General features: G+C 43.9%; 2 protein-coding genes, 1 long non-coding RNA gene and 2 pseudogenes across 7 annotated transcripts; 4 read left to right on the top strand and 1 right to left on the bottom strand.

The window, feature by feature from the left end:
• The first annotated feature begins 19,184 nt into the window (after positions 1-19,184).
• LOC132226164 (small ribosomal subunit protein eS8-like) lies at positions 19,185-19,812 on the top strand (annotated as a pseudogene).
• Positions 19,813-30,215: 10,403 nt separating this feature from the next.
• Positions 30,216-30,744, top strand: LOC132226163 (large ribosomal subunit protein uL23-like; annotated as a pseudogene).
• A 60,558-nt stretch (positions 30,745-91,302) lies between these two features.
• On the top strand, positions 91,303-93,216 carry LOC132227841 (cell division cycle protein 16 homolog). The gene is given in 1 exon segment (XM_059683429.1): positions 91,303-93,216. A coding segment is annotated over 1 exon segment (1,428 nt). The 5' UTR covers positions 91,303-91,546; the 3' UTR covers positions 92,975-93,216.
• An 854-nt stretch (positions 93,217-94,070) lies between these two features.
• ATP23 (ATP23 metallopeptidase and ATP synthase assembly factor homolog) lies at positions 94,071-112,015 on the bottom strand. Of its 5 annotated transcripts, none has more exons than XM_059683431.1 (6): positions 111,501-111,585; positions 109,273-109,318; positions 108,266-108,347; positions 104,305-104,442; positions 100,620-100,703; positions 94,071-97,247 (listed from the first exon to the last, which is right to left on the bottom strand). In XM_059683431.1, exons 1-6 carry the CDS (start codon positions 111,568-111,570, stop codon positions 97,044-97,046), a joined length of 624 nt encoding a protein of 207 aa, XP_059539414.1. In that variant the 5' UTR covers positions 111,571-111,585; the 3' UTR covers positions 94,071-97,043. The 5 variants fall into 5 exon arrangements, with proteins under 5 accessions (XP_059539414.1, XP_059539415.1, XP_059539413.1 ...); XM_059683430.1 differs by lacking the exon at positions 111,501-111,585 and adding an exon at positions 111,751-112,015 and having other exon boundaries at positions 96,199-97,247; XM_059683432.1 differs by lacking the exons at positions 100,620-100,703; positions 111,501-111,585 and adding an exon at positions 111,751-112,015.
• Positions 112,016-115,095: 3,080 nt separating this feature from the next.
• Positions 115,096-130,341, top strand: LOC132227840 (uncharacterized). The gene is made up of 2 exons (XR_009451244.1): positions 115,096-115,421; positions 130,083-130,341. It is a non-coding gene; the product is annotated as an uncharacterized LOC132227840 (long non-coding RNA).
• The last annotated feature ends 13,838 nt before the right edge of the window (positions 130,342-144,179 follow it).

Raw genomic sequence — 144,179 nt, 5'->3', positions numbered from 1 at the left:
TATCTCATGGATGTGAAAACTTCATGTATTGGAAGACAATATTATTAAAATGTCGATACTAGCCAAAGCAATCCACAGATTTAGAGCAACCCCTATCAAAATCCCGAAGATAGCTTTTGCAGAAATAAAAAAGCCCATCCTAAAATGCATGTGGAATCTCAAGAGATCAGAATAACCAAATCAATGTGTGTTGTTGTTGTTGTTGTTGTTGTTGTTGTTGTTGTTGTTGTTTTGGGGGAGAATAAAGATACTTCTTTATTCATTAGTGGCCTCTACTCATATTTGAACAACATTAAAGGGGAAAAGTACATTTAATATGCTTGAAAGAGTTTGTTCTCTTAGGCAAGTAACCAATTCCTCTTCAAAATCTTGTTGACTCTGCTTTTTGTTGAGTAAGCTTTCCCATCCCTTTTTATTTAATTAGCAATGGTAATTTCAGCCCACTAACAGAGAGTACTTATTATATATCAGGCACCATTCTTAACAGTTCACCGGTATTAATTTATTCAATTCTCACAACTCTGTGATACAAGTAGACATTATCACCCCATTTCACAGATGAGGAAATTGAGGCAAAAATGATTAAATAACTTGCTGATGTCACAGCTAATAAAAAGAGAGCCAAAATTCAAATCAGTCTGTTTCCAAAGTCTATGTTATGCTATACTTGTTTTCTAATTCCCCTTCAGAAATTATCAAAAATTTTATATTAGTGAAGTAGGCTCTAGAGAAGCATACATTGTCCATTTGTTACCTACTACAAATGTTCTGTAATATCAGAAAAGGTCATTATTTTAAACTCAACTTTTTATAAGCTGAAGAATTTTAAGGAAAATTAGAGATGACCATCTTTATTTGAATAATGTTTCCCAGCCATTAGAATGAGCAATTTCCATTTGATCGATAAGAGCAGTTCCCTAAAACACCAAAATGATGGTTGATTTTTAGTATACATATTTTAGGCATTTACCACATGTCTATGAAAGCAGAAAATTGTTTATATAATTCCTCTTTCATATCTGCTTCCCTCCCTTAACCAAACACCATTTTTTAATTATTTGTTCCAAAAGCAAATTTAATATTCTTCATGTTTACTACACTAAGATTCAGTTCATAGGAAATTCTGCACAGCATGAAAGTTAACTCTTTCCATGGGTTAAAAAATTATGATTCAGGTAAGCAGCTTAAACTGAGATTGATTTTTGACTGCCATGTGGAAACGCAGCCACCAAATGCTTGTTGTGCATTGAGAACTGGGCCAATGACTTAACAAAAGGGCCAATGACTCCTAAGAAGAGAGTGATCAAACAAGACAGTCCTCGGGCCAGCGGTCTTCAGGTGAGCTTCTCAGAGTGTAAGATGTTTGTACTATTGTTTCAACTGCTCTTACTCATGCTCCCCTTCTCTGGTATGTCATATATATTGAAAAGGGAAGTGCATTTTTCCCCCATTAAGTCTGGTGATTTTTTATAGTGGAGACAGGGGCAATTAGCTGTGATGCAGTTAGTAAAACATAAGGGACTATCTGCCACGTGTGTCCCCTCCTCCTAGACTACCTTGGCATCTGCACAGTAGCTTGGAAATCATTTCAGGCCTCATCTCCCCTCTGTTTTATTTGGTCCTTTCAATATCAGAGTCCCCTCAGTCTCTGACTTTTCTGGTTTAAAATTTAGCTTCTTGTCTTCCCACAGTCCTATTTGGACAGATAACAGTGTGTTTGCTTTTGCTTTGCCTCTGATTTGAGTGTTAGGCTTTGTTTTGTTGCGGGGGGGGGGGGGGGGCGGGAGAGTAGGGTTCCTGTTATTTGCCTTTATTAATCTCCACAACTAGGTCAATTCCCCTAACTATATACTCTCATTTACCATACACATCTCCTCTAGAACCCTTAATGTGTATCACAGTTGTGATTATGTCTTTATTTGTCTGCACTGCCCAGTGAATTTTAAGTTCACCATTGTATCCCCATCATCTTTTACAGAACCTGATATATGGGTCAATAAATTTTGTTGGATGAATAACTGTATTGATTAAGGTAAGGCTAAATGGCTAAAACAAAGAGACTCAACAATAATTTAAAGATTTTTTTAAAAGACAGTTTGTTTTTCACCTAAAAATTAGTGGTGACCATTCCATGTCAGTGGGTGGCTCTGTTCCACATAGTCATTCAGAGACCCTGGATGTTGTTCTCCACTGCATGTCCAGGTTGAGTTGATGGGTTCCAACCAACAGAAAGAAAGAAAATAACTTGGAGATGCCTATCTAAGTGTCTAAAGTCCCAGAGCTGCTAGTGGCACACATCACTTCTCCCATTCCACGTGGAAGGGGAGGTTGATAAACGGAAGATACAATTTTGTTATTATAGAAGGAAAGAACAGAATACATTGGGCAGTTAAGAGTCCCCACCACATAGTGAATGAATGGATAAATAAATAAATAAAGTCCTCCCAACTTCCACGTAGCAAAACATCATTTGCCCTTCACCTTCTCTGGCTTTCTGCCAAGGTCACCAAAGTCAACAATGGGACACCCAATGCCCAACAGCCAAGGTCAGATGTCTTTCTATTTGGTCAAGGCAGCTGGCACCAGTGCTGCTGAACCTGTTGGTTTATGTTCTCACAGCCCCAGGGAAGATCAACTGAAGCTTCTCCTCTTCTTTTAGTGATGCTTGTATTGCCAATCCCCTCTCTCTGGGATTCAGGCTTGAGTCCACAGTGGCTGAGCTGAAAGGCAGGTAGAGTGATGGGACTCACAGGTAACCCAGCCCTCTAACACTGGACCATTACTCAGACACCAACTTCCTGAACAGGGAGTCTCTTTTGAGTTCTTCCATACGAGACTCATTGGTCCTTTGTGCAAATACTCCCGGGGAAATTACCCCACAGACAGACACCCGTCCCCCCGTCCCCCGCCCCGATTACCCAGGCATGTTTGAACTAAAGGACTTTACAGACACAATTCTTAAATTAAAACCTCAGCAATATGGGATAAAGAAAATAAAGCATTTTGAGATGATCAAAACTCACAGAATTGTCAACAAAACAGAAAAGGGTCTGTGTTCTGTTTCGGTTACTATTGCTACATGGCAAACACCTAAAACTTAGTGGCATACAACAGGCATTTTATTATGTTCACACTAGAAGCCCATTGCATGAAGATTCACGCAATAGACCTTTCTTCCCCTGGCTGCTGGCACCTGTTTTCCTCCGGCCCCCAGGACCCAGGCCTTTGGTCTGGCCGCAGCAGAGAAGCCAAGCCTCTTCAGTCTTCAGTCTTCAGTCTTCAGTCTTCAGTCTTCACTCCAGCCAGAGCCTTCAGTATTCGCTCCGTGCCTGCATATGCAAATTAACCTCCATCTTTGTTGGGTTAATTTGCATACTCATCTGATTGGCTGTTAGGCGTAGCAGAGTCACACCAACTTGCATGTTTCTCTTTTATTAGTGTAGATTATGACCTGATTCTGTGGGTCTGGAATTTGAACAGAGCACAGCAGGGAGGGCTTGTCTTTGCTCTCTGGTATTTGATTATTCAACTAGAAAGCATCAAAGATTAAGGATTACTCAATGACTGAGAGGTGAAATCATCTGGCAGGATTGATACTGACATGTGATTGATGTTAATGATTGATGCCAGTGTTCAGCTGAGATCTCAGCTTGGCTGTTGCCTGGAATACCTACTGGTATACATGGCCTCTTCATATGGTCTCTCCATGTGGGCTAATTGGGTTTCCTCATAGCATGATGGCTGGGTACCAAGAGCAAATGTCCCAATACAGTAAAGCAGAAATGTATAGCATTTTTATGAACTAACTTCGATAGCCACATAGCATCACTTCCATTATACCCTATTGGTCGAGACAGTCATAAAGGTCTATCCAGGTGCAAGAAGAGGAGACACAGATCTCACGGTTTGATGAGAGGAACATCATAGTAAGAGCATATGGGATGGGAGATATCATTGCTATCATCTTTGGAAAACACAATCTGCAACATGTGTCTAGTTCCCCCAGTAAAAAGCAGATTTTTTAAATAAATAAACCCATTAGCAATATTTTTGACATAGTAAGGATCTCAAAGTTTTGCTTTAATGACTTGAAAAGCAGGGTCATATAGTTAATGTAGACCAAAATATTTTTTCCTATTAAAATAAAATCAAAGCTAATAGTGCTCAATGGCTTTGAAGATCAAATGGCCAGACAGACTATCAATGTGTTTATGTCACATGTATACAGCCAAAATGAAAGAGTGTGATCATGGATGATTTAGGAATTACTTCTACACCATGAGGGGCCTAACAAACTATAAGGTAAAGGAACTATTCCTTTTGCAGCTTATATTTCCTGTAATATCTTAATTACTGTGCCTGAGTACCAAATGTCCTCAGACCTCAGCAGCCTGTGACAGTAACACAAGGCCTACATCTTGCTGTCTTCCAGCCTCCATTTATAGTCACGAGGTTTTGCAGTCACTGCTACCTCCCCAGCCTCAAAGTCTCACCCACGCTGAGAATCTCCAGCTGTTATGCTGAGAAATAACTGCTGTTCACACCCTTCTACTCCAAATGTCCACTGTCAAAAGGCTACTGGGGGGAAGGTGTCCAGACCCCACCACAGCTGCAGTGTCCACTGTAAGGACATGGGACTCTAGGGACCACACTCTCACTTGACACTCTGGTGCCACCCTAATCCTTCAGGTGCCAAGCTGCACCCTGGGGAAATGGCTTCCTCACCATGCTGACACCCAGACACCAGGCAGGTGCTGTTGGTTTGCCAAGACTTACAACATCCCTCACCAAAGTGGCCCTTTCTCTCTGCTGTCTCCCTCCACTGCTGCCCGAAACGCCTTATACTATCAGAGTCAGACAAACAGACAGATAGGTTCTATTCAGGGGTGTGAGGGATGAACGAGGGAGAGAGGGAGAGTGGGGGGGCAAAGTATCAACAGTTGGTGGATCTAGAAGGCAAAGATTATACATCTTTTTGTTCTATTATTTCAATTTTTCTGTAGTTTAAAATATTTCAAAATAAAACATTGAGGAAACATTTAAAAACAAAAGAGCTATAGAAAACAAAAATACAATTGCTTCCATGGTTATATCCTAAATCTGGTTCAGTATATAGGCTTCATCATTAAAATGAGTGACGGCCCAGATGAAGGCCGTGGAAGTGAGTATAGAAGCTAGATTTGAGAGAAATTTCTGACTAGAAACAAGAGGATGTGGCTAATTGGATATGGGTTATGAGGGAGGGAGGAGTCAAGGGTGACTATGATATTCAAGTTAGGAGAAAACAGATGAATTCTTTTGGACACACAGAGTTCAGGTTCCACCACGACATCCAGCAGTGATGGTCAGAAGGCAGACTGGACCATGAGCAAGAGGTGGGAGCTAATGTTATAAAGACAGGAGTCAATAGAAACTCGAGCAGATCCACCCATGCGGTCACCCAGGGAAATTAAGAAGGAAAGTGAGAAGAGGGGAAGACAAGGCTGGGCTGTGGAGGGGAATCACTTTCCAAGATGAGGCCCTCTGTGTTAATCCCACACTCCATGGTGTCTCGGTGTAACTCATTCCTGGGCAATTTCCATTCCATTAACACTCCTGCTTTCTTTAGATTGTTTTTTATTATTTCGGTTTTATTATGCTGGTACAAACGCCAAGCACTTCTAATAAATGGCCTTTTTCATCTGTTATATCACCCACATGAATTCAAGCGCTTATAATTAGCGAGGTTTACATAACAGGTATAATTTCTTCATAATAAAGTCAGACCATCATCATTGATTTTTTCTTAATGGAAGCATTTTTCTTTTGAAATAAACAGCAGGCATTAGCCAAAGATATCTGGATAGCAATAATATTCAACTCTGATCATAACCTGTTTGCTACTCTCTTGAAACTAATCATAATTCTAGAACAAAATAAAAACATGAGGAGCTTAATAAAAACCATTTTATCAGACAAGGCTCATTCTTCTTCAGTGCTACATTTATCACACAAGGGAAAATTACTTTATTACATGGGTAGCAACACATTTATGACAGACCCTTGAAAAATAAGTCTGATGCTCATTTTGAAATTTCATTTCTTAATAGTCATATGCCATTCAGTCATCAAAAATCCTCTAAAATAAAACTACCACATGCTTTTAAGTGCTTTCTTCTTAAATAAAAGGGCTTGGCAGGTGCATATATTACAGTTTAGACTGTTGATATATGGTTTATGTTAAATTGTAAATGAAATTCAATACTATGGCCATTCCAGATCAAAATAATTAGGCAAAAGAAGAGGGTTCTTAATGACTTGGTCATTTTATATCGTCAAGCAGATAATTCCAAGGAAGGGGGAGTGGAAATGCCACTTCCGCACGTAGATCAACGAGTAACTCACTGGCCTGGACACCCCGTGTCACTGGCTCACCCCACCAGCCAGTCCAGCACTCCAGGGCTCTGCAAATTATCTGCCCCACCCCAATTCTGCCCCTGAACAAGCATTTCTGGGAAGGCCTGGATGTCCATTCTCCCGTTACATGATGTAAAGTTGTAACCGGAAAGCAGCTGCCCAGCCAGGGAAACCCAGTTCCCACTTCTTTTGCGGTTAGGTGGGGACACGTCACTCAATCTCACTGTGCAATGGGGCCGGAGTGACATGTGCCACTCTGGAGCCAGGCCTTTAAGACGCAGGCAGCTCTCCTCCCTGCTCTCTGTTCCCCTCCTGCCAGCTCACAGGTCCACAGGGAGCGCTGAATCTCCACCTGGAAGTCCCCTGAGCTCCCGGGTGGAGAACCATCGCTGACCACTAGACTGATATGGAGGCAAAACAGAAACTCCTATTGCATTGAGCCATGAGACATTTGGGGTGTAGATGTTGCAGCAAGTTCTCCTCTCTCGGAAACCAGAGGATGAGTCATATGTGCTCATAAATAAGCCAAATCAGCTATCAGTGAGCTCCTGTGTACCATGGCTTCAGTTTCTCCTTCTGCTCTCTTCCAGGAACCACCACTACCTCTGCCGGGCTTCGCCACTCACACTACCCCAGTCAGGCACATCTGCCACCGGTGCTGGCATCACCAGACACTGCGGCCACCGCTGCTGGGTACAGCTGCCTCCACTGCCGTCCTCTGCATTCTCTGCGGACTGCATATGCTCTGAGCTGGCACTCCGGCCCTGCCTGCCCCCTGCCGCAGCTGGAGCCCTCAATTACTCACTCCTCCAAGCTTTGTGGTAAAGGGAGAGTGCCTCTCTCCATTTTGATGTTAAACTCATTCATCTTCAAGCAACTCACAGAAAGAAAAAGCCCAATGAATGGTGGCTTTAAGCAAAAAAAGCATTTACCTAATTTACACGACAAGCAGTCTGAAAGTAGAGAGTGCCAGGTTTGGTGCAGCAGATACACAACACCATCAAACATCTAGATCTTTCTATGTCTTTGCCTTTCTCATCTGACAGCTTCTTTTTTTTTTTTTTTAATTGATTTCAGAGAGGAAGGGAGAGAGAGAGAGAGATAGAAACATCAACATCAATGGTGGGAGAGAACCATTGATAGGCTGCCTCCTGCACGCCCCCTACTGGGGATCAAGCCTGCAACCCAGACTTGTGCCCTTGACCAGAATCGAACCCGGGACCCTTCAGTCTGCAGGCTGACACTCTTCCACTGAGCCAAACCGGCGAGGGCCAGCTTCTTATTCTTAGGCACATCACCCCCTAGATCACAACATAACTGCCACAGATCCAAGCAGCCCCTCTTCAGAAAACATCAGTTGAGCAAAAAACTAGAAGAGATTTTCCCAGAAGCCCACCTGCAGATTTCTCCTCACACAGCGTTGAGCAGAACTCCTTGCACACCTGGTCACCCTGCCTCCGGAGAGCACTGGGGAAGGGGAGCTGTCCAGAGGAATGAGGTTGGCTGTTGGGGGTGAAGAGGCAGTGAACAGTAGCTGCCTTCCACTCACAGACAATGTACTCAAAGGCTCCTCTGCCTCCTATGGCCCAGCCATGAGTCCATGGGGAACTGGCCGGGTACAACGCTAAGTGGCAGCCATTTGCCCTCTATACCTCTATAAGTGATGGCGAACCTTTTGAGCGCAGCGTGTCAGCATTTGGAAAAACCCTAACTTAACTCTGGTGCCGTGTCACATATAGAAATTTTTTGATCTTTGCAACCATAATAAAACAAAGACTTATATTTTTGATATTTATTTTATATATTTAAATGCCATTTAACAAAGAAAAATCAACCAAAAAAATGAGTTCACGTGTCACCTCTGACACGTGTGTCATAGGTTCGCCATCACTGCTCTATACCAACACATATGCACACGCACACACTTGCTGTGACTATGGTTTTGATCATGGGTCACCCTGTATCAAGCCTCTCTCTGTCTCTCTCATATAGGAGAGCTCATCTAGTCATCATCAAAAGGCTTCCTTGCAGGGGAGCCCCACCAGTTTGAGAGATGAGCTCACCACACATTTAGCACTGTATGTCCCATTTCAGTCATTGTTTGGGCTCAAGCCACAAACTACCACCCCAATCCTACCACTTTGATTTGCATTGACAGAGCTGGTCTGACTAGACTGCAAATGGACAAGCACGTCATTTGTTTTTATACATACACAACACTGGCCAGAATGTATTAGAAAAAGGTTTTATTCTAGAACTATATGTTTCAAAAAGAAAATATTGCTGGTGTTCAGGTCACATTAACAATAAGCACTAATAATGACAACAGATCGTTTATTCAATATTAACTGCATTTAATTACATGAAAAAGCAAAGATTGCCACAGGGAGCACACTGCTTGTCAGGAATGGGATGTGCTAATAATTCGGGGAGAAAAATTTTAATTCATCTACAACTTCAAAGGGTAACATTTCCCAGGGGAAATGAACTTAGTCATAGGGAAGGAAAATGCAACAGAGTTAAACGAGTTAAAATCTAAACAGAGTTAAAATTTTTTAGGCTCTTAATGTTTGCCTTCTTCCTTGTTAAGTGAATTCCCAAAACGATGGGCTCCAGTTGGTGAAAAACTCCAGAACAATCTGAGATGAGACTTTCTGATAGTCTATAGGCCCTGCTCAGGGCCCTTCACAGACCTGCGTGATCAGACAGGCTGTGCAGCTGACACGAGGCTTCTGAAAGAGTGAATTTATTAAAACACATTCTCTATCAAGGCAGTAACAGGTAAGATGTCTTTAGGGCTTCAGTTTAGGTCGGTGATTTCTAATCTACATAAATTTCCCTGGAACTGACTGTAAACTAGTTAAATGGTTGGCTGGTGACAAAAAGATGAGGAAAATAATGAATGCATATCAAGCAGCACAAAAGATTTGGAGGGATTTGTATCTGCTCTGTAATTATGTTGGCGCATGGGAAATTAAAATTCTTGTCTAGGCCTCCTCATTCCCTTCCTCCCGCCCCCCAGGCCTCCTCATCTTGTCCTCAATAAAAGAGCTTTTGGAGCAAATGGAAATGGTAGTTTAAGGTCAAAGAAAACAAAGAGAAAGGAAGATGAGAGAAGGGAATAAAAAGAAAAGACAGCCCCTGGAGGCCTCTCCATGTTCCCCCGTGAGGCAAAGGGCTCTCACGTAACCAGGAAAGGCTATTTTAACCAAAATGTCCAGTTGGCTCAAGGAAGAAAAGAATTCCAATGAATTTTTTACCTCATACTTCTATCAACACAGCTTGCACATTGGAGTGTGGTTGTTATTCCTCTAGACCAGGGGTGGACAACTATAGCACACCACCTGTTTTTGTGCCACCCTTAAAATAGTTTTTACATTTTTTAATGGTTACATAAATACTTTTGATTTTGCCTCTTGCTCCCCTAAGTCTAAAATATTAACTCTCTGGCCCTTAAAAAGTTTTCCAATCCTTGCTATAGATGAGACCTCGAGGGGGTAGTACTGCTCATGACATTTCATCTCTTGGATCCAGAAAGTTCTAAGAGAGCATCTTAATCTGGGGGAAGACATCTTTCTCATTTACAAATGAAGAAGCTAAGGTCTAGTGATGCTAATTGGCTGGCCCAGAGTCCAACACCTTTTTAGTGGCAGAGCTAAAACTAGAAACCCCACTGCAATACCACCCGGATCTGGTGATACCAACATAAAGCATTATATCACCTTTCAAAGTCTCTCTTTCATTCAAACTAATCAACCTCCGTGTTTCAGTAAGTACAAAGACACCTATTCAGAGCGTACCTCGGTGAAGAGAGACAAATGCATTTAGTAGGAAACTCCAAAAAAACTTAATCTTATTCCTAAATTGAGGTACAGTTTGAAACTCAATCCCTGGGTAAGTGACAAACCTGACATTGTCCTAAATAATTAATCTCTGACTATATGGGCCTGATGCGGAGACACTGAAAAACACATTTACTGTGAGATTCAAACGTGATTTGTAGTATACCGAGTGGTAAACTGATAGAGAAAAACACATTGACAAAATAAAAATAAATTTCTTTTACTATGTATACTCAGAATTACATCGGAGAGAAAATAATGTGCTTGGTTCACTTTCTATCCATGTTGAATGTCTCTGGTGATGAGAGTTTCTGACTTTTTCCTGGGGAGGCTACTCCCTAAACTAATACTTTTCATTGTCATTCATGTTTTGCAAGGCAATATTTCAAGGTCTAATGGGTTTATTCTCCACTCAACACAGATGCCGAATTGAAACCTGTCTAATAATACTCAAGCTGTATTATAATTTTTGCTATGTTTTCAAAACTTGAGGATATAAAATTTTGATGTGTATATTTCAACAAATATTGATGCTTTCTTTGGAATTTAGGAGGACAGAGTCGATGAATTGGCTATGACCGAGCACTTTGGCCTGCCATCTGAGCAGCTCTAATTACCCTAATGCTATGGACGCATAGGTGACTTGTGGCTTTATGTCATCCAGACAGTGTTAGAGAAAAGCCTCTCCTTCCTCTCTCCTGAGTGCTCTTTTGAAAGTCTTGCTGCTCTAGTTAGTTCAGTGCTATTTATTTTTCACTTGTGTTCATTACTTTAGTCCTCGGGAGTATTGTTCAATGTTTAGCAACAATAAATTTTATTTCCCATGTGTCAGTCTGGTTACAAATCCCTCCAAATCTTTTCTGCGGCCTCATATGCATTCATTATTTTCTTCATCCTTTTGCCACCAGCCAACCATTTAACTAGTTTATAGTCCGTTCCAACGTAATTTATGTAGATTAGGAATCCAAAGTAGTCCAGAGTCCTGCAGGCATCTCACCTGGCCCTCTCTGCAGTGAATTGGGTTCTTTATCAAATCAACCCCTCATGCACCCCACTTAAGAGCTGCAGTACTGGCTTGCTTTAACCTCCAGCTTCAGAATGCACACCCTGTAATCATAGTCAATCAACCAGCCATTATTTATTTCCACCCACGTAATGCTCTCTTTCGTTCAAACTCATCGACCTCCGTGCTTCAGTAAGTACAAAGACACCTGCTCAGAGCATACCTCGGTAAAGAGAGACAAATGCATTTAGTTTAATAAATATATAAATAAATAAATGCAAAATAAATGACATCAGATGGGGGGAAAAGGCAATATTAACAAGTAATTTTTCAGAATTGATTTAAACTTGGCTAAGGAGTTCAAAAAGTCTCATTGTTTTAAAAGTGAGTGTCATACATAAAAGGGAGAGGGAACAAAGTGATCCTCAACTAAAAGTCTCAGTTTTCATTTATAAAAGGATGGGCCAAAGATAAACTACAGTAAAATACATTTTACTCTTTCAGTTGTGTTGGAAATTTTACAAATTTCATTCCAATACAACAAATATCCTTTGTCCGTTTAGGCTAAATGAAAAGGGGGCAAGGTCATTTTCACTGAGGTTACACCAGCCAACAAATATTTATTGAGTGCCACTGCTTCCTCTGTCTTGTGTTGAGACCTATAGAGAATGTCATAATTGGTCCCAAAGAGGTGATGACTGTAGACCCCTCAATACAAAGATGTCAAGATAAAGGAAAAGGCCAAATACAGAAGGCTGGAAACCATGGAGGAAAAGAGAGGAGTATCTATTCCCCCTTTTTCTCTGTCCTTTTCTCTATTTCTTCCCGCTCCCATCACCAGGTTAGCAAATCTTAAACTTGATCCATCAGAACATGGGTGCCACTAATGATTTTAGAATGGATAAAATGAGGTAGTAGAAACCAGAGGAACCAACTTTTTTTTTTTTTTTTTTACAAACAAGACTTCAGACAGACTGTTTACAAAGCTCTGTCTGAATTTTCTAAGGCTCTGATGAAGTGAATCACACACACAATCCTGCCTTCAGGTGAGATTGTAACTAGATCATGTTCAGCAAGTTCAGGCTTTATTTTGCCTTTTCTTAAATTACATTTTTAAGAAAACAATCTCTGAGAAGAACAAAATTTATAAATTGTATCCTTTTAGAAATTTGTTCATGAGGGATTGCATTAAAACAAAAGATATATGGCTGCCCAACCCAAATGAGCTAGAGTGGGTGTGCAAACTTTTTGACTGGAGGGCCACAATGGGTTCTTAAACTGGGCCGGAGGGCCGGAACAAAAGCATGGATGGAGTGTTTGTGTGAACTAATATAAATTCAAAGTAAACATCATTACATAAAAGGGTACGGTCTCTTTATTTTTTTTTTTTTTTTTTTAGTTTTATTCATTTCAACCACGGCTGAGCTAGACAATACAACCAAAACCTTCAATGCAAACAAAAATTCCCCAAAACAGAAGTAATGGTGTGCAGGAGATAAAACCTACAAACAACATACTGAATATAATTTTTACTGAGGCAATTAGGATATTCTGGAATTTTATTACATTTGACCATCTAAGTTATTAGTTAACATGCAATTTTTTTAAATCTACTATTATTTGACCATGTCTTCAGTTTACAAAAGAAAAGTTATGGATCATGATTTCCACTGTGGATTAATAATTAATCTGTTCCTACGGGGGCTGATTTTTCATACCTCTTTTCATACTGTTAGCTTTTTTCAAACTTATTTTAATCTTTTGGATGATTCTGAATGAACAATAACCCAACCTTCATTAATAAACACATTACAATCTCTAACCTGGTTTTCCTGCCTCTTCGTGAGGGACAGCTCAGGGGCAGCCAGGGAGGATGTGCACAATTTTCTTCAGGGTCTCTGCTTTGATGGTGACTAGAAGCAGGCAAGCTCCCTTGGCTAGTTTGCATGTTAAAGGTACTTCTGGCAGGTGTCTGGTGGAAGATCTAAATGCTCCTCTCTCCTGTGAGCAAGGGCAAACTCCATTAGTGACATGAATTGACAATAGAAGCATATTCAACAAACTTCAATAACCCTTTGGACCCCCGTTTTTTAAGCCCTAAAACCTGTATTAGAGAAAGTTTAGACCTAATGTTTTCTAATGTGTCACTCTGCCCTATTTCCCCCAGTTGACAACAGTGGAAAACCTTCTAACATATTACTACTTCTTAATTCTAGCCAACAGGCAGATCTCTCCAAGTCCGGCTTTTTAAATTACTTTTGAAATCCTTTCCAATTCCTGATTTTGCTTGCACATCACTCACTTATTTTCTATACAGAACAGAAATGCTTGAGTTATGCATAAAACCTTTTAAAAGGCATTTTTCAGACAAAACACTGTATTATTAAGCATTGTAAAATTATTATTACACATCACTTTTATTATGTAGCTCATTTTAAATGGACCAGGATATTTTAATCATCCAAGAAAAGCCATTGTTTATAGCTTAAAATTGAAAATATATCTGCACATTTTTCCATAAAATATGAATACATGATTTTCCGTTTCTTTTAATGATGTTGTGGAAATATGTTACAATAGTACATGCAATAAATCTCAGTCAAGGAAAAAAGTAATGTAAAAAGTGTTATTAATAACAATATATATATTTCTTAATTTTACAGACATCCCTATTTTGAAATATTAATCATTTTACATAGATAACCTCTGTGTTACCATGTCATTTATCTAAACTATAGTATATTACAACTCTGGGTGAAGAATTGCAAATTATATCAAAGAAACAAATGGTCAAAACGACATAAATTACCCACAATTGCAACTGCTAAAGAATTAAAGAATAATCAAAAAAATCCGGTAAGGCCCACAGCATGGATGTATATGGTTTCAGAAATGTAAAATATTTGCAACTGTATTACTGCAAATTATTTCTTAATTAAACTAGTGATGTGAAAAAGAAAGTTATTGGATTGATGATCTTCATAATGAGCTCCTGGTGAGCATATTAATATTAAACATGCATGGTCCTGTATGTAAAACACATTTCTTTGATGATATCATTTTGCTCAGTTGTAACTTCACAGTAAACCTGAGCCAGTCTTTAAAATGTGTACTAAAATTTTGGATGAGAGCGCATTTCTGTAAGGCAAAATTGGTTTGTGGTTTCTACTGTAAGAAAGAGAATTACTGTGCACAGTATAAGAACTCTAATTTTACGGTTTGCAAGGTTGGGGAGTAGCTAGAGTTTTCAGCGGCTCACCCACACCTGTCATGAATAACAATACAATGACTTTGTAAAGCTATTTCCTCAGTGGAATTCCAAGAACTGCATAATCTCATTTAGACTCCTAACATCTCTCCCAGGAGCCACCACGTAGGAAATGTCTCCATTTTAAACAATGGAAAGGAGGCAGCTAGCGTTCAGACAATACCTTGCACCCAACAGATTAGAAAGTACTTCCCTAGTCATGGCAGAACTCTCAGCAATCCCCTTAGAGAGATTCCAAGCACACTGGGACAGGCGCCTCATTTCCACAGTGGCAGCATCAGGCCACCATTGCCAGACAAGCCTCAGTACTGGAAGAACCAAACCTATGCGTTTCAGCACCTTCCCCCAGCACCTTTCCACAGCTGACCCACTAGCAGCCGCCACCACCACCCAAGTTGACTGTCTCAGGACTTTGGCTTCTAGAGCCTAGCACCCATCCCCTGTCTCAGCCCCCAAGGGTTCTGATCTTCCTCCACTTGGCTTCTGGATCTTCTCTGCTTTATTCCTTTGGATTGGACTCTCCTCCTCAACTTTGACTTCACTGGCCATCCTTGAACCCAGCCGAGGGTCAACACTTCCACACATTATTCCATAGGACAGACCCTAACCAGCCCAGAGATGAGCAGTCCAGCTCTGGGAAACAGCCCCAGTGTGCATATCAGAGTTCCAGCTCTGATGCATTCAGCAGGCTGGATGCCCACGACCCCAGCTCCCACTCTAGCAAGCAGCTCCTGTAGCAGTGAACTCTAGCGTCCTTCTGTGTGACACTGATGGCCTGAACATGGGGCTAAGGAGAGCAGAGTCACAGACCAAGGCCCCAGGAAGCCTGCCATTCTGTCGTCACAAGTGTGCCGCCTGGTGACTTGCCAGCATTGCTGCAAAAACCTAAAGCTCTTCACGGGGGACACAAAGAAAATGTGAAGGTGATTAGTGGCTGGACAAATAATTCCCAAATGCATGTTCTGCAAGCAACGGAATGCAGCATAATCTCCCTAGAAGCTGTGCATTGTGTAATCATGGTCTTCTTGCTCAAAATCCAGCACCATGGCTGTGTTGCTCCTGTAATAATCTACACTAAAAAAAAAAAAACTAGCACCATGTGGGGCTTTCTGGTGAACAGCAGACCAGTTTCCTGGGACACGCTGAGTTATATTAGTGGGCAGCTTGCAAACAAGGCCACTTTAAGACAGACAAGATACTACCTCTTGGATGGTAAAGGCTAGCCTCCAGAAGCCACCTTGACTATTTGACATGACTTTTAAAAATACACCCATAAACTCTGGCATTTCCTCTTGGTGCTGGCCATTTCCTGACTGGACTCCAACTTGCTTCCATAACCTCTCACCACTACTCCACCACTTAGCTCTTCCTGCCCTTCAATGATAGTTGCCAGTGAGCCCTGCCCAGGTAGACCCATGTAGTTCCTCATTCATTAGCACACACCCAAGTACAGTGTCCTCGTGCCCTCCTCAGCAGTCTATCCCAACTCAATGCTTGGTTTAAGTGATTTTCAATCACTACCATCCATTCCCACTCACTCCCTACCTCCCCAACCAAAAAAAAAAAAAGATAGATAGATAGAGCAAACATATATTCCCTTATTTTTTTCTTTCTCACGTAACCCTAATTCCGTTCAGTATGGAAGTGGTCTGGAGTGAAAATATTCTCCTTCCCTGCCTCCCCTGCAGCTAGGGCCCTGAGAGCCAGCTCTGGCCAAGAGATGCAGAAGAAAATCTTTGAAGAAAAGCATCCCTTTTCAAACAAAACAGTTAGAATCAGAAGCAAACAAGTTGGCACTTCCTCCAGGATGGCATATGCATATGGAGCTAGAGACAGAAAAGCTGACCACAATCATTAGGCAACAAACCGGAAGACAAGAGCCCCATGCTAAGCGTGGCAGTGTGGAAGGACAGAAGGAGCTGGAACTGTGGGGATGCTTCCCGGTCCTGGACTGTCCACCTTTGGACTTCTTGTTATGAGAAAAATAAATAAATCCCTGTTTGGTTAAGGCACTGTGGTCAGATTCTTCTAGTTTTCTATTACTTTTAGCCAAATACATTCCTACCAGACACATTGTTCTCCTTTTACCCCATTGAATTTTGACTAGACTGTTGTTTTCACACCCTAATGGTCAAAGCTCAGGGTCTTACTTTCACACTTTTTGGCTTTTTAATTTTTAGCTAGAAACACGTGCTAATATTTGACCTGCAAAACCAAATCCCTTCATCTTTTGGGTAAAGCATAATAATGATTAAATAAAATAATATTCAAGCATGACTACTTCAATAATACAACTAGCTTAAATCAAGAGAACATGAAGTAACAAAAAAGCAAATTATTTTATCTCAGATCTATTTTTAAGATCTCTCTTCATTACTCACTAGTTGTGTAGCCATGAGCAAGTCACCTAAACCTCTCCAAACTTCAGTTTCCTATCTATTAAATATAGATAGAAGTAATGTCTACTCACAGGGTTGCTGTTAACATCCCATGAAGCAGTATGGACAATAATAGGTATTGTTATTGGTCATAATAATTATCTAGAAGTTATTTCTCCATTGAGTAAAAAATGCATTTTCAACTAATCTTTTTTCTTAATATATTTCCTTTTTTGGTAATAGCCTCCTAACCATTTCCAGGCAATAGATAAGGTAAAGGTTCTAGAAGCCACTTATCTTGTGCAAGCTCAATTCTAATTAGAGGTAGGCCTGGAGAGCCCCTAAAAGTATTCCACTGGTCCTGGGTTGGATACTACAATAATACAAGTTCATACCTAGTGAAGCAAAAAAGAACACCATTCCACATATGACCTACAAAACCAAGCACCCAAAACCAACTAAAGCCAGAAAACTGAAAATTTTCTAGTGAGCATGTTTTAAATATTCATTAAGGGAAATTTCTTTCACTTTGCATACTGTGGATTTATCTATTCTTCTCCACGCCTTAATAGAGATGATCTTTTAGGTGATATGAGTGTGTCCCATAATTTTTCAGAAAATATTTTTAAATAATGTGTAAAATTTGTGTTCGCTTTACTCCTTTCATTTTTCCACTTATAAATATTTAGGAACTAAGAATTAGAAAGAATTTGAGACATATCTTATAAACTTACAGAAGAAAGTTCCTAAAACCAAGAAACTATCCTGAGGATGCCGAAAAGCAGTGCATGTTTCTAACCACCTCCCCACAGTGACCACAGCTCTCCTGAGGCTGTCATTATCCTTTCCATAATGCTTAGGTCCTGTGATTTTAAAGTGCGCATATTGTCTGCGATATGCAGCACCACAGTGATGAAAGCTACAAACATTTCCGTGTAGAGTTTAGGCTTTTGTCCCTTCTGTCAAGGTTGGTAAGTGTCACTGTCTTCATTTCTGCCTGCGTTTCATGTGGATCTGGACATTAACTTCTGTACCAATTTCTATGAATACTCACTGCAACCTTGTTGATCATCAAGCCTGACAAGGTTAAACTTGAGAATGTGAAAGTAGGCTGAAAGCAGACTAGAGAAGTGTGGTCAGGGAAATGGCTGGATGGTCCCGAGCCTGTGAGAGAAGATGTTTGTGGCCCTTCTCGCATCCCTGAGCCTGAATCCAGCCCATCCCCTACTCCCCAGCTCTATCCCTAGGCCACCTGGCCCTGAGCCAAAAGCCAATCTTGCCACATTTCCTGTTAGTTCTCAGTAGTCATAGTGCTGTGTATGGGAAAGCAGTTCATTTGGAGTTGGACGGAAAGATTATTTACCAACTTAAACACCTACTTACCTGCTCCAAAATGTTCAGCTATAAAATGTAAAAATACCAACAACATATGGGCATCTTCTTATGTTTCTGGGGTAGGGAATAGAGGACTTATTATGGTATGACTTCTCCCAAAAGCAATTTATCAAGAGCCCTAAAAATGTCTAGATTATTTGACAAGGTAATTTTGCTTTGGGGAATCTATACTGCAGAAATAATCTTTATTGTTGAAAGTATTACATATATGCATATAAGTTTCCTGGTTAATCTCTCCCCACCCCATCCCCCGCATTCCCTCTGAGATTCATCAATCTGTTCTATGCTTCTCTGTCTCTGGATCTATTTTGTTCATCAGTATATTTTGTTCATTAGATTCCACAGATGAGTGAGATCATGTGATACTTATCTTTCTCTGACTGGCCTATTTCACTTATCATAATAGTCTCCAGGTCCCTCCCTGCTGTTTCAAAGGGTAAGAGATCCTTCTTTTTTAGAGCTGCACTAGAGGCCCGATGCACATAATTCATGCAAGAGTAGGTCTTCCTTCCCCCAACTGCTGGCACCGGCTTCCCTCTGGCCGCCAGCAGGCACCCAGGACCCCGGCTTCCCTCGCAGCCCCGGCTTCGTCCGGAAGGAAGGAAGGACGGATATCCAGCCTAATTAGTATTCCAAGCTATCTAATTTTTTATCCTACTTCAGTGAAATCGGACCATGTTAGTGTTGGAGTTTCTAAGGGAGACAGTAGTTTACAAATCTTTTCTTGTCCAACTCTGAGCCAATTGAAAAGTAAACACAGGAGTCAGACAGGAATTGATAAACAGCTTAAAAATTAAAACACAGTTTAAAGCTTAAAGCTCAGTTAGTAAATGTAGCTTGAACCATACACCAAAATGGACTACTAAAAACTTATCCCTGCTCTTTACAGCCAGCACTGAGCTATGGGTATCTCTCAAGAAAACTGGCACAAGCGCTGCAAGACCAGGGGCAAGAGGAAGCCCTACCACAAGAAGCGAAAATATGAGCTGGGATGCCCTGCTGCCAGCCCTAAGATTGGACCCGGCTGCATACACACACTCCGAGTGCGCGGAGGCAACAAGAAGTACCGGGCCTTGAGGCTGGACGTGGGCAGCTTCTCCTGGGGTTCCCAGTGTTGTACGCGAAAAACAAAGATTATTGACGTTGTCTACAAAGCACCCAACAACGACCTGGTCCGCACCAAGACCCTAGTAAAGAACAGCATCGTGCTCGATGATAGCACACCGTGCGGACAGTGGTACGAGTCCCACTACACACTGCCCGTGGGCCGCAAGTAGGGGGCCAAGCTGACTCCTGAAGAGGAAGAGATTTTGAACAAAAACGATCAAAGAAAATTCAGAAAAAAAATCTGATGAAAGGGAAAAGAACGCCAAAATCAGCCATCTCCTCGAGGAGCAGTTCCAGCAGGGCAAACTTCCTGCATGCATCGCTTCAAGACCAGGCCAGTGTGGCCCAGCAGATGGCTATGTGCTTTAGGGCAAAAAGCTGGAGTTCTATTTGAGGAAAATCAAGACCCGGAAAGTGAAATAAATCCTCTTCCCTTCTACCTTAGCTCATGTAATAAAGGTGTTTATTCTAAAAATAAAAATAAATTAATTAACTAATGAAATAAATGACTTATCCCCCTTCCCCTCCCCAAACCCCCAACCCTTCAGCCATCTCCAGGTCATGGGACCCACTTGGAGAGTATCAGAGCATACTACCTGAGTTAGAATCCCAGCTTTGCCACTTACTAGCTTATTTTCCATGTGATCCTTAGCAAGTTACTTTTTCTCTCTGTGCCTCAGGCTTCCCATCTATAAAATTGAAGTACTTGTATTTGACTCAGAGTTATCTTGAAGTTTGAAATGCTTAGAACAGAACCTGGTACAAAGTAAGCTATGCTATGATTATGATGGTTATTATTAGGCAGAACAGACACTACTGAGCCAGCTGCATGGGGAGTTGTGGCTAGATTTAAGCCCAGAGAGACAGGACACAGGTGAGCAGTGACAGGAACACATTAATTCTAACTAATGGGGAGACTTGAGCCAGTGCATGTTAGATTCTTGCCCCATCATTAGTGAGATTACTCTCTGGGCATGTACCTCAGTTGCAGGTTTGATCCCCAGCCCCCAGTCAGGGCACCAGCAGGAAGCAACCAATCAATGTGTCTCTCTCATGTTGATCTCTCTCTCTCTCTCTCTCCCTCTCTCTCTCTCTCTCTCTCTCTCTCTCTATATATATATATATATATATATATATATATATATATATATATATCCCTCCCTCCCTGCCCCCACTCTCCCCAAAAATCAATGGGAAAAAATATCCTCAAGTAAGAATAAAAATAAATCATTAATTAATAATTTTTTTAAATGGGCAGAGGACCTGAATAGACACTTCTCCAAAGAAGACATACAAATGGCTAGAGATATAAGAAAAACATGCTTGATGTCACTAATTATCAAAGAGATGCAAGTTAAAATGACAGTGAGGTACCACTTCACATCTGCCAGAATGACTATCATCAATAAGTCAACAAACAAGTGCTGGTGAGGATGTGGAGAAAAAGGAACCCTCCTGCACTGCTGGTGGGAATGTAGACTAGTATAACCACTATGGGAAACAGTATGGAATTTCCTCAAAAATTAAAAATGGAATTGACATTTGGCCCAGTGATCCACTTCTAGGAATATAGTCTAAGAAACCTGAAACACCAATCAGAAAGAATAAATGCACCCCTATGTTCATAGCAACTTTGTTTACAACAGCTAAGATCTGGAAACAGCCCGTGTCCATCAGTAAATGAATGGATTAAAAACTGTGCTACATTCACACAGTGGATACTATGCAGTGAATACTATGCAGCAGTAAAAAGAAGATCTCTTACCCTTTGAGACAGCATAGAGGTACGTGGAGAGTATTATGCTAAGTGAAATAAGCCAGTCAGAGAAAAACAAGTATCACATGATCTCATTCATATGTAGAATCTAATGAACAAAATAAACTGACCAACAAAATAGATCCAGAGACATTGAAGCATGCAACAGATTGACATATTTCAGAGGGAAAGGGGGGAGGATGGGAGAAGAGATTAACCAAAGAACTCATATGCATATTTGCATAATCTTTGGATAGATAATTGTACGGGGAAGACTTGGGGTTGGAGCAGAAGCGGGGTTGAGGGGGGTCAATGGGGAAAAAACAGGGGACATCTGTAATACTTTCAACAATAAAGATAAATTAATTTTTTTAAAAAAAGAAGTTTCCTGCCTTGGCAGGCTCAGTTGGTTGGGCTGCACCAAAAGGTTGCTAATTCAATTCCTGGGTAGGGCACATGCCTGGCTTGCGGGCTAGATCCCCAGTAGGGGGTGTGCAGAAGGCAGCCGATCGATGTTTCACTCTCATATTGATGTTTCTCTCTCTCTCCCTCTCCCTTTCTCTCTCTCTAAAATATCAATAAAATAAGTTTCCCTTTCACTTATTTTTTTATTGTTATATTTGATATACATGTAAGCATAAGGTGTACAACATATTGACTTGATACATTTTCTTTCAGTTTTTATTTTAATTTGTTAAATTTCAAAATTTTGTGATGAAGCTCTGGACCAGTAACACAAAAATAGCAAAGTGGCAATGGCACATTAGCAGTCTGTCCAATTTGAAAATCTATGAGACTATATACAAATTCTTGATATAATGGCAGACTCACATCAGTACAACTAGTCATGTTTTTGTTAAAATAAGGTGCTTAAATTCATGTTTTGATAAGTTAAAAAGTAATTCTCCTTCTTCCTTCAGTTCCCTCTATATTTTCTCTCTGTTCTCTGAATTAAACAAAATTGCTACAATTCTGTTGCTTCCTTAAAATGTATTTAAAAATTGGCAAATACACATGTCTTCAAAAGAGAGGATGATATGCTACAATTTGCCCACAATTTCACATACAAACGCACAGCCTGGAGTTTCCTTTTCACTCTTTAAGAAGTGAAATACCAACTTTGTAAATGAAAGCTCTAGAATAAATCTTGAAATTTATAAACAATGGCACCCTAAACAACTCCCCAGGGAAAACGTTGCAACCCACAGCTTTACACACTACATGTAATTCAAAACTTTCTCAAAGATTTGTCTTAGTAGGCCCTCCATCTCCTATTACACTCATTTTGCCAATCTTTCTTTTAAGGTTTTGGGTTCATAAAATTGATTTAGAGTAAATCTGTGACAGAATGACAAAGAATATGGTGTCCTTTTCCACTGAGATCTAACATAAGATAGTTCAAGATATGGAGGTGAGGTGACAGGAGACTATATTTTTTCACTGGCAGTAAACTTCCTCTTCAGGAGAAATTTGTCTTTTCTCTGATGGGCTCTTTGGTTATGAAAGGGAAAGCACACAATAGCATGATCGAGGGCAAGACAATGAGAGAGCTAAATTGTACATTTTTTATAAAAGGAATTTTGAGTTGCCAGGAGCAAGGAAGAAATTGCAAATTAGAGAGACAAAGAGATGAGAGAACAAGGGGGAAGAGAAAATTGGCAGTTGGAAGTCCAGGGAGCTGGACTTTTCAATCAGGGGCAACTAACATTCAATTTTAAGTAATCAGCTATAAGTATTTTGCTTCAATGCAACTGCCATTTTTACCATAACATCTTTATGAAATTCCCTGCTTTTACGAGTGGTGTTTGAAGTAAATGAAGGGAAAAAATATGATGTTGCACATTTTGATTGACTTAGGGTATAGACAAGGGAAAAGACACTGAGTCAAGATGACAGTGAATTTGAAAACTTATGAAAAGCAGAAAATTTCTGAAAAGCAGGAAAATTCTGAAAACCCATAAATGACTAAGGGGACCAAGTGGGAATCCCTGAGATGTTGGAGGGATGCTGTGTCACTTAGGCTTTGTCAAATAAGCAGAACCACTCTATGGGATTTACTACAGGGATAACACCTTACACAACTGTGGGAGCTGTTGAGAAATTCTATGGAAGGCTGTTCCTTCCTTGTCTGTTGTTGGCCTGAAGTTTCTGCAGAGCCTCGGGATTAGCAGATGGGAGGAAATATTGGACATGGAAAGGGAAGATCAAGGACAAACTGGAGCCCTCATATCTTTCTCTCTCCCCCTCTCTCCCCCTCTCTCCCCCCTCTCCCTCTCTCTCCCCCTCTCTCCCTCTCTCTCTACCTCCAACATCGACAACACAGGTGATCTACAGAGGGAGTTTTCACTCCTGACCTCAGAGCTGAACACACACCTGGCTTAGGATTTTGAGAAGCTGAAGAAGGTGATCCAGCATGAGCTAGAGCAGCTGTGACCTTGGCTGCTGCCTTAAGCCAACAAGATACATCAGCAGATCAGTGTCAACATGCATGAACTCCAAGAGTGACTGGTACCCCACACTGAACTTCAACAAATAGTGGCTCACTGTGAGTAATAATGAAAGAAATCATCCCATTTTTACATGGTTTTCCTGGACCCATGGATCCTGGTGATACAATAACTGGCACAATAGGGGGGTCCAGTCAAGATGGCAGGTATGTAAATGCAGTACTCACCGCTTCCCACAACCACATCAAAATTACAACTAAAATACAGAATACCATCATTCAGAAACACCTGAAATCTAACTGAACAAAGTTCTACAACTAGGGAATTAAAGAAGAAGCACATTGAGACTGGCTCATCTAAGCCATTTACAGTACCTTTTCCATACAACTGGCCTCTCTTGCTTTATGCTTCGGACTTTTCTAAAATCTCTCAAACAAGCAGTCCTGTACCTCTCAATAAGTGCCCTAGGCCCAGGATTAGCAGCACCCACCTTGGTTCACAGATTGGCTTCTCCTGGGAACCTACAAGCCCAACATAAGTAGCAGCCACCTGCAGATTGCTCATTAGGTCGTGCCAGGTGGCCAAAGACAGGGCACAGACAGTGGCTGACTTTACATCTCCCAGGGGGCTCCAGAGCCAATGTAACCAGTGGTCAGCTTCAAACCATGCAGTATTACAACCCTACCACCTCCACAAGTGACACATTAAAGGGGTGGACTCGGTGAGCACCAAAACCCTACTGAAGCAAGTCTTGCTCCATAGGGTCAGCTCCTGTACAGAAGCTCTTTCACTGTAGTCCTAGTCAATCCTTGCAATGGATTCCAATGAGTTCATTGCTGCATTTTAGTTGCTTTTCAATGAGTTCCTTGATCAGGAGCAATGCTGTGGGAATATCTTGAAGGGAATTACATTATGTAAGTCCACAGATGGTGGTTTTGGCAAAAGCATTGAGGGCAGGTGCCTCTCCTAAGATGTATGTGGTCCAACACAATCAACCTGCCACCAGGTGGCTATCTGATCCTCCTAGGGAATGGTGCCAAATCAGGGCACAGAATTGGTCTCTGCTTGTTGGAAGATTGGGTACTCAGACAGATCAGCCTTAGTGAGGGGAAAATAATGTTGCTGAGTCCATGCATAACCTCCATCCCTGACACCATGGCCACTTTGTTCATGAGCCCATTGGGCAAAGATGGGTGACTAGGGAAAGAGCCTATTAACATCCAGAGAGCAAAGTATCTTGGCCATCTTATTATTAAGATTTTCCTCTACTGGGATTGCTCGTTAATGAGCAGCCACATGAAACAAACATCTTCATGCTCTGTGCCCATTCAGAAAAATCTATTCACATACCTCTGTTACCAATTTTCCAGTTGTGTTTCTTCTTGAGTGCACACAAACGTTCAATTCATAATTCTAACCACCTAGTCAAAGCACTAGTCACTGTCTATGAATCAGTGGAGAGCCATATCTTTAGCCATCCCTTCTTCTAGGAAAAAATAAATAACTAGATGCACTCCTTAAAGTACTTCCAACACTAGGATTTCCCTTCACTGCAATAGTACTTCAGAGCTACCTCAGGGTGGGCCAAAATACTGATTATATGCTTTGGGCCAAAATACTGATTATATGCTTTGGAGATGTGCCACTGTATCATGCATATCTATAAACCAGGTCTGAATATTTTTCTTCTTCAGTCAACATAAATCATAGAGAATTCCCCATGAGACCATACGTGTGGGTTAAGAAAGAAGAGGCAAGAAAGCAAGAGTAGGGGCCCTATCTATCAACAATTAAATCTAAAAAACAAAATAAATGAACAGGCGGAACAGAAATCAATTCATAGGTAAGATAACATTTTGTTAGTTGCCAGATTGAAGTGGGATTGGGGGCTGGGTAAAAAGGTGAAGGGATTAAGAAGTATAAATTGGTTGTTACAGAATAGTCATTCATATGCCAAGTACAGCATAGGGACTCCTATATAATTAAGATGGAATATGCAAATTGACTGTCATGCTATCACAAAGATGGTGGCGCCCACAGTGGAGGCAGGGTTTCCGTAACACAAGATGGATGCACCCACAGTGGAGGCTGAGTTCCCATAATGAGCCTTAACAAGCAATCAGCAGGGCCCTGAGGCTGCGCCCCCTACCAGGCGGAGCTTGACAGGGGCCCTGAGGCTGCGCCCCCCACCCAGCAGGGCTTGATGGGAGACCTCAAGGTGTGCCCCCTCACCCTGGTACTAGTCCAGGGAACCTCAGGCTGCTCCCCCGTGCCGGGCCAGGGGACCTCAGGCCATGCCCCCACCACGGCACCAGGGGACCTGAGGCTGTGCCCCCTGCCCGGCGGGGCTTGACAGGGGACCTGAGACTGTGCCCTTCTCCCAGCACCAGGCCAGGGGACCTGAGGCTGCACCCCCCACCCTGCAGGGCTTGACGGGGAATCTCAGGCCACATTCCCCACCCAGCAGGGCTTGACAGGGGACAGGAGGAAGGTTTTCATATACATTTTACTAATTTTCTTTCATCTCTGACACTTCTATTATAGAGAAAGGGCAAATAGCAATATTAAAATATTTCCTTTAATTAATCCCCTTTTAATGTGCACAAATTTCATGCACCGGGCCACTAGTATAGTTGATAATATTCTAATAGCTATGTACAGTGTCACATGGGTGTGAGATTTATCGGAATGATCATTTAGTAAGTTATGTAATGTCTAATCACTGGGGAGTACACCTAAAACTAATATAATAATGTATGTAAACTGGAAAAAATAAAAAGTAAGGGCCATTAACATCTGGGCCACTTGCTCACTCAACTTACTTGTGCCTTCAGGCCCTGTTGAAGCTGTACTCCATGCTTAACTTTATGGTTTGGTGGGCCAGCTAACACCCACTTTACATTAGGTACCACCTGTTCATTTGATGGCCCATGATTAAGTGTTGGGTGTCTACTAAAGCCCAGTAGCAACCATAAGCTGTCTTTCAAAGAAGAACAGCCATCTACAAAGGATGGCCAAGTGTTGCTCCAAATTCTAACAGAGATAGGCAATGTAATTCAGCTGTAGGGGGTCTGCAGGCTCTATACACATCTCAACCTGTACAGCCACAGCAAGCGCCATCAGATCCACTGGGTCACATGGCTGAGCACTTTACACAGCAACCTGGACATGTTGCAGAGCCTTCTCTTTTTCTGGCTGATATTTTGGCCCTTTTCTGCAATCAGTTGAATAGACACATGATATAATAGTCACTTGTATTTTTTTTATCGATTTTAGAGAGGGAGGGAGAGAGAAAAAAAAGATCGATGTGGGAGAAATATGGATCCATTGCCTCCTGTACACCCTCCGACCAGGTTTTAAACCCAAAACCTAGATATGTGCCCTGACTGGGAATCAAATCTGTGACTTTCCAGTACCCAGGATGATGCTCCAACCAACTGAGCCACACCAACCAGGGTTCTCTTGTATTTTTTTCTCCACTTATTGAGAACTTCAGTAAGAAAAGGGGGCTATTTATTGTGTGCTCCTCTGGTACTCTAACACATGGGATGTGGGGACTCTGGTTAATCATATTGAAATATTTAAGGAAAGGGTAGCCCAATAAGGCTGGAGCTCTTCAGGACCCCCCGTGGCCAGCATGTATGTGTAAGACACAGGTCCTAAAGATGGAAGAAAGGGACAAGCAGTGACAAGACCACTTCTCTGACACCAAAACAATTGGTTGCAATGTGAAGATTTCAGCTAATCATCTCTTTAATTTTTTCCACTGCACTAAGCATCCAGTTTGATTGATGGATCAGGTGTTTTGGCCCCACAGCCTATAAATAACAACCTATGCTTCCATGAAAAGGAGGGCCTTCCATGAACCGGAGACTCATTTTGACTATGTGAACATTATAGTCCTCAACTCTTTGCTACTTAACATATTTACTTTGTATTCTTGCCGGGAAGACTGAACAAAAATGCTAATTTAACCCAGTTTTAAAAACAAAGAAGACAGAGATCTCACTTTAAATGGGATCATTTTTATTCTTGTCATATCTACCTCGGACATGGACTTTTAATATTTAAATATTATTTCCTGTGAGAGCTGAACTTTCAGGATTTTGTGGCTATGAAAGGATTCAAATTTCAGATTCTACCTTGTGTGAAAATATCATTTCAAAGTGTGTGTCCTGGGAGAATAATAATAGACCTGAATCCTGGCATATTTTTTAAATGAACTTTTTTCAGAGGTCCCTTTAAATATAGCTTATTCTCTCTCCTTCCTAGACACCAGGAGTTAAGCAATGATGCCTTTCATTTTCTCCAAAATTCAGTCTGACTCTACTACCAAATTACTTATTATATGCAGAATAAGTAATTGCAAAATGACGAAAGAATATCATGTCTGCATTTAACACATTAAATATTTTATAATATGCTAACCTTGCCCTTTCATTCTAATTAAAAATGTTACATTAATTACCTGTGATTATAGTTTAACTATTAAAAACATGTCTGTTGCTTTCCTTTGTTATTAGTATAATCCTGCCCACAGTCTACCAAACACTAGGGTTTCCTGTTATTAGTATAAACCTTCCCACAGGCTACTAAATACTAGGGTTGCAGTGATGCCCCATTTTATCCATAAGCAATCTGAACAAAGTGGGCCATGTAAATGCCTTACCTTCAATGCTACATTGCTCTGGCATGCTTTGTAAAACTGAGTACATTCTGTCACTTTGCATCCCATAATTTCACTTAGTGTGAGAAGTGCAGTGTGCCTGCTATTGACCATGGCCTGTCAAAGTTTACTTCTTGCTCAAGAGAAATTGACAAGGAGAGTCTGCTCATCATAGTCACTCAAGAGTCCATGCTGGCATAAGCTCCATTTCAATACATGCTTCCACTGTGCTGAGAGGGAGAGTTCTTTTAAAAAGCATGACAAGTCATGTTTTTAACATTTCTGCTTGGAAGGGACACCCTCCATTTCTGCTCACATTCCATTTGCCAAAGCAAGCTGCACAGCTGTGCCTGAGTTCAATCGGGTAGGGACGTCTAATCCTCCCTCCGGGAGGCCCACTGCATGCTTGTGAGCAGTAGTAATATGTCTACCACTCTGTGACTCAAATGCATGAATGGGGGTGGGGGGGGAGGAATATGTTTTCTAGAACTGATCTCATCTTCCTCTGTAGCCCAACTCCCAGTGATGGTGAAAGATTCCTATTCAGGATTCCCCTGAAGTCCTCTAATTATTTCTAACCCCCATCCCCTAAAGACTCTCGATGAGAATGGGAGAAGGTGGACCAAGGCCCACAGGCTAAGTCCTTTGCCCTTCTCCTCTCCCATACCCACTCCTCCTGAGCTCTAAGCTCAGCCCTCCAAATTTTGGGGTTTTGTTTTTTAAAAGGAAGCTTTGGAATTTAGAAAGGTGTGGTGTTGTGTTTTTGTTTGTTTGTTTTTTTCAACAAAACCTGGCTTTCAATAACTGCCTCACTGTAGACGTAACAAATCTAGTATAAACGGTATGAATTGGATGATGACAGATCAGCAATGTGGAAACATGTCATTCCCTTTATTTTCATATCTGCACACACTTTTTTTTTATGAGCTTCCATTCCACTTGACTGCAAAGAAACTAAATTTAGTCCAATCCACTTGGCCCAGCCCAGCAATGTCTTTTAATTCACTTCAGGAATTAGTCTCAGTTAATATCATTCAAGTCTCTTTCCCAGCTTCCTTCTCCTCCTTCCCTTTGACTCTACACCCTCGAGAAAAGGCAGGATTGTAACCCAGCAACTGCCTCACTCACTTCTGAGGCAGGTTCTGGGCCCCGCAGAAAAAGTCAAGCATCCTTGCCAGGCCATGTGCTGGGACCCAAACACTCTCTTCATCCCTCTCTGCTGCACTGTTCCTTGGTTCCTTCATACCCGATGGTAGGAGAGCACATCTGTCAGCCTAGTCTTCAGAGGAGCTCCTGGCAAGAAGTAGGCACCAGCTTCATGTTCTAGGATCACCCTTCAAACCCCACGTGATACTCTTAGGGACCCTTTGGGTTGGGGGTCAGCAGAGAGAATAGGTCAAGTACACTCTATACCAGGGGTGGGCAAACTTTTTGACTCGAGGGCCACAATGGGTTCTTAAACTGGACCGGAGGACCAGAACAAAAGCATGGATGGAGTGTTTGTGTGAACTAATATAAATTCAAAGTAAACATCATTACATAAAAGGGTACGGTCTTTTTTTTTTTTTTAGTTTTATTCATTTCAAATGGGCTGGATCTGGCCCGCGGGCCGTAGTTTGCTCACAGCTGCTCTATACCTACGCAGAAGGGAGAAAGGGGAAGAGACTAGGTGCCTAATGTAACACCCCATGACCTCTGCCTTCTCCTTTTCCAGATGGCCTTATATTTTCCCCTTCAGGCAGGAGGAAGTTGAACCAGTTTGGGGGGAGCACAGGCACTTTGGTACACACCTGACAAGCTGTCATTGAGTGTGGACTTGGATAATGCATGAGTGGGTAGTCATGACCAAAGGAAAGTTGAACTTGTGGTCCAGTGTTTCAAGTTATTTCCCCCATGTAAACATTTTATACATGCTGCCTCCACAACTGATCTTTGAAAGGTCAAGCTCTTCCTTTTTATGAAGATGGCCCCGAAAGCTAAGAAGGAAGCTCCTGCCCCTCCCAAAGCCAAAGCCAAAGCAAAGGCTTTGAAGGCAAAGAAAGCAGTGCTGAAAGGCATCCTCAGCCACACACAAAAAGAAGATCTGCACGTCACCCACCTTCCAACGGCCACAGACACTAAGGCTCTGGAGGCAGCCTAAATATCCTCAGAAGAACGCACCCAGGAGAAACAAGCTTGACCGCTATGCCATCATCAAATTCCCCCACTACCGAGTCAACCATGAAGAAGACAGAAGACAACAATACACTTGTGTTCATTCTGAATGTCAAGGCCAGCCAGCACCAGATCAAACAGGCTGTGAAGAAGCTCTATGATATTGATGTGGCCAAGGTCAACACCCTGATCAGGCCTGATGGAGAGAAGAAGGCATATGTTCGACTGGCACCTGACTATGATGCTTTGGATGTTGCCAACAAAATTTGGATCATCTAAACTGAGTCCAGCTGCCTAATTCTAAATATAAAAATTTTACACTGTGAAAGAAAGGTCACACTCTTGATTTATCTCTTGTTCCCCAAACATCTAACCTAATTAATACTTTTGGAATACTGAATGTATGATCTATAAAGCAATATTTTGAAAAGGTCCTGATTGTCATTCCCTCTGTTTCCTCTACCTTTTTGGTCCCAGGTCCTTACTTACATCAGAGCCCACTGATGCCTTTTGCCCACAGCTCAAGAGTAACATAACCTGGGGCTTGAGATTCACAGATGCTAGATGCTGACCAGATAGAGCACAAGCCTGGCTTGCCAGGGACACTCAATCAAGAATTGAAAAGAAGCCAAGGATTGGGTCATGTCTAAAGAATCAGGGTTGGGCACTATTTCTTATTTATTAGGAAAAATTATCTATCTGTCATCAGGCTCTCTCTCTCTCTCTCTCTCTCTCTCTCTCTCTCTGTCAACATGCACACACACATAGTTCTTAAACAGAGATGGGGGTATTCCCTCAGCTGTTTTAACAGTCAATGAGATAAGCAAGATAGCATATGTGAAAAGCTTTGTGATCTGTAATAGGCTTTGAAAGTGTAAGTTGAGCCCTGGCCAGTATGGCTCAATTGGTTGGAATATAATCCCATGCACCAAAGAGTTTTGGGTTTGATTCCTGGTCAGGGCACATACCCAGGTTCAATCTCTAGTCATGGCACACATGGGAGGCATATCCTCAAGTGAGAATTAAAAAAAAAAGTATAAGTTGATGTTAGCATAGATGATGATTTTTTATTACATCTCTTGAACTGGTACATTCATGGAATACAGGACCTCCCACCTGCACTTACTTTGCAACAATACAGCAGAGTAGATATGACTGTGACCATTGGCACCACAAAGACATAGGTTTGAACCTGGTTCTGTCACTCACTAGCTGGGACAATTAGCAAAAGTATTTTTTGGTTTTGTTTTTGTTTTCTTAGCAAGGTTCTTAACCTCCCTGAGGCTCAATTATCCCATCAGCAAAATGGAGATAATAATGAATGTGTAATATTATCCTATCTAATAAAAGACAAAAAGGGTAATTAGCCGTACCTCCGCTATGCTTCCCATTGGCTAATCAGGGTGCTATGCCAATTAACTGCCAACAAAGATGGCGGCCGGCAGCCATGCAGCTGAAGCGAACATGAGGCTTGCTTACTCTAGTGATGGAGGAAGCCAAGGTTCCCCGCCTGCCGCGGCCCGACTCTGAGCCCGAAAGCAACAATGTTTCAATTATAGAAGCTAAACAAACCCCAGATACCTGCTTTCAGCCGGCCACAGCCTTAGAGCTGGGAGCGCCAGTGACAGCAACAATGTTTCAATTATAGAAGGTAAATAAATCCCAGGGGGGAAAAGGAGAGGCTGGGAGCTTCAGTCCCGGCCAGCCTGAAAATGGCCCTCAGCCCCTCACCCAGACTGACAAGGCACCCCAGTGGGGACCCCCACCCTGAAGGGGGTGTGGCCAGCTGCAAACAGCCATCAGCCCCTCATCCAGGCTGGCCAGGCACCCAAGCGGAACCCCCACCCTGATCCAGGACACGCTTCAAGGCAAACCAGCCGGCCCCCACCCGTGCACCAGGCCTCTATCCTATATAGTAAAAGGGTAATATGCAAACTGACCCTAACAGCAGAAAGACTGGGAATGACTGGTCACTATGACACACACTGACCACCAGGGGGCAGACGCTCAATGCAGGAGCTTCCCCCTGGTGGTCAGTGTGCTCCCACAGGAGGACCTCTGCTCAGCCACAAGCCAGGCTGATGGCTGCCAGCACAGTGGTGGTGGTGGGAGCCTCTCCAGCCTCCTCAGCAGCGCTAAGGATGTCCGACTGCAGCTTAAGCCTGTGGAAATCCCCCGAGGGCTCCCGGGCTGCCAGCAGGATGTCTGACTGCCAGTTTAGGCCCAATACCCTTAGACCTGATCCCCAGGTTATAAACAATTCCCTAAGCCAGTAGGTGGACATCCTCCGAGGGGTCCCAGACTGCGAGAGGGCAGAGGCCAGGCTGAGGGACCCCCCTGAGTGCACAAATTTTTGTGCACCAGGCCTCTAGTGGATCATAAAAAGAGATCAAGAAAGAGCCCATTATTACTGTTTACTACTTTATTTTTCACTTTTGTCAAATGATGTCACACTTTGCTTCTCTTAGATCCTTATTCAATAATCCAGGAAAATATACATATCTGGCCCAGCTAGTGTGGTTCAGTTGGTTGAGCATCCCCCGTGCACCAAAAGGTTGCTGGTTTAATTCCTGTTCAGGGCATGTGCCTGGGTTGCATACTCGATCCCCAGTAGGGGTTGTGCAGAGACAACCAGCAATGTTCCACTCTCACATCAATGTTTCTCTCTCCCTCTCCCTTCCTCTCTCTCTCTCTAAAAATCAATATAAATATTTTTAAAATACATCTTCTAGAAAGAAAGAGAAAGAGAGAAAGAGAGAGAGAGAAAGCCAAGCACTCTCCTTTGTGAGCATTCATCCCACACGTGTTGTAGAAGGAAGCTTAATTGACCCAATATCGATAACATAGCCTCTCAAAACATTAAGCACCATCCCTTATCTTGGAGAGCCATTAGAAGCTGAGCAAGAAACAGATTTGATTGTATCAGGCCAGCCCACAAGGGGAACTAGAACGCCATGACCAACCTTTGCTAGAGTATTTGGCAGTTCCTGACCTTATAAAACCCATTGTGAATACATGACGAATGGCATTCATCTGCAGCACTAAGATTAAGGGCTTTTGCACAAATGAAATATACTGCAGGTTATATACAATTCCCCCTTCTCCAGTTCACTCTCATTTTGTTTTTGTTTTTTTTTTTTTGTTTTTTTTTTTTTTTTTTTTTTTTGGGAGGACCATAGCTGCTTTCTGCTAATGGCTAATGGCAATTTTATTTTCGCTTGCTGCTACCTTTATACAATTCTTTCTGGGCGTTCCTCCAACTTCATGTGGCTGCAAGCCAATCCAGGAGTCACGCCGACTAAGCAATCTTAATACACATTGTTTTATTCTCAAAGTTCCTTGACATCTTTTCCTACTTTCTTCTACGTCAACTCCTTTCCTGACCTTTCCTGAGGACCACTCACCTGTGCCAGGGGAACAGGCGGGGGTGCCCCTACCCTTGGTCAACCCTATTTAAGGGGAGCAGGCAGGAAGCACCCCACACCCTTGCTCAACCCTGGCGCCAAGGCCAGCCTCAGTATGGTCAGTCAGGATCCCCACACATGTTCTCTTGCTAGGTTCAGTCACCAGGTTCTAGTCAGGTTCTCTTGCCAATTTCTGTAGTCAGGTTCAGTCCAGGATCTTTTGCCATGTTCTCTCCAGCGAAGTTCTTCTGTCTGTAGGTTCCGTGTAGGTTCTATCTTCTGAGTTCTGTCTCCTAAGTTCTGTGTTCTAAGCTCTCCAGTTCACTCTCATTTTGTAAGGCTCACAGAAATGCCTGCAAGTCCCATGTCCTTATATGGCCTCATTAAATAGATCATTCTTTGTTTGCTCTAATTTCTAGTGAGTAATTCATTTTAAAACTTTGGTAACTGTTATTAATCACAACTTATTTGTGATACACCTCACAAAAAGACATCTCAATTTAGGACTGCTGCTCCAGATAAGGGACACTGGAATTAGTTTAAAATAGTGATGCTAAGTGTTAGTTATTAGTAGAATTTGCAATAACCTAACCTAGCCTGTCGCCTATGTTGTTATATGCTATATTTTTTAATTCACTTAAAGTTTTTTCTATTTAATTACTTATGTTGTTTCTTCAATGATCTAACATGTTTGAAAGGACAGCATGATTTACGAATGGTTTATTACATCTTCTCATCTCAAGTATTTTTCATGTAGCTGCTCATGGTCATTTTGAATATCATGCATTAACTATCACCATGCTTTTATGAAACAGTTTTCAATAACATGATTTATAAAGTGCCTTGTGCTGAAACATGTTTCCATTTATTTCTTCATGTAGTACAATTAGGATTGAAATGTTATATTTACTCACCAGCCTGTGTAGTCCTGTATAGTTCATACTTGTGACTACTTCTAGAATAATTATATGGAAAGTAAGTAAAATGAATATAAATGGTTACCCTCAAGATACACTGCCCATATTAAACTGTCCAGAGATCTGGTGCTCATCTCGATGGGCAACCAACAGATGGAGAGCTCTGTTTGTCACGTTACTTTGGAGCTTCTAAACGTGCCTGATGGGAATTCCATTACTTGCACCAGCTGTACAGGTGACCTCCTTGCCTTCCACTTGCCAGCTTCAGAATATACAAGGCAGTTTTAAACATGATTTTAAAATACAACATATGCAAATATGGCTGTATGACTCTGGTGCAAATAAAAAACAAACTGTCCTTTCTTCTTTAACCCCTAGAATTATGGGATGTGTGGTCTTCCATCTTCTGAGTCTTTCTGCAAAAAGGTATTTAATGCTCTTCAACATCTAGATAATTTTAAAGCATTATTTTTTAACACATACAGAAGGGGGGAATATGATTTTTTATGAACCTTTATAAATAGCTCTTATTTTCTTATCAAGTAGATTAAATGAGTGAAAGATAGAATTTGAGACATCGGAAAAGTATTCTCAACCCAGAAATAACCTCCTTCCCAAGACCTGAAAATTCTCCATGAATAACGCACTAATTGGAGTTCAGCAGTCTCTGTCCAGGAGCCATTTTTACCCAATGCAACAAGCAGAGCTGGAATTGAAACTCAGTTTAGATCTTGCACTTTTCCCCTAGAATGTGCTGTTTCCCTTGGAAAATAGTCACCAACAAAGTAAATGTAAAGGAATTTTCTTAAGTGAAAGGAAAGATACCAGTACATGAAAACACTGCGCCAGAAGAGATGAACACACAGGAAAGGGGGGGAAGGGCACAGATAAGGAAGCTAGGAGGTGTCAAAAAGTGATGTCCACTTCACTTTTGCCCTGAGTTAGCAATCACTTGAGTTTGACTTCTAAGAAGAACTCTGTCTGCAATGTAACCTAGTGGTGACCCATTCCGCCTTAAAGACCTCCTGTCTGACATTCTGCTTCAGTGGTTTATATAACATGGATTACAGTATGTCAGATTGGACTGAATTAAAAATGGAACATCCAGCCATTTTTATTTTCTGCCTTATTGAGCATGTAGTAAAATAACCTTATCAAAATATTGCAGTAGCAGTGAGCACCCCTAGTACCAGGTTTATACAACTTCTCACTAAAAGGAAAAGAGATCCTTAATTAAATGACTCACTCCAAGTCTGGAACAGAACATGCTCTGAGATGAGTCAGGGACAACCTTTTGAAAAGAAGCTTTCAACAATGAATGAGTTCCTATCTCCTACAACTTAACAAAAGGAAGATAAACAATCCAATCAAAAATGGGCAAAGGACCTCAATAGACACTTTTCGAAAGAGGTCATACAGAAGGCCAAGAGACTTATGAAAACATGCTCAAAGTCACTAATCATCCAAGAGATGCAAATCAAAACGACAATGAGGTACCACCTCACACCTGTCAGAATGGCTGTCATCAACAAATCAACAAACGACAAGTGCTGGAGAGGATGCAGAGAAAAAGGAACACTCGTGCACTGCTGGTGGGAATGCATACTGGTGCAACCACTGTGAAAAACAGTATGGAGTTTCCTCAAAAAATTAAAAATGGAACTCCCAATTGACCCAGTAATCCCACTTCTATGAATATATCCCACAAAATCAGAAACACCAATCAGAAAGGATATATGCACCCCTATGTTCATAGCAGCACAATTTATAATAGCTAAGATTTGGAAACAGCCTAAGTGCCCATCAGCAGATGAGTGGATTAAAACTCTATGGTACATCTATACAATGGAATACTATGCTGCTGTAAAAAAGAAGGAACTCTTACCATTTGCAACAGCATGGATGGAACTGGAGAGCATTATGCTAAGTGAAATAAGTCAGTCTGAGAAAGATAAATATCACATGATCTCACTCATTTGTGGAATATAATGAACAACATAAACTGATGAACAAAAACAGATTCAGAGACATAGAAGCATCGATCAGACCATCCAACCTCAGAGGGAAGGCAGGGGAGGGGGTGTAAGAGATCAACCAAAGGACTTGTATGCATGAATATAAGCATAACCCATGAACATAGATAGTGGCGGGGCAGGGGGAGGGGTGAGGACATGTGCTGGGAGGTGGGAGCAAGCAGGGAGAGGTCAATGGGGGGAAAAGGAGATATACATAATACTTTCAACAATAAAGAATTTTTTTAAAAAAGGTTTTTGTGGGGCTAGCCTATAATATGACTACTATTGATCCTTGTTCACGGTATTCATGCCCTTGCATAGTCCCCTTCCACATTGTTTCAGGGGTGGTCTGGGTGACCAATAGAAACCAATGTGACTTCAAAGGCTAGATAATAAAAGACATTTCTGTTTCTTCTTTGTTCTTTTGAATACTCACTCTGAGGGAAGTGAGTAGCCATGTCATGATGATACTCAAGCAGCTCTGTGGAGAGCGGTATGTGACACAGAACTGAGGCCTCCTGCCAACAGTCAACACTAGCTTGCCTGCTACATGAATGAGCATCTTAGAAACAGACTTTCCAGTCCCCATCAAGCCTTTGACAACTGAAGCACTAGCCAACATCTTGGCTACAACCTCATGAGAGACCTCAAGGAACAACAACCCAGATAACCACTCTGTGTAAGCCAAGGTTCAATTGGAAAAGTGGAACCAGTAGATAATATGTGGACTTATTATAAGGAATTGGCTTATGAAATTGTAGGGGCTGGCTCAGCAAGTCTGAAGTCCATAGGGCCAACAATCAGGAAGGAAAGATCACAAACAGGCTGGAACCCCAAGGACACATAGACTAGTGCTCAATTAAATAGCAAGGAGAAGGTGAGTATGCACACACTATGGAATGGTTGTAGCTTCTTTTCTATCCTCCAACTCTCATAAGACAACCTCTCTAGTAGCCCACCCTATCAAGAAACATACTGAAAAGAGATGTCTAAGGCATACAGTTTAGCCTAGCCAAGTTGACACACACCAAATTCTGACCCATAGAAACTGTAAAAGATAATAAATGTTTGTCTTTGTTATAAGGCTTTGGGTTTTTAGATCATTCGTTACACAGCAGTAGATAACTAATATAGCTTTGATTGAACAAATCATCTGTAAGCAAGTGTAACAGCTAATAAAAAGCTGTTGCCTAAGGTTACCGGAGTTTTATTAGATTTGTACTTACTAAATTAAAATAGTATTTGTGAGTGTATAGTTTTTGTGTATAGATGTGGTTTGGGGGAATAGGCTTATTTGTGTTTGTGGGTGGGTTTAGATACATTCTTCATCAGAATCAGACTAGCAGAATAACAAAGTACAGAAACATGTCTTGATTGTCACTAAAACACTTCATGGGTCTTGGAAACTTGGTTGAGAATATAGTAAAAAGACTTAAAAACCTAAATAATGCAATCTCCTGACCCATGATGCCTCGACTCTGAAATGGCCCTACAAATTTAGGTGTGGTACAGAAGGGGACAGATTTTACAGTCAAACACACCTGGGTTCTTGTCCTGACTCTATCTCTTTCCAGTTATGTGACAATGGCCACTTAACCTCGTTAGCTATGGACAGACTTGTATTCCCCTAAAATTCATGCATTGAAACCCTAACCACTAGGGTGCATTTGGAAATAGGGCCTTTTAAAGAGGTAATTAAGTTTAAGTGTAATAAGAGTAGGCCATAATCCAATATCACTGTTGTTGTAATAAGAAGGGAAAGAGACACCAAGGGGACACTCACACAGAGGAAAAGTCATATGAGGACACAATTAGAAGGTGGTCATCTACAAGCTAAGGAGAAAGGCCCCAAGAGAAACCAAACTTGCCAATACCTTGATCTTGAACTTCCAGTCTCCAGAACTGGGAGAAAAGTAATTTATATTGTTTAAGCCACCCTGTCTGTGGTATTTTGTATAGCAGTGCTGGCAAACTAATAAATACACTGCCTGAGCCTCAAATTCTGCATCTACCACTCTAGACTTTCCTTTAGGTGTCAGAGTCTTTCTGGGTTTAAAAACAGACAAAATGTGGTCAACACACAATACAATATGCAGATGATGTATTATAGAATTGTACACTTGAAACCTACATAATTTTATCAACCAATGTCACCCCAATAAATTCAAAAAAATTGTTAAAACACACAGGTTTGTTCAAGAAAAAAAATCTTAGATTTTATTAAAACAATGAGGTCCAGCCTTGGCAGTCCAGTCTCATTCCAGTCTTACCCGACTCAGAGGTTTTATAAGCCAGAACCTTACAATATTTTCCCAGTCTCCTCTGAGAAAACACCCCCTCCCAACAACCCACGTAACAAAATGGGAAGGGGAAGTTCCTGGGGCTTTATTTGCTTTGATAATCCATGATTTAAGAGAACCAACTTAGGTTCTCCATTTTTCTTTGAAGAAGACAGTTACCTGGATCTTCCATATAAGTGAACCCTGCTCTTATTAGGAAAATAGGAGAACAGGGAGAAGTTGTTTGTTAGAAAATAAGATTTGCTAAAGAAATTACTTGAAGCAACAGAAAAATAAATGAATAGCCACTCTGCAAATACCTGGAAATACATTCACAGCCATGCAAAGCCATTCTGCTTTGACATTTTTAGAGGAAAATGGAGAAAGAGAAAAGACAAAATTTCCATCCATCAAGTTCACTTCCAATTTGAATTTCACACTAAAATTTCTCCTGATTAATAGTAACTGTTTAATCTTTCTTAATATCAAGCTCAGAGGTATTATAAAGATTAATGCAATAACTTATAGAGCCCCAGAAATGCTCAAAAACATTAGTCTCTCCTCCTTCGCTTAATGCAACAAAGTCAATTTCTTGTGCAAGTCTTGGTATCTGTTGGTCTTCCGTATGTTCCAACACACACACACACACACACACACACACACACACACACACACACACACCCCTTAGCTTGGCATTTTTGAAGACTCTAAGTAACAAAAGCCTCCACCAGGCAATTCTATGAAGTGAGGCAGTTTCAAGGGGCATGTCGCTTCCCCACAAAAGCATTCACCAGAAGTTGTCTTATTTCCTTAGAGATCTAAAAGACCCTGTCTCTAGGGTTTAACCATTGGATTCATTTCAGTTCTGCTCCCTTCCCCCATTTTCAGTCCTGACTTTAGCAGTTCGTTCCCTTGTCCAGGCCCACAATGCCTTGATTTACACCTGGCCTGTTTACCTCCCAGTGCCTCTCCAGGCACAGAGAAGCCATTAAGTGTTTGGGTTCGAATCATACAGTTCAAACCCAAAATGACTTTAAGTTTGTTCTTCTCCGAGAGCGGCTTGACAGACCTTTACAAACACAGCTTCAATGAGGCAGAATCTCTGGGTCAATATCTTTTCCTTTTTTAAAATAGGGTTTTTCTTTTTCTCCTGACGAGGGAAAGGTTTGGGAACAATATATAGTATTTGGCCGAGGAAAGAGAGGGGGAGCTGGAATTTATTTATGTCACTTTAAAAAATAAAAGCATTTAAATTCAGTGCTCATACACAAAGAGATGCCTTCAAAAAATGGAGAGGATGAGCGTCAGCATAGTTAAGGTTAGACTCTGGCAAACAGTTCTAAAGGGTGCTTTCCAAATCATTTATTTCTCTGGTGCATAGAGCCCATGGACCAGAGAACATAGGTGGATAATTGGGCAGCAGCACAACTCATTTCTCAGTTGGCAACCTTTTAAAGCCTTTTAAATTCTAACTAGCAACTGCCCTTTCCATTCCTCGTTCCCACCTTCTGGCTGGTGTTTCCAGAAGACTTTGCCGCCTGTTTTGATGGGCCTGAACATTCTGCCCACTGCCTGTATTGGGAAAAACACCTAACGCAGACCATCTGAACTTAAACCACCAGCCATTTAATAGCATGGGGTCTTCCTGGTATCCCGGTTCCTGCCGTATGGGAATGTCCTGCTTTTAGCTTGGACTGCAGGAACGTCGTTGGTCGTGTGAAAGTGTGGAGAGTGAAATATAAGTCCTTCCATTTGGTCAGCAGGCATATCAAGAGAGCAGAATCGATTACCCACCCAGAGCTCAGCGCTGAGACAAGGCCAAACCCGCTACGCAGCCTGAGTAGGAATTCCCTGGTTCATAAGGATTAACGGCAGGCCTTTTGCAGAGCCAGTTGTTTGCTTGTTTGTTTGTTTTGAGGAAGGAAATCTCTTTAGCAACATAAAATGGTATTTAACACATTGACTCTCAACTCTGGCTGCACCTTAGACTCACCTGGGGAGATTGTTTGTATGAAAATGCCTGGGTCCCACCCCAGAGAGTTTGCATTTCTTACAAAAAAAAAAAAAAAAAAAAAAAAAAAGCTCCACCAGGGATTCTGATGCACAGCTGGGACTGGGAACTGATTTAGATGATTTAGAATGTGGGAAAAGCGTATCAGCAGAGACTGGCGACCTAACCCCTGATGGCAGAAAGAAACCTCCCTGCAGGTGCAGATGAGCGAGAGGGACCGGCAGCCCAGCAAAGACGCCTGCACCACCACGTGCTGTGCCGGAGCCCTACAGGGGGATTTGGTTTTTGTATCCAAACTCTGCTGTGACCACATCCGGGTGGTTGTTTATACACTCGCTCCTCGCTACTCACAGCACAGTCCTTAGACCAGCAGCAAGGGCGTGCCCTGGAAGCTTGTGAGAAACGCAGATCGTCAGCCCTCCCCCTCCCCATCCTGCAGCATCAGAATCTGCATTTTAACAAGACACTCTCCGGTAATAAATTTCCCAATCAAATTTATTGAGAAACAAAGGTCTCTCTCTTTATGGAACTGACAAGCTAGTGATCCCTCCAGAAACTTATTTTCACAAATTGATAGGAAGGATGGGTGGAAAGATCGCTTTCTTTGTTTGTGGTTTGGTTTAATTTGCTAAAGAGTAAGGGGTTCCGTGCATGAGTGTCTGAAGAGAAAGGAAGAGACAAGGACAATGGATGGTGTGGTGTTTTCAGTGCCAATAGGGGGGAAAAATGATGAAGTCAAAAGGTGAAGAAACTTTTTTCCTAAAAGACTCAGTGAGACCCTGGTCACAACGTAGTGCCCTTCCAGAGCCCAGGTGATGCCAGGCCACCGCTAAGACCGGGGAAGGAGAACCCTCCCCACTGCTGCCAGAGCCCAGCACTGCATTGACACAACCAGGACCGCAGGGTGGAGGCCCTGGCTGTTGGCAGCCTTGGCACATACATTGGCATTTTTAAGAAGGGGATCAACATCAGAGGCAATGATAAGGCTCCCTGACAACGCAGCACAGTGGCAGTGGAACAGCTAGAACTGTTCCTGAGTATATGTGCCTGACACATAGCAGGCATTCCACAAATACTGTTGAATGGGTAGGTGGGTGGCAGACACCACCAGGAGACTTTGGGAACAAATGGAGGGAGGGAATCTGCAAGGGGGCTGAGTACCACAGCAATGGAGACAGCTTAAGAATCATCAAAATGTAAAGATGAATTTAGGTAACCTCATTTATACCCATAGACAGTAAAGTCAGAGTGTCACATAAGGTGCAAACCAAAGAAATTCCAGGTGATGTCACATCTAGAGATTCCTGGAGTAGGTAGATCCTCACCTAACCATTACCAAAATTATGGTCCCCAAACTCATTATTCTGAAATTTGGTTTAAATATATATATTCTGCCTCTCCTCAGAGTAGCCAAATTGTTGATGAAAGTTCTTTTTAATATATTTTTATTGATTTCGGAGAGGAAAAGAGGGAGAGTGAGATAGAAATATCAATGATGAGAGAGAATCATTGATTGGCTGCTTCTTGCATGCCCCACACTGGGGATCGAGCCCACAACCCGGGCATATGCCCTTGACCAGAATTGAACCTGGGACCTTTCAGTCCACAGGCCGGTGCTCTATCCACTAAGCCAAACCAGCTAGGGCCAGGGAAAGTTCTTAATAAAAAAATCCAGGTGTTGAGAAAACTGGATATCCACATGCAAAAGAATGAAACTGACCCCTATCTTACACCCCTCACAAAAATTAACTCAAAATGGATTAAAGACTTAACATAACAGTAAGACTGAAACCATAAAACTCCTAAAGAAGACATTGGGAAAATTCTCCTTGACATTGGCCTTAGTGAGGATTTTTTAAAATATGACACCATAAACACAAACAACAAAAGTAAACAAGTGAGACTACATCAATTTTTCAGGAAAAAGTAAGTTATTTGATCTTAACCTACTTTTAAGTTAAATGTTCTCTATTATCAAGAACATTTTCCTGCCCTAACCGGGTTGGCTCAGTGGATAGAGCGTCAGCCTGTGGACTCAAGGGTCCCAGGTTCGATTCCGGTCAAGGGCATGTGCCTTGGTTGCAGGCACATCCCCAGTAGGGGGTGTGCAGGAGGCAGCTGATCGATGTTTCTCTCTCATCGATGTTTCTAACTCTCTATCTCTCTCCCTTCCTGTCTGTAAAAAATCAATAAAATATATTTTTAAAAAAAGAAGAACATTTTCCTGATCATTTGTTTTTCATAGGTATCAGATATTATTTTCCAGATTTTATGACATTTTAACAATGACTTACAATATTTGTTATGATGATGTCTTGAGTTAATTTGAATTGAAAAATGTGGCAACTTTCTTAACCTCATCACCAATACATTTCTTTCACCTTCTCATTATGCCAGTAAATACTTTGCTATTGTTTTGAAAATCAAGTATGTGGAGCATTTCTCCATTATTCTTTAAAATTTATTCTAGCTATTTATAATGAAGATGCTCTCTGTGTAGCGAAACAGTCTGTAACATGCTGTTTTGTGGCATAAATTTACTATAGATTTTCTCATTCTTCTATCACTGAGACCTTCTTTACCAGTATTTAAGTATATCAATCATTCATTCTAAAACCACTGATGGTAATAAGAAATGTAGAGGAGGCATCCAAAATATAATGTGTTGTCTCTAATATAACATGAGCAGAGGTTACAACATTTCTACTTCTTGATTTGCCTAAATGCCTTTACTCTATCAGGACTGAAATATGCTAATAAGAGTTGTCATTTTTATGTTAAATACTAAGTATTCTAAAGAGTATATGTTCTACAGAATAACTAACTCAGGCATATTATATTCAATCTGTAAAATAAAATACAGATTTTCCTCTAATGATACAGTGAATTATTTTATCAGTTAAGATTTGGTTGCAAGAAATAGAGATTCTTAGCTAACTTATGCAGAAAAAAAGAAAGCATGGGAAGAAGATAGGTAATGCACAGAATGGGGGGGAAAAGTGGAATAAACTGACTCAGAAAGTGCAAAACTTGAGCAACCCCAGAGAAAAAGAGGCAGCACCTGATGAATGGTCACTTCGGGGAGTGCTGCCAAGACACACAGTGCCAGCCATTTGGGGTCGTCACATCACCCTTCCCCAGAATGTAAATGCCTTCCAGCCACCTGGCTTGGGTCAGGAGCCATCATGTCGCTGATTAATAGCGCCATCAAAGCAAAACTGAGGTGCTATTAAGGAGGGTATAGCTGATGGGAGGGGGCAAAAATGACAAATGTCCACTGAAATCACTAATTTTAAAACATGGGCAAAACACCACTTAAAAGCAAGTCCTCATTTAAGAAGTAGAGGCCACCAAGAAAGTTGTCCATAACACAAAGTCTGTCACCCTTTAATTCCGGTTGAACTCACACATACATAACACACACACACACACACACACACACACACACACACACAGACACCCAAAAATATGAATGAAAATTATAAATAAAATACATAGTTTGAATCATATTCAGCCTAATAATATAAGGGGTTCATTCATTCATTCATCTGCAAATATTTAGGCACTAGTCTAGATACTGAGGATACAACACTGAAAAAAAATTTTTAATTCCTGCCTCATAGAACTTATATTTTAGTCAGAGGGAGACAAACAATAGGCAAGTAAGTAAATTTTGTAGCATCTTAGAGGATGACAGGTGCGACGAAGAAAAATAAATAAGGGAAGGCTGATAGGGGATGGAAAGTGCCACGTCATGGTTGCAAATTTAAGGAGAAAGATCAGGGAAGTCTCACCGAGGTGGCAATGGAGCCAAGACTTGCGGGGAGAGAGGAAGGCAAGTTCCCGGAGGAAAGTGTTCCAGGAAGAAAGCAGTAGGTACAAGGCATTGAGGCAGGTGTATATATCTGAGCTGTTCAAGGATCACAAAGAGTTGCTGGAGCCACTACTGTGAGTGATAGGAGTGGAGTGGAAGGTAAGGACAGAGGTCAGAGGATGGCCAGGTCATGTCAGGCCTTGTAAGCCACTGTGCAGCCTTTGGCTTTTTCTCTGGGTGAGATGGGAATATCACAGTGCAGTGAATGAATGACCCCACCTAAGAATTCATCCTTCCCTTGAATCTTCTTCCTATTCCAAAATCTAACAACTGTCAAGACATTCTTTCCTCTCAGCTCTCAAAGCCTATCTGTACACTTCCTAGGTGACTAAAGATCTGCAATGCCTAGGCTTTATCTAACTCCACACCATTGCTGCTCAGCCACCTCAGCCAGTGTCCAACCAGGAGACAGAAACCATGTAGTCATTTTAACAGTGAAAGTTTAACTAACAGATTAGAGTAGTGGGGCATGAGCGTAAAAAGACCGTAGGGAATATAAGAATTGCTGATATAAGGAGCAGCTGCCCTCCCCGCTCCCCGAGGACTGACATATTGTGCCCAGGGAAGAGCACCCTGAAAAAAATTGCTATTGATAGTGTGTGCCACAGGCCAGGTTTCTGGGTCAGTATTGGTGATGTCAAATGAATTTAAAAGTACTAGTCCTAGCTTGTTCTTCCTTAATGTACTGTTTTAGAGCCTTCCAATCCCCTACCTAGAGTGATAATACCCACCCCAGCAATCCTGACAAGCTAGAGGACAGCTACCCACATATGCAACAGTTGGATCGATTGCTTGGCCAGGCACACAAGTGGGCCCACTGTAGGTATACCCATCAGGTGTCCATCTGAAAGTGGGAAACCACAGGAGCAGCAGAAGTCTAAGGTCAGAAAGACAGACATTTAGTAGAAACTTGCATGGGAAGGTCTTCCCCTTCTATAAGAATTACACTTGTGGCCCTGGCCAGTGTGGCTCTGTTGGTTGAGTGTCATCTGGCGCACCAAAATGTTGCTGGTTCAATTCCCAGCCAGAGCACATACCCAGGTTGCAGGTTCCATTCCAGATAGGAGCATGTGCAGGAGCAACCAATCACTGTTTCTCTCTCATATCAATGTCTCTCTCTCTCTCTTTCTCTCTCTCTCTTTCTCTCTCTTCCTCTCTCTCTCTCTAAAATCAATCAAAACATATATAAAAAAGTAGAATTACATTTGTGGCCTGATCCTTAGATGTTAGTGTGGCTGCAGCCTTAGGAACTTGACCTGGCTGTGCATACCATCATGTTGGCCAGCGGAGGCAGCACTGGCAGGCACATAGAGATATGCCAAACCAGGACCTTCATTTTTCCCCTTTCAATGGTGCATGTTCCATTTCAGGTATAGTGTATTTCAACAGGTCCTGCTGTTGGTATTGGACAGAGGTCCACAGACTGACATATGGAGCAACAGGCCCTACTGGTTGATCACTCAAAAATATTAAAGCCTGGGCCCTCAGTTGGTTTGAGCATCATCCCGTAGTAGGTTGCAGATTTGATCCCCAGTCAAGGTGAGTATGGGTGGCAACTGATTGATGTTCCTCTTTCACATCGATAGTTCTCTCTTTCTCTCCCTTCCTCTCTCTCTAGAATTAATAAAAGCATATTCTCAGGTGAGGATTTTTTTTTTAAGTATTAAAGCCTGGGGCAGTACTTAAGTCCACCTGGTCAAAGTGTTTTTTATATGTTGCTAATTTAATTTGCTGTTTTAATATTCTCTTCTTTTTTATCAACCCTGCTGATTGTGGGTTGTAGGGGAGATGGAACCTTCATTCAATGTCATGTATTTTTGCCCAGTCTTGCATATTATCATCTTTGAAATGTTATTATCTATTTGATGAGAGTATACATACATGGTACTCAGCTTCTTTAATCCCCTAATAGCGGGAGTCTCATTTGCATGGTGACAGGAGAAAGCTTGAGTTAGACCAGAAGCAGGGTCTATACAAACCATATTTAGAACCCTCATTCAGAGGGAGGGAGCCAAAACCAGTTTTCCAGTCCTTCATCAGTTGGGGACTCTGGTGAATGGCCCCAGATAACTTGGACAGTTGCCTTGGGTGTTGTTTAGAACACACAGGACATACTCTTACTGCATAACCAAGTCATTGTATTTCAAAGCAATCTGGCATCATTGGCAATATGCCATCCCACCTGGGCATTATGGTAACAGTTCTTTCTATTCACCCAACTGCTGTATCTACTGAAGGGTCAGTTGCTAGGGCTGGTACCCAAGCCAGAGCATCAGCTTCCTAATTGCCAGGGGGTGTCAGCACCTTATGAGCTGGGACACGGAAGACAGTGAGGACTACCTCAGATTCTTTTTTTTCTTTATCATTATTGTTGAAAGTATTGCATAGGTCCTCCTTTTTCTCCCATTATCCTCTCCAGTCCGCTCCCATCACCCCCTCTCCCAGGCCCTCCCCACCCTATTGTCTGTGTCCACGGGTTATGCATATATGCATACAAATTCATTGGTTCATCTCTTCCCACCCATCCTCCCCTGCCTTCCCTCTGTGGAGCATGAGACTCTTACCTCAGACCAACCCAGATCCTAGCATCATGGAAAACCACTGTGGGAATGGTGGGAAGAATGTACTTTCCAAGAATTGGGGAGGAGCCTCCAATTGCCAAGGTCCAACTTGCAGGTCAACCCACGGTCATGTCCTCTAGGTGGCCAGCTTCAACACCTTTCTTCTCTAGTATGTGTCCAGCACCCTCTAGTGACAAAGCTTAACATCATGCTAACTGGCAAAAAAGGAATATTTCAAGGGCCCTACTCCATTTTCATAGAGCAGACAATGATGAGTGGATTTAAAGTTGAGAGGCAATAAATTGATAACTGTCACACCAGCTTTTCTTATTTGGATGCAATATTTGCCACATACACTGTTAATGAACTGCAATATTAATACATTTCTAAGTGTTGCTACTTTCTAATACAAGGTACCCTCCCACCCCTAAAAATCCAAAATCACACCTAAATGTGAAGTTCCAGGTTCTGAAAAAGTCTATCCATTCTGAATATCTACACTTAAAAAACAGCTGAACATTTATTTAGGGCACTGAAGGGTCCTCTGGTTAAAGAATTCCCTGTGTAGGTCTCAGTACATAATGTTCTATCCTATATAATAAAAGGGTAATATGCAAATTGACCCTAATGGTGGAACGACCAGAACGACCACTGGACCAGTCACTATGAGGTGCACTGACCACCAGCCAGCAGGCTCTGATCACCTGATGGCGAACAGGGAGCCAGGGTGGGTGGCAGGGGACGCGGGTAGTGCCAGGCCAAGGCCCCCACCCCACCAGTCACCCCACACACAGAGGACAACCTGCAGTGGGAGTGGGGCCGGCGAGCAGGCAGGAACAGCTGACCTCTTGGTCCTTTCCCCCAGCTGTCAGGCACCGATCACCCGATGGCAAAAGGGGAACCAGGGATGGGTGGTGGCGGGGGACAGGGCCGGCTAGGGGCAGCCAGGGAAGATGGCCCTGATTTCAGGCCAGGCCTAGGGACCGTACCGAATTTCATGCACCAGGCCTCTAGTATAATTATAAGTTCAACTGATTTTTATTCACTTTAAATTCTTTCCTCTTAGTATTTGCTTTGTTTTTTTCTTTCTGAGATAAGCACACAATTGTTGTCTTCCTCTACTTGGCTGTATTATGAATTAATGGCCCATAAGGTATATCATGATGGAAATAGCATCAGCTCTCTGTCAGGCAGACCTGGTATCAAATTCTGACAAAAGTTATGGATTTTATTCAACTGCCCCTGGTAAAAAAATTATAAGCATGACAAATTAATTCAAACTTTCATGCCAAAGACAGGCATGGAAGCATGAAATAAAACTTCGTAAAGTGTTCCACTAAATACCATAGAATTTCTAAACAATAATCCAGAGTTGTTAGGGGAAAAATAGTAATTGGCACAGACACCAAATGTTAACAGAGAGTCTCAGAAACATTGCCTCTCCCCTTTACTGCCCCTCTCTTTTATTCCATTATTCTTTATAATGAGAGATGGTTTTTAAAAGTGAAATTCCCTTTCCTCTTAAAAGTGTCTTTCTATAACAATTCTATTCTCAACTTTAAATGTTCAAATAACTACTTATAAGAAAATGAACCACTTCTTTACATAGATTGCAGCTGTTGACAACAGTTTACTGAAGGGTCTGAGATGCTACACTACAGGACTGTGAAAATAGAGCTCAAATTGGAGATCTGCACACTTCAGTTAGAAAGACCAGGATGAACTGATTCAAGTCTCTCATCCCAATGAACAAGTTGCTAGAACTTTCACTTAGTTTAATCTCAATTTCCAAAAACCACGATGGAATTACTAGATTGTATGTTCCTTTGGTTTTTTTCATATCACCAAAGTTATTCATATTTAGACCAGACCTGATGCCAAATATTTTTTCCACTTTTTTTTTTAGGGAAGGTTAAAGGTGTTTGTTTGGAGAAAGAGTCCATATGATGACGTTTACAGATAGTGGTGGGGTATTTGATAGAGTGAGTGATTTTCACAGAGCACTGAAGATTGCCCAAATCCAACCTCAAATTTATGTTTATCCTTACTGTCTTTTTCCCCTGTTAAAAAAATATTTTTTAGGAAAAAGACTGGATGATTCATGATGGAATAAAAGCTTTTGGCATCAGAATCTGACACTAAAGTTTTAGATCCATGATGGTGGTGTATTCTTCCTATACACTTGGTGAAGAGGGTGCTAGAGATAGAAAGACATAGAGACAGACAGAGACAGAGGTTCGAGGCGATTCTGAGTGGGACACGGAGCACGAGAGAGTCAAAGATGCAGAGTCAAGTGTCAGGAACAGGGGTGGTAGGTTCATTTAACTAAGAGCAAAGGAAGGAGAAACCTAATGCTGGGGCTTTGGAGAGGCCGCCCTTGACCCAGAGCTCTGGTTTCTAAATACTTTCTGCAACCACCTGTGGAGGCCAGGGGCTGAGAAAGCTACTCTGTGGGCACCTATACAGCCTTTGAGGCAGTGGCAGCAGCCGGCCCCTCAGCCCGAGGCCACCTGGTTGTGCCAACAAGAGAAGTGGGTGGTTTGAAGAAGCAAGGATCAAAGTGGAACTCCAGGTCTTGCCAGTTTCTCAGGGTTTGCTGGTCAGGATGGTGAGAGGAGGTGAGGGGGTGAGGCTGTGTTAGGATAGTTCTTGCTCTTGCTATTTAACCCTATTAGAGAGTGAGAGAGTAGAAGAGGAGAGAGGTGCGGGTATATACGAAGAGTTTCATGTGGTGGACAGGGCAGAGACAGAGATGGAGAGGGTAGAGAGGGGTGTCATTTTTTTACTAGGAAACAAATACGTGACATCCTGAAAGAGGGGGTTACCAAGTCTCTTTGTGTACTTGGGGAGCCAGGGGGGGGTGTTCCTAGTCACCAGGGAACTTACACGTGGTGGTCTGTCTTCCTGGCAATTGGGGTGTATGTGTGCAGAGGCGGTGGGAGCCTGGATGCTCTGTCTGCCAATACAAGGCCCCACTGCCCTGTCCTGGTCTGCTGACAACTGAGGAATAGCAGACATGACACAGGAAACTCGAGTTGTGTATGTGTGCATTGGTTCGAGGCCAAGAGAGTCCTAAATGATGAATAATGTTCATACTTACCTAAACTGGGTGGTTGTTAACTGAACAACCTCCCTGTAAAAATCTCCCCATTCCTATCCTGACTGCTCCATCCTGGAGGGCCCAGAGAGGGGCTGCTTCAGAGTCTGCAGTGCAGCAGTAGCATCATGAAGGGAAGAAGTGCCCAAGGAGAGGGGGAGACCCCAAAGGCAGGCTCAGGGAGGGTGGCGAAAGACCAGAGTGCAACTGGCCGCTGGGGCAGGCTGGAGGGAGACCTGGGCAGGGGATGGGCATAAAGCTGGGGACCTGGGCACCATTCTAATGTCTGGACACATGGTTCTCATTCTGTAGCTAGTGCCAGCGCTCAATCTTGTCCTTGTTTTTCAGACTCTCATACCTGTGTTTTAAATGCTCTCCCTTGGCCAAGATCCCCAGCTGGCAGCCTCCAATGTAGTCATTGGACTTACCAGTGTCTTAGTCCCAGGCCAAGATGTCCAGCTACTTCTTCGCCAGGTCACTGTTTGATGTCATAGAAGAACTCCCCATTAAAATTAGGATTCAACGTTTTCTTCTTAATTTGAGTCTCGTGTTTGGCCTTCTTTCCCATGTCTGGTTTCAGCCAGAGCTTGACGAATGGATCTGAGTAGCCATTGGCGTCCATGGGGCCAGGTGCTGCAATGTAGGATGCCCACGACGAGGCCTCCCTGCCGTGTGCCGTACACGAGGCACACCAGGATCTTGCCGTGTTCCTGTGTCACCAAAGCGCTCCACCTGCTCCTCCTCACAAAGGGCCATGCCTCGGGCGGACCCAGTGGTCTCCACACTTCATCGGGATCGCCGGCTCTAGGCAGATATTGAAGTTCCTCCTTCGGCTCGGCTTCAGCTTCTTGAGGAAGAAGCTGGTCTCACAGATAAACTCATTATCTGTGGCCACATCTGTCCTCACCGCAGAGAGCCTGAGAGTCCTCCTCTGCCTGTGAGAGGCTCTTCCTCCCCTGTGATGCCCTGACAGACAAGAGTCTCCTTCGGGACCAGTTCCCGGGGTTCCACAGGGCTGTTGTTGTTTTCCTACTATTTAAAGTAGATGTAGATGTAGCCAAAGATATATGTAACTCTTCCTTAGCAAGAGGGTTCTGAAGTTTCCTCTAAATCCATTGAATTCTCAACACAAGATCAGACGAACAAGAATATAATGGAACCCAGGTGTTAGACTAACTACTCATTTAACCATAAATGAGGAAAAGAGAAATATTCATTCTTGGTGCAAGTTGTGTTATTAGAGAATTCATCATAATGAAGTAATGACCTCACTTTGCTCAGAGGTTAACTGCACAAATGGTGCTGCACTGACCGAATGTTAATGAGTTGTGCGTGTGGCAGCAGGAGCCGGAGACCGCAGAAGGCAGCTTCTGTGATAGGTAGATCATTACAATGGAAGTCATGTCTTGGGAAATGAGCAGGATTCACATCACATCTTCTGTCTTAACACAATTTCTCTAGCTCTGTTTCTAGTAATCTGTGGGATTATTTGACAGCAAGATGACATTTTGACTTTGGAACAAATTTTTCTCATAGAAAGCACAATTACCTACTGATATTGTGATGTACAATTAGACACAGCCATGCTGGACAATTTAGATTTTTCAAACATAAAAACAGTGGATATGTTGTTCATTAGCACACGAGATTCTCCTGTCCCTGTATTGTAGCCCTTTTGGTTTAAATGCTTTAGTAATATGCAATGGATGCATTCTGAAATTTTTTTTATATATATTTTATTGATTTTTTACAGAGAGAAAGGGAGAGGGTTAGAGAGTTAGAAACATCGATGAGAGAGAAACATCGATCAGCTGTCTCCTGCACACCCGCTACTGGGGATGTGCCCACAACCAAGGTACATACCCTTGACCGGAATCAAACCTGGGACCCTTCAGTCCGCAGGCCAACTCTCTATCCACTGAGCCAAACCGGTTGGGGTACATTCTGAAATTTTTAATTGCAGTTCATTTAAATTAAAAGTTTCAAGTTTTTTAAATATAGGAGAATTCTGGGAGCTAAACCTAATCTCTATGATGGATCAGATCTTTACTGTATGCAGAGACTGTGTTTCAAGGAACATTATTTGGCTCGTATTCTATCTAAATCCATTTAACCAAAAAATCCATATTATAAAGGAATTTTATTATCGTGTAAAATGTAATATGCTGGAAATATGTGTGAATTCTTATGAGTCCAGTTGTTTTATTTAAACTCACTGAGGCATCCAGTAATACACTACACTGAGAATGTAAAATAGAGAAAACCTCCTTTTATATCTTTTCTGGGTTTGTCAAGTTCAGGAAGGGAATTCTTTCTCCGGGAGAATTCTTTCTGAGAGAGAGAGAGAGAGAGAGAGAGCAAGAGAGAGAGAGAGAGAGAGAGAGAGAGAGAGAGAGAGAGAGAGCTGTATGTGTGTACATGCACATGCATTAATAATCTACATTTAGCCATTTCTCGATTAACTGCAGTTAAGGCGACTAAGTTTTCATCCCACACTGATTTTCCCTGCAGTCACTCAGAACCGCTCTCTTCTCTCCTCAAAGTATATTCAGGAGACATCAGAACATTTTAACATTAGCCCAAATATCACAATTAAATGGAAGAGAAGCCTAAAACAAAGTGTTTGTTATATGTCATAATCAAAGAATTTAAACATCAACAATGTGCTTGAAATCATGAAAAATAAGCTAAAGGTGTCTTCCTTCTGTATTGGTGATATTTAAAATGTACTCAGAAAACAATGGAAACTGTCCTATTGCACATCGTGAACATGTCATTAGTCAAAGAAAAAGAAGTCACACTAACTTCTTGGTGGGATGTTATCTAATTGTCAAAATTCACAGAAATACTAAACCTCCGCAATATTCATCCATAGCATGAGATACTGTAACTACCTCGAGAGATATATTGTGCAGATTTAATGAGATAAAGCAGGGATCAGCAAACTATGGACCACAAGCCAAATCTAGCCCACCCTTGTTTTTCAGCCCACAACATAACAATGGTATTTACATTTTTAATAGTTTTTACAAATCAAAAGAATAATATTTCAAGACATGTGAAAGTTATGTAAAATTCAAATTTCAAAGTCTATAAATAAAGTGATATTGGATCTCAGCTTCAACAATTCACACTTGTACTGTCTACAGCTGCTTTCCCACTACAACAGCAGAGCAAAGCCTAAAATATGTACTATTTGGCCCTTAGAAAAAGTTTGTCAAGGTCTGAAATAAGCAGAAAATCACTTAGCACAAGGCCTGACACATAGCAGGGGCTCAATACATGGTATTTATTTACATAAATATAATCTTAACATAGATAGATAGATAGAGATAGATAGAGATAGAGATAGAGATAGAGATGATAGAGATAGAGATAGAGATAGAGACAGAGACAGAGACAGAGACAGAGACAGAGACAGAGACAGATATAGATATAGATATAGATATAGATATAGATATAGATATAGATATAGATATAGATATAGATAGATATAACATGGACTAAAATTTTTTTGGTCTCCCACGTGCTATTCATGACTGCAAAGGGTAGCATGGAGACCCAACTCAACAGAGCCGCCGAGCCACCAGCCACACTGGAGGAAGGCTTTCTCCATCCCTGTGCCTCTCCCCCAGGACCTGCTTGCACTCACCTTCTCCTCTGCAGAGACGGTGAAGGGCATCTTCCATGTACCTTATCCGTGGTCTTCAATGCAAGCGCGGATTATTGCTCAGAAACACCCTCCTCCTTCCCCACCATCTGCATGGGTGGCGTAGACTTTTGGAATGACCAAATGAACTGCTTTGGAACGAATATAAGCAGACATCTCATGCCCTATTGGAGTCCTCATTTTCAGAGCATTCATTCTAAATCTGCTACAATGGAAGCAAAAGTTGTTAGAATGAGAAATACTCCACTAATGAACCAGCCACCTGTAAAATTAATCCCCACTTCAAACTTTCCTCGCTCCCGGGGTCATTCCTGCCCATCAGATCAAAATCTTTTTTTTAATATATTTTATTGATTTTTTACAGAGAGGAAGGGAGAGGGACAGAGAGTTAGAAACATCGATGAGAGAGAAACATGGATCAGCTGCCTCCTGCACACGCCCTACTGGGGATGTGCCCGCAACCAAGGTACATGCCCTTGACCAGAGTTGAACCTGGGACCCTTCAGTCTGCAGGCCGACGCTCTTATCTACTGAGTCAAACCAGTCAGGGCCAGATCAAAATCTTAGTCCTCTCTCCTGCATGCCCAATAGCTCACCTGATTCCACCCAAGGTTTACCTCACCAGCGCAGATGTCTGCAGCCCAAGCAGTTGTTGAGGTTACACATGCAGGTCCACGGAATATTGAAATAGACAGTTCAACCATATTAAGCCTCAAGGTTGTGGTTTAATCCCTGGTCAGGGCACATACCTAGGTTACAGGTTTGATCCCCAGTCAGGGTGCATACAGGAGGCAACCAATCAATGTTTCTCTCTCACACCAATGTTCCTCTCTCTCTCTCTCTCTCTCTCTCTCTCTCTCTCTCTCTCTCTTCCTCTCTCTCTAAAAAAAATCAATAAAAATATGTCTTCAGAAACAGAAGCACCAATCAGAAAGGATATATGCACCCCTATGTTCATAGCAGCACAATTCACCAGAGCTAAGATTTGGAAACAGCCTAGGTGCCCATCAGCAGATGAGTGAATTAGAAAACTGTGGTACACCTACACAATGGAATACTACACTGCTATAAAAAAGAAGGAATTCTTATCATTTGCAACAGCATGGATGGAACTGGAGAGCATTATGCTAAGCGAAATAAGCCAGTCAGAGAAAGATAAATATCACATGATCTCACTCATTTGTGGAATAAAATGAACAAGATAAACTGATGAACAAAAATAGAACCAGGGACAGAGAAGCATCGAACAGACTGTCCAACCATGAGGGAAGGTGGGGGGTGAAGGGGTAAGAGATCAACCAAAGGACTTGTATGCCTGCATATGAGCATAACCAATGGGCACAGATGGGGGCGGGGGGTGAGGGCATGTGCTGGGGGTGGAGGCAGCCAGAGAGAGGTCAATGGGGAGAAAAGGAGACTTATGTAATACTTTAAACAATAAAGAATTTAAAATAAAAAAACATGCCCTCAGGTGAGAATTAAAAACAAAACAAAACATAAAACGCAGTCAGCTGGGGTGACAGCTCAATTTTTCCATGGGATCAGCTTCAGATTTTCATCTAGAATAGGCTGTTTCCAAATTCACATGTTTAAAGGTGAAGAAAGAAAGAAAAGGGCTTTATAGTCACTTCAGCAGTAAATGGCCTATGAACCACCTTGACACCCTCTCTTGAGACCCCTCACTTCTCATGCTCTAGGCAATTTAAAAGGAAAAAATGGATGAATGTGTTGTCATCATTTATTGGCTCCCTGAGGAGTTTGGCCAGGTAAAATATCTTCTAGGAGGAGGCCCCAAACCATCCCTCTGGTAGGGCTTCCTACTGGGCAGGACATGCTGACTTTGCCATCATTCTCTAATAGCAAAAAGAAAGGATTTATGTCAACAAAGTTGGAGAATTCTGCTTAGATGATGATTCCACACCACAAGAATTCTAGGCTCAGTTATATAATGTAGTTATTCAAATGTTTTCTACTGACACAATCCACCCTGATAAGACTTCATGTATTCCATGTTCATGTTTTAATATTTTTAACTTTTTTTTTAATCCTCACCCAAGGATATTTTTCCATTGATTTTTTAAAGAGTGGAAGAGTGGAAAGACAGAAACATCAGTGTGAGAGAGACACATAGATTGGTTGCCTCCTGCACACACTGGGCTGGGGAGGAGCCTGCAACCAAGGTTATTTTAAACTTCTTAAAAATTGTTTTGGGGGAAAAAAGCTTTTTTTGCCCTAGCCAGTTTGGCTCAGTGGATAGAGCATCAGCCTGCGGACTAAAGAGTCCCAGGTTCGATTCTGGTCAAGGGCACATGCCAGGTTGCAGTTTTGGTCCCCAGGAGGGGGCGTGCAGGAGGCAGCCGATCAATGATTCTCTCTCATCATTGATGTTTCTCTCTCTCTCTTCCTCTCCCTTCCTCTCTGAAATCAATAAAAATACATTTTTTTAAAAATGAAAATCAGCTTTTTGTGTAAATATTAAAAACTAATTTAGGTCCTATTTTAAAGTTACCTCTTGGGGAGGGGAGGAGCTACTTCTTGGCCAAGGGCACTTTGGTTGCTATTTTCTATTTACAAGAAAGGGTATATTACCATGTCTTAGCAGTTAGATGAGCATAAATGAATAAATTAGCATTTGCCTACATTTAAATCTGAAAACCTGAACTGCTGGACTGCAATTAATTTATTACTGCTTAGAGTTATTGTTTGCCAACTGAAGCCAAAGGTTAAAGTAAAGGACAAGTTACTAACCAAAAAAAATGATGCCTCCGTGCCCTGGTCTTTGAGCTCAGAACTCTTCCCGGGGTCCATGAGTGAGGATGGGTGCTCCTGATTTTCTTCTACCACATGTCTGATAAGTCTGTTTTTAATGTTCAGCCCATTTTCAACCATCTGTTTGAGGCTGTGGGCTTCCAAAGATTGTGCAATTATGTTTTAACTCTAGTTTGCCTCCTTATTTAAAGGCCAGATATATCCTGGTACAATTTACTAGTACCCAGAAGTTTCAGTGACTTCTCTGTGGTTTCTTAGAGTGAACCCCATGATCCCTCAGATTGCCCCCTCCACCTATAAGCAGCCACCCTAGCAGCCTAAATATCCATGTGCTTTGATAGATACTGCCCATCTTCATCCATATACAGATTTATTTTTCTTAATGGACATTCAGAAGATGACACCTCCCAGCCCTCTTACAGTTAGAAGGCACCCTGTGACTAAGTTCTGGCCAATAATATGTGAGAAGTAACTTGTTTCATTTGTACGCTGAAGCAGGATACAATTCTCCAACCCCCCTCCAGTCTGTCTCATGCCCTGTTGGGACAGAGACATTCAGGACAGTGGAACTGCTGTCAGGCTGGTCCCTGATGACTCTGTGGGGCAGAGCTCACCACTAGCCTACCCCACACGCCATGCCCCACTACCTGCCCACTCAACCTGGATGTGCAGCTTGAATAGGAAAGAAAGCTTTACGGATTAGGCCACTGAGACTTGGGGGATAATATGTTACTGCAGCATAATATATCCTATCCTGACTAACATGGTGTGAGGTGTCTCAATTAAGTGGTGTATATCACCTCATCATGAGAAACATCATAGTTATACTTGCCACAGTCCTGAAAAGAATAATACAAAGAAAGGTAACACCACTTCAGAATTTCCTCAAGGGGAAAAAAAAATCACTCAATATAAGATTTTTTAAGTGTAAAAATGTTAGATTAGATAGAACAATAGAATTGTATTTAAAATAAATATATTTTGAGCACTTAGTCTCCAACACTGTTCTACGCACCCTATATGTATTTGTTCATGTATTCTTTATAACAATCATAGGAGATACGGGCTATTATTCTTATTTTATAAATTTATAAAAGTGAGGCACAAAGTGGTTAGTCATCCAAGATTTCAGTTTGCAAGTGGCGGAGTCAGGATTTGAATATACCAGTCTGACTCCAAAGTACACACTGATGTGGGGATCGATACATGCATACTCTGAGCTTGATTGATAAATACAAACAATTGAGTTTCCCCTTTGCAACGTCATAACTCTGGAAATCATCCTACTTGGGCTACTGCCAGCTTCTCCCCCAGGCAAAGCCCGAGCCCCTCTCCTCACCAAGGGCTTCTGCTGTTTCTATCATGTGTTAAATATTTTGGAGGAAAAGTAAAATAATTTTACAATCAATGGCCTTTATTCAAGCCCCTTTTAATTTTTTTATTATGAAATTTTTAAACATCCAGAAAAATGCAGGGGTGAGCAAAAGTAGGTTTATAGTTAAAATACAAATAAGTAATACAATAATTAATTATTAAACTCTCATGGACTCACAACTGTAAACCTACTTTTATCCACCCCTGTATAATACACCCTGATAAACCCATCATCGTCTATCTCTTCACAATCCATTTACGCCCTCAAGTTCTCCCCCATCCCCACCCCCATTCTGGCCTCTGCCTCCACCATGCCACTGAAGCTCATCAAGGCTCCCAATGACCTCCTTGAATCATAGTCCAATGGATGTTTTCCAACCCTTTTACGTCATTCTTCTGATGTATCTGAATCTCCTGACACTCTTGAAGAGACACTTCTAATATCATATTAATATGACAGCTACCATTCTTTAAGAACTTTCTCTGAGCCAGGCACAGTCCTGAGCAGTTTTCATACATCATCTCATTTAATGCTCAAGACAATGCTGAGGTAAGTGTATTATGAACCTCATTTTTAAAATGAGGAAGCAGACTGAAGCATAGAGAGGCTAAGTGCATTTGAAATGGATCATACAATTAATAATGAGCAGAAGACAGTCTGGAATGAGGGCTCTGTGACTCTGAAGCTCATGTTATTGGCCACTACACCACATGCTGACTCTCCCGCCTCCCTGGCTCTCACTACATCATTTTCTCCTGGAGGTACTTGTATCTCTTTCCCCTCCTTCTCTGTCTCTTTTATGGCTTATCTTCTATCCATCTTCTAAGTGTTGGTGCACCCTATGGTACTGTCTCCCATGCTCTTCTTTCCTAAACCCTTTCCATTTGAAGGCCCTGCTCCAGGCTTCGGTTGCCACCTCAATGCCAATGACCTCCAATCTACAATTTCAGCTCATCTCTTGCAAAGGCTCCAGTTCCAACCTTCTTACTACCTACTGGACATCACCTCTTGACTGTCCCATAGGAGCCTCCACCTCAGCACATCCCTTCATCATCTTTTTTTTTTTAAATTAAATCTTTATTGTTCAGATTATTACATTTGTTCCTCTTTTTCTCCCCCCATAACTCCCCTCCTCCCAGTTCCCGCCCCACCCTCCGCCCTCACTCCCCACCCACTGTCCTCATCCATAGGTGCACGATTTTTGTCCAGTCTCTTCCCACATCTCCCACACCCCTTTCCCCCCCAAGAATAGTCAGTCCATTCCCTTTCTATGTCTCTGATTCTATTATAATCAACAGTTCATTCTGTTCATCAGATTATTTATTCACTTGATTCTTAGATTCACTTGTTGATAGATGCATATTTGTTGTTCATAATTTGTATCTTTACCTTTTTCTTCCTCTTCCTCTTCTTAAAGGGTACCTTTCAGCATTTCATATAATCCTGGTTTGGTGGTGATGAACTCCTTTAGCTTTTCCTTATCTGTGAAGCTCTTTATCTGACCTTCAATTCTGAATGATAGCTTTGCTGGATAAAGTAATCTTGGTTGTAGGTTCTTGGTATTCATCACTTTGAATATTTCTTGCCACTCCCTTCTGGCCTGCAAAGTTTCTGTTGAGAAATCAGCTGACAGTCGTATGGGTATTCCCTTGTAGGTAACTGAGTTTCTTTCTCTTGCTGTTTTTAAGATTCTCTCTTTATCTTTTGCTCTTGGCATTTTAATGATGATGTGTCTTGGTGTGGTCCTCTTTGGATTCCTTTTGTTTGGGGTTCTCCGTGCTTCTTGGACCTGTAAGTCCATTTCTTTCACCAGGTGGGGGAAGTTTTCTGTCATTATTTCTTCAAATAGGTTTTCAATATCTTGCTCTCTCTCATCTTCTGGCACCCCTATAATTCTGATGTTGGTATGCTTGAAGCTGTCCCAGAGGCTCCTTACACTATCCTCGCATTTTTGGATTCTTTTTTCATTTTGCTTTTCCGGTTGGATGTTTTTTGCTTCCTCGCATTTCAAATCATTGACTTGATTCTTGCGCTCCTCTGGTCTGCTGTCGGGAGTCTGTATAATATTCATTATTTCAGTCCGTGTATGCTTAATTTCTAGTTGGTTCCCCAATATAAGATCGAGGGTCTTATTAGTTTTCGTGTAGATCTCATTAAGTTTATCGGCAGCTTCTAAACAGTTCTTGAGAGACCTTAAAAGTGTGGTTCTGAACTCTATATCTTCCATTGACAATTTTGTCCTGTTTCTTTGTCTCCGCATTTTGTTATGCTTCCTTGGTGCACCCCCTAGTGGTCTTTGTTCGAAGTCTTATAGTTAAATCTTGATTGTTGTAGCTAATTCCAGGGAGGGTTTGACCTCCAGGCCAAGTGGCTATGAGAATCAGCTGTGTCAGCGGTGAGAGAACTTCTGTCCTCTAGGGAGGTGCTAATCTAGCCTTTGCCTGAGGCTATCCGGCAAATGCCTCTGTGCAGGGCTTGGGCGGGGCGGGTCGCACAGGATCAACAGGGTGGGCCGAAGAGAGCAGTTATGGCGGCTCTCAGTCCTGTCCCCAGGGGCTCTGCCTCTCTGAGTCCCAGCACCCGCTGCAAAGCTGGGAGAGAAAGCTGCACTCGCTCTGACCGAAGCCAGACAGTCCCGCTTCTCCCGTTTGAGTCTGGGTCCCTAAAGACTCGCCCAGATCTGGAGTTCAGAGTCTGCGACTCCCTCCCGATTGAAAATGCCAACCGCGCCCTCCGCTGCCAGCCCGCTCCGCGCACTCCGCACCTCAGAACTTGACCTCAGCACCGCGCCTCCTCTGAGTGTCCGTGTGCGTTTCTCTTTCCTCCTAGTTGTAGGACTTCCACTCAGCCAGCGTTCCCGTGGTTCTGGGTGATGTCCCTTCCGTTTTTTGGTTTCACTTTTGAAGTAGTTGTTCAAAGCAGCAAACTCCGGCGTTAACCTATGCCGCCATCTTGGTTCCCCCCCTTCATCATCTTACCCTCAAAATCTTCTCTCCTCCTATGTTGCTGTTAGAGAAATCGCATCACATTGTTGTCCACTTAGTCCCATCAATCCTGTCTCCAAAATTTTTAAATCTGTCCCCTTATCTCTATCCTTGTAAAGTCAGTTCCATACCACTTTTTCCTTGGATTACAGGTTTTAGCCCATTACCTGCCTGTTAAAATACTTCAACAACTTTTCATAATCATCCAGATAAAATCCAAATTTCTCATTATGGCCTATAAGGCCCTTTTTAGTTCAGTCAGGTTCTAGACTTGTCAGAGTTATACATCATCATTACCCATTTGCACTCAATTCTCTAGACATGGTATATCTCTCTGAAATTTTCTTAAATGCTATAATTTTTTGATATTTCCATGTTCTTCCACATAATGTCTAGATTGTCCTTCTACTCATCCCCTTCCTGCCGCATGACATCATACACAAGCTCACATATTCTTTACTTGGCTAACTCATCTTTCAAGACCTAGTCAAAAGTCGTCTTCAAGAGCTTTCTTTAACTAACCTTCCTCCACCCTAGTCCAGACCTTGGTTCCTTCCTTCATACTCTGTGGGAAACTGATATAGGGTTAAGCCTCGGACTGACCCGTTGGCAAAGTCACAAACAAGTCCTAGCTTAGAGGGCACAGTCCTCTTAGCATAATTAGGCTTGACCTTATAACACTCCCTAGATCTTATCTGGGAAGCTAATGGGCTGAGGAAGTGCAGGAAGTGTAGCCATGGTCAAAACAAGTGAAACTCACAAGAACTGTGTAACTATGGTAACCACTACCTTGTTTACCTCTCATTATAAAAAGCTTGGTGAGGCCTGAGCACAGTGGAAGTCCTTCTCCTTGAGTTGGACTTGCCCGCCTGGTCCCCCAATATTTCCAAATTATCTCGTGTCTTTTCTCTTTCATTTGTGTGCGGCTCCTCTTCCAGACCCGAACCCTGAACCACGCAGGATGTGGAGGGAAACACTTACAACAATACTCCCATAGCACTCTGAACTTCTAAGGCAGAAACTATAAGTTGCCTACTCAGTATCTTTTCTTCCCTCTTTATTACTAACAGATAACTCTGTTCAGAGTACAATGTGTCCAGTTAAAAGTGTTCATCTTTCCAGACTCTCTTGAGCCAAGAATGATCATCTGAACCACTTTGGTCAATGATAGGTCAGTAGAATTCTTTTGGGTCTGGCTTGAAGAAAGCTATAAATAAAACTCTAATAAAAACAGATGGACTTACTGGCACATGCCCTTGCCATTTACCCTTTCCCTATCTTCCTTCCTAGAACATAGTCAAAGCATCCAGAATTAGAACAATCTATGGGGATGAAAGCCAGACACTAAGGATGGAAGAGCAGGAAGTTGGATAGATCCCAGAGCCTGGTATTGCATGACTTCCTTGAGCATTAGTACCAGCCCTGAAGTGCCTTCCTTGGGACTTCTTGTTACAATTTTGAGTTTCTGTTATATGTAGCCGAACACAGTGAGTCTTTTTTTTTAATAACAGTATTTTTAATAACTTAAGAAAATTTAGAACAGATTTAGATTTACAAAAATGTCATGAAGTTAGTACATATTGCTACCAGTTTCTGTTACTAATATCTTACCATAATGATATGTCACAAAGAACTAATATTCATATGATTATATTTTAAATTAAAACTTTATTGTTCAGACTATTACAGTTGCTCCTCTTTTTCCCCCAGATAGCTCCCTCCACCAGGTTCCTACCCCACACTCTGCCCTTACCCTCCCCCACTGTCCTCATCCACAGGTGTACGATTTTTGTCCAGTCTCTTCCTGCACCCCCCACACCCCTTTCCCCCCCGAGAATAGTCAGTCCACTCCCTATGTCCTTTATTCTATTATATTCACCCGTTTATTCTGTTGATCAAATTATTTATTCACTTGATTTTTAGATTCACTTGTTGATAGATGTGTATTTGTTGTTCATAATTTGTATCTTTACCTTTTTCTTCTTCTTCCTCTTCTTAAAGGACACCTTTCAGCATTTCATATAATACTGGTTTGGTGGTGATGAACTCCTTTAGTTTTTTCTTATGTGTGAAGCTCTTTATCTGACCTTCAATTCTGAACGACAGCTTTGCTGGGTAAGGTAATCTTGGTTGTAGGTTCTTGGCATTCATCACTTTGAATATTTCTTGCCATTCCCTTCTGGCCTGCATAGTTTCTGTTGAGAAATCAGCTGACAGTCATATGGGTACTCCCTTATAGGTAACTGACTGTTTTTCTGTTGCTGCTTTTAAGATTCTCTCTTTGTCTTTTGCTCTTGGCATTTTAATTATGATGTGTCTTGGTGTGGTCCTCTTTGGATTCCTTTTGTTTGGGGTTCTCTGTGCTTCCTGGACTTGTAAGTCTATTTCTTTGACCAGGTAGGGGAAGTTTTCTGTCATTATTTCTTCAAAAAGGTTTTCAATATCTTGCTCTCTCTCTCCTTCTGGCACCCCCATAACTCGGATGTTGGTACACTTGAAGTTGTCCCAGAGACTCCTTACACTATCTTCATATTTTTGGATTCTTTTTCTTTTTGTTTTTCTGGTTGGGTGTTTTTTGCTTCTTTGTATTTCAAATCTTTGACTTGATTCTTGCAATCCTCTAGTCTGCTGTTGGGAGTCTATATAATATTCTTTATTTCAGTCAGTGTATGCTTAATTTCTAGTTGATCCTTTTTCATAATCTCGAGGGTCTCACTAGATTTCTTGAGGGTCTCACTCAATTTGTCGGCAGTTTCTAGAAAATTCTTAAAAAACCTTAAAGGTGTGATTTTGAACTCTATATCCAGTCATTTGCTTTCCTCCATTTCTGTCATTTGTGACCTGTTTCTTTGTCTCCGCATTTTTTATGCTTCCCTGTGTTGATAGAGTGGCTTTCTGTGCTAGGTGTCCTATAGGGCCCAGTGGCTCAGCCTCCCCAATTACCTGATGTGGACACTCTTGGTGCACCCCTTTGTGGGCTTTGTGCACAGTCTTGTTGTAGTTATGCCTTGATTGTTGTAGGTATCACTGGAAGGAATTGACCTCCAGGCCAATTGGCTGTGAGAATCAGCTGTGTCTGCAGTGGGAGAAATTCTGTGCTGGAGACACCCTTCTGGGGCAAGACTTGCTTCAGTGGGGCTTTGGTGCTCACTGAGTCTGCCCCTTGAGTGTGTCCCTTATGGATCTGAGGAGTTGTAATCTGGATGGTCCCACTCTGACCACTGGGTACACTGGCTCTTGGATCTCTGAGGAGGTGCTAATTTAGCCTCTGTCTGAGGCTACCCAGCTGGAGCTATGGAGAGATCTGTAGATTCCTCTTCTTTGTTTGGGGTTTGGAGGTGCCCAGATGAGGCCCAGCTGTGAAGCAATGCAAGCTTCTGTGGGGCCTTGGGTCTTCTTTTGGAAGTTCTGGATCTCTCTGACCCAGCTGCAGTTTGTTAGGTAATTTTCAGATTGCAAAGGGTCAGGCCTTTCATATGCAAAAGCCTCTATGCACAGCTTGGGTGAGGTAGGGTTTCAGGGGATCAACAGGGTGGAGCAAGCAACTATGGCTGCTCCTCAGTCCTACTCTGAGAGGCCCCAAGTCTCAGTGTCCCAGTAATCACTGCAAGCACCTCTGAGAGAAAGCCGCCCCTGGGTTCCAACCGATGCCAGACAGTCCAGTTTCTCCCCGTATGAGTCTGGGTCCCCAGAGACTCACCCAGAACTGGAGTTCAAAGCCGTTGGGAGCTTGAGACTCCCTCCTGATTGAAACCATGTCCTCAGTTGCCAGCCCTTTCCACGTACACCTCCATACCTCTGCACTTTACTTCCGCACCTCCTCTGAGTCTCAGTGTGCTTTTCTCTTTCCTTCTAGTTGTAGAATTTCCACTCAACCAGCCTTCCTGTGGTTCTGGATGATGTCCATTTTGTCTTTTAGTTGTATTTTTGAAGTTGTTGTGCAAGGCAGCAATTTCCGGTGTTTACCTATGCCACCATCTTTTTTTTTTTTTTTTTTAAATATATTTTATTGATTTTTTACAGAGAGGAAGGGAGAGAAATAGAGAGTTAGAAACATCGACGAGAGAGAAACATCGATCAGCTGCCTCCTGCACATCTCCTACTGGGGATGTGCCCGCAACCCAAGTACATGCCCCTGACCGGAATCGAACCCGGGACCTTTCAGTCCGCAGGCCGATGCTCTATCCACTGAGCCAAACCGGTTTCGGCTATGCCACCATCTTGGTTTCTCTCCCAGAGAGTCTTATTGTCTCACAGTGTATTGTTTGTAATAGCCTATTGTCTGAGTCTACCATTGGACAATAAGGTCCATTAGCATATGGCTGTGTTATCAGACTCCTCTTCTGCCTTATCTCACATCCTCTTGGCCCACTTTTTTAGTCCTTGGCCATGGCAACCAGCAGATGAAAACTGACAGCTGCACCAGTATCTCTTGCTTTCTATTGGGGTTCTCTGCCTCTGCTAGGGGACACCAAGAGTCACTCAGACATTTGGATTCTTACACAAATTTGGAAGTGGAGGAAGTTAACACCTCCAAGGACAATCCTTATTCAAGTGATTGTGTATTGCTCACCTCCATATCTCAAGTAGGCAATTCTGAGGGGTGTCCTACACAGCTTCTCAGGGGTTCCCAGTGGCACTAAACGCTTGTTTCCCACTGTGGTCAGCCAGCTCAGTAACACTTCATTTCCTTCCCTATTTCACTATTTCCAGTTTCCTCTCCTGTTTATTTCCCAAAATAAAATTTCCTACCAGCAAACCCTTGTCAGGCTCTGCTTTAGGAGGGGAACCAAGCTAAAATAACTGTGACCTCATATATCACCAGTACTCAGTGTGGTGCCCAGTTCTACACAATCATTGGTGCATAACTGAACTTCTTTTCTGATTATACCTTTTTGTGAGAAATGCTTTTTTACTTCATCAAAACATTATAATCATTTGAAAAGATAGGGGTGGATTTTAATAGCTACTAACTTCCACATAAAAGACTGGGCACAGAAGAGAGAGAATCCAGGAGATTAAAAATGGTGGCAGAGTAAGTGGCTGCTGCATGGACATGTTCCCAGGAACAAACTGGTATTACAGCTAAAATACAGAAAAACTTCCTGAATAATCAATGGCAAACTCGCAGGAGAAAACCCTGACACCGAGGACCGAAAGTGGAGACCGCATAGAGACTGGTAGAAGGGGCAGAAGTGTGAAAGGGCTGGCCAGGCATCCACAGACAGCAACTGAAGCCCCAGAGAGATATCTCACCTGTGGGGGGTTGCCACTGAGAAGTCTGGGAACTAATCCCCAAGCTGGGCCCCCCAGCAGAGAGCACCAAAACTGAGGAGGGTACCCACATAATATCTGGGTGTGAAAAGCAGTAGGGCAATGTCTGCCAGGGAGAGATGGCTGGAAATTCAGGCACTCTCTTTTTTTTTTTTTTCTTTTTTTTTTTTAATAATATATTTTATTGATTTTTTACAGAGAGGAAGGGAGAGAGATAGAGAGTTAGAAACATTGATGAGAGAGAAACATCGATCAGCCGCCTCCCGCACAGCCCCCACTGGGGATGTGCCCGCAACCAAGGTACATGCCCTTGACCAGAATCGAACCTGGGACCCTGGAGTCCGCAGGCCGACGCTCTATCCACTGAGCCAAACCAGTAAGGGCGCAGGCACTCTCTTAAAGGGCCAATGCACATGCTTGACTCAATATAAATATTTGATTTTCAAAAATAAAAATACAAATAAATAAAAATAAAAATAAATTAAAAATCTTAAAATAAAATAAAAAAGAAGAAGAGAGAGCATCCTAACAGTAGCATCTACCTAGATTTCAACAAATGAGGCTTCACAATTTATTATAATCAAGTAGAGGGGGGTCCTTGAATTAGCAGTGTAAAATGCATTGTCCTAAACACAGTGACATTTAAGCACTAACCCTTGGTTTAATGATAATGTAAATATTTAGGCAAATAAAACTAGTAAAAAATTATAAAAACTAAAATATTTCATTAGTGTCATGGCTGGTGTTGCTCAGTTGTTAGAACATTAGTCTGCGCACTGAAGGGTCACAGATTCACTTCCAGGTCAAGGGCACATACCTGGGTTGCCAGTTCATTCCCCATATCTCCCTCAGATCTATGTTTCTCTCTATCTATCTATCTATCTATCTATCTATCTATCTATCATCTATCTATCTCTCTTCCCCCTTCCTCCCTTCTACTCTCTCTAAAAATAATGGGGGGGAAGATATATATTATATATCCTGTATAATAAAGAGCTAATATGCAAATGGTTGTCACACCCTCACTCCATCATGCCGTAACAGCTCAGACACTCAACACTGGGGAGAGAGGAACGGGGACCAGCTGGACACAAATGAGCTCAAGAGAGAGGAATAGAGACCAACCAGGCACAAATGAGCTCACAAGAGAAGAATGGGGACCAGCCAGGCACAAATGAGCTTATGAGAGAGAAATGGGGACCAGCCAGGCTGCAGCCTGGGAGAGGGACAAGCTGCACCCCTGCAGTCCCGGGTGCCAGTGGCTGGGGCTACGGCCTGGGAGAGGGAGAAGCCACCCTCCTCACAGTCCCAGGTGCCAGCGGCTGTGGCTGCAGCTGCAGCCTGGGAGAAGGACAAGCCACCCGCCCCATGGTCCTGGGCACCTGCAGCTGTGGCCTGGGCAAAGCCGCTCGCCCACAGTCCCCTGCAGCTGCGGCCGGCCTGGGTGAAGCTGGCCTGGGTCCTGGGTGCCTGCGGCCGGCCAGAGGGAGGAAATCCCGGGTCCCGGGTGCCTGTGACTGGCTGGTGGAGGGAATTCTAGGTCCCAGGTGTGCGGCAAGGCAGAGGTGGTTAGGGGAGATCAGGCCAGCAGGGGAGCAGTTAGGGGCGATCAGGGAAGCAGGCAGAGGTGGTTAGGGGCAATCAGGCAGTCAGGAAGAGGGGTTGGGGCGATCAGGCAGGCAGGCAGGCGAGCGGTTAGGAGCCAGAGGTCCCAGATTGTGAGAGGCAGTCGGACATCCCCCGAGGGGTCCCGGATAGGAGAGGGTGCAGGCTGGGCTGAGGGACCCCCACTCCATGCATGAATTTCAGCCACCAGGCCTCTAGTATTATATATAAACCTTTGGATGAGGATTAAAAAAATACAAGATTTAATTAGGAAACCAGCAACATCTATGAATATACAATCATGTTTTCCCAAAAGATGTTACTCAAAGCCTGAAATAAGTCTTCAAATCTGAAACAGCCATAATAATGTTCAAACCATTAATTTAAAATCAAAAGAGAAGTATAATAAGAAGAAAATGTTAGTAATACATTATTAGAAAATAGGAGGCAACATTCAAGGCTTTGTTTTTAGATTAATGATTTGATAAAAAATTCACGTGCCCCTTTCTATTTACTTTTTAAAGAGATTTTTTAAAAACCTACCCCATTAAAATGCCTCTAAGTCTGTGCACAGTGCCTTAGAAATAAAAAACGGTATTATCAAAGAACAGCTATCGCCTCGGCTCATCTAAGAGCTCCTCCTACTGGTTTTTCAAAATATGAAAGCAGTCTATCAACGGGAACTCTTCCTGCAGAACCAGAGCATGGCAAAACCAAGGAGCAGGATCCAAGAGAGTTAAAGCTCTGGGTCAGAGCTGGGTCTCTGATGCCTTGAGCAGGACAGGACAAGGGCCAGCCTCGGACATGAACAGAACTTTCCGGGATCCTCCCTTCCCATAAGCTGCCTTGTCCAGGAACTCTGCTTACTGCAGCCTCACAGGGCTTCCTGGCAGTAATACCTTACCTCGGAGAAAGTCAGCTCTAATGAGAACATTGCACAGGACAGAGCAGTGGGAGAGAATCTTTGAACGGGCACTCTTTCCATTATCTCCAAACAAGGGCAGTCTCCTTTCTCTGCATATGAGTCATCTTGAAGAGAAAATGAAAGATGTGCTTCAGGCATAAAGCAGTTACTTTTAAAATGAGTCGTTAGTAGTAAGTTTCTAACTTAACTTAGAATTAATTCCTAATTCTAATTGCTTAATTAATCTCTGACATTTTGGGTGAATGGGTAGTAGATTTTGGTTTTCAGTCTATGGGCATGAGGGCACACACCTGAAACACGAAGAGTAAACTATAAATGCAGAAAATAATAAAGGTTGGAAAGCAAACTTAACATTGGTATGTATAGAGCGGTCAGAAACTGGGGAGGAGAAAGAGAATTGCCCAGCCGGTGTTGCTCAGTGGTTAAGCATCAACCTATGAACCAGGAGGTCATGGTTCCATTTCCTGTCAGGGCACATGCCCAGATTGCAGGCTCCATCCCCAGTGTGGGGCATGCAGGAGGCAGCCAATTAATGATTCTCTCTCATCATTGATGTTTCTATCTCTCTCTCCCGCTCCCTTCCTCTCTAAAAGCAATAAAAATATATTTTAAAAAAATAAAGAAAGAGTATGAATGGGGATTTCTTGTTCTTACTTGATATAATTCTACATTATTTGAACTTTTTAATAAGAATGTTTTTATGTGGCCCTAGTCAGTTTGGCCCAGTGGATAGAGCGTCGGCCTGCAAACTGAAAGGTCCCAGGTTTGATTCTGGTCAAGGGCACATGCCTGGGTTGTGGGCTCAATCCCCAGTGTGGGGCTTGCAGGAGGCAGCTGACCCATGATTCTCTCTCATCGTGGATGTTTCTGTCTCTCTCTCCCTCTCCCTTCCTCTCTGAAAGCAATAAAAAATATAGGTTAACGCCGGAGATTGCTGCCTCCAACAACCACTTCAAAAAACAACTAAAAGACGGAACAGACATCATCCAGAACCACAGGAAGGCTGGCTGAGTGGAAATTCTACAACTAGGAGGAAAGAGAATATCATACCCAGAATCAGAGGAGGCGCAGTGCTGAAGTGAAATATTCAGGTGCGGAGTGCGCGCGGAGCGGGCTGGAGGCGGAGGGCTCGGTTGTTGTTTTCAATCGGGAGGGAGTTTCAGACTCTGAGCTCCAGATCCGGGCGAGTCTCTAGGGACCCAGACTCAAACAGGAGAAGCGGGACTGTCTGGCTTCGGTCGGAACTCGAAGGCAGCTTTCTCTCCGAGGGTTGCAGCGGTTGCTGGGACTCTGTGAGGCAGAGCCCCTAGGGACAGGACTGAAAGCAGCCATAACTGCTCACTCCAGCCCGCCCTGTAGAGCCCCGGGGACCCGCCCCACCCAAGCCCTGCACAGAGCCATTTGCCGGATAGCCTCAGGCAAATGCTAGATTAACACTGCCCTAGAGATCCAGCACAGAAGCTCTCCCACTGCAGACACAGCGGACTCTCATAGCCAGTTAGCCTGGAGGTCAAATCACCCCCAGTATTGCCGACAACAATCAAGGCTTAACTACAACAAGACTGGGCACAAAGACCACTAGGGGGTGCACCAAGAAAGCATAAAAAATGCGGAGACAAAGAAACAGGACAAAACTGTCAATGGAGGATATTGAGTTCAGAACCAGACTTTTAAGGTCTCTTAAGAACTGTCTAGAAGCCGCCGATAAATGTAGTGAGATCCTCAAGAAATCTAATGAGACCCTCGATGTTATGATAAAGAACCAACTAGAAATTAAGCATACTCTGACTGAAATAACGAATACTATACAGACTCCCAACAGCAGACCAGAGGAGCGCAAGAATCAAGTCAAAGATTCGAAATGCGAAGAAGCAAAAAACACCCAACTGGAAAAGCAAAATGAAAAAAGAATCCGAAAATACGAAGATAGTGTAAGGAGCCTCTGGGACAGCTTCAAGCATACCAACATCAGAATTATAGGGGTGCCAGAAGATGAGAGAGAGCAAAATATTGAAAACTTATTTGAAGAAATAATGACAGAAAACTTCCCCTACCTGGTCAAAGAAATAGACTTACAGGTCCAGGAAGCGCAGAGAACCCCAAACAAAAGGAATCCAAAGAGGACCACACCAAGACACATCATAATTAAAATGCCAAGAGCAAAAGACAAAGAGAGAATCTTAAAAGCAGCAAGAGAAAGAAACTCAGTTACCTACAAGGGAATACCCATACGACTGTCAGCTGATTTCTCAACAGAAACTTTGCAGGCCAGAAGGGAATGGCAAGAAATATTCAAAGTGATGAATAGCAAGAACCTACAACCAAGATTACTTTATCCAGCAAAGCTATCATTCAGAATTGAAGGTCAGATAAAGAGCTTCACAGATAAGGAAAAGCTAAAGGAGTTCATCACCACCAAACCAGTATTATATGAAATGCTGAAAGGTATCCTTTAAGAAGAGGAAGAAGAAGAAAAAGGTAAAGATACAAATTATGAACAACAAACATGCATCTATCAACAAGTGAATCTAAGAAACAAGTGAATAAATAATCTGGTGATCATAATAGAATCAGGGACATAGAAAGGGAATGGACTGACTATTCTTGGGGGGGAGAGGGGTGTGGGAGATGTGGGAAGAGACTGGACAAAAATCGTGCACCTATGGAAGAGGACAGTGGGTGGGGAGTGAGGGCGGAGGGTGGGGCGGGAACTGGGAGGAGGGGAGTTATGGGGGGGGGGGGAAAGAGGAACAAATGTAATAATCTGAACAATAAAGATTTAATTTTTTAAAAAAAAGAATGTTTTTCTGTGTAACTTCTGAAATTTTATTTTTTATGAAGACCATCTCAAATGATATTCTCTGTGATATACTGACCCATCTAGGCAGTGATCCATGTTCTCCCTTTGGTTCCTCTGTTCAGTCATTTCACACACCAGCTCCTTTAGGACACCTGTCTCAGGCAGGCACTGCGGCGGCTTCAAAACTGTCCTTGAAATAACTAACATTTATGGAGTGTTGGCTACGTGCCAGGTGGGTATCCACAACTTTATCAGAACTATTTCATTTAATCCTCACCCTCTATGTCAGTCCTGGGATCACATCCATTCCTCAAATGAGAAAACAAGGCACAGGGAGATTAAGTAAATTGCTCAGGACCACGCAGCAGGCACAGTAGAGTTGGATTCAAACTCAAGAAATTTGGGTTCAAGCCACACCCTGAATCACTCCCTGAAAAAGAAACTCCCTAAACTTCCCAATTTCTGAAGGTTTACAATCTAGTCCGGGAGAAATGAAATAACCAATCACCACGCTGTGTTCTAAATGGTGCAATAAAGGTCACACACAAAAATAAAAAGGGGGGGGGGACTTGACTAAGTGTGGTCAGGAGGGGTAGGGAGTGCCAAGAAAGGTTTCCCAGAGGAAGCGCCCGCCAAGCCAAGAGCTGGCCTCACCACAGAGCTCTCCGGCTGTATACCAGGCACTTGGTGAGTGTCTTATACAGATCAATTCATTCTTCCCTGTTACAGCCCTGTGAAATATGTGGTGGCGTCCCCATCTTACTAATCAAGAAAATACCCCAAAAATAAAATAAGTTGCCTAAGATGGAACAGTTACCAGAGCACATTTTCAGAAATGTCCATTATTTTTAGATGCTAAAGCAAATCTCACAAGGAGGATTAAGGATTAGGTGTTATCAACGTAAAGAGGAAATAATCACTCCTAATCATGGCAGCAAATGACTTCCTTTCAATGGATTTTGGTTTGAACCATTATACTGAAATTGGCTTCTGAAAAGTTGTCTCAGATAACTTATCTACAGTCATGATGTGGAAAAACACAATTCCCCATCAGTGCCCTATTATTTCTATTCTGCTCTGTTATTTATGAGCTGAATAAATAAGGCCTGGTAGTTTAATAGGAAGAGAAGGCTGGTAAGATGCGTAGAAGCAAAGAGAAAGCCTTTTGTATATTCTCCCCAAGAAGATGAACGTGATTAGATGGAGATACAAGTCATGATACTTCCAAAAGCGTGGCTGTGTGCCCGGAGCCTTTTCATGCAGAGCCCTACTTCAAAAGGATGCACACAGTGAATCAATGGAGCTGCTTGAATAAGGTGATTCAAGAGGAAAATGTTTTTTGTTGTTATAGGCATGTGAATACCTCAGGAAAATATATTTCAACATTGAATTATCTGCATTATTTTTTCATTGTTTCCAAGTTTTCTTTTGCATACTTAACCACAACTGAATATTTCATTTCTAACTTCTATTAATGGTGCACTAATTTCATTTGCCCCACTGGTAGTATGGTACATTGCTTGATAAGGTTTAAAAGGTTCTTAGAGAAAAAGTATCAGATCATGTGAATATCACATCTCTGGAGAAGAAAAGGCTAGAGATGTCTGACTCCGTGATAACTTGTCAGCCCTCAGATTACTGAATAACATCTGAAATTTGTGCCCTTTAAACTTCAAATCTTTGACCACTCCCCTGATACAGATGTCCATGTCCTTCATTTGCTTTCATTCATCTAGCAAATTACATGAAGAGGTAATGCACTGATGAGACGAAATTGAGTGTGCGTGTGCATGTGTGCACACATATGTGGAAAAGAGAACATCTGTTTTCCCAGGGTGTGTCAAAGAGGTGTGATTCTTAATGACTTCTATCTAGAATTTACTCATAATCAAGCGTTCCAATTTCTCATCTCCGAACATCTGAGCCATGCGAAATTAATGGAAGAAAGTAGTAATTAATTGTTCACTAGGGAACGAAACAGAATGCCACATTAAGAAATCATTGGGAAAAAACAAACAAAAAAAGAAATCATTGGAAACCCTGTTACCCATTATCACCATCCTCTTATAAACGTTGGAGAAATAAAGTCACAGGAATTAAAGCTATCTTCCCATTCAAACAAAAGGCATTTTCCTCCTCATTTATCCTGTTGGGTCTGTGTCCTATCCCTGGGTCCTAACCCAATGCCCAATAAACCAAAGAGCTGAATACATGTTTTTGATGATGATGATGACCCTTTTATTCCTACCATGAAATATATCCTATATATTTACTCAATTAGACCCATGTTTCTCAAACCACAAAATGTACATGTCTTGCAATATTGATGGTCATTCTATTAAAAATGGAGGGAGAAGCAGAATTCCTTCGTCCATTAGTATTAAGAAATCTGAGTTGGAAAAAAACCAAATCTGTTTCATTGCCACAGAATTTCTGAAGAAACTTTAAAACTTGTTTGTGCATTGTGAAACTGTGAGGGTTAAAATTTGCAACATTTCCCAAAATCGTTTCATAAGGAAAACTTATGAAACCTTGAAAGGCACCAGTGCCCTTCAGAACAAAGTTTGGGAAAGGCTACTTTGGGCAAATGTTAAATGCATCCCCACTGCAGACAAGAAGAGTGTCCATGGAGACACCTTTTCTCTCAGCCTAGGGTTTTGTTTTTTTCATCTGTAAACAGATGATCATAATACCTGACTCACAGTGTTGTCACGAGATTGAAATGAAATCATAGATATAAAAGGTCAACCTAGCACAAAAGCCCGCAAGAAATGCTCCTTTTCTCTACTGTCAGAAAAATAAAATTGTCCTGCATTTAAATAGCCCTAAACCACCTTTGAGGTGTGTACATTTGAGGTCAGAATTGCGGCGTGTGACACGCATTCTCCAGTTCGGGAGTCAAGTCAGGACAGCCATGGTCTTCACCACCCTGACTGGGATTTTTATTTCCTTCGCCCGCCACTGCCTTTCTGAATTAGACCTATGATCACTCACACAGTCACACACACCGGCAGAGACCCCAGCACTCAAGCCTAAATCTGGAGCACAGTGCTTCTGATTGCCAACGTGGGCTACAGAATATTTCTTAGCCAAGGACCTTGAGCAAAAGAAATATGTCATTTAGGGAAATGCGAGTGCTGAACAGTACACTAGAACTGCGTTTAATTTCTAATCCGTTTTAGCAACATTGCATGCCAACGCTGACTAAAATAAACGTTTAAATAAAATCTAAGTTGCGCAAAGCATTGTAAAAGCCTTTTGTGGCTCAAAATTCATCAGTGATACATGAGCACCCTCTGCTGGCTAGATTTTCCAACAGCTCAGAATGTTTAGTAATGTTTTTCCTTTTCCTTGTTTTGTTTTGTTTTGAGAATACATAAAGTGTTTTGTTTTGGGTTCGATTTTTCACATATAAATTGGTAAAAAATATTAGTAGAATGGTAATCAGAATGCATGGAATTCTTCAAAATTATTAGCTCATGTTTCAATCCTCACCTCAAAGAGGGGTCTTTTGTCAAAAAACACTTAGATTTCCTGTTGGGCTATGATCAAGGAATACATGTTATTGTTCTTTAAATTACAAAATATTCCATAAAGGCCATTTGTGTAGGTATCCTGCTATCAGAGCATATAGGTTCCAATTTTTATTAGTTACAGATATCATTTACTGTTTATTTTACATGGCCTATTGCTGAGGGCTACCATATTTAGCAAATAAAAATATTCCCCTGTGCTTGCATGGGGCATACTTATACTAAATACTTATACTAAATTATTGAGTAAAAACGTATCCATTGCTTATCTGAAATTCAAATTTATCTGGGTTTCCTATATTTTATCTGGAGAACTTACCTAGTTTCATGTGTATACTCTGAACTTCACAATAGAAATTCTTTTCTCTTGTGATATTCTGTGTTTATCCTACCATGATAATGAATAAAAGCAAAACATGTCTTTCTCAGTTTCCTATTTCTGCCCTCACATTTTGTGAGACACCGCATAGGTTTTAACATAACAAAGCCTAAAGCAAAAGATTGAATTAGCAGGGCCAGCTAGGCATGAGATTAAAAACATTTGTTCTTCAACATAAACTGATGAAAAGGGACAGACCCAAAGACTGAGAAACAGCGATCAGGCTATCAATCCCCAGAAGGAAAGTAGGGGAGGGCGGGGGTAAGGGGAAGAGATCAACCAAAGGACTTGTATACATGTATATAAGCCAGACCAATGGACATGGACAACAGGGGGATGGGAGCATGAGTGTGCGGGGCGAGGGCGGGGGGGAGGTTGGGGCTTAATGGGGGGGATGAGGACACATTTGTAATACCTTAACTAATAATAATTTTAAAAAAAAACATTTGTTCTTAAAAGAAAAGGTTATTTAATTAACGGATGGATTGTATGAGAAAAATCCTGAATTTCTAGACATCTTTTGTGCAACAACAAAGATACTGTATAAAATATATGAAATGTTTTGTTGCATTTTGGTTTGTTTTCAGAATGGTAAATTTGAAAATAAGGGTGCTTTGATGCAATGTAAGTCGGTGTGTCTCATGCCTGCACCTGTGTAAGTTTTAAATCTCAAGATGCACAGACCCCCACCTGCAGACCAATTAAAGCAGAATCCCCGAGGTGGGGATCCCAAGGAATCTTAGGACTTAAAAGCAGCGCGGGCAATTTTAATATGCAGCCGGATGGCAAACCCTTCAGAGAGTGCTGCTTGCCTTTGATGTGCCTGCGGATCAATGGGCATCTCTAACCAGCTTCCATGCAGTCATTGCCGGGCCAAGGACCACACTTAGAGATTTTAGAGGAGGCCAAAGAAGAAAAGGCAATAGATTTCAATATGAACTAACAGAATGTCTGTGTGAGTTTAAAATGCGGAGTACTTATAACCACATTACTGTAATCATAACTGCCATAGAAACAAAGGCAAGAGGTGAGAGAAAAACTTACCTTAAAATAGTTCTGCAGTGGGCTACTGTATCACCTGCTGTTACCTTACTGTTGGCTGTCACAGTGTCCCCCACTGGCCCAGAGGAGTTAATATTTGCTGCCTGACTACTTTTTCAGCAATGGTATGAGAATTTGCATTAGATCATTTTATATGCAGCACCTCAAATATGCAGTAATTTAAAGCATACAAGTTTAGATCATATTAGAATTTAGTTCATAGTTCATTTCCATCAGACCTTTCTTAACTATTTTAGTCTGTTGGAGCTTAGAGCAGCAATATGCAGATTGTGCAACCATGTGAAGCCGATCAAATCAACCCTTGAAAGTGTAATTGGTAAATCTCCTCATGTGCCTTTGAAAAATTAATCAAGACAGGTTTGGTGAACCTTTGCTGAGAGAGTCTCTTTACGACAAATGACTCGGCTCCCCATGTATTTGCCATAAAGGAAAATTCCAACTGCAAATCCCAAGGTGACCCATTTGTCTCGCTTGGATGGAGCATAATGACTTCTTAAGCACTGCAAATAATTCTGCTGGTTTCAAATCAATTTGGTTAATACAATTAAATGAAACTATTTGATCCTTCAGGTTCAAAAACCATCAATTTGACTCGTACATTAACATTTTAATATGGAAACAGCCACCATTATCTTTCAATGCCTTCTAACAACGTTTTGTGGCGATATGTGGCAGAAAGCAGTGCATATGTTGTCTTTAAAATCCTCCGGAATTAGTCAAGAGAATTGGTATTAAAATATGTCTTCCTCAAGCACTTCTATTTTGCCTCAAAGCCAATGCCTTTATCAGGCCTTTTGCACATATTCACCAGGAAAGGCAGAGGAGTTCCAAACGGTGCCACTAGTTCCACGGATGGCCAGTCTCCCTAGGCCACCACCTTCCGAGTGACAAGACCTGGTTGGAGCATGAAAGTATGGTCAACAATATCATCAGTTCTCATTCTAATGACTCTTCATTGGTATGTAGCACTGGTGACGGCTCCTCTTGGAACTCACTTGTCTGTTTTTTTTCATAGGGTACCACTTCTTTTTGTCTCTTTCACCATGCTCCATCTCTTCTTTCTCTGACAGAACCTTAAATGCTGATATGCCCGTTTCTAATCCTCAGCCCTTTCCCTTCCCATTTTATCTACCTCTCCCTCCCGCTTCATTCTTCTGGCTTCAACTATCATGCATGTGATAACTCCATCTGTAAGTCCAGGCCTGGCCTCCCCTGTAAGTCCAGGCCTGGTAAGCTCGAGATGCATGTTGTTGAATAAGGTAGCTCTTAGTCACGTGTGGCTAATTAATTTTTTTTTAAATATATTTTTATTGATTTTACAGGGGAAGAGAGAGGGAGAGAGGGATAGAAACATCAGTGATGAGAATCATTGATCAGCTGCCTCCTGCACACCCCCTACTGGGGATCGAGCCCGCAACCCAGGCATGTGCCCTTGACCAGAATCAAACCCGGGACCCTTCAGTCCACAGGCCAATGCTCTATCCACTGAGTCAAATCGGCTAGGGCGTAGCTAGTTAATTTAAATTAATTAAGAATAGCCTGGCTGGCCGTAACCGGTTTGGTTCAGTGTATAGAGCGTCGGCCTGGGGACTGAAGGGTCCCAGGTTCAATTCCGGTCAAGGGCATGTACCTTGGTTTCGGGCACATCCCCAGTGGGGGGTGTGCAGGAGGCGGCTGATCGATGTTTCTCTCTCATCGAAGTTTCTAACTCTCTATACCTCTCCCTTCCTCTCTGTAAAAAATCAATAAAATATATTAAAAAGAAAAAAAGAATAGCCTGGCTAGTGTTGCTCAGTGGTTGAGCAAAGATATATGAACCAGGAGGTCGTGGTTCAATTCCCTGTCAGGGCACATGCCTGGGTTGCGGGCTCGATCCCCAATGTGGGGAGTGCAGGGAGCAGTCAATCAATGATTTGCTCTCATCGCTGATGTTTCTGTCTCTCTCTCCCTCTCCCTTCCTCTCTGAAATCAATTAAAAATATTTTTAAATAAGATTAATTAAGAACAAAAATATTTTTAAAGAATAAATAAAATTTAAAACTCCATTCCTCATGAGAGACACAGACAGAAGAGAAGGAGGAACAGTGAGCACAGAGGCAGGGATGGGAGTGATGTGGACACAGGTCGAGGAATGCTCACAGCCACTAGAAGTTGGAAGAGTCAACAGGCTAACTAAATGCTACAGATACAGCAATAACCAAGACAGTTACATCGGATATTTATACACAGGAATCATTGGCATTCACCGTCCAACAGTCTGTCCAGGTGGCTACAACCAGGAACCCAGAAGAGAACAGAGCAAAGAAGCAGACGACGTACTGAAGATCCCTCATCTTAGTGAGCAGCCTGTCTGAAAGAGATGCACAGGAAGCTGCCCGCCCTTGGCCACTCAGGGTGCCCCAGGATAAATACGAGGTTGGCAGAAGTGGCTCAATCATCTCTGCAGCGCCAGAGCTCTTTGTTCTGCACAATCCCTAGGACATGTTGGTCGGTTCATAGGAACTGCGTTCCCACTCACCCAGGATCTGCACTGCTCCTGGTTGGAACTTTAGAGTCACCTGATGATGAGGTAAATGAGGCCCTGGCACCCTGGATGTTGGTCTATGTAGGAAAGGAGGTACAACTAGAAACACTGCAATTATCCCTTTGTCCTGGGAAGCAGCTCTGTATTTTCAATGGTGGAAAATAGCAAATTGTTTTGTATTAACTCTGTTCTTTCTGCTAGTGTCTCAAACTGTTCCTTCTCTATTCATTATAATGAGTCCTTAGAAGAAATATGCTGATTTATAGCACATCTTATGAACAATCTTCCCACTCCTTTTTAATTGCCCAGTAGAAAGAAAAGTCATCCAAATTGGAAAAGAAGAAGTAAAACTGTCATTATTCACAGATGACATGATATTGTACATAGAAAACCCTAAAGACTCCATCAAAAAACTACTAGACTTAATAAATGAATTCAGCAATGTAGCAGGATACAAAATTAACACCCAGAAATCTATGGCTTTTTTAACTCACAGAAAGAGAAACCAAAAAAAATAAATCCCATTTGCCATTGCAACAAAAAAATTAAGATACCTAGGAATAAACTTAACTAAGGAGGTAAAAGACCTGTACTCGGACAACTACAGGATTTTGAAAAAAGAGACAGAGGAAGACATAAAAAAATGGAAGATTCTACCAATTCGTGTTCATGGATTGGTAGAATCAACATCATTAAAATGTCTATACTACCCAAAGCAATCTATAGATTCAATGCAATCCCCATTAAAATACCAATGGCATATTTCACAGACCTAGAACAAGCTCTCCAAGTATTCATATGGAATAAAAAAAGACCCCGAATAGCTGCAGCAATCCTGAGAAAGAAGAACAAAGTTGAAGGGATCACAATACCAGATATCAAGATATATTACAAAGCCACCGTTTTCGAAACTGCATGGTACTGTCACAAGAACAGACATATAGACCAATGGAACAGAACAGAGAACCCAGAAATCAACCCAAACTATGATGCTCAATTAACAAATTATTTGACAAAGGAGGCAAGAGCATACAATGGAGTCAAGATAGTCTCTTCAATAAATGGTGTTGGGAAAATTGGACAGATACATGCAAAAAAATGAAACTAGACCACCAATTTACACCATACACAAAAATAAACTCAAAATGGGTAAAGGACTTAAACATAAGAGGGAAACAATAAAAATCTTAGAAGAATCCATAGGCAGCAAAATATCAGACATATGTCGTAGCAATATCTTTACTGATACAGCTCCTAAGGCAATGGAAACTAAAGAGAAAATAAACAAATGGGACTACATCAAAATAAAAAGCTTCTGCACAGCAAAAGAAACCATCAACAAAACAATAAGAGAGCCCACTGCATGGGAGAACATATTTGCCAATGTTATCACTGATAAGGGTTTAATCTCCAACATTTATAGGGAACTCATACAACTTAACAAAAGGAAGATAAACAATCCAATCAAAAAATGGGCAAAGGATCTAAATAGACACCTTTCAAAAGAGGACATTCAGAAAGCCAAGAGACATATGAAAACATGTTCAAAGTCACTAATCATCCGAGAGATGCAAATCAAAACAGCAATGAGGTACCATCTCACACCTGTCAGACAAGTGCTAGCGAGGATTTGGAGAAAAAGAAATACTCTCACACTGCTGGTGGGAATGCAGACTGGTGCAGCCACTGTGGAAAACAGTATAGAGTTTCCTCAAAAAATTAACAATGGAACTTCCATTTGACCCAGTGATCCCACTTCCAGGAATATATCCCAAGAAACTAGAAACACCAATCAGAAAGAACATATGCACCCCTATGTTCATAGAAGCACAATTTATAATAGCTAAGATCTGGAAACAGCCGAAGTGTCCATCAGCAGATGAGTGGATTAAAAAACTGTAGTACACCTACAGAATGGAATACTATGCTACTGTAAAAAAAAAGAAGGAACTCTTACCATTTGCAACAGCATGGATAGACCTGGAGAGTATTATGCTAAAAGAAATAAACCAGTCGGAGAAAGATAAATATCATATGATCTCACTCATTTATGGAATATAATGTACAACATAAACTGATGAACAAAAATAGATCCAGAGATATAGAAACATTGAAGAAACTGTTCAACCTCAGAGGGAAAGCAGGAGGTGGGGTAAGAGATCAACCAAAGGACTTGTATGCATGCATATAAGCATAAACCATGGACACAGACAGTAGGGGCGTGAAGGCATGTGCTGGGGGGAGGGGGACAGCTGGGGAGAGGTCAATGGGGGGGAAAGGAGACTTATGTAATACTTTAAACTGTAAAGAATTTAAATTGAAAAAGAAACTCCATTCCTCGCACTAGCCACATTTCAATACTCAAAAACCACATATGTCTAATATATCTAGTGGATAGTTCAGATAAAGAACATCACAGAAAGTTCTATTGGACAGTGATACCTAGATAACAATCTATCCTAATATATAAAAAGCCAGGGGCAATCACGATCAAAACAACCGGACGGACAACTGAACAGCAGGCTGAGTGGAGCGACAAGGTCAGCAGGGGGGTTAGTGAGGGACGACCAAACGACTGAACAGCAGGCTGCATGAGGTGACCAGGCCAGCGGGGGGGGGGGGGGGGGGGGCAGTTGGGGGCAACCAAGCTGGCAAGGGTCGGGGCAGTTGGGGGCGACCAGGCCGGCGGGGGCGGGGGGGGCAGTTAGGGGTGACCAGGCCTGCAGGGGGTTGCAGTTGGGGGTGACCAGGCGGCAGGGGGGGCAGTAAGGGGCAACCAAGGTGGCAGGGGGGGCAGTTAGGGGCAACCAGGCCAGCGGTGGGGGGCAGTTAGGGGTGATCAGGCCAGCAGGGGGAACAGTTAGGAGCCAGCGGTCCCAGATCGTGAAAGGGATGTCCAACTGCCGGTTTAGACCTGATCCCTGGGTTGGACATCCCCAAGGGGTCCCGGATTGGAGAGGGTGCAGGCTGGGCTCCCCCATGCACGAATTTTGTGCAGCCGGCCTCTAGTCCTATATAATAAAAGCCTAATATGCTAAGTGTCTGGTCATCCAGTCATTCTTTCAACCAATCAAAGCGTAAAATGCAAATGATATGCTAAGGCCACTCAACTGCTCGCTATAACGTACACTGACCACCAAGGGGCATATGCTCAACACAAGAGCTGCCCCCAGCCCGCAGACCCCAGGCCAGCCAAGGCAGGTGCCAGCAGGAGCCCCCCCCTCCCGGTCACCCCACAGATCAGCCCTAATCGCTGGCCAGGCCAAGGGACCCCACCCATATACAAACTCATGCACCGGGCCTCTAGTCAACACTAATAAAAGAGAAAAATGGTAATTGGCGTACGAGCTACCCTTTTCATTGGCTAATCAGGGCTATATGCAAATTAACTGCCAACTAAGATTGGCAGTTAACTGCCAACAAGATGGCGGTTAATTTGCATATGTAGGCACAATGCAGGGAGGCGAAAGGGAAAGCAGGAAGAAGCCCCCTGCCACTGACAGTGATCGGAAACCCAGGGGGGAGCTAAGAGCTGGGGGGCAGGGCAAAGGCGGCCCTGGGGAATCAGGTGCCTTTTCCACCCTGGCCAGTGATAGCAGTAAGTAGGGGTGGAGCCAGCGATGGGAGCTGGGCACGGTTGAAGCTGGCAGCCCCAGGAGCTAGGGGTCCCTTGCCTGGGCCTAAAGCGAAGCCCACGATCGCGGGGCCGCTGCAGCTGCGGGTCCCCGCTGCCCGGGCCTGACGCCTAGGCCAGAGGCGTCAGGCCTGGGCAAGGGGCCAATCCTGCGATTGGAGAGTGATGGGGGTCAACGCCTGAGGGCTCCCAGTATGTGAGAGGGGGCAGGCTGGGCTGAGGGACACTCCCCCACACACACACCCAGTGCACGAATTTTGTGCACCGGGCCCCTAGTCTATATATATAAAAGCCTAAGCGACCAAACCACCAAATGACGGAACAACCAGTCAACCGGTTGCTATGATGCACACTGACCACCAGAGGGCAGACGCTCAACACAGGAGCTGCCCCCTGGTGGTCGGTGCACTCCCACAATGGAAGCACTGCTCAGCTGACCAACCAGCACCAGACGCAGGGCTCACAGCTGGTGAGCACCGCTGGAGCAGCACAAGCCTCTCCCGATCAGGACTGACTGGGCGCAAGCTGTGAGCCCTGCATCTGGCGCCCATCCAAGGGAGATAGGGGAGGTGCCAGGACACGATCTGCCCTCCAGGCTGGTGGTGGGACACCCTTGCTGCCCAGGATTTGTATCCATCCCACTGGTGTTTGCACCAGTTGTCAGGAGCCACCGGGCGTCAACTTTTATATTGTTTCTTTCTTGCAGAACATGTAGGGAGGGAAGGGGCCACAGTGCCCAAGGCCGACTTCCAGGAAGCTGGTGACACTGTTGAGATCGTGCTGGCGGCACCGGTCCATCAGTGCCTGGCCCATTCTCTGGAGATTGGACCTGCAAGACTACTGAGGGGGTGAGTGGCTGTCGCCAGGCTAGTGGGCCACCAGGACGGGTCAGTCAGCTGAGTGGCACTCCTGCTGTGGGAGCACACTGACCACCAGAGGGCACCTCCTGCATTGAGTGTCTGCCCCCTGGTGGTCAGTACACGTCATAATGACTGGTCGACCAGTTGTTCGGTTGTTCATTCATTTGGTCACTTAGGCCTTTATATATACTAGAGGCCCAGCACGCAATTGAAATCGCATGAGGAGGCACCCTGCGTGGGGCCAGAACCCACGTCTGACCTGTGTAGCACCAGCCACCGCATTGTGTCTGCTGGGGTGGGGGCATGCTCTGAGCCGTGCGGTGGCCTCTCAGAGCATGCCCCCGGCCCCTGCGTTGTATCCGCTGGGGTGGGGGCAGGCAGTCCTGTGTGTTGTGTCTCTGCTCCAGCCTGCCCCCAGCCCCAGCCTCTCCATGTGTTGTGTCTCCACTCTGGCCCGCCCCCAGCCCCAGCCTCCCCGCGGCCGCTGGGGTGGGGGTGGCATGCAGTCCCCTCCCGCCCATCTGCGCACAGCTCCTCCTGAGCAGTCGTGACGCTCGGCTAATTAGCATATTCCTAGATAGATAGATAGATAGATAGATAGATAGATAGATAGATGATAGATAGATGATAGATAGATAGATAGATAGATAGATAGATAGATAGATAGATAGATAGATAGGAATGAGTTAGGAATTTAACTTAATTTTTTCCAGATGTCCACAGTTTTCCCCAAACCACTTACAGAATATTTCATTCTTTCCCACTGTTTACCTTTTTGAATTGAAACAGGTCACATAGCTTGTCCTCTCCCTGGGAACTGGGTATAAGCTTCCTTGTGAAGTAGGTAGTTTGTTCAACATTATCCCTTTCCATAGCCCTTCCACTGCCCCTGCCCCATCCTTGGGCCTTCACACAAAGGGTTGCCTCTTAGTCCTGAAGTCTCCTTCCCTACCCCCTTGACTGGCTACCTCCTCTTCATACTTCAGGTCTCCGTTTAAATGTCACTTTCTCTAGGTTGTCACTTTCTCAAATCACCCTATACCTCTTCCTCTTTGGTGTAGCTGTTCCCACAATGACAAAGAAGCAATCCATGTTGGTCACTTCAGTATCCCAGTGCCTACATCAGTACATAATGGACAGTGAGTGCTTGAAAAATATTTGTTGAGCCTAGCTGATGTGGCTTAGCAGTTGAGCGACAACCCATGAACCAGGAGGTCAGGGTTCGATTCTGGGTCAGGGTACATGCCAGGAGGTCAGGGTTCAATTCTGGGTCAGGATCCCACTACCACCGCTGTACTGGCAGCCATCAGCCTGGCTTGTGGCTGAGCAGAGCTCCCCTCTGTGAGAGCGCACTGGCCACCAGAGGGCAGCTCCTGCATTGAGCGTCTGCCCCCTGGTGGCCAGTGTGTGTCATAGTGACCAGTCATTCCCAGTCTTTCTGCTGTTAGGGTCAGTTTGCATATTACCCTTTTACTATATAGGATAGAGGCCTGGTGCACAGGTGGGGGCTGGTTGGTTTGCCCTGAAGGGTGTCCCGGATCAGGGTGGGGGTCCCGCTTGGGTGCCTGGCCAGCCTGGATGAGGGGATGATGGCTGTTTGCAGCTGGTCACACCCCCTTCAGGGTGGGGGTCCCCACTGGGGTGCCTGGTCAGTCTGGGTGAGGGGCTGAGGGTCGTTTTCAGGCTGGCCGGGACTGAAGCTCCCAGCCTCTCCCTTTTTTCTTTTTATTTTTATTCTGGGATTTATTTACCTTCTATAGCTGTCACTGGAGCTGAGAGCCTGCTCCAGCTCTGAGGCCACGGCTGGCTGAAAGCAGGTATCTGGGATTTGTTTAGCTTCTATAATTGAAACATTGTTGCTTCCAGAGCTCAAAGCTGGGCTGCGGCAGGCAGGGAACCTTGGCTTCCTCCATCACTGGAACAAGCAAGCCTCATGTTCACTTCAGCTGTGTGGCTGCCGGCTGCCATCTTTGTTGGCAGTTAATTTGCATATCCTGCTGATTAGCCAATGAGAAGTGTAGCAGAGGTATGGTCAATTACCATGTTTGTCTATTATTAGATAGGCGATGATATATATATATATATAAATTTGTTGAATGAATGCAATGTCTATTTTCCCACAGATTGATCCGCCTCCTGCTGCTGTGGTTGGGAGAATGAGGGGAGCTGTGGTTCCTCAATGAGCCCTGAGGCCCCCTCCTGACTCTCAGAGGCTCCTCAGGGCCTCCTACTAATAAGCGGCCACTCCAGTGGCCTGACTGGCCCCCTCCAGACATGTCTGGCTTTGACCCTACAGATCCGGAGGGTGCATATAGCTTTGGCCTTTGCTCTAGAACTCTGGGACTTCTTAGTTTTCAGAAAAAGAAGCATTATGTTAGGAGAGTTTCCTTAACCCCATTTGATTTTTTCCCCCTCTCATTTCACCACTTTGGATGTGAGGTGATAGGAATGCAGTTAACACTCAAGAGAAGCTGTCACTTGCACTTAGGATGTCACGTGATTAACTTTTTCCTTTTAACTTAGCATTGGTACCTGTCAAATGAACAATATTGTCCTTATAAAATCTCAGATATTCTACTGGGTAATTTCTATAGAACCAAATTCTGCTCTTGGGAATTTAACACATGCATTGTAAAAGTCAGAAGTAGAAATCAGCAGGGAAGATAAAGAAGAAAGACAATAATGTGAAAATATGCAAATTAGCAGCAGAATGCCTGGCTCTTGCTTCTCGAATATTTTAAATTCTGGGGAGGAAAAAGTTTAAAAATTCAAGTGCAATATTATCAACATAAATTAACATTTAATTAATTATACACTCAGGGCATTGCTCTGAAGTGAGTTTAATTAACAAATAACTAGGTTTGGTAATATCTTGGCTGGATATCTCTATCCCCTTGAGAAGGGGAAGTTAAATAGTTGAAGTAACATTGTCTGTCTGCTGCAGACCAAGATTATCAGGTTTCATTCTTCTGTCTGCCCTTCCTTCTCTCTTCCAAGGGCAGAAATGAACAAAATAATGATTTTCTAATTGTTTAGCACTCAGTTTTCTGGCTAGCAAAGACTGTGGTTATGCTGTTGCTCATGTGATTTTTGTTTAAAAAAAAAAAAACATTATTGCAGCCCTAGCTGGTTTGGCTCAGTGGATAGAGCACTGGCTCATGGACTGAAGGGTCCTGGGTTCAATTCTGGTCAAGGGCATGTACCTCAGTTGCAGACTCCCTCCCTGGCCCTGGTTGGGGCACGTGCAGGAGGCAACCAATCGATGTGTCTCTCTCACATCACTGTTTCTTTCTCTCCCTCTCTCTCTCTCTCTCTCCCTCCCTCCCTTCCACTCTCTATAAAAAATAAAAAATAAATCAATGGCAAAATATCCTTGGGTGAGGATTAACAAAAAAAGTAATTAATTAAAAATTTTAAAAGCATTATTGAATGTAAAATTTAATGCATATTAATCTTTAACTCATTTCCCCCAGTCTTAAAAAAAAATCAACTTAATTGTGGAAAATTTCAAATACGTACAAAGTACACAGAATAGCCGAAACCGGTTTGGCTCAGTGGATAGAGCGTCGGCCTGCGGACTGAACGGTCCCGGGTTCGATTCCAGTGAAGGGCATGTACCTTGGTTGCGGGCACATCCCCAGTGGGAGATGTGCAGGAGGCAGCTGATCGATGTTTCTCTCTCATCGATGTTTCTAACTCTCTATCTCTCTCCCTTCCTCTCTGTAAAAAATCAATAAAATATATTTTTTTAAAAAAGTACACAGAATAGTGTAATAAATATCCTTGTACCCATCACTCAGGTTTGACAATTATCAATATTGTGCCACCTTGTTTAATCTATACCTCCACCTACTTTCCACCTGCCATTCAGTTATTTGTTCTAATATTTTTTTTTTATTTTAGAGAGAAGGGAAGAGAGAGATAGAAACATGGATGAGAGAGAAACATCAACATCAATCGGCTGCCTCCTGCATGCCCTCTGCTGGGGATTAAGTCCACAACCCGGGCATGTGCCCTGAGCAGGAATTGAACCAGTGACCACCTGTTGCACAGGTCAGTGCTCAACCACTCAGCCACATCAGCCAGGCTCAGTTATTTTTTAAGATAAATTTTACATATATTGAGGTGCCCAAATATTAATTGTATAACTTTGACAATGAATGGATACATCTGTGTAACCTACATCACAAATAAGATATAAAACACTTCCATCACCCCAAAAACTTCCTTCTCGTTCATTCCAGTCAATTTTTTGTCCACTCCCCCACCCTCCAGGCAACCACTATTCTGTTTGTTTTTTCCCAACAGAGAATAGTTTTGCCTGTTCTATAATTTCATAGGCATGAACCATCAAGTAAGTACTCTTTTGTATCTTAAGCTCCTTTTCATTAGCATAATGTCTGTGAGCTTCATTCATCTTATTGTATCAATAATTCATTCCTTTTTATTGCTGAGAAGTGTTCCATGGAATATATTACAGTTTGTTTATTCATTCTTCTACTCGTGGCCTGGTGCATGAAATTTGTTCACAGGGGGTGGGGAGGAGTGGGAGGATCCCTCAACCTGGCCTGCATCCTTCCCAATCTGGGATCCCTCTCGCAATCCAGAACCACTGGCTCCTAAGCACTCACCTGCCTGCCTGCCTGATGCCCTGAACTGCTCCCTTGCTGGCCTGATGGCCCTAACTGCTCTCCCCTCCTTGCCTGATCCCCCTAACTGCCTATGTGCTCTCCCCTCCTGGCATGATCCCCCTAACTGCCTATCTGCTCTCCCCTCCTGGCATGATCCCCCTAACTGCCTATCTGCTCTCCCCTCCTGGCCTGATCCCCCTAACTGCCTATGTGCTCTCCCTTCCTCTCCATGCCTTCAGACCCCAGCGCAGGAGTGCTGAGAGCTCTCCGCCAAGGCCCCGCCCCCACCTGATGTTCCCTCCGGGCCTGGCGACCACACCGTGGGCCTGCGCACACTTCCCTGGGGGGCCGTCCACGTCCACGGTGGCAGCCTCACATCCTGGAGGCACAAGTCCCCGACCCCATCCCTGCCCCCAGCTCTTGTGCACGCACACCTTCGACTGGTCATGACTTGGACACCATTAGGACCAATTAGCATATTCCCTCTTTATTATATAGGATTGGTAGACATTTGGTTGTTTTCAGTTTGGGGTTTTTATGAATAAAGCTCTTATGAACATTCTTGTAAAGTCTTTTTGTGTATGTTTCATTTCTCTTAAGTGAAATACCTAGCTTTGAATAGCAGAGTCGAAGTGTAGGTGTATGTTTAACTTTACAAGCAACTGTCAAACCTTTTTCCAAAGTGATTCTACTATTTTACATTCTTACCAGTAATGTATGAAAGCTCTGTTTGCTTCACACCTAATAAATTTTTTCAGCAGTCTATTAAATATTTTGCTTTTCTAGTGGGTGTGTAGTGGTTTCTCATTGTGGTTTTAATTTTCATTTCTTTGATGACTAATGATATTAAACATTTTTCATGTGTTCTTTGTATCATTGTTCAATTATGTCTCATTCTTTGTAAAGTGTGTTCAAGTGTTTTGCTATTTTTTTAAACTGGGTTGTCTTTTTGAGGTACACAAAGTTTTTATATTTTCACGTAAGAGGTCTTTCTCAGATAAATATACGTATTTTTCCAGTCCATAGTTTGCCTATTCATTTTCTTAATACTTTTCAATGAATAGGAGTCTAATTTAAACAAAGGCTAACTTATCAATTAAAAACATCTTATGCTTCTCACTCTCTGTGTCTTTGATGCAGTTTGACCCACTTCAAGTTAATTTTTGTATATGGTGTTAGATAAAGGTCCAACTTCATTAGTTTGCATGTGGATATCCAGTTTTCTCATCTTAGAGGGTTTTTATCTCATTGAATGGTCTTGGCATCTTTGTAAGATGGAAACATAAATAGATTAAATATGAAAGGATGCCCTGCCCATGTAGCTCAGTTGGTTGAGCATCACCCCATGCACTGAGGGATTGGCATTTTGATTCCCAGTCAGGACACATACCCAGGGTTCAACCCCAGGTTGGGATACACAACCAATAGATGTTTCTCTCTCACTTTGATGTTTTCCTCTCTCTCCCTCTCCCTTCCTCTCACTCTAAAATCAATAAAAACATTTTTTAAAAAGGTGAAAGAATGCAAATAAGTAATCAAAAGAGAGCAAGGATAGCTATACTAACATTAGACAAAAAATAGACTTTAAATTTAAAAAAAGATTACAAGAGACAAAGAAGAACATTATATATTAATAAAAATTCAATAGAGCATGAAGATACAACAATTATAAACATTTACACACTAATAGATCATCAAAACATGTGAAGCAAAAATTTGACAAAGTTGAAGGGAGAAATAGAAGTTCTACAACTATTGTTAGAGGATTTACTATCCCACTCTCAAAAATGAATAGAGCAAGCAGACAGAAGATAACTAAGGATATAGAGGACTTGAACAACATAAGACACAATGAGATCTCACAGACGTATGCAGAACATTCTAGACAACAAAAGCATACTCATTCTTCTCAAGTGCACATGAAACAATTTCCAAGGTAGGCCACAAATTAAGCCTCAACATATTTAAGAAGATAGATATCATACATCTCTGATCACAAAGGAATGAAGTTAGAAATCAATAGCAGAAGGAAAATTGAAAAATTCACAATTTTAAGCAACCAACAGGGTAAAGAATAAATCACAAGGAAAATTAGAAAATACTTAGAGATGGATAAAAACAAAAATATAACATACCAAAACTTCTGGAACATAGCAAAAGCAGTGCTAAGGGGGAAATTTATAGCTATAAATGTTTATGTTAAAAAACAAGAAAGATCTCAAATCAGCAACTGAACTCTACAACTTAAGGAACTAGAAAAAGAAGAGCAAATTAAACTGAAAGCTAGCAGAAATAAATAAATAATAAAAATTAGAGCAGGAACCAGTAAAACAGAACTTAAAAACAATATAGAAAATCAATGAAACAAAAAATTGGTTCTGTGAACAAATCAACAAACTGGACAAACCTTTAGCTAGATGGACTAAAAAAAAAAGAGAGACCTCAAATCATTAAAATTAGAAATGAAGTTCAGCCGGGGTTAGGGCGATCGCGGCGCGGGACTGGGCTCCGGGTCTGCTCCGCGGGCAGCGGGAAGGAAGGCGCGCGGTGGAGGGCGCTCGTCCGGAACCCCGGCAGCGGCAGCGCGGCCATGAACCTGGAGCGGCTGCGGAAGCGCGTCCGGCAGTACCTGGACCAGTACCACTTATTGAAGAGACCATGTTTACCCCATTGTATATCCTTGCCTCCTTTGTCATAGATTAATTGACCATATACTACAACAGTATCAAAGTGCTCTATTTTGGGCCGATAAAGTAGCTTCACTCTCTCATGAGGAACCCCAGGACGTTTATTGGTTGGCTCAGTGTCTTTACCTGACAGCACAATATCATAGAGCAGCTCATGCACTTCGGTCACGAAAACTAGATAAATTGTATGAATCTTGCCGCTACCTTGCAGCTAGATGTCATTATGCTGCGAAAGAGCATCAGCAGGCTCTCGATATTCTTGATATGGAGGAGCCTATCAACAAACGATTATTTGAGAAGTATTTAAAGGATGAAAGTGGCTTGAAAGACACCCCCAATGACTGGGAAATGTCACAGTCCTCAATAAAGAGTTCTATTTGTCTTTTACGAGGGAAAATCTATGACGCTCTAGATAACCGAACCCTAGCTACCTATAGCTATAAAGAAGCTTTGAAGCTCGATGTCTATTGTTTCTAAGCATTTGATCTTTTGACATCACACCACATGTTGACAGCCCAAGAAGAAAAAGAACTTCTTGAATCACTACCTCTTAATAAGCTCTGTACTGAAGAACAGGAATTGCTACGTTTTCTATTTGAGAACAAATTAAAAAAGTATAATAAACCGAGTGAAACTATCATCCCCGAGTCTGTAGATGGTTTGCAAGAGAATCTGGATGTGGTAGTATCTTTAGCTGAAAGACATTATTATAACTGTGATTTTAAAATGTGCTACAAGCTTACTTCTGTAGTAATGGAAAAAGATCCTTTCCATGCAAATTGTTTACCTGTACATATAGGGACACTTGTGGAGCTGAATAAAGCAAATGAACTTTTCTATCTTTCTCATAAATTGGTGGATTTATATCCTAGCAACCCTGTTTCTTGGTTTGCAGTGGGATGCTATTATCTCATGGTTGGTCATAAGAATGAACATGCCAGAAGATATCTCAGTAAAGCTACGACACTTGAGAAGACCTATGGGCCTGCGTGGATAGCATATGGACATTCATTTGCAGTTGAAAGTGAACATGATCAAGCAATGGCTGCTTACTTCACAGCAGCACAGCTGATGAAAGGATGGAAAACAGCAGAAAAATGGTTTCTTGATGCTTTGGAAAAAATTAAAGCAATTGGGAATGAGGTAACTGTTGACAAATGGGAACCTTTGTTGAACAACTTGGGGCATGTCTGCAGAAAACTTAAAAAGTATGCTGAGGCATTGGATTATCACCGTCAGGCATTGGTATTAATTCCGCAAAATGCATCCACCTATTCTGCCATAGGGTATATCCATAGTCTGATGGGCAACTTTGAAAATGCTGTGGACTATTTCCATACGGCCCTTGGACTTAGGCGAGATGATACATTTTCTGTTACAATGCTTGGTCATTGCACTAAAATGTACATTGGTGATTCTGAAGCTTATATTGGAGCAGACATTAAAGACAAATTAAAATGTTATGACTTTGATGTGCATACAATGAAGACACTAAAAAACATTATTTCACCTCCGTGGGATTTCAGGGAATTTGAAGTAGAAAAACAGACTACAGAAGAAACAGGGCTTACACCACTGGAAACCTCAAGGAAAACTCCAGATTCCAGACCTTCTTTGGAAGAAACCTTTGAAATTGAAATGAATGAAAGTGACATGATGCTAGAGACATCTATGTCAGACCACAGTACGTGATTCCAAATGGGTCCTGACTTTGTTTTGTCCTAGCGTAGAGTAGGTCAGTCAGTGTTCTTCACATCCGTGTCATGTCTTAAGAATTTCCCATTTCTTAACATGAATCCAGACCATACTTCTACATTTAGGAACAGAGACCGGCCTTAAGAGACTGCATAGCACACCTTTGCAGCAGATATTTTCTGATCCTACAAAACAGTTATACATAGTGGAATAAAGAAGGTAAAGCATCAAAAAAAAAATTAGAAATGAAAGTGGGAACATTACTACTGATCCAACAAAAATAAAAAGGATCAAAGGAGAGTACTGTGAATAACTATATGTCCACAATTGGATCACCTAGATGAAATGGACAAGTTCCTAGAAACACAAAACCTACCAACACCAAACCATAAGGAATTACAAATATGGTTAACCTATCATTAGTAAGATGATTTGATCAGCAACCAGAAATCTGACAAAGGAAATTCCTAGCTTCATTAGTGAATTCTACCAAACATTTAAAGAATAATACCAACCCTTCTCAAACTTATTGAAAAAACTGAAGAGGAGATACACTCCCCAACTCATTCTATGAGGCCAGAATTATTCTGATACAAAAGCCAGACAAAGGTACTACAAGAAAAGAAAATTGCAGACCAATATCTCTCATGAACATTGTTAAAAACTCCTCAAAAAATACTAGCAAACCAAATTCAGCAGCATATTAAAAGAATTGCACACCATGATCAAGTGGAATTTATTCCTGGAGTGCAAGGATGGTTCAACATCTGAAAATTGATCAATGTAATATACCACATTGGCAATGAAGGAAAAGGCCATATGATCATCTCAATTGGCGCAGAAAAAGCGTCTGACAAAATTCAACATCCTTTCTTGATAAAAGCACTCAACAAACTAGGACTAGAAGGAAACTACCTCAACATAATAAAAACCATATATGGAAAACCCACACCAAGCATCATACTCAATGTGAAAGACTGAACACTTGACATCTGAATCTAATAAGGTAACTCTGAAAATCAGATTCTCCCTCTTCCCCAGGGTTTGCTGTTGTTTTGGGGTTGGGGGCGGGGGGGGGGGTGTTCATTTGTTATTTGTTGTTGTTTTTGTTTTTTTGGAGATTTTTGCTGTTGCTGTTGTCCCTATACCAAGGGTCTGCCTAAAAGTATAAACTTAAGGTCTTCTTGGGTCTTTTCTGAGCCTGTACCATTCCCTAGGCATGCATAGTGACTTTCTAATTTCCCTTGTATATGCCATTGTTTTTAATTTTCTAGTCTTTAATGTATGGTTCCCAAAAGGGGGAAAAGAGAAAAATTAATTGGGGGAAAAAAGGGCATCAGCCCTTTAAATAGTACACTGTAGGTCATTTCAGACAGATGAGAAGCAGTTTGTAAAAATGGGAGGAAGTGTAACAATGCCACCATCTCTCTGTCTGAACCTCTGTGAAAAGAAGCAGCAATGAGCAATCAGAGCAGATCCCAAATATATGGAGGACAGGGGGCTTTTTGCCCCCACCCCTCCTGTCTGGTTCCCACAATCTGTATACAAGCTGTTTTGGGAAAACATGCATAGCTGCCTGCAACAAGGCACACTAGTGACAGATGAGTAACTAGTACTGTGCTAACAGCTGAAAATGGCCAAAATTAGCTTCAATTTACCTCCCAACCCTCCCCCTGGAAGTTACAAGCTTTCAATAGACTCTAGAAGTCCAAAATATTTACATTAAATAGATTCTGTCAGTATAATTTTATCTAGGTGGGGAGACAGATTTGTTGCTTGCTATTCCACCATCTTCCCAAGAATCTTCAAATCATATTTTAATGTTTAATAAGTTATTAAGCTTGAGTTATCACTTTACAATTTATATGTAATCAAATTTTAGCTCAAAAGAAAGAATCCTGCTAACTTCATTATGTTTGAACCCTTAATTAACCACCTATACACACAGTGTCTTTCAGTATGGACATAGGCCAAGAGATGTTTGCTAAGACAGCTAGAAGATGCAGTTACCAGTTAAGAGGGTCAGATTAAAAAAGAAAAAAAGAGGGACAGATAAAAGGACCATGTTTTCTGAATTCAAAACTCATATCAGGACTTAAACAAAATATTTAAGAATGATTATGTGAAAAATCTTATAAATATATAAAAATTAGCCCTGGCCAAGTGGCTCAGTTGCTTGGAGCATCATTCCATATACCAAAAAGGTTGTGGGTTCAATTTCCAGCCAGGGCACATACCTAGGTTGTGGGTTGATCCCCGGTTGGGGTTCATACAGGAGGCAACTAATCAATGTTTCTCTCTCTCTCTCTCTCCCCCTTCCTCTCTCTCTCTAAAAAACATATCCTCGGGTGAGGATTAAATATATATATATATATATATATATATAAAATTTAAATTGCATTGTGAATTTACTGTACTGGCCTTTACTAAAAATAAAGAAAGCCCTGGCAGTGTGACTCAATTGGTGGGGCATCATCCCATTCATGGAAGAGTTGCCGGTTTGATTCTTGGTCAGGCCACATGCCCAGGTTGCAGACTCGATCCCTAGTGGGAGGCACACAGGAGGCAGCCGATCGATGTTACACTCTCGCATGGATGTTTCCCTCTTCTCCCTTCCTCTCTCTCTAAAAATCAATTAACTATTCTCTTTTTTAAATATATTTTTATTGATTTCAGAGAGGAAGGAAGGGGGAGAGAGAGATAGAAACATCAATGATGAGAATCATTGATCGGCTGCCTCCTGCACATCCCCTACTGGGGATCGAGCCCACAACCCACGCATGTGCCCTTGACCAGAATTGAACCCAGGACCCTTCAGTCCACAGGCCAATGCTCTATCCACTGAGCAAAACTGGCTAGGGCAATAAACTTTTCTTTAAAAAATTAAAAAATCTAATCAAAACTGTCCCCAGAAAACACCCAGCTGGTGTGGCTCAGCAGTTGAGCGACAACCCATGAACCAAGAGGTCACCAGTCGATTCCTGGTTGTAGGCTCAATCCCCAGTGGGGTGCATGCAGGAGGCAGCCGATTAATGTTTCTCTCTCATCAATGTTTCTATCTCTCTACTCCTCTCCCTTATTCTCTCACTTAAAATAGAAAAAAAGAAAGAAAAAAGAATCAATAAAAACATATTTTTAAAAAACTGTCCCCAGAAAACTGAACCATATAGTCTCCACATACATGTGGAAAGAAGAACAGAGAGTGGGGTAGGCATTGATCATTGAGTGAATTATTTCCAACTTTCATTCATTAAATGTTTTGATCATGACATCTCAACAAATGTCCTATAAATAAAATCAGTACATTTTTCTTTACACTTAATGTAAATACCAACAGTGGTCTCCTATCAACATTATACAAGGTACCACTTCACAGTTTTCTTAATCAAATATTAAAATAATCATCTATATATATAAAAGCCTAAGCGACCGGCCGACTGGCTGACCAGTTGGTAGCTATGACACGCACTAACCACCAGGGGGCAGACGCTCAACACAGGAGCGGAAACCACAGGCATGGAAACATGGAACAGACTGATGAATCTCAAAGGGAAGGGGGGAGGGAGGAGGGCAGGAAGAGATTAACCAAAGATCTTATATGCATACTAGAGGCCCAGTGCACGTGCACTGGGGGGTCCCCTCTGCCTGGCCTGCGGGGATCGGGCCAAACCAGCTCTCTGACATCTCCCGAGGGTTCCTGGATTGCGAGAGGGCGCAAGCCAGGCCAAGGGACCCCACCGGTGCACGAATCCATGCACTGGGCCTCTAGTATGTAATAAAAATAAAATCACAAAAATCAAAAACACAAGTACAATGTAGAAAATACAAAAATGTAATTGATTTGCCTTATTCACCAAATGGTTAGCTATACAGATATAATTTTTGCCTTGACGTTTAAGGCAGTTCCATTTTTCACCAGAGTTACATTTTCTGATAATATACTAGGATCAGCATCTTCTGTCTTATCTGTATTTAATTGATCATTTATGTTTTATACATTTGTGCACCTGAGAACCATATTTTCTTCATGATCACTGAGGCTCTGTAATATAAAATGTCATTGCCTTCATATATTTGAGTAGTACCGATGACGGTTTTGAAAGTCTCTGTGAGCATATTTTGCATATGTCTTGTTATGTGGGATCCTTCCAAAAGGTTCATGGTCATTGAAACAAGATTCAAAAACTTCATCAACAGCCTTTTCAGCTACTTCTTTGCTGACATTCCTAACAGCCAGGATAGAAAGAATGGCTCTGTCTCTGACACACGTCTAAAGAGAAAAAAAAAAAAGGATGTGGCTTTAGTTTTATATGAAAATTTAACCATGAAATAACATTTTATATAATATCTGAACCATAATCAAAACTCATTTTTGCCCTGGCTGGTTTGGCTCAGTGGATAGGCGTCGGCCTGTGGACTGAAGGGTCCTGGGTTCAATTCCGGTCAAGGGCATATGCCTGAGTTGCTGGCTCAATGCCCAGTGGGGGGCATTCAGGAGGCAGCCAATCAATGATTCCCTCTCATCATTGATGTTTCTCTCTCTCTCTTTCTCTCTCCCTTTCTCTCTGAAATAAATAAAAATATATTTTTAAAAAAAACTTATTTTCCTATTATTTCATTCTGTCATTCCAAAAAAGAAATTAGGTCACTCTAAAAATTATTTAGGTATACGTAAAATAAGCAGATGTCATTCTCTGAAGTTCTAGACAGTGTTTGCCAAACAATAAGTCCCAATTGGCAAAATCACAGAAAAGTGGATAAATAAGGTTCTGGTTGGATTTTTAATAAAATTTAAATAAATGTAAAATATACTTTATTTCTGTAACTCTTTTCCTTTGCATTGAGCAATGCTAAGTAACTTTTCCTTTGAGAGAAACACTATCCCCTGCAAGCAATAGAAAACCACAAATATATACACATAGTTTGAAGATGTCTTCATTTTTCAGGGGAAAAACAAATCAAACTTTTTTTGTTTGTTTCTGAGTGTTCTTTGCATGGGTGTTCAAGTGTTCTTTCTAAGAAGATAATTTACCTAATGTTACATTATAATAAACCAGAATTTCTGAGTATTCTAAATATTTTAAGAAATATAAGGTCACCCAGCCAGTGTGGCTCAGTGGTTAAGCGTCAACCTATGAACCAGGAGGTCACGGTTCAATTCCCAGTCAGGGCACATGCCTGGGTTGCAGGCTTGATCCCCAGTGATGGGCATGCAGGAAGGAGCCAATCAGTGATTCTCTCTCATCGTTGATGTTTCTATCTCTCCCACTTCCTTCCTCTCTGAAATCAATAAAAATATTTTTTTTTAATTTGAAAAAGGAAAGAAAGAAAGATAAGGTCCTACCATTCCAATTCTTGAAGAGCTTTTATTCATTGTATTTCCCCACAGGCCCAAACGAAAACTCAAAAGAATGGCATTTAACATTTTCCTGAAAAATAACCAAACACTGGTTCTGAAGGCTGTGCATCCTGTCAATCATTGATTTTCTCTGCATGTTCCCAGTTTTACTTGGCCTGATCAGCATGCCCAGCCTGGAGATGCTCACTGATACTGGAATATAAAACAGTGCTTCTCAATCTAAATTACACCAAACACTGATTTTTAAAATAAACCCTAGGCATAAAGGAATAAGGAGAGAAAGACTGGTACGAAGCCACAACCACAATTGCCACAGAGGAAATTTCTCCCCTTGGTAAAAATTTGTCTCCTGGAGACACAGGGAGATACAAGTATAGATCACAATTCAGATTCACTTCTTTGTAGATGTAATAAATTTCTGTTAAAAGTGTGCAAATTTACAATCAGTTACTGTGGTTGATGTTTATGCTTCTTTTTTTAAATATATTTTTACTGATTTCAGAGAGGATGGGAGAGGAAGAGAGAGATAGAAGCATCAATGATGAGAGAGAATCATTAATCAGTTGCCTCCTGCACGCCCCACACTGGGGATCAAGCTCGCAACCTGGGCATGTGCCCCAACCAGGAATCGAACTGTGACCTCCTGGTACATAGGTCCATGCTCAACCGCTGAGCCACACCAGCTGGGCTGATGTTTATGCTTCTTGGGTACAAAAGCAGAACTCCATTCCCTAACACTCTTCTCCCTCAACCAGGCTCCCACTACCTCCCCATAGTTACTTCCTGTTGCTAGTTCTATTCATTTTCTGCTGCTGCTACCCAAGTTTTTTTAAAATAGAAAAAGGAGAGACTTCTCTTTCAAATACTCTGGGCCCTGGATCACATGCTTTAACCACATTATCCTCTACTTCCACCCTTCCCGCTGAGAGCCAGAACACACAGGCCATCCAAATGCAGCCCAAGCTGTATTTACTGGAGGGGAGGCGCAGGGATCCCAGGGCACAGAAGACATGTGGCACAGCAGCTCAGCGCCATATCACTAAGCTGACTCACACAGGCTGAAAGCATAACAGCCTTACCTAAGGCATTACCCTCTCCAAGCAGCAGGCTTCTCCTCTAGCTCCCATTCACAAGGTCACACCTTCTCTTAGTAGTTCACTGGATTTTCTTCCCTCCACCCTAGAGATGAGTGACTCTTCGCGAGAGAACCAAGGGTCTTTCTGTTGTTGTTCCAAGCCTACCCTTTTTTGCATCTATTATCCGGTTGGAACTGCTATCCTGATGCTCGTGACCCTCACAAATCAGCCCAGCACGCTCTTTCCACAGAAAGTCTCTCACCAGCCTTTCCCTAAGTATGGGCTCAGAGCCCCTTGGTTGCTATGGGCAGAACTGCTCATATTCATTATCAGTCCATCGGTTCCATGCTCCTCTCCCCAAGTCCATCTGTGGCGGATAGATGTATGACGTGATAGCGAAGCTCTCTAACGGGATGATCTCGCCTCTAATTTCCTTTTGGGGTTTTGTTATTCGTTTTGTTTAGTTTTGTCTACAAAACCCCTCTCAGCTCAGTTTATCACACATTGTATGCGGGAAACGTATTTATACGTTTTACGTTGACTGTAAGTAGTAGAGCGCAGGACACGTATTAATACGTTTTTTATAGACTAGCGGTAGAATGCGGGTAATGTATAAATACGTAAACTAAAGTTATCGTAATTTTACTGAACGTTGCCATTTGCGCAAAAAATTAGCAAAAATGGCCCGCGCCACCTGTTAGCGCGCAATAAAAACTACCCGCAAACAATGTGATCATATTCAACCTGTATTAATCCAAAACTTTGCTATGACATCATACATCCTTCAAAGGCGCACTAATACACCACCGTAACCTGTGCCACAGTGAAGTCTCTTCTGAAAAGTATTACTTCTTTACCTTGAGAATACAGTGGTAGTTTAAAAATGTAAGTCCAGGACTGCTAGGGTAACAGCAAGACAGGCTGTGATTTCACTTCCACTCCTTATCTACCCCATCCACAAGTGTCCCAAGAGCAAGATCATAATAGTTCTTTTCACTATTAAAATCTTTCAGTCAGGCACACAGCTCACCCATAATTATAAAACAGAACTAAATTCCATCCCTTTGGCTTAAACGGTATACAGTTTGTATTCATTTCACGTAAGTAGTTCTTCCAAGTTTCAAATACTAAATGTACTTCTCATTTCTTTATTCATTATTTCCACTCTTAGACTCTTAAAGGTAAGTGACTTCATGTTAGTTTTTACCTGATGGTGTTGTTTTAATCCAAAACGTAGCCTGAATATTTCATTCACAAGTGAGCAGTCTCCACTGAGGTTAGCAGCTCGAATCTATCACACAGACAGAAGGCAAACGAAAAGAAAATAAGTGCCCGTGCTCTATGCCTTTATAACAACCAATCTTTTTAATTGTAAAAGAATATATAAAAGTAGCATGCTTTTCTGAGATCAGAGTAACTGTAAGACTTTTTTGAAAGGATTTTTTAAACTCTATTGACTCCAGAAGTTCTTCAGGTAAGAAAGAGAGCAGCTATCCATGAGCTACGACAGACACTGCCAAAGGCACCAGGCTGGGTGTGCATGACAACCTGAAGTTAGGACATATTTTCTAATTTACTACATTTTTTAAGTAAAAAGTAGCTTTAATAGATGAAAAAAATCTTGGAACTACCCACATAGATTCTACAGCTAACCTGGCCACACTTTCGCTAATTCATAGCAAACAGAATGACCCACTTCATGTTACTTCACAATAACACGGTCTTATTCCTCTGAAGAGCTCAAGGCACTTACACATTTTAGCCAACAGGCAGGAAGTTTCATAACACCCGAGAGAGACCTATTTAAAAACTCAGGATTCACCAATGAACAAAATAAACTGAACAAAATAGAAACACAGGCAGGGATACATGGAACAGACTGACAGCCGTCAGGAGGAACGGGGCAGGAGGGGGACAGGGAGCACTGGATGAAAGAAGGTGAAGGGATTAGTCAAAGAATATATATGCCTAGCCCACAGACACAGACACCAGTGTGGTGATGGCCAGAGGAAAGGGGGAGCAGAGGATGGGTGGAGATGGGCAATAGGTGAGGGGTGACATCTGTAATAGTGTCAACAATAAAGTTAAAAAAAAAAAAGAAAACTCAGGATTCAGTCTACTCTCCAAATAATGAGTTATAATTAGATGCAGTGATGTTGCTTATTAATTTAAGGGAAAGAGAAAATAATCTAAGTTATAAAATATAAGCTTGAAGTTTATATTAGCTTTTTAACTTCTCAATACATTGCACTCTTTGATTAATGAAATGCAAGTATGAAATACTTATGTCTCTCTAGGAATATATTTATATTTATATGTATATTTTTTAGAGCAATCCAAAGTGCTTATTGATAAATATCTTTTTATGCTTTACTCTAGAGCAAGAAAGGATCTTTACCTATAGAAAGCAGCACAAAAGCCAATTAGGGACCCTGGTTGTAAAACTGCCTCTTTCACTTACTGAAGTATGGAATCTAAACAAATGCCTCACTTTCCACAGATATTACATGAGGATAATAGTATCCGCTTCCGCCGGAACCGGTTTGGCTCAGTGGATAGAGCGTCGGGCTGCAGACTGAAGGGTCCCAGGTTCGATTCCGGTCAAGGGCATGTACCTGGGTTGCGGGCACATCCCCAGTAGGAGGTGTGCAGGAGGCAGCTGATCAGTGTTTCTCTCTCATCGATGTTTCTGACTCTCTATCTCTCTCTCTTCCTCTCTGTAAAAAATCAATAAAATAAATAAATAAATAAATAAATAAATAAATAGTATCCGCTTCCATGGGCTGTTGTAACAACTATGATCCACAAACGCTTCCCGTGCCGACAGCGCTCTCGCAAACATGGAGAATGTTCCTAAAACCCGCTGGCTTTTCTGTAAAAAGTGGGACGAGCATAAACCCCACAAAGTAACAATACAAGCCAGGCAGGGATTCTCTGTGCACAGGGAAAGCGGCATTACGACAGGAAGCAGAGTGGCTGTGGTGGGCACACTAAGCTGATTTTCCACAAAAAGGCTAAAACTACACAGAAGTTTGTGCTGAAGCTCTAGCCAGTTAGCTCAGTTGGTTAGAGCATTTGTCCTAACGCACCAAGGTTATGGGTTCAATCCCCAGTCAGGGCACATACAAGAATCAACCAATAAATGCCTAAATAAGTGGAACAACAAATCAACGTTTCTCTCTTTCTCTCTTTCTCTCTCTCTCTCTCTCTCTCTCTCTCTCTCTCTCTCTCTCTTTCTTGGGGCGGAGGGGGGAGGGTAAAGGGGGCTCATGGGGGAAAAGGGGACATATATAATACTTTCAACAAAAAATTTTTTAAATAATAAAATCAATAAATTTTTTAAAATTTATTTAAAGAAGATTGTGCTGAGGCTTGAATGTGTTGAGCCCTACTGAAGATCTAAGAGAACACTGGCTATTAAGAGACGCAAGCACATTGAACTAGGAGGAGATAAGGAGAGACAGGGCCTGGTGATCTAGTTCTAAGCTTCGTATTTTGTTTTATTATGTAACAATAAAATCTTGAGGATATGTTCACTTCAAAAAAAAAGAATCCACAAACAGAACAGTGTTTGGCACACAGCCCTCAGTAAATGTTAACTGCCCTTAATTTTTTTGTTATATAGTTTATTCCATAAGAAATAGTCTATTATAATTAAAGTTAATAACTACTCTTAGGATTAAAAAGGTTATATTTAATACAATTCTAAAAAAAAACTTAAAATTTCTGTATGTCTCAAAAATTTGTATTCAATAGTTAGAAACAGAAATTCAAGACTAACATGGAGCTATCACAGTAAGAGAAGGAGTATCCTATATAATAAAAGCCTAATATGCTAAGTGTTTGGTCGTCCAGTTGGCCTTTCAACCAATCAAAGCATAATATGCTAATGTTGTGCTAAGTCTGTTCAACCACTCACTATGACGTGCACTGACCACCAGGGGGCAGACAGTTGACCAGTCGACCAGTCACTATGATGTACACTGACCACCAGAGGACAGACGCTCCAAACGGTAGGTTAGCTCGCTGCTGGGGTCCAGCCGATCAATCGGGACTGAGCAAGATGAGCTGGACACGCCCTGGAGCCCTCTCGCAGTCCCTCCCCAGCTGGCCAACCTCCTGTGTCCCTCCCCAGCCCCAATAGTGCACCGGTGGGGTCCCTCGGCCTGGCCTGTGCCCTCTCACAATCCAGGACTGCCGGGAACCAATTCCAGCATGTCATAATTTCAAGAGCTTCATCAAAAGGTTGATGAAACCTGGGGACTCAACAGGGTTGAGTCACACGTGTAGTCACCTGTTGGGAATGGCTAAAGGCATTTCCCCAAACCTGAATAGGAAACTGATAGTGGCTGCCAGACAGTTAAAGGGCATCTTAATCTACATGTTATTGCCTCCTATTGACCAAACACCTGAACAGAAATAGGCTAGTCCCCAAACTGACAATGCTTCTGTACCCTTTGAAACCTTACCCTTTGAAGTGTATTATCTCCACCTTGCCTCAGGACAAATTGTGTTAATAAAAACAAGGGTCCTAGACAAGGAGGGAGTCTTTAGTTCCTTTAGCTGAAGGTCCTCTGACCCCCAATGCCTTTCAAAATTTTATCTCGTCTCCGGACTCTTTATTAGTCCCCGGATTCCTATGTCATCTACGCACAGCCCCTTTTCCAGATTCCTGAACCCTTCTTGATGCTGGGACAAGACCCCTGGCACAGGACCCCTCGGGGGATGTCAGAGAGTCGGTTTCAGACTGATCCCTCAGGCCAGGCCCAGGGATCCCTCTGGTGCACGAATTTGTGCACCAGGCCTCTAGTGTTTAAATAAAATACTTTAATAAATAGTTCAAACATAGTGTTCTGCAGGGAGGAAAAGATATCATTTACAATAAAACTCACCTCTGAGCAGGCCAAATGTCTGACATTGGTGAACCAGTCGACATGAGCACGACAATGATCAAACGTATGAATGAGCTCGTGGGTGACCACTCTGTTCATATGGGCCTGATTACGGATATTATTCTGGCACAAAACAATCTAGGAGGCACCAAAATAAGAGAAGTTCAGTTATGTCTAAAATCTACTCTCATTTCATGGATTCCATCCTCTCCCACACATGAGGGGGACTTACCTGCTTGCATTGCCTCCACCCACTTTTCTCCACTGACCCCACCACTCTCTGTCCGTCAAGGTCCAGTACAACCACATGCTCCATTAAGCCTTCCCAGTGACTAACTTCTCTCCTCCCTCCTCTCTGGACTATCACAGCACTTAGATGGAGGACACGTATTCACACACTGTCCTCCTTGGCTGACTGTATCAGTGTGTCTTGGACTCCACAGCATTGTATTTAGAGTGTGGACTGCGGAAGAAGCTGACAGATTCAAATTCTAGCCCCATTCCTTACTAATTCGATGACCGAGGGCAAGTTTCCTACCTTCCCTGTGCCTCTGTTTCCTCAACTATGAAAGGAAATCATTAGAGTACCTACCTCATAGAATTGTGAGAATTCAATGAGAATATAGGTAAAATGCTTCTGACTGAGGTTCTGAATGAGCAATGAATCAACAATGAATGACCACCACTGTCCCACTCTACTAGAATTGCCAGAAAAAAATGCTCAGAAAGACCTTCAGAAAGAAGTGCAAAAAGCCCACGGCACACTGAGCAGGACCCTATAAGAATAATAAAGACATGAGAGAACCTAATCATAGTTACCATTCAACATCCATTTATTCAACTGATATTTATGGAGACCTTTTAGTAGATTTATAATCTACTAACGGAGATAGAAATTAATCATTATTTACCAAAATGTTTAAATGCATGCAATGACAGCTGTCATGAAGAAAAACCCAGGTTGGCATGAGTACCTACAATGAGAGAACCTGGCCTGGTCTGGGGGCTGGGGAAGGCTTCTCTGCAGAAGGAATGTTTAAACTGGGATCTAATGGGCGAATGGTAGGTAAACTTGAGGAGAGGGGAGGGAGCATACCAGAGAGAACACCGAGGCAAAGGGCATGGGGAGGGTGGGAGGAACAGAATGTCTGAGAAGCAGGCTTATGTTTCTGAAGCACAGAGTTTGAGGTGGTGGGCATCAGATAAGGCTGGTGAGGTCAGCAGTGGCCAAATAACTGAACGCCTTGCCTTTATCCTGAGAGCAGTGGGAAGTCACTGAAAGGAAGTAGTGAAATGGGGGGTGCTTTGGTTTTATTTTGTTTTTATTCCTTTGACTGTAGTTGGAAAAATAAGCAGAAGATGACCAAAACTGATGCAGAGACTAGCTGAAGGCTAGTGAAGTATTCTAGGCAAGAGGTAATGGGACCTGAGCTAGGATAGAGGAAGCCAACAATGTTATCTAGGAGGTAAATTAGATAAAATTTGGTGATGGGCCCGGCCGCCATAGCTCAGTGGTTGAGCATCAGTCTATGAACCAGAGGGTCATGGTTTGATTCCCCATCAGGGCAAATGCCCAGATTGCGGGCTCAATCCCCGATGTGGAGCATGAGGGAGGTGGACAGTGGGTGATTCTCTCTCATCATTGATGTTTCTATCTATCTCTCTCTCCCTTCCTCTCTGAAATCAATAAAAATATATATATTTTTTAAATCTGGTGATAGCCCTAGCTGGTTTGGCTCAGTGGCTAGAGAGTCAGCTTGCAGACTAAAGGGTCCTGGATTCGATTCTGGTCAAGGGCACATGTCCAGGTTGCGGGTCCAATCCCCAGAGACAGACTCATTGATGTTTCTCTCTCTCACTCTCCCTTCCTCTAGTAAATCAATTTAAAAATATACTAAAAATTTGGTGATGGATAGAATATGCAAAGGGAATCAGAGGTATCAAGAATGATACTGAATTTCTGGTTTGTATAATAGGATAGATGGTGGTACCATTCAACTGAAATATGCAAAACTAAAAGACCAGGTTGGGTGGGGTAGGGGATGGTAAAAATCATCAATCTGAAAAAAATAATAATTAATCTGGACTTGGACAGGTCAGATCTGAGGTGCCTTTAAGGCAACCAAGATTGGGTATTAAGTAGGCACTTGGATATACAAATGTGGAGTTCAAAGGAGAGCTCTGACCTAGGAAAATAAATGAGATCCCCTTGGCAGAGTATAGAGTAAAAAAGAAAGGCTCTAACACCAAGAATTAAGGGACTTCAACATTGAAGGGCTGACAGAGAAAGGTGAGCTAGCAAAAGAACTACCAGAAGAGTGCTGTACACCGGGCACCATGGGAAGAAAAGTGTTTGGCATGACCTGCTAATGTCAAATGTATGCATACCATATGACCCAGCAATTCCACTCCTAAATATATACCTTGCAGTAATTTTTTGCACATGTGCACCAGGAGAAAAGTTAAAAAATATTCACAGCAGCGTTGCTCAAAATAACAAAGTTGGGAAGAATCAATATTAGATAGGGTAAACTGTAGTACAGACACACCATGGAATACTATCCAACAGTGAAACTAAATAAACCAAAGGTATACACAACATGGAAGAATCTCACAATGCTGAACAAAAGAAATGTTGCAGAAGATGATATACTGCATGATTTCATAAAACTACAAAGTATTACCTATAACTCAAAGTATTCCATGAATCAACCTTAAGAGCAGGCATAAATAACACATTGTTGGATGTTTAAGCAACTCGGAAAGCAGGGGGTGAGTACCACAAGAGTTAGAATAAGGAAGGAGAGATCATGTGATCTAAGAGGGGCACACGGGCTTCCAAAGTCCTCGCAACGCTCTCTCTCACATCTGGGTGGCAGTTACACAAGTATTCATTCTTTATTATGACCAAAAAATGTACATATAGGTTTTTTCCTCTCTGTATAAATGAGATGTTTCACAATACAATTTTAATTTTTAAAAAAATGTAAGAGGGTGCTCACTGTGTTCAAAACTGCTGAGAAGTAAGATGAAGGTTCAAAATATCCACTCTATTTAATCCTAGGGGGGCAATGAACTTACCAAGACCCAATCTGAGCACTATAGATATTGTGATTACTAATTTACAAGTGAGGAGACTGAAAATAAGGCAATAACTTGCCCATGCCCCACAGCTAATGAGGCTTAGATACAATCATTACTCATGTTTTATTTTTTTTAATATTTTTATTGATTTTTTACAGAGAGGAAGGGAGAGGGATAGAGCTCCTGCACACTCCCCACTGGGGATGTGCCCACAACCAAGGTACATGCCCTTGACCGGAATCGAACCTGGGACCCTTGAGTCCACAGACACTCTATCCGCTGAGCTAAACCGGTCAGGGCATTACTCATGTTTTACAAATGAGAAATCTCACTCCCCTCATCAAAATTGTCAAAGGTGTATATCACTTCTCACCATGTAAAGGTGAAACTCTTTAGCTTAGCATTCAAAGCCTCCCACCATATGGCTTTCCTTCATTCCCATCCTATCTCCCCTAATTCCCGTGTATTCCTGCCCTCCAGCAAACCAGACGACATGCTATTCCACAAATACACCTTGTTCTTTCCCAACACGCCACCTTGGCTCATGCTTCCCCTGTGTGGGCAACAGTCTTTGTCTTCTTTGCCCTGAAGAGGTTCTATGACCTCTAGCTGCATCAGTGGGCACCTTTCAGTCAATCATGTCACTGCCCCATTGTGGCAACCATGCCCACCTAAAAGAGTCTAACCTGCCGCCCTTTGTGTCCTTGCCTGTGTTCATGTCTCATCTCCCCTGTGAAGCGGTGAGCTCCTTAAGAGTAAGGACCATGACTATTTCACTTTTTTGAATCCCACACACAGTCTAACGAACGATCCCCAGCATGGGGAAGGTCCGCAGGAGAAATGGGAGGAAAGAAAACAAGTTGGCAAAAATGCCTACCTGAGACACTGACGCATCAAAGCCTCCACTGACATTCCCATTACAGTCTTCACAAGAGAAGTGTCTTTCTCTGTTAACGGCACTAAAAGGCAAGAAGGAATGGGAGACGATGTCCAGAAGCAGTGTGCACGTGGCACAGGGAGCTGCCCTGGGCCAGGGCGCCCGCATCAAATCCCCTCCACACTGACACATGGGAAGCACCGGGAAAGCAACTTACCCTCAGGACTCAGCTTTTTCATCTGTAAAATAAGGATATTACCTCTGACATCTATCCTAGTTCAAATTCTATGAACGTTATGATTCCACAGAGCATTTGGTCAACTAATTAAGACCATACTGGAAATATGATGGGGTTCCTGTCCTCGGGCCAGAATGGTAAGAAGTGGATCAAAAGTCACTTCCATTAATACCCTCAAAGTTAAACAACACCTGGGCAGTTCTGACATAACCAGCTGAGATCTGTTTTGCATTTAGGAGAATGCTGAGGCTGGCATAGTGGAAAAGCCAGGTTTAGTAATTACTTACAAGAAAGGTTTTAAGTATTGTGTTTAATAAATAACCAAGGTGAACGGTAGAGCCAGAGATATGGAGTTAAAGCAGATGTCTGGAAAGCATAAGGCTTGTCTGGAGAGAATGCAGCCAATCACTACCATCTACCATATGGAAAAGGCTTTGTGGCCCTAGCCGGTGTGGCTCAGTGGATAGAGCATCCATCTGCGGACTGAAGGGTCCCGGGTTTGATTCCAGTCAAGGGCACATGCAGGGGTTGCAGGCACAATCCCCAGTAGGGGCATGCAGGAGGCACCGATCCATGATTCTCTCTTATCATTGATGTTTCTATCTCTCTCTCCCTCTCCCTTCCTCTCTGAAATCAATAAAAAAGTAATTTTTTAAAAAAAGGAAAAAGAGACTCTGTGGCCTAAAGTGAAATACAAGTGGTTCCAGTGTTTTGGATTTTGTTTTCAGCAGGCAGAACATAGAGCAGCACTTCAAAAAGATTTACTTACCAACCAGAGCGTTTCATGGCATCAAGTAGAAGTTTGACATATGGATCTAAAAAGATATTGATTCGATTATGTATGCTAATTGAATAAACAGCCAATTAAATTATCCAAACAGCAGTATAAGATATTATCAAAAAGCAACTCACAAATCTTAATGAAGTTATACTATATTAAAATAGGGTGGTTTTTGGTTTGTTTTTTTTTAAGACAGCCTTAAATTAACAAAAAGCAAGACTGTAATGAAATGAAGCACTGATACAAATACCAAGATGGGTGCTACCAAACATCTTAGATAAGCTCAAATATGTTTTTAAAGGCCATTTTAGTTCAATGATCAAAGATTGGGGGCATTTTGGGCCATATCCATAGGAGCAGACAGCAGCATGGCATCCAGATTCAGAGACACGCAGGAAGTAGCCCCACTGCTGTCCATCGGGTCAGACCACACTGCAGCTCGGGTCCCAGGCTGAGCACCACACTCCACGGGGCCTGCCAGCTGAAGCTCTTCCTTGAGGGAAGGCGATTAGCACAGCACAGGACTATGTTCAGCAAGACGCAAGAAAGGATTTGTGGACTTGGAAAGGAGAAAAATAACTAGGACCACAGTAGCTTCAAGGATTTAAAGGGGTACCGTGTGGGAATAGATTCGGTTGCTATTTCTTAAGAGGATAGCACAAGGACCACGGGGTAGAAGTTAGAGGGGGCAAATTTCAACTCAGTATGAGAAAGGATTTTCCCCAACAATTAAAGCTTTTGATACAATAGACGAGTAGCCTCAAAAAACAGAGAGCCGCCCTGGCCAGCTGCTCAGGGGCAGAGCATCAGCGGGGGGACGGAAGGGTCACACAATTTGCTTTGAAGAAAAAGAAAACAAAAATCTCCCATGAGGCTTGGTTTCTCCAGTCACCCCAGCCTCAGGTATAGAATTTCAAAGCTGTAGGTTGAAGCTTTAATACCACCAACAGGTTCTCCCAGTAGCCCTCCCTGTGGAAGGCTGAGGCCTGCTCATTCCCACGGGGGTTCACGTCCAGCACCTCACATCCTATCTCAACTTTTTCCTCCACCGCTTGGCTCTTCCACTGCAAGAACATCTACCCTTTATTCAGCTCCTGATATGCTGGCACTTTACATTCATAAAATCTATTCCTCACAACCCTACAAGAGGTATTTTTAGGCCTCTCCCGCCCCTCCCCTTTCTTCTTTGCAGATAGGAATAGCGGGATCAGAGAGTTAAATCGCTCTTCTACACCTAATGGAGAGGGACCAGAATTTGAACCAATGTCTAATCTGTATCCCATGTTCTTTCCACCGGGTTCCACTGAAACGTCTTAAAAGCAAGGTCTTTAGTCATCTTGGTATTTTATTTTCCCACACCAGAACCTAGGAGGTACCCAATACATACTGTAAAAACAATGTCATTATTCCCTCTACTCCCCTTCCTCCACCCACCTCCCTTGATTCCCTATATGCTGGTAACTCGTTGGAAAACCTTGGGGTGGATGGGTTTTTTTATTATTGTTGATTTGAGAGAGAAACACAGAGAGAGAGAGAAACATTGATTTGCTGTTCCACTTAGTTATGCATTCATTGGTTGTTTCTTGTATGTGCCCAGACCCGGGATCGGGATCGAACCTCGGCTTTGGTGAATGGGGATGATGCTCAAACCAACTGAGCTACCCAGCCAGAGCCGGGGGGCTGACTTTTGAACTGTGACTGGCCAACTATGCATCAGTAACCTCGCTTTAGGACAAGTACGTTTGAGACTGATTTCTAAATGTGTCTGAAGTAAACTTGTCAATGTAAATAAGTTAAGAACTCTCCAGTGCAAGGCCCCTGGGAAGACAGGCACTGGTGGGCAGGTAGCTGTGTCCTTACTGAACCCACAGCAGTGGCTCGTAACCGTTTTGGGTCGTGGGCGTCTTGAGGATATAATGAAGCTATAAACTCTCTCTCCAGAAAATGCACTTAGGAGCATGCACACGCGGTTTCCCAGTCCATTTCAGGGGTTCCTGCACTCTGCAGCCCATCCATGTACGAAGGCTACAGGCCCCTTCCCACGAAGGGCAGGTTTGTAAAACTGTCGTTTTTGCACTGCCAGCAGTAAGTATGCCTTAAGTGGCTCTTCACAACTCCGCTTCACCTTATCAACAATAAAAAATATATTTAAAAAAAAACAACAACAACACTCTGCTTCACCAGACCTGAAGTCCACCTATTGCTGCATAACTTACACAAAATCAGATTATCTGTCAGACCAGTGAGTGTGACCGAAAAGGGCAAACTCCTAGCCCGCTTCCCCATTCATCCACAGGCAGGAAGAGGGCCTCCTTTATAAGGGCCCCCCACCGCCGCCCCCATAATGCCCACCCAGCCCGGTCTCTCCGCTGAGCTGCCCAGAACCCGGGCCGGGCCGCCCTGGGGCTGACCCGGAGCCCCCGCTCTCGGCGCCACCCGCGGCCCCAGCCTCCCATCGGCTCCTACTGGTCTGCAGCGTCTTCAGGAGCATGAGCTGGCACTTCTGGTCGTCGGCGAGGAAGCGGGCGAGGAAGCCCTGCTGGGGCTGCTCCGGAGCCAGCTGCTCGGGGGAGGCTTGGCCCGCGGCGCCCGGAGCCCGTGCCATGCCATCCGCGGACCCGGCGCCGCTCCCTCCCGCCTTCGGCGCCCGGGATGAGGCCAGGAAAGGTGGCCACCCCCACGCCAAACGCACCGCCAGGGCCCTCCTCCGCCAGGCGGACAGAACGCGGGGCGGGGCGAGGGGCGGGGCCTGGGCGGGGCGAGGGCGCGGGGCGAGGGCGCGGGGCGGGGCGCGGGGAGGGGCCTGGGCGGGGCCTGGGCGGGGCGCGGAGGTGGCGTCAGCTGCACCCGGCTGCACCCGGGAAGCTGTGGGCCGAGTCCCCACGAGCGCCGTTCCGCAGCCGCCTCCTCGTGGGCGACATTGGCCAGTCAGTCCCCTGCTCCCTCGAAGGTGTCCGCCGTCCTCCCTCTCCCCGTAGTTGCCCTCTGCAGACCATTGCAGCCCCTGACCTGCCCCTCCCCTCACGCCTAAAGCCAGATTGAAAGCGGCGTTTTCCAGAAATGTTTGACAGCTGCAATTATAACCACTGGTCACATCAAAAGCCACAAACTATAGGACCAAGTACTTTTGTTTTGCTTCATCTGGGCCCACTGACCCACTCTTCCTTCTTAACTCATACTTCCATCTTCAAGCCCCTTTCCTCAGTCCTTATTCTGGTCCTGGTCAGATCTACCAGCTCCACAGGGCATTCCCTGATACTGTCAGCAAAATTAGTCTCTCCTTGCCCTCCCACGGTGGCTCGGTTGGTTGGAGTGGCATCCGATACACCAAAAGGTTGCGGGTTCGCCCTAACCGGTTTGGCTCAGTGGATAGAGCGTCGGCCTGCGGACTCAAGGGTCCCAGGTTCGATTCCGGTCAGGGGCATGTACCTGGGTTGCAGGCACATCCCCAGTGGGGAGATGTGCAGGAGGCAGCTGATCGATGTTTCTCTCTCATCGATGTTTCTAACTCTCTATCCCTCTCCCTTCCTCTCTGTAAAAAATCAATAAAATATATTAAAAGAAAAACAAAGGTTGTGAGTTCGATTCCCGATCAGGGCATATAGCTAGGTTGTGGATTTGATCGGGGTGCTTAGGGGTGGCAACCAATGGATGTTTCTCTCTCTCTCTTTCCCTTCCACTCCCTCTAAGTCAATTTTTAAAAAACAAACATATCTTCAGGTGAGGATTTTTTAAAGGTTAACCTGTCCTTACCTCCCCATATGCAAAATACTTTGTACCTGTTATGGCTTTCATCGCAGCCTATCAGATTTTAATTTATGTGAGTTTCCTTTTCATACTAAATTATTCAGGTCAGCCTTGGTTCGAGCCTTGTCCCCATAGGCCAAGGCTGCAGGTTGCAGGTGTGATCCGGGTGGAGGCACATGCAGGAGTCAAGGGTGAATGCATGGGTGAGCGGGACAACAGGTGGATGTTTCTCTTTCTCTCTCCCCCTTTCTTTCTCTCTCTAAACATTAGCTAATTAATTACTTAGTTCAGCTCACACATTTATTCAGCACCTATTATGATAAGTCAGGCATGGTGGCAGAAACAGAATAATAAGAGAATTGCTGAGGTTGAAGAAGATATTATGGTTTATCTGAGAAACGTATCTAAATAATAAAAGCTCAAGAGGCCTTGAGGATTATGAACAGTGCCTTACGTGTCACAGATGCTTAATAAATATCTAAACTGGATGGGATGCTAGGATTGTTTAATCATTTGAAATATTATAAAAACATGAACACCTCCTGTGTACTAGAATGCTAAAGCTATACGTTTTTAAAAATCCACTTTTTATCGAGCTCACCTTGGTAACATTATTTCTGGTTCCCACTACAACCCAGCAAGGTAAGTATTATTATCACTATTTTGCCAATAAGGAAAGTGAGCTTGGTAAAACTGAATAATTTATCCAGGACCACACAACCAGCTTCCAATCTAGTTATGGAGTGAAGTACATATATATGCAAAACTAGATCATTAGAAATTAGTGTGTTTAGTATGGAAAACTCAAGGGAGGCCAGCTAGAGAAAATGGGCTTGAAATGGACCATAGCCTATAAACAATTTTTAAACTATTTCCATTGACCCTTTTTTAAGAGAGAGGGAGAAGGGAGAAGGAGAGAAACATCCATGTCAGAAAGACACATCAATTGGCTGCCTCCCACATGCCCCCACCGGGGACTGGGCCTGAACCCTGGGCACGTGCCCCCGACCAGGAATTGAACCAGCAACCTTCTGGTGCACAGTACACGCCCAACCTACTAAGCCACACAGGCCAGGGCCGGCCTATAAACATTTGAAATATTATTCAGCTACATGAATAAGCAAAGAAATGCAAGTTAAAAGATGACTCTTTCCCTACCAAATTAGCAAACACGTTTTCAATATTCATTCTGAAGGCAACAGAGAGAAACCTAGAATAATTTATGCCAAAAAAATATAATCAGTAGTTGTCCGGTGTTATATTATTTATTATGTTCTTCTGAATTTTCCCAATGTTCTACAATAAGCACGTATTACCTTTACAATCAGAAAATTAAAACTTTAAAAATTGAGTAGGCTTTGGATGCCCTGCGTGTAAATTCTCCACTTACAGTATAAAGACATGGGGGTAGAATGGGCATTCAAGGAAAGATAGGGAAGTGCCAATGACTAACTTATAAAAGAAAAATAATTACCGCAAAGAAATGAGAGTATGGGCCAAGATTTGGCTCTAAGGATTTTCATTTCTGGATTGCAGCACTAATTAAAAGCAAAAAAGGATAAAAAGTTTACATGTCCCACATGAGGTAAAATGGAATACATGCAGCCATGTTGTTAAGTGTCTTTTCTCAATTAAATGTGTTCATGAAAAGTTTTTAAGTTACAAAACAACATACACAACGGGATTCCTCCTGGAAGACAGCTCCGAAGTGTCCATAGTGGTTGGTTCTGATGGGTACGGTACGATCTGGGTTTGGGTTTGTTTTGCTTAGCTTGCCTTCATCTTCTAAAACAAAACTAATTGTTTTTATAGTAAGTTGTTTAAAGTTCTCTAAATATGCCTCAGCAACAAATGACACTGCAAAGCGTTTTAAAGTGCTTTACGCCTTTCGGCTTGTTAATAATTAACAGATGATCCATTTATCTAGTGTAACAAATTGGGTGAGATTACAGCCTTCCCGCAGCGAGCAGCGCGGCGCCCTCAGCGGCCAAATACCAGGCTGGGCGTAACCGGCATCTACTTCCGGAGGAGTTAGCCCTCCGAGCCGGAAGTGAATGAGGGAAGGTGCGCAGCATTCTGGGTAGAGTCTTGAGAAACGTGTTGGGTCCGCTGCCTGTTACCAGGGCAACCGGAGGCGACGGACGGCTACCCGCGGAGTGGGGTAGTAAGCCGATAGGCTGAGATGCCCGAGTGTTTGGAGGCGCGGAAGGGCAAGCGGCCCTTTTAAGAGGCGGTCGTGCTGATCGGAGGTCGTCCAGGCCTGGCCCGCGGGAGCGCCGGCCTGGGACCCCGGCGGGCCACGCCCTCTCGTTCTGAGCCTCGCGGGGAAAGGAGGTGTGGCCCCCAGCTCCTCCCTGTCACTTCTCGTTTTCTGCCTCCTTTTAGAAAATGTAAGTTGAGAATTCCTAATGTACATTGTAATGTCGTCTGATGTCAAAGCAAATTATTCTTGCTCTTAAAGTTGTGGGGGAAATTTTTTTAAAGAAAAACAAAAACTCATCATTTAACTACCCAGAAGTAACGTAAAATTTTCATGGGTTACCTATCAGTTTTTTCTCCGCATGAATATTCTTTACATAGTTGAGTTTATTGGGGGAAACCCATTTCGTATCCTTCCTTTTTTTAAAATACATTTTTATTGATTTCAGAGAGAGGGAGAGAAACATCCGTGATGAGAGAGAATCATGGATCGGCTGCCTCCTGCACACGCCCCCTACCGGGGAGTGAGCCCGAGACCTGGACATGTGCCCTTGACGGAATCGAACCCGGGACCCCTCAGTCCACAGGCCCACACTCTATCCACTGAGCCAAACCAGCTAGGGCTATCTTCCTTTTTTTCACATACATGTGTTTATATGATATAATTCTGATATTGAAATCTTTGCAATAAAGAAGGCATTGAAGAGCTTAAAGTAAGTCTGTGGTGAATTGGAGAGAGTAATGAAGTGGGTGCAGCATGTGAAGACAGTTCTTTCAAGAAGTTTATATATTTATTAAGCATCTATGACACATAAGGCACTGTTCATAGTCCTTACGGTCTCTTGAGCTGTAAAGGAAAAGGGAAAGGTCAGTGGCCAGAGGAGAACGGCAAGTGAAAGAAAAAGACTTGGAGCTTTTCTTTAAGAAGAAGAGACTTAGTGATGTTTCTTAGTGCAAGAGGGGGAAATGGTAGCCAGAGTTACAGATACTGGCAGGAAAGAGGATAACAATGAATTCCTAAAGAAATAGGAGACAAGTGCATAAACCAAGCATATAAGTTAGTTTTGATAGGAGGCAGAGCTGGGAAGAAAGATGACAAGGTAGGTATGGATGCTAATCATTTAAAACCTCACAAACTGGCAAGAGTAACGAAAATAGAAAGTATATACCAAAAGGTACATATAAAATGGCCAATAAATAGGTATGTTCAGCCACATTCGTGATAAATATAAATAGCATATTTAATGCCTATTACATTGGCAAAGATTAGAAAGAAAATAATATGTGTTGGACAAGAGTTCGGTGAAACAGGTATTGCAGGTGAGAATAGAAATTGGTACCTCTTTCCTCTCCTCCAGGCATTTTAGAACTGTGTATCAACATCCTTAAAATACTTTGACTAAGTACGTATACTTCTAGGAAATTCTCAAAAGGAAATAATCAAAACTTCACATACACATTTAGCTGGGTGGAGTTCAATTCAGCTTGTCCACCAACAAAAGATAAGTTAAATGTATTACACCCATACTTCTTAGACATAGAGAACATGGTTGTGGATAAGAGAAGGTCACTCATATTGGTTTAAATAAGAGCATTCTCACGTTTTCTAGGAGAGAATGTGGAGTTGCAATCTGTCTGATTAACTACCTTGATTCAGAATCAGTGGGATGCTTTGAGCCATTAAAAATAGTGATGTAGCCCTAGCTGGTTTGGCTCAATGGATAGAGCGTCAGCCTGCAGACTGAAGGGTCCCGGATTCGATTCCAGTCAAGGGCACATACCAGTTGCGGCTTCATCCTTGGCCCTGGTCAGGACACATACAGGAGGCAACCAATCGATGGGTCTCTCTCACATCAATATTTCTCTCTGTCTCTCCCCCTCCTTTCCACTCTCTCTAAAAATCAATGGAAAATATCCTCTGGCCCTAGCCAGTTTGTCTCAGTGGATAGAGCATCAGCCTGCGAACTGAAAGGTCCCAGGTTTGATTCCAGTCAAAGGCACATGCCTGGGTTGTGGGCTCGATCCCCAGTGGGGGACTTGAAGGAGGCAGCCGATCCATGATTCTCTCTCATCTTGAATGTTTCTCTCCCTCTCCCTTTTCCTTCCTCTCTGAAATCAATAAAAATATATTTTTTAAAAAAAGAAAAGAAAAATATCCTCTGGTGAGGATTAACACACACACACCAAAGGAAAAAAAAATGGTGATGTAAAAAACTATTTAATGATAATGAAAGATAATGTAAAATACATTGTTATGAGAGAAAAGTGGGTTATAAAACAGCAGTGTATACGATTCTTACCAGATGGTATTTCTTGTTTGTTTAGCTACTCTGCTTTTTACTTATCTGTATTCTAAAGATAAATATCCTATATAATGAAAGCCTAATATGCTAAGTGTCCAACCATTCCACCATTTGACCAGTCACTATGATGCACACTGACCACCAGGGGGAAGACGCTCCGACCGGTAGGTTTGCTTGCTGGTGGGGTCCAGCCAATCAGGACTGGGTGAGACAGGCCAGACACGCCCTGGAGCCCTCCCACAGTCCCTCTCTGACCCCAATCGTGCCCGGGGTGGGGGGGGGCGGTCCCTCAGCCTGGCCTGCACCCTATCGCAATCCAGGACCCCTTGGAGGTGTCGGAGAGCCAGTTTTGGCCCAATCCCTGCAGGCCAGGTTGAGGGACCCCACTGGTGCACAAATCCATGCACCGGGCCTCTAGTATTTTATAAGGACAAATAAGATGTTGCTCTCTTAAAGAATGAGTTTTTAAGTGGGATAGGAAATTGGAGAAGTGCTCTCCTAGTGGCCTTGAAGTAGATGACAGCTCTCTGAATTAGATTTTTAAAAATAAGATGCTTTAACAAGGTTTAACAGCTATTTTTTATTTTATAACATATATTATTGATTGATACTCTACCTCTCACAAAAGATTAAATGTGCTCAGAAAGAGAGATACTGTAATAGAAGAAAATGATTAGAAGAGAAAATAGATACAAAAACTAATTGGAAAATAAAATAAAGGGGGGGGTATGTTAATACAAAATAATAAATCATGCCAAAAGCTCTTGTGTGCTAGAGGGGTGCCACCACAAATTAGGCTCTGAGGTTCTTAGCATAAGTTGCTTAAGAGAAATATAGTTTTGGTATAGAGCCATGGGGGGAGGGGAATCTCCAAAGGTCCTCATAAGGTAATAATATGAGATTCAGCTGTTACTATTGTATTCTGGTTTTTATAGAATTTACTAGAGGCCCGGTGCACAAAAAATTGTGCACTTGGGTGGAAGGGGGGTCCCTCACCCCGGCCTGTGCCCTCTCACAGTCTGGGACCCCTCGGGAGATAACGCCCTGCTGACTTAGGCCTGCTCCTCGGTGGCAGAGGGCAGGCCCAATCCCTAGGTGCAGCCCCTGGTGGGGCTCAGAGCAGGGCTGATTGGGGAGTTGGGGCACCGCCCCCTGTCATGCACAGAGCAGGGCAGATCAGGAGGTTGCGATGCCACCCTCAGTCACGCTCAGGGTAGGGCCGATTGGGGGGTTGGGGCACCGCCCCCTGTCACACTCAAGGCAGGGTCGATAGGGAGGTTGCAGCGGCATCCCCTGTCACGCACAGAGCAGGGCCCATCAGGGGGTTGGGGAGCTCCCCCCTGTCACACGCAGAGCAGGGCCCATCAGGGGGTTGGGGAGCTCCCCCCTGTCACACACAGAGCAGGGCCGATCAGAGCGTTGGGGCTCCGCACCCTGTCACACCCAGAGCCCGCAGGGCGATCAGGGGTTTGATCGCTGCCCCCTGTCATACTGATCCCGGTGCTGGGAGGCCTCTCAGCTCCGCTGATAACCGGGGCTGGGGGACCTCTTGGCTCCGCTGATCCGGGGGCCGGGAGGCCTCGCGACTCCGCTGATCCCAGGGTCCTGAGGCCTCTCGGCTCTGCTGATCCCAGGGTCCTGAGACCTTGCGGCTCCTCTGATCCCAGAGCCGGGAGGCCTCTCAGCTCCACTGATCGCGGGGCGGGAGGCCTTGCGGCTCTGCTGATAACCGGGGCCGGGAGGCCTCTCGGCTCTGCTGATCCCAGGGTCCTGAGGCCTCGCGGCTCCTCTGATCCCAGGGTCCTGAGGCCTCGCGGCTCCTCTGATCCCAGGGCCGGGAGGCCTCTCGGCTCTGCTGATCCCAGGGTCCTGAGGCCTTGCGGCTCCTCTGATCCCAGAGCCGGGAGGCCTCTCAGCTCCGCTGATCCCAGGGTCCTGAGGCCTCTCGGCTCTGCTGATCCCAGGGTCCTGAGGCCTTGCGGCTCCTCTGATCCCAGAGCCGGGAGGCCTCTCAGCTCCGCTGATCCCAGGGTCCTGAGGCCTCTCGGCTCCGCTGATCCCGGGGCCAGGACGCCTCCCAGCTCCGCTGATCCGGGGGTCCTGAGGCCTCGAGGCTCTGCTGATCCCAGGGCTGGGAGGCCTCTCAGCTCCGCTGATCCCAGGGTCCTGAGGCCTTGCGGCTCCTCTGATCCCAGAGCCGGGAGGCCTCTCAGCTCCGCTGATCCCGGGCAGGAGGCCTGTCGGCTCCGCTGATCCTGGGTCCCTGAGGCCTCTTTGCCCTGCCGCTTCAGGGCTGTTTGGCTTCGCTCTGCTTGGAGCCTGAGTATGCAAATTAACCACCATCTTTTAGCTTCTATAATTGAAACATTGTATCTTTTGGAGTTGTTGCTTCAGGAGCTCAGAGCCCCTCAGCTGCAAACGGGGAACCTTGGCTTCCTCCATCGCTGGGGCAACCAAGCCTCCTGTTCTCAGCTCCCTGGCTGCCGGCGCCATCTTGGCTGACAGTTAATTTGCATATCTCGTTGATTAGCCAACGGGAAGGGTAGCGGTGGTACGCCAATTACCATGTTTCTCTTTTATTAGTGTAGATGAACATCTCAGAAAGATTGTACTCATATTCATTAATTCAGTAATTAAGAAATTGCAAGCTCTTATTAAGTACTGTGAAAAATATAAACACATGTAAGACTAAGTCCCTGCCCTCATCTATTGTGAAAATCCTATCTAATAAAAGATAAACATGGTAATTAGCTGTACAACCGCTACCCTTCCCATTGGCTAATCAGGGTGATATGCAAATTAACTGCCAGCCAAGATGGCGGCCAGCAGCCAGGCTACTGACACGAACAGGAGGCTTGCTTGCTTCAGTGACGGAGGACTCAAACGTTCCCCACCTGCCGCTGCTGGGCTCTGAGCTGCTAAGAAACATTGTTACAAATATAGAAGCTAAACAAAACCCCAGAAACCTGTTTTCAGTCAGCCGGGAACTCAGAGCTGGAGTCGCAACAAAGTTTCAAATACAGAAAGTAAACAAAGCCAGAAACCTGCTTTCAGCAGCGAGGTCTCACAGCTAAAGCCGGCTCTCAGCTCCAGTGACAGCCATAAATCCAAGAATAAAAAAAAAAAAAAAGGAAAAAAGGAGCAGTTGGGAGCTTCAGTCATCTGCCAGCCTGAAAACGGCCCTCAGCCCTTCACCTAGACTGGCCAGGCACCCCAGTGGGGACACCCACCCTGAAGGGTGTGTGACCAGCTGCAAATAGCCATCAGCCCCTTACCCAGGCTGGCCAGGCACCCAAGTGGGACCCCCACCCTGATCGAGGACACCCTTCAGGGCAAACCAGCCGGCCCCCACCTGTGCACCAGGCCTGTATCCTATATAATAAAAGGGTAATATGCCTCCCAGCACCGGGATCAGCGTGACAGGGGGCAGCGCCCAAACCCCCTGATCGCCCTGCGGCTCTGTGTGTGACAGGGGGCAGGGTCACAACCTCCCTATCCGCCCTGCTCTGTGTATGACAGGGTGCGGCCCCCGAATCCCCCCATTGGCCCTGCTCTGTGTGTGACAAGGTGGAGCCGCAACCTCCCCATCGGCCCTGCCCTGAGTGTGACAAGGGGGAGTGCCCCAACCCCCTGATCGGCTCTGCTCTGTGCGTGACGGGGTGGCGCCCCAACCTCCTCATCGACCATGCCTTGAGTGTGACAGGGGGTCGTGCCCCAACCCCCCAATTGGCCGTACCCTGAGTGTGACTGAGGGTGGCATCACAACCTCCTGATCGGCCCTGCTCTGTGCGTGACAGGGGGGAGCTCCCCAACCCCCTTATCGGCCCTGCTCTGTATGTGACAGGGTACGGAGCCCCAACCCCCCTGATGGGCTCTGCTCTGTGTGTGACAGGGTATGGAGCCCCAACCCCCCTGATGGGCCCTGCTCTGTGCATGACAGGGGGCAGCACCCCAACCCCCTGATCGGCCGGCTCTGTATGTGACAGGGGTGGCACGACAACCCCCTGATCCGCCCTGCTCTGTGCGTGACAGGGGTGGCACCGCAACCTCCCCATCGACCCTGCCTTGAGTGTGACAGGAGGCAGCGCCCCAACCCCCCAATCGGCCCTACCCTGAGCGTGACTGAGGGTGGCATCACAACCTCCTGATCACCCTGCTCTGTGCATGACAGGGGGAGGCGCCCCAACTCCCCAATCGGCCCTGCTCTGAGCCCGACCAGGTGCTGTGGGCACCTAGGGATTGGGCCTGCCCTCTGCCACCCGGGAATGAGCCTAAGCCAGCAAGTCGTTATCTCCCGAGGGGTCCCAGACTGCGAGAGGGCACAGGCAGGGCTGAGGGACCCTCCTCCCCCTCGAGTGCACAAATTTTTGTGCACCGGGCCTCTAGTCCTATCTAATAAAAGAGAAACATGGTAATTAGCATACGACCGCTACCCTTCCCATTGGCTAATCAGGGCGATATGCAAATTAACTGCCAGCCAAGATGGTGGCCGGCAGCCAGGCATCTTAAACTGAACATGAGGCTTGCTTGCTTCAGTGACAGAGGACTGCAACGTTCCCCACCTGCCTTGCTGGCCTCTGAGCTTGCAGTTTGAAACATTCTTACAAATATAGAAGCTAACCAAAACCCCAGAAACCAGCTTTCAGCCGGCTGGGATCTCAGAGCTGGAGTTGATACAGAGTTTCGATTGTAGAACCTAAACAAACCAGATACCTGCTTTCAGCAGCTGAGGCCTCAGAGTTGGAGCCAGAGCTAAAGCTGGCCCAGAATAAAAAAAAGAAAGAAAGAGAGAGAGAGAGAGAGAGAGAGAGAGAGAGAGAGAGAGAGAGAGAGAAAAGAAAGAAAGAAAGAAAGAAAGAAAGAAAGAAAGAAAGAAAGAAAGAAAGAAAGAAAGAAAGAGAAGGAAGGAAGGAAGGAAGGAAGGAAGGAAGGAAGGAAGGAAGGAAGGAAGGAAGGAAGGAAGGAGCGGTTTGGAGCTTCAGTCACCTGCCAACCTGAAAACAGCCCTCAGCCCCTCACCCAGACTGGCCAGGCACCCCAGTGGGGACCCCCACCCTGAAGGGTGTGTGACCAGCTGCAAACAGCCATCATCCCCTCATCCAGGCTGGCCAGGCACCCCAGTGGGGACCCCCACCCTGATCCAGGACACCCTTCAGGGCAAACCAGCCAGCCCCCACCCATGCACCAGGCCTCTATTCTATATAGTAAAAGGGTAATATGCCTCCCAGCACCAGGATCAGCGGAGCCACGAGGCCTCCCGGAACCGGGATCAGCGTGACTGGGCAGCACCCAAATCCCCTGATCGCCCTGCGGCTCTGTGTGTGACAGGGTGCGGGGCCACAACCTCCCTATTGGCCCTGCTCTGTTCCTGACAGGGGAAGGTGCCCCAACCCCCTGATCGGCCCTGCTCTGTGCCTGATAGGGGGGAGCTCCCCAACCCCCTGATCGCCCTGCGGCTCTGTGTGTGACAGGGTGTGGCGCCCCAACCCCCCCACCCCACGGGCCCTGCTCTATGTGTGACCGGGTAGAGCCATAACCTCCCCATCGGCCCTGCCCTGAGTGTGACAGTGGCGGCACCCCAACCCCCTGATCCGCCCTGCTCTGTGTGTGACAGGGGGCGGTGCCCCAATTCCCCTATTGGCCCTACTCTGTGAGTGACAGCGGGGAGCTCCTCAACCCCCTGATGGGCCCTGCTCTGTGCATGACAGGGGGGAGCTCCCCAACCCCCTGATGGGCCCTGCTCTGTGCGTGACAGGGTACAGAGCCCCAACCCCCCTAATGGGCCCTGCTCTGTGCGTGACAGGGGGCAGCACCCCAACCCCCTGATGGGCCCTGCTCTGTGTGTAACAGGGGGTGCGCTGCAACCTCCCCGTCGACCCTGCCTTGAGTGTGACAGGGGGCGGTGCCCCAACCCCCCAATCGGCCCTATCCTGAGCGTGACTGAGGGTGGCATCACAACCTCCTGATCCGCCCTGCTCTGTGCATGACAGGGGGCGGCGCCCCAACTCCCCAATCGGCCCTGCTCTGAGCCCGACCAGGTGCTGTGGGCACCTAGGGATTGGGCCTGCCCTCTGCCACTCGGGAGCAGGCCTAAGCCAGCAGGTCATTATCTCCCAAGGGGTCCCAGACTGCAAGAGGGCACAGGCCGGGCTGAGGGACCCTCCTCCCCCCCGAGTGCACAAATTTTTGTGCACCGGGCCTCTAGTATGATTATAAAATATAATAGCATACTTATAATATGTGATGAATAACTAGTAATATGAAAAATTAGTATATTGAATATTAGAATAACTACTATGAATAACTAAATTAAGACAGGATTCCTATAGTACATAGAAAAACTTTTAACCAGTGAGATTATGGTCAACCCATTTGTAAAAGGGAATGTTCTTCTTTTACAGATGATGAAACTGAGGCTTACAGAGATTAGATAAATTATCTAACATCACATGGCAGGTAAAGGACAGAGCCAGGATTTCAAACCAAGTCTGTTTCATGCAGACTACCTTCTTAACTACTGAACTTTATGATGAGATGGCATTCAAGTAGACTTTAAAAGATGGAAAAAATTATGTCAGGCAGAGATTGGAGAAGGGTAATCTATGTGGAGAGAATAACACTAAATCAGATAGGTTGGAAAGCTTAGGGTATATTTGGATAACACATACATACACACACACATCCCAGGAATATGAGATATATGCAGCTAAGCAATAGAGAATAAGGCTGGGAAGATTAGGGACAGATATTTAAGATTTGTAATCTAGAACCTCACAGGCAAGTGGCCTCACTTGGAGCCTAGCTTACCGGATTAAGGTCTCAGCCTCAGAGCCTGATAAAGCAAGAGTTTTCAGCACAGAGTCCTTGAACCTGAAAAGTTTTACCCTCAGACCTAGGATCTGAGGAAGGGTTCTAATGGCATATAATAGAACCCTGTTTGCATGAGCTGTATGAAATTGGTCCGGTGTGTAAAGCCTTTGGACCTCATTTCTCCATCCCTTAGAGGATAAAGAGAGGAGGAAGGAGCCTGCTAGACAAGATGACCTCTTGTTATCTCTTCTGGTACTAGCATTCTGTAATCATAGAGGCCAGAGATTGCAGACTCAAACACCTAAATTAAAGACTAAGAAGGGTTCATAAGTGAAGGAATAGACTAAATGTAAGAACATAAGGAGTGGTAGAGGATAGAGTGATAGTTTAGATGTCTCATCTAAAGTCCAGCCAGTTCTTGCAGGAATGAGGACTCAGTGTTGCCAGGTTTTCTGATTTTTTTCCCATGAAAAACAAGACCACCATATTTTTTATATTAATTTTTTTTGTAAAGAGAGAGAAAGAGATTTGTTGTTCCACTTATTTTTACATTCATTGGTTGATTCTTGTATGTGCCCAGGAATCAAACCCACAACATTGGCATATCAGGATGATGCTCTAATCAACTGAACTACCCAGCCAAGATAAAACAATATATTTTTAATAATATTATACAGAACAAACAAAACACCTCTGCCAGCTAGATACAGTCAATGGGTCACTAATTTTCAACCTCTACTATTTAAAAAATATATATGTACACACACACACAAAAGGCTCAGTGCACAAAATTAGTGCACTGGAGGGGCCCCTCAGCCTGGCCTGTGCTATCTCACAGTCCAGGATCCCTCTTGCAGTCCGGGAGCCCTCGCTCCTTACTGCCCACCTGCTTGCTGTTCCTTACTGCTCGGCTCACTACTCCTTAGCACTGCTGCTAAGTGGGAGAGTCTCCTGCCACCACCACTATGCTCGCCAGCCGTGAGCCCAGCTTCTGTGCACTGACCACCAGGGGGCAGCTCCTGCATTGAGCATCTGCCCCCTGGTGATCAGTGCACATCATAATGACCAGTCATTCTGGTCATTCTGCTGTAACAGTTGCTTAGGCTTTTATTATATAGAAGATATTTTTTTAGTTGATTTCAGAGAGGAAAGGAGAGGGAGAGAGAGACAGAAATGTCAATGATGAGAGAGAATCATTGATAGGCTGCATCCCCCCCACCACGCACACCCCTTACTGGGGACCAGGCATGTGCCCCTACCAGAATGAACCTTGACTTCCTGGTTCATAGGTCAATGCTCAACCACTTAGACACACCAGGGCAGCCCCAAAGTAACTTCTGATATGCTGAAAAATAGTATTAGAACTTTAACTTAGTAATATTCTTTAATGCTTCTTTAAAATCTTTTTATAAGTAAATGGGTATCCTATATAATAAAGAGCTAATATGCAAATGGTCATCATGCCCTCACACCATCATGCCTTAATGGCTCAGACACTCAACACTGGGGAGAGAGGAATGGGGACCAGCCAGACTCCGGCCCAGGAGAGGGACAAGCCACCCACCCCAAGCCCCACAGTCCCAGACACCAGTGGCTACGCCTGCACCTGCGGCCCAGGAGAGGGACAAGCCACACGCCCCACAGTCCCAGGCACCAGCAGCTGGGGCTGCAGTCCGGGAGAGGGACAAGCTGCCTGCCCCGTGGTCCCGGGTGCCTGCAGCTGCAGCCTGGGCAAAGCCACCCACCCACAGTCCCCTGAAGCTGCGGCTGGCCCAGGCGAAGCCGGCCCGGGTCCTGGGTGCCTGTGGCTGGCCAGAGGGAGGGAATCCTGGGTCCTGGGTGCAGGGCGAGGCAGAGGCAGTTAGGGATGATCAGGCCAGTAGGGGAGCAGTTAGGGGTGGTCAGGCAGGCAGGCAGGTGAGCGGTTAGGAGCCAGTGGTTCCGGATTGCAAGAGGCAATCGGACATCCCCTGAGGCATCCCGGATTGGAGAGGGTGCAGGCTGGGCTGAGTGATTCCCCGCCCTCCCCCCACCCCCCCGGCCCAGGGAAAGAATTTTGTGCACCAGGCCTTTAGTTATAGTATATAACTCTGTATTTTGTTTGATTATTCAACAGTCACTTCCTTTCAACAAAGCATCCTCCCAACTGTAGCTTTTGTGGTTCCAGACCACCTGATTCCCACCTTCCCACCCTGCCCCCACTTCTGCACTTGATCCAGGTCTGGCAGTGACAATCATCATTGGTACTTTCACTGGCATGATAAAGAAAAAGACTCTCTTCCTCTGATGTTGCAGGTGCTAAAGATTAAATAAGCATGGAACGGACAGGCCACCTCTGCTATCACATAGCGGTTTATCTATAATTGAAGCTAAAAAAGCCAACCTGGATATTATTTGAGTCCAGGGATCTGGACATGTCTAAAGCTTCTCAGTTAAATGATTTAATAAGCTCTTTTATGCTTAAACTTGGGTTTTATCTGGATTTTTGTCATTTACTACCCAAAATGTCCTAATACAAGTATACTTCATTAAATCATTATTTCTGTTTTTTTATGACTTATTTCGAAATTTGTTACTCTATAATCTATTCTTCAGTTCTCACTAAATTAGTCCACAAATTTAGCACAATTCCAGTCTTAGTCCCCATAGAATTTAAGAGCTTTTTTATTGTCTTCTTGCTTTGGAACTAAGCAAAATTCCTCCAGAATTCACTCAAAGAAAAAAATATTAAAATGCCAAGAAAATAGAGGAGAAATTCATAAAAGGGAATTATATGATCAAATAGCAAAGCATATTGTAAAGCAAGAATAATAAATATAGGATGGGAATGGAGTAGGAATAAACAGTCATGGGATAGAAGTCAAGCCTGAGTACATATAGGATATTTACCATATTTGCTGTCTGGTCAATCAAAGATTAATTCAATAAAGTATTTAAGGACAACCAGCTAGATTTGTGGGATAAAAATAGATCTTTACCTTATTCAACATCCCAGAATACATTCCAAATGGATTTATGACTTACATGTAAAAATTGAAGTCAGATTCTCAGTAGACTTTTTTAAAAATATATTTTATTGATTTTTTACAGAGAGGAAGGGAGAGGGATAGAGAGTTAGAAACATCGACAAGAGAGAAACATCCATCAGCTGCCTCCTGCACACCCCCCACTGGGGATGTGCCCACAACCAAGGCACATGCGCTTGACCTGAATCGAACCTGGGACCTTCCGTCCACGGGCCGACGCTCTAGCCACTGAGCCAAACCAGTCAGGGCTTAGTAGACTTTTTTTAAACATATTTTTTATTGATTTCAGAGAAGAAGGGAAAGGGACAGAGCAACAGAAAAATCAATGATGAGAGAGAATTATTGATCAGCTGCCTCCTGCACACCCCCTACTGGGGATCAAGCCCACAACCTGGGCATGTGCCCTTGGCCAGAATCAAACCTAGGACCCTTCAGTCGACAGGCTGACGCTCTATCCTCTGAGCCAAACTGGCTAGGGCTATAAATATAAACTATTGATGGTGTTTATCTGTGGGGTTAAAATTACAAGAAATCGTCTATATTAAGTATTATAATATTCACATTTTACAACAGCATTTTAATAATGAAAAGGTAAGCTAAGAATAAATGAATATTGGAATAGTTTCATAGTCCTGTGTTGAGAAAGGACTTTTTAAACATGACTCCAAAACCCCAAAATATTAAAGTTTAGGTTACATAATATTAAAAATTACTACATGGTAGGGGAAAACACCTACACACCCACACATACCCCATAATTGAAGTTGCAGCAATAACCCAAGAGAATATTTGCAATGTATATGACAAAAGGTATGTGTCATTAATATGCCAAGAGCTATTATTTATAATAATAAAAGCATAATATGCAAATTAGACCAGAAGGTCAAACAGCGGAACAACCTTCCAGATGAAGCTGGGGCTGTGAGGGCCCAGGCAGGCAGCCACTGTGGCTGCAAGGGCCGAGTCCCTTGCATGAATTTCGTGCATCAGGCCTCTAGTCTGTCAATAAAAAGGCTCAACACCTTAACAGACAATCTGATAAAGAACATGAACAAGCATATTACACACACACACTACAGATGGCTAATAAGCATATGAAAATATTTTTATTCTTGACAGTTAAGAAATACAAATAATCTGAACAATAAAATAACATGTTTTCATTGTATTAGCAAAGCTAATTAACAAAGGTTGATGTTGGCTTAGATATGAGATTAAATAGGTTCAAACTTTCTTGCCGAAACTGGTTTGGCTCAGTGGATAGAGCCTCGGCCTGCGGACTGAAAGGTCCCAGGTTTGATTCCGGTCAAGGGCATGTACCTTGGTTGCGGGCACATCCCCAGTAGGAGATGTGCAGGAGGCAGCTGATCAATGTTTCTCTCTCATCGATGTTTCTAACTATCTCCCTTCCTCTCTGTAAAACATCAATAAAATATATTATTAAATAAATAAATAAATAAATAATAAATAGGTTCAACCTTTCTTAAGTGCAGTTTGGTAATATGTATCAAAATATTAAATACACATACCTCTGAGTCAGCAGTAATACAAATCAGAAAAGGTTCATGTGCAAGAAGTTTGATAATATTAGTTAAAAATTGGAAACAGCCCTGACCGGTTTGGCTCAGTGGATAGAGCCTCGGCCTTCGGACCGAAGGGTTCCGGATTCGATTCTAGTCAAGGGCATGTACCTTGGTTGCGGGCATATCCCCAGTGGGGGCTGTGCAGGAGGCAGCTGATCGATGTTCCTCTCTCATCGATGTTTCTAACTCTCCCTCTCCCTTCCTCACTGTAAAAAATCAATAAAATATATTTTAAAAAAATTTTTGGAACAACTAAAAGGCTTATAAATAAGAGACTAAATGTACTTTTGAGTGAAAAGAGCTTGTTACAAAACAAGTTCACTGTGATCTTATTTATGTAAATTATGGGTAAGTACACATAGAAGTAATATTAACAGAACATTAGTAATGGAAATCTGGTGGCATTTCAAGTGAGTTTCAAGCTTATGCAAAAGTGAGAGAATGTATGAACTCCATGTGCCCCCATTCAACTTCAACTTGTACCCAATCTTGTTTCATCTGTATTCCCACCCACTCCCTCCTGAACACCAGGGTGTTGTTGTTTTTAAGCAAATCCAAGATATCATGGAAGTCCACAGAATGATAAGCACCCCTTGTGTCCATGGTTTTCATTATGTGGATTTGGAATCATGTGGGGGGTTTTTAGTTGGAGTTTGCTTTTTTTTTTTTTTTTTTTTTTAGCTGTGCTTTGAAACAATGTGGTTGAGAATCTGGAAAAAGAAATGATGTATGCCCAAAACTTATAGTCAGTCTGGCTGTCACCCAGCAGCAATCTTATGCCCTGAGTGTAACTATCACATTTATACCCACACAGCCCTGTTATTATCATTGTCTCAAAGACTGGGTGTTATATTTATCTTCCCTGCAAAGTATATCTGAGTTTCATTCACATATTTTTATCCTGGAAGAAAATAATTTTCCACTTTTGGACACTGGCACAAAGAACCAAGAAAAAAACTAAACCTGTGGGTATGAAACTAAATGTCATCAACAGATATGCAAGAAGACAGCAGATAGCAGATGTTTCTTGGGTCGAACTAAATGCACGTGCAAATCCCGAGAAGCTCAAAGACGTTGAGTGAATAGAGGGCAGGTGTCTTTAACCTTCACTTTGTTCTTATCATCCTCAGAATCCCAGATAGGAAAAGCGGATCTGTCACCGAGCAAAGACTGCCACGGGCACAGCTCCTTTTTAAAGGAGCCTGGCAACTCACCAATGTCTTCCTCGCCCACCTCCTCAAAGCCCGCTCGCCTGGTGGACTATCAGAAAGGGCCTCTAATATGATTGCCACCAGCCACGTGTGGCTGCTAAGCACTTGAAATGTGGCTGGTCTGAACTGAGACGTGCAGTAATGTAATCTACACACTGGATCTCAAAGACTTAATGTGCCGAAACCGGTTTGGCTCAGTGGATAGAGCGTCGGCCTGCGGACTGAAAGGTCCCAGGTTCGATTCCGGTCAAGGGCATGTACCTTGGTTGCGGGCACATCCCCAGTGGGAGATGTGCAGGAGGTGGCTGATTGATGTTTCTCTCTTATCGATGTTTCTAACTCTCTATCTCTCTCCCTTCCTCTCTGTGAAAAATCAATAAAATATATTTTTTAAAAAAAGACTTAATGTGAGAAAAAAAGGATGAAATGTATCTCATTGATATTTTTATTGATTACATGTTGAAATTATAATATTTGAGATATATTAGACTAAGTAAAATGTATTATTAAGATTGACTTCATCTTTTCTTTTTACCTTTCTTAATGTGGCTATTAGAATTACCTAAGTGGCTCACATTATGTTCCCATAGCTCTAAACAAATAGGAAGTCTATATGACGTTAGTAATCTCCAAAATATTATTGTCACTAACTTTAGTAAATTTAATTTACTAAGGTATAATACCTATAAGGTCTTTTTCTGTGCATACTCTCTGGGGAATAAAATCAATATCCATTCTTAGTGAGTTTCATATTTTAATTTTGGGGAGTGAGCCTCAAATCACTAGATATCAGTAGCGAACTGGTGAACACTGTCATACTCAGCAGTGTGGCCTCATTTCAAGGAGTCAGCCCATGACAGCTCAAGCTGAGATGGTTGCCTTTCAGCTTCAATATATAGGAAATCTGTTTCATTAAAACTGAATTCGTTCAATGCAATTCAGCTAAGCACTCTCCTGGGTACTGTGACAGTCTTCGCTGAGAGCTAACAGGAAGTTGCTAAGAGAGTAGATCTTAGAAATTATCTCAAGAAAAAAAAATCTGGCATAGTTGGTGTAGCTCGGTGGTTGCATCGACCCATGAACCAAGAGGTCACTGGTTCTATTCCCAGTCAGGGTACATGCCAGGGTTGCGGGCTCGATACCCAGTGTAGGGTGTGCAGGAGGCAGCCAGTTGATGTTTCTCTCTCATCAATGTTTTTATCTCCCTCTCCCTTCCTCTCTCTCTAAAATCAATAAAAGTGTATTTTTTTAAATCATTGGGGGGGGGGAGATAAATGGTGATAGAAAAAATAAAGAAAAAATCATTTTGGTAACAGTGAGAAGAAGGCAGAGAACTAATTAGGCTACTATAATAATTCAGTGAACAATGATGAAGGTCTAAGACAGTGAAAATGGGAACATTGAGGAAGGAATGTTTTAAATCAGATTTAAAACAGAAATCTGTAACGGCTGCTTAAAACCTCCACCTTACTCTCCCCCACCTCTTCCACATTAACATTCCTTAGTGTTATGATCTGCCACCCACATAACTTCTTCACCCTCCTCTCTCACCACTCCCCCCATCATCAGTTACTCATTTTCATTCAGCAAGGATTTATAGACCATCTCTATGCACCTCACACCGTATGCTACAGCCATATTTGCAATACCTGGACACTCGATGCCACGTCCTGCCTCCCTGTGTGTGCTTTACAGCTGCCTGGGCCTTCCTCTTCTCTCTGCCCCCTCCCCCAGCCTACCCCGAAAACTCTCTATTCTGCAAGACATGGAGCAGGTGCTGCCTCCTGTCTTTCAAACCTCCACTGACCTCCAGGTAGAGGTGGCCATTCTGCATCTCCGTCCTCACAGCATGCCTGTTCTTCCACTATTATTGCACACTACATGGCATTGGGTAGTTCACTTATCCATCTTTACCTCTACATTTTAACCCTTTGAGGACAAGGTTTAACATATCTAATTCATCTTACGTCCCTAACAACACTCAGTACAGAGGCTAAAAGTAAACATTCAATACAATTTTGTTGACTGATTTCTCAGATCTTTTCCAGCTCTAAAATTCCATGATTCAGGCACAGAATAAAGATTTTAAAACAATAATTGTGCCCTAACCAGGTAGCTCAGTTGGTTAGAGCACCATCCCAATACACCAAGGTTGTGGGTTCCAACCCTGGTCAGGGAACATACAAGAATCAACCAATGAATGCATACATAAGTGGAACAATAAATCTTCCTCTCCTTCTTCTCTCTCTCTCTCTCTCTCTCTCTCAAAATCAATAAATAAATTTTAAAAAATAAAGTCAATAAAAACATTTTAAAGTAATTGAGACTATGACATATATTCACATCCCACTCTACACAAAATTGTCTATTTGAATTTTCATATTTGGGGTTTTCTTAAATATTCTGCAGGTAACAGGCACAACTGCAATTGCCGTACCAGTGTTGGTACTCTCCTGCCTCATCTCTGAGCCCAGTCTGCTTTATGGGTGTTAAGTAAACGTTAGCTGTTAACTCACTTCCTTCCTGATCTGTTTCTTTATTTCTGTAATCCTTACGGCAGGGAAGGGATTCCTAGGGTGTTACGCCACCTCTCGCCACGAGAGGACAACAAGGAGACCCAGATTGTGTTAAAACCCTTCTAGCCACCAGATGGCCCCCAAACACCAGCTTAACGGAGTCAAGATTTCAATTTACATCAGACGCACTTCCTCTTGGTTTTCCTTTATTCCTTCTCCCTGAAAAGTGAACTCTCTCCTACAGGTGACCAGACAAATAGCTGGGAATTGTCTAGAGCTATACGTTACTTTTCTGAAGATGAGGAAATGTAGGAAAAAAGAGGGGCAACACTAAAAACTTCTAAAAAAATTGGTTTTAGAAAGATGCCTTCTTCAAGTCCAAAGAAAAGAACTGGAAATTTGAATGTGCATTGAGGGCTTAGGTGAGTTCTAAGAATTATCATCAAAATTTTAAGTGTGTTAATGGTGTTTTGGGTAAGAAAATAACAAATACAGATAACTAAAAGCAAAACAAATGAACTAAAAGTCCCCCCCAAAGTCCTGGGAGATGGGTGGTGATTCCTAACCATGGTCATCAAATTATATTCCTGAAAGCCTGGCACTGTCATCATGCCTCCAACTCCAAAATACTAGGTGTGTGTGAACTGAAGAAACTCCTTCAGAGAGATTTTTGCTGGGCAGGAAAACGACCAGCAAAAATGCTCCCAGGGCCTCAGAGGGCTGGCCTGTGGGAAGTGGAGTCGGGGGGGTGGGGGTGGGGGGCAGAAAGCAATTCTGCGACCTGCTAGGGAGAAGCTGCTTTTACTGTGAAAGGCATCAGACGGGAGGATTTTTTATTTTTTTTTTAATATATTTATTGATTTTTCACAGAGAGGAAGGGAGAGAGATAGAGAGTTAGAAACATCGATGAGAGAGAAACATCGATCAGCTGCCTCCTGCACACCTCCCACTGGGGATGTGCCCGCAACGCAGGTACATGCCCCTGACCGGAATCGAACCTGGGACCCTTCAGTCCGCAGGCCGACGCTCTATCCACTGAGCCAAACCGGTTTCGGCGGGAGGATTTTTCATTTTAGTTCTGGATGGAACTCTGGTTTATAGTCTCCTTAAATGCCTTCAGGTCCTCCCACTAAAGATGCATTGTCAAGATTTACCTCAAGTAAGAAATCTCCATTAAAAATCAGATTCTTGCCCAGCCATCGTGGCTTAGTGGTTGAGTGTCAACCTGTAGACCAGTGATGGCGAACCTATGACACACGTGTCAGAGGTGACACGCGAACTCATTTTTTTGGTTGACTTTGTTAAGTGGCATTTAAATATATAAAATAAATATCAAAAATATAAGTCTTTGTCTTACTATGGTTGCAAATATCATAACATTTCTATATGTGACATGGCACCAGAGTTAAGTTAGGGTTTTTCAAAATGCTGACACGCCGAGCTCAAAAGGTTCGCCATCACTGCTGTAGACCTATGAACCAGGAGGTCTCCGTTGGATTCTGGTCAGGGCACATGCCCCTGTTGTGGCTCGATCCAAAGAAAGGGTTGTGCAGGAGGCAGCCTGATCAATGAGCCTCTCTCATCATTGATGTTTCTCTCTCTCTCTCTCTCTCTCTCTCTCTCTCTCTCTCTCTCTCTCCCTCCCCCTCTCCCTCTCCCTCTCTCTCTCCCTTCTCTCTCTCTCTCTCTTCCAGTCCATGAAATTCATGCATGGCTAGGGTCCTTAGGCCTGGCCAGCAATTAGGGCCAATCTGTGGGGTGATCAGGGGGCCCCACTGGCATCCGCCTTGGCCGGCCTGACACAACCTGCTCACTGGACCCGCCACTGCCCACTTTCTGGCCAGCCCCACTCCCCACTGCCGCCACCAGTCACCTCCCTCTGCGGGGCAACCGGCAGGGCGATTGGGGTAGGGGTGGGCCCACTGGCACCCACCTTGGCTGGCCTGGGGCCTGCGGGCTGGGGGCAGCTCCTGAGTTAAGCATTTGCCCCCTGGTGATCAATGCATGTCATAGCGGGTGGTCGTTCCACCAGGGGTTCTGCAGGTCGGTCGATTTGCATATTAGGCTTTTATTATATAGGATAAGCTAGACTTGTATGTCAAGACATATTCAAGTGGTGAGGGGGGAGATCACAGGACTAGACCATTTATGGAAAAATATTAGATGTACACACAGATAATAAATTTCTGGGTCACACAAAATGATTAACTTCTATCATCTCAGGGAATTGAGCCTGGGTAGTGAGAGGGGACCTCTGCCTTTCATTTACCCCTTCAGAGTGATTTACATTTCTGTTTTTACCACTAGAGCATATTGCCTTTATAATGCCAACAAATAGATAAATCAGTGGGGAAAGTAAATAACAGCATAAGACTCAGATGTTGGTTTACCAAGATTTTACTTTAAAAGCAAAAATCACACAAAATTCTTTTAATCGCCTTTTTATGCTGATCTCTTTGGGGAATTGATACCACTCACAGAAACAAATCCCAAAGGTGGCTGCTTTTACAGAATGATAAACAGAACTGCGGTTAGAATAGATTGTCTGTGGCTCTTTCACAGCTCTCTGTAACTATCTGCTGAGCAGGTCACCAATATTTGCTTTATTTCAAATCATCCTAAAAAACATAAACTGTTTTTTCACCTGAAAGAATATGTTTTTCAGAAGCACATTGAAAGAGGAATAAGGGCCCAAAGCGCATTAGCAGAGCGGGCCAGCACCCATAGCCCAGCCAGGGTGGTGCCCGGGCCTCGGTGACACCCGGTGACATCGGGCGTGGCTGCTCAGCCGGCCTGACCAGAGACACGCCTGGCCTCCGCCTTGGGGCAGTGCCGGTCCTGCTCAGCTGGCTCCCGCGCCAGGCGGCTGACATGGGCAGAGCCCAGAGCCCGGCTGTTGGCTTCATCTCCAGAGACAGCACTTGGCTCACACACTGGGCACACTAGGGGTCTGCAAAGCCTTCTTGGGCGCCAGCCTGGCCTTCGAAGTCAGGAAGTTTGTGGCTGGAAGGGAAGAGAAAGAAGCGGAGTATAGAGACAGAGGCCTGGGGGCCAGGTTACCACAGAAGCAGAGCCCCATTCCCCTGCCAGAGCTGAACGACTGACCCGGAGCCTCCCCACTCTGCTGAGCCCAGAGCTCTGCTACCTATATTGCATTCTGATTTACTACCGGGTCCAATTTATTTCCAAAAATAAAGAGGTCAAAATTGAAGTTTAGAAATTTTAGAATTAGAGAATATTGCTAGACAAGTGGTTCTTGAACATAATAATAGAACTTTTTACAACAATTCTTCCTTCTTCCATTTCTATTCAGCTGTAAGAATAAAAGGCGAGGGGGCAGGGAACCACTGGCTGGTGTGGATTAGTGGTTAGGGTGTCGGTTGTGGCCCAAAGGGTCTTGGGTTGATTCTGGTCAAGAGCACATGCCTGGGTTTCAGGTTCAATCCCCGACCCCAGTTGGGGCATGTGCAGGAGGCAACCGATCAGGTGTGTCTCTCACATCGATGTTTCTTTATCTCTCTTCCTCTCTCACTCCTTTCTGCTCTCTCTAAATATCAATGGAAGAAATATCCTCGAGTGAGGATTAACAAAAAATAGAAGAGTGGGGGGCTGATAATGCCTGCCCTCCAGAACCCCACAGAGCTGCTGGAAGGATCAAATGAGGTAACAGCCATCTTCAGCTAAGAGGCCCTTGGGAAACAAATTTATTATTTCCTTCCTTTATAATGGAGGACAGATCCAGTTCAAATATTAGTCATGTAAACAAGACCGTGTGTTTCTTTTAAAAGGAGGAGGAGGAGGAGGAGGAGGAGATGACGAGGAGTCCGGATAAGAAGAAGCAAAACAATGACAGCAGCAACAGTTCAGTTACAATTTAAAAAGGGAGAAACTGTCTTCAAGTGCCTGCCACTTGTAAAGGAAATGGGGAAGGGGACAAAGTGGGGAGGGAAGCATGGAGAGGGAGGTGCTTGTATCCACTTGTTCTGGGTCAAGGACTGTCCAGCGTGCGAGAAGCTTCACTGTTCCCTTTCATCTGCACAGAATACGATGCAGGTGTTGTTATCCCCATTTTACAGATCAGAAAACTACGGTTCACAGGGAATAAACCATTTAGCCAAAGTAGGGCAGAAACACTACTCACCAGGCTGGCCTGCTTCCAGGGTACATATTCCCTCCTCCTCCTAACCTGGGTGAGCCGGGGCCCTGCTATTCTCTCTCCCTTTCTGTTGCCTTCCTTTAAAATCTGTGGTCTCTCTTTCATCCCTTGTATTACTTCCTCTGTGCAGATCCTCTGTCCTGATTTCCAGCCCCCTGGACAGTTCCCAGGTAAGATCCGCGCCTGTATAAACACAGTGTCTCTAAAAGTAGCTCCTGGCCTTGCGACTCACACTCCACCCCCTCCGGGGGGTAGCTCTCTTCTCCCCTGCCCCCCAAGCTCAAAATCAGCAGCACTTTTGGTCGTTTCTCCCCTTCCCCATATACACAATCACTCCATTATCTCAATTCTTTCTTCCAAGTATCTCTTACCTCTCACTTTTCGTTTCTACTTTACCTCCTAACATCCCAGAGCCTCCCCCCGCCCCCTTCACTCCCCAGCGCCTCTGTTTAGCACAGTGGTTCTCAACCTCGGCTGCACATTAGAATCACCTGGGAATCTTGTTAAAATCCTGATTTCTGGGCCTCGTCCTCCGGAAATTCTGTTTGTTACTAATAATGAGGCCCAGAAATCAGGATTTTAACAAGATTCCCAGGTGATTCTAATGTGCAGCCCAGGTTGAGAACCACTGGTTTAGCACAAGGATCGCTCACCGTACACCACCCTCCCCAGCGCCCCCTGCGACCCCAGGCCCTCCCGCTGGCTGCCCCTCCTCCCTCCGGCGCCTCTCGGCCACGGCCTCCAGGGTCGTCCCGGCAAAGCCGGACCATTCCCTGCACTGCTGGCGGGCAGTGACGATGCACTGCCTCCGGCCTGCGAGGTCGCCTGGACCGGGCACTGGAAGGGACCAGCGCTGTTTAATCTCTCCCGATGTGGGTCTCATCACCAGGCAGCAAGCCATTCAAAGTGGAGACTGACAGGTCTTGGTTCCCCCCCAGGGCCTGCCAGGATGTGGGCAGTAGGTGCTTCCCACGTGTGCTGGATCCTTTCTCTCCCACACGCACTGGCCTCAGACACAGCCGGGGCGGTCGGGATAACACCAGCCTCGGGAGCCCGCGCTCAGTGCACCGGCCAGCGGCCTGCAGGCGCGGCGGCTCCGGGGGTCTCTGCCCCACCAGGCCAGCCTCTGCCTGCGGATCGGTGCCTCGTATTTCCCTGTCCTTCCCTGGGCTCCGGGTCAAAGCAATCATCCCGGGGCGTGGGCCGCAGGGTTCACCGCACCCTGGACCCCGACTCCCTCACTGGCGACGCCCCCGCAGCCCGGCTTCGGGTCGCCAGGGGCCCGGGCCCTTGGGAGAGAAAGCAGACACTGCACCTTTAAGTCTGCAGCCGGTGGAGAAAAACAAGCTGTGATTTATATAAGCGGGAAAACCATGTGATTTGCAGGAACGCTCCCTCCTCCCCGGCCCCCTCCCGGCGTCACCTCCAGCCCTTCCCAGAGGGGCCCCGGCCTGCGGGCTCGGCGGAGGCGAGGGGGACCCACCGGGGCCTCCCCGGGTGCCCGGCTCCCGCGCGTCCCCGTGGCCGCAGCAGGTTTGCTCCCCACACTCTCGCGGGGGGTGCGATCGGGAGCGCGGGAGGCTCCCCGCCGGCCCCACGCGCGCAGCCCCGCGGGCCGCACAAAGGCCAGGTCGCCGCCGCCCCGCGTCCCCTCCCGGGCCGGGCTGCCTGCCCCTTTCCAGCGAAACCATTCAGACCACTCGAGGGAGAAACTGAGGGTCCCCCCAACTTCTCAGGGAGAAAGAACAGCTAGGGGCCCCCACAGACTTCCACAGACTGGCCTGTGTCCCCCAACACCCAGCGGCAGGGAGGGAGCGGGGGCAACCTTACAAATAATCTGGTAAAGAAACCCGTAATGAAAATCAGCCATTCCCAGCGCTGAGAGGTGGCTGTGTAGCTTCCAGAAAAAAACCGATGCGGCCTTTTCAGACAGAGCCAAGGAAAGTAAGGGCATGATTCAGAGGCCCGGAGAGCCAGCCCAGATCCTTTCCATGTTAGAGGAAGGGAGGTGAGCTACCAGCGCCCAGGAGCCGGTGCTCCAGTTACCTCCGACAGCTTCTGAAGGAAGGGGAGCCTGGGAGCCTCCTGAGAGGCAGAAGCTGAATAGGGGAGACCTGAGGTCCCCTCCCCTCTCCTGAGGTCCCCTCCCTTGAGGCCCCCTCTCCCCTCCACTGAGGTCCCCTCCCCTCCCCCAAGGTCCCCTCTCCCCTTCCCCTGAGGTCCCCTTTTCCCTTCCCCTGAGGTCCCCTCGCCTCCCCCAAGGTCCCCTCGCCTCCCCCAAGGTCCCCTCTCCCCTCCCCCTGAGGTCCCCTCCCCTCCCTCTGAGGTCCCCTCCTCTCCACTGAGGTCCCCTCCTCTCCACTGAGGTCCCCTCCCCCTCCCCTGAGGTCATCTCTGTAGGAATGTGTGTCGCAGGCCCTTTCCGGAAGTGCTTACTAGAGGAGAGGACTGCCCATCACTTCCAAAGCCAAGCCCGGGAGGAGCTGGGCTTCCTTGGAGAAGAGCTGGAGGAGAGGTAAGATCTCTCAGCACCCGCCCTAGCAGACAAACCCGAGGCTTCTCAGAGTACCGACTTCAGGGTTAAACCTTGTCAGGGATAAGGTTTGAATTCCATTTTATTTTCCTCCCTTGGTCATGGGGGGGAGGGGGGGGAGGCACACGCCCAGCGCTGTTACACGAGGGAAAACATGATGTCATTAGGAGCTGCTGAGACTGAGCCACGGCCAGCAGAGTTGGTACATTCCAGTCCACCGTCTGCATCCCGAGCAGCCAGGCCCTGAGAGGTCGCTCCGACCTGCTCCGTCCCCCCTGCAGGGGAGGTCTTCATGCCGAGACAGTGCAGGAACCGCGCCTGGCGCCCGCGTCACACCCACAGAGAGAAGAGCCTTCCTGACGGAACGTCAGGCAAACCTTCGCAATTACTCTCTAAACCCCGAGGAAGAACAATGCACGGAGCGGGGATCCAGGGGCTCAGCGCTCCGTGTGCTCAGACACCGATGCCACTCATTCAGTTCCCAGGGGTCCTGTCTGTGAGCCTGGCCCTGAGCTGGACAGTGGGACACAGCGGGGACGAGACAGAGCCCTGCCTTTCCGCTCCCCACCCGGCTCTGCCTCCGGACCGAAGCCTGTGGAAGGCTTTCCTCTGCTCCGCCAGCCAGCGAAAGCCCCTCCCGGCCCACACCCAGCCTGTGCTGCCCCCCCCCCCCCGCCCCCCTCCCCGCCCAGCTGCACACGCTCACAGGTCTGCCAAGGGCCGCTTCCATCCGAAGGCGGTAACTCTCCGGTGATTGGGTGGTGGTATGAGAAGTAACCCAAAGGCCTGTTCAGAAAATGAGATCAAAGTTGGCAGCCTCCAAAAAAAAAAGAAAGAAAGAAAGAAAAAAGAAAGAAAAGTTGGCAGCCTCCTGGGCCCTCCCCAGGCAGATCATTTAGTTTAGGCCAGGCTGCAGCCAGTGCCCCTGCTTGTTTTCTTTCTCTGCTGTCTTTCTCACCTGCCTGGCTGCCCCATCCAGGTCTCCTCTTTCGGAAGCTTCCTGTGCCAGGGGCCTGCCCACCTCTGGGCCCACCCTGATGGACCCAGGTGCCACCTTCCTAAGGCAGTTCACCCATGTCCTCAGGGGACCGGAACCCCTCAGCCCAGCACAGAGCCCTCTGCAAGGTCTCTTCTGTGGCTGTGAGGCTCCGTGTGGAGGGTGCTCAGATGTGCCCCCTTAACCGCAGTCCTCCACACTCCCACCTCCTCGACCACACCAGCCCTGCCTGACTCCTTTCCTGGGTTCTGCTGCTGACTGCCCTTGGCCGTTCACAAGCCCAGCCTGATAACGTGCAGGGTGAATGAACATGCCGGGTGAGTGAGTGAACATTTTAAAGGCACAAACAGAAATGGTGGCTCCAAGCTGAAAATACCCTCGAAGCCACAAACGCTGTTACCTTCAAAGGAGCCAGAGCCAGACCTCTGAGGTTTGTCGTTTTTGTTTTGTTTTTTAATGCACCAAGGAGTTCAATGAGGGAATGAATGAAATCAGCTCTTTTTTTTTTTTTTTGAAACTTTTTTTTATGGATTTCAGAGAGGAAGGGAGATAGAAACATCAGTGATGAAAGAGAATCATTGATTAGCTGCCTCCTTCACGCCCCCTACTGGCGGGGGGAGGGGGATCAAGCCCACAACACGGACATGTGCCCTGTGCTGGAATTGTGGAATTATATCTGGGACCCTTTAGTCCGCAGGCCGACACTCTATCCGCTGAGCCAAACCAGCCTGGGCAGAAATCGGCTCCTCTTAGATAATGTCTCCTTCAGGAAATGGGGCCTCAAGAAAAAGGCATCCCAACCACTACCAAATTCCACTGATTCAAATTAGGACTGTAAGATCCCCCTAGCACCAAAGCTCTGAGCTCCACAGTTCCCCTAAATAGCCTTTTGGAGCGCCCCACATCTGAGTAGAAAATGCCGGCTTCACCGCTGTGCTGTCAGGCCTGGTTCCCTCTTTCTCCTTCCCCTGAAAGGGCCCCTGGTCTTTCCCAGCTGCGGAGTAACAGGGAACACACAGCTCCTCCCGAGCTGAGGGGCCGCCAGAGGGAAGGCTGGCCCTGCCCCAGTCGGCTGGCCTCCCGTTCTGCAGGGACACTCCTCTCTCCCAACAGGCAGGGAACTTCTGGAACTTCTGAACAGCACATCCTCGGCCGGCCCAGGCCCCACAACATCCTGTGCCCCAGTTTACAAGCTTTTAGTGGCAACTAGCACATTTGGCAAACCTTCCCGCGTGTGAGCCAAGCCAGGCCCTTTTCCCTAGGACCCAATTGACAAAGGGATACTAGGTTGGGACAAAAATGGGGTCCAGCCAGACAAGCCCCAAGCCTTGGTCCTCTGGGCCAAGTCTGGAGAGGTCCGGAGGGACATGTCCTCGCTGGCCTCCACCACAGGCAGGCCGGTCCCAGGTCTCAGGATGCACCAGTAATTCCAGGCAGGCTCCATCCCCAGCCCACACTCAGCCAGGACCTGGTCAGGGACTCTCCAAGTGTCCCAGAAACCCGATGCTCTTTTCGTGCAGGCTCCGCTGGGGTTGGGGGGGAGAGAGCAAGACCCTCTCTGTGGGATCCTACTGTGTCTGGAAGGTCCAAAAAGCATCTCTCTCCATCAGAGACAGCACCAGATCTCTGCTTTGAGACAACTTTAAAGAGAACGGTGTTTTGAAAGCTCAAGACATGTTCTGGGCTTGGCTTTGGTTCTAGCTTCATCTACACCTCTCAAAACGCAGTACTCTTCCGTGACTATGGAAATCCTGGAGGCAGTGAGCCCAGCTGAGGGAGCCGCAGCTTCCTCAGTTACCCAGGCTGTGCCCTGTCTAGATTTTGCTGGAAGGCCTCCTGAAAAGGCCTTCAGGCCGGCCCTCCCTTCAGGCTGTCTAACTGGAATGCCTGCCACCTACTATTCAAGACAATGACTTGAGCCCCAGCCCACCAGGTGTGGGCACCTCATCACTGTGTCCCCCTAACCTCACAGTCCCTCTTGCCTCCTGCCCCTATTACCAGCTGTGCCCAGGATTCTCAGAGGGTTCGTGCTTCCTCTGTGACCTGTAGCTCTGACTTCCTGTTTTCCCCTCTCCCCTCCATCTGCATCCCGCCTCCCATAGCTGATGTCCTCTCCATTCCTGCATCCCCCTCTAACTCATACAAGGCCAACAGGCAGAGCAGCAGATTTTACTCACAGTTTGGGGTCATGGAGGGGAATCACAGTAATTGCATTCGAATCTACTCATAGCCCTAGCTGGTTTGGCTCAGTGGATAGAGCGTCGGCCTACGGACTGAAGGGTCCCAGGTTTGATTCCGGTCAAGGGCACATGCCTGGGTTGCAGGCTTGATCCCCAGTAGGGGATGTGTAGGAGGCAGCCAATCAATGATTCTCATTATTGATGTTTCTGTCTCTCTCTCTCCCTCTCTCTTCTTCTCTAAAATCAATAAAAAGATTTAAAAAAAAAAAAAAGTCTACTCATAGACATAACTCTCCAAAAACTCAACCAACCACTCCCCGCCTCAGAAAATTTCTGACTCTTCCCTAAGTCACAACTTCTACTACCGACTCCAGCCTCTCTCCTCTCTAGATCCCTCTATGCAGACCCCAAGTTCCCATGGATTTCTCCTGCAGAACCATTTGTCTTGCCCTCAGCAAGCCCAGAGGACCTCACGGTTCTCACCAGAGTGGCTTCCCCATCGGGGTTCATCTCAGCCTCATCCTTCAGACAGACTTTCACCTCCAGGGAGATGCACCTGGCCCCCAGAATGAACAGCTCAGTGTTTTGTTTTCAAGATAACATTTTCTCCCTGGCCACCAAACCCCCCCTCCCTCCTATCCCCTCACATCTGGTATCCCTGACAGTCAAGAAATCCACCCCAAATCATTCCTGTTCTCACGTGGCTTGTTTTTGTTTTGTTTTGTTTTTAGTCCTCTATGGTCATGGGGCACCGCTAACCCATATCCTTGTTGTAGAAAATGATCCAATTAGGCCTTGGCCAGGTGGCTCAGTTGGTTATAGCATCGTCCCAATATGCCAAGGTTGTGGGTTTGATCCCTGGGCCGGGCACATACAAGAATCAACCAATGAGTGCATAAATAAGTGGAACAACAAATCAATATTTCTTTCTCTCCCTTCCTCGCTCTCTAAAATCAATCAATAACATTTTTTTAAAGAAAATGATCCAATTAAAAATAAGTCAGCATAAGACCAACACCAGCCCTAGCCAGTTTGGTTCAGTGGATGGAGCGTTGGCCTGTAGACTGGGGGGTCCCAGGTTCGATTCCAGCCAAGGGCACATGCCTGGGTTGCAGGCTCGATCCCACCCGTGTGGGGTGTGCAGGAGGCAGCCGATCAATGATTCTCTCTCATCGGTGTTTCTATTCCTCCCTCTCCCTTCCTCTCTGAAATCAATAAAAATATATTTAAAAAAAAAAAAAAAGACCAACACCAAAGGACAAATGCTGGATGATTCCACTTGCATGTGAACACACTCTGAGGTACCTATAGTCAAATCCCTAAGGACAGAAAGCAGAATGGTGGTTGCCTGGGGCTGGGGAGGGGAGAGAATGGGAGTTAGTGTTCAGTGGGTATGGAGTTTCCGTTTAAGAAGATGAAAACATTTTTATTTCATTTTTTAAATGGTTTTATTTCAGAGAGAGGAAGGGAGAGAGAGATAGAAACATCAATGGTGAGAGAATCATTGATCAGCTGCCTCTTGCACTCCCCCTGCTGGGTATCGAGCCCACAACCCAGGCATGTGCCCTGACCAGGAATCGAACTGTGACTTCCTGGTTCATAAGTCAATGCTCAACCACTGAGCCACCCTGGCT

The sequence above is a fragment of the Myotis daubentonii genome, chromosome 2, assembly GCF_963259705.1.
Source record: "Myotis daubentonii chromosome 2, mMyoDau2.1, whole genome shotgun sequence".
Taxonomy (NCBI): domain Eukaryota; kingdom Metazoa; phylum Chordata; class Mammalia; order Chiroptera; family Vespertilionidae; genus Myotis; species Myotis daubentonii.
This window is presented reverse-complemented; position numbering and strand designations above follow the sequence as displayed.

What these genes read in the sequence shown, in the direction of transcription:
- ATP23 (XM_059683430.1), bottom strand. Translation starts at nt 111,889, where the DNA reads ATGGCACGGGCTCCGGGCGCCGCGGGCCAAGCCTCCCCCGAGCAGCTG. An exon ending in CCTGAAGACGCTGCAGACCA is followed by an intron (nt 109,319 to 111,750) that starts GTAGGAGCCGAT and finishes ATATCTTTTTAG; the next exon opens with ATCCATATGTCAAACTTCTA. An exon ending in GATTAAAACAACACCATCAG is followed by an intron (nt 97,248 to 100,619) that starts GTAAAAACTAAC and finishes TTTTCTCTTTAG; the next exon opens with ACGTGTGTCAGAGACAGAGC.